General features: G+C 55.6%; 7 protein-coding genes across 7 annotated transcripts; 2 read left to right on the forward strand and 5 right to left on the reverse strand.

Annotated features, from left to right (window-relative positions):
• Window positions 1-11,616: 11,616 nt before the first annotated feature.
• BAK1 (BCL2 antagonist/killer 1) lies at window positions 11,617-18,964 on the reverse strand. Its single transcript, XM_088534478.1, has 5 exons — window positions 18,850-18,964; window positions 14,400-14,535; window positions 14,145-14,288; window positions 12,040-12,220; window positions 11,617-11,856 (listed from the first exon to the last, which is right to left on the reverse strand). Exons 1-5 carry the CDS (start codon window positions 18,935-18,937, stop codon window positions 11,752-11,754), a joined length of 654 nt encoding a protein of 217 aa, XP_088390604.1. The 5' UTR covers window positions 18,938-18,964; the 3' UTR covers window positions 11,617-11,751.
• Window positions 18,965-35,391: 16,427 nt separating this feature from the next.
• Window positions 35,392-72,251, forward strand: ITPR3 (inositol 1,4,5-trisphosphate receptor type 3). The gene is made up of 58 exons (XM_088534462.1): window positions 35,392-35,780; window positions 41,175-41,245; window positions 44,225-44,346; window positions 46,578-46,664; window positions 46,845-47,003; window positions 47,125-47,223; window positions 47,358-47,441; window positions 47,914-48,060; window positions 48,189-48,284; window positions 49,060-49,110; window positions 49,635-49,777; window positions 49,999-50,098; window positions 50,360-50,520; window positions 51,191-51,332; window positions 51,564-51,725; window positions 51,887-52,059; window positions 52,206-52,325; window positions 52,578-52,760; window positions 52,850-53,101; window positions 53,361-53,505; window positions 53,658-53,805; window positions 54,179-54,375; window positions 54,530-54,659; window positions 54,924-54,981; window positions 55,591-55,756; window positions 55,949-56,113; window positions 56,315-56,383; window positions 56,601-56,726; window positions 56,888-57,010; window positions 57,228-57,428; window positions 57,875-58,126; window positions 58,283-58,408; window positions 58,727-58,852; window positions 59,003-59,123; window positions 60,238-60,422; window positions 60,526-60,674; window positions 60,812-60,920; window positions 61,065-61,155; window positions 61,426-61,595; window positions 62,273-62,447; window positions 62,530-62,714; window positions 63,011-63,211; window positions 63,633-63,743; window positions 63,923-64,018; window positions 64,375-64,476; window positions 64,760-64,846; window positions 65,449-65,559; window positions 66,042-66,234; window positions 67,064-67,189; window positions 67,705-67,877; window positions 67,981-68,145; window positions 68,626-68,818; window positions 69,294-69,389; window positions 69,812-69,936; window positions 70,141-70,306; window positions 71,012-71,172; window positions 71,677-71,838; window positions 72,174-72,251. Exons 1-58 carry the CDS (start codon window positions 35,692-35,694, stop codon window positions 72,240-72,242), a joined length of 7,995 nt encoding a protein of 2,664 aa, XP_088390588.1. The 5' UTR covers window positions 35,392-35,691; the 3' UTR covers window positions 72,243-72,251.
• A 1,455-nt stretch (window positions 72,252-73,706) lies between these two features.
• On the reverse strand, window positions 73,707-77,997 carry UQCC2 (ubiquinol-cytochrome c reductase complex assembly factor 2). Its single transcript, XM_088534449.1, has 4 exons — window positions 77,828-77,997; window positions 75,009-75,083; window positions 74,609-74,678; window positions 73,707-73,881 (listed from the first exon to the last, which is right to left on the reverse strand). Exons 1-4 carry the CDS (start codon window positions 77,963-77,965, stop codon window positions 73,787-73,789), a joined length of 378 nt encoding a protein of 125 aa, XP_088390575.1. The 5' UTR covers window positions 77,966-77,997; the 3' UTR covers window positions 73,707-73,786.
• A 1,813-nt stretch (window positions 77,998-79,810) lies between these two features.
• Window positions 79,811-89,548, reverse strand: IP6K3 (inositol hexakisphosphate kinase 3). The gene is made up of 5 exons (XM_010213426.2): window positions 89,350-89,548; window positions 83,907-84,105; window positions 82,712-82,884; window positions 81,893-82,068; window positions 79,811-80,668 (listed from the first exon to the last, which is right to left on the reverse strand). The coding sequence occupies exons 1-5, from the start codon at window positions 89,546-89,548 to the stop codon at window positions 80,192-80,194; spliced, it is 1,224 nt and encodes a 407-aa protein (XP_010211728.2). The 3' UTR covers window positions 79,811-80,191.
• A 9,342-nt stretch (window positions 89,549-98,890) lies between these two features.
• Window positions 98,891-109,359, reverse strand: LEMD2 (LEM domain nuclear envelope protein 2). The gene is made up of 9 exons (XM_088534430.1): window positions 108,012-109,359; window positions 106,674-106,714; window positions 105,926-106,001; window positions 104,592-104,668; window positions 103,856-103,935; window positions 101,416-101,561; window positions 100,281-100,382; window positions 100,095-100,197; window positions 98,891-99,166 (listed from the first exon to the last, which is right to left on the reverse strand). The coding sequence occupies exons 1-9, from the start codon at window positions 109,321-109,323 to the stop codon at window positions 99,016-99,018; spliced, it is 2,088 nt and encodes a 695-aa protein (XP_088390556.1). The 5' UTR covers window positions 109,324-109,359; the 3' UTR covers window positions 98,891-99,015.
• Window positions 109,360-114,152: 4,793 nt separating this feature from the next.
• MLN (motilin) lies at window positions 114,153-121,351 on the reverse strand. Its single transcript, XM_010213425.2, has 5 exons — window positions 121,274-121,351; window positions 117,698-117,823; window positions 116,386-116,502; window positions 114,893-115,001; window positions 114,153-114,202 (listed from the first exon to the last, which is right to left on the reverse strand). The coding sequence occupies exons 1-5, from the start codon at window positions 121,328-121,330 to the stop codon at window positions 114,153-114,155; spliced, it is 459 nt and encodes a 152-aa protein (XP_010211727.2). The 5' UTR covers window positions 121,331-121,351.
• An 8,330-nt stretch (window positions 121,352-129,681) lies between these two features.
• Window positions 129,682-133,860, forward strand: LOC104566619 (green-sensitive opsin). Its single transcript, XM_010213423.2, has 5 exons — window positions 129,682-130,042; window positions 131,518-131,686; window positions 132,793-132,958; window positions 133,077-133,316; window positions 133,729-133,860. Exons 1-5 carry the CDS (start codon window positions 129,682-129,684, stop codon window positions 133,858-133,860), a joined length of 1,068 nt encoding a protein of 355 aa, XP_010211725.2.
• Window positions 133,861-136,141: the final 2,281 nt, after the last annotated feature.

Below are 136,141 nucleotides of genomic sequence, written 5' to 3' on the forward strand. Positions count from 1 at the left end.
TGGCTCACGGCCATGCCCGGGCAGAGCCTCTTTCCTAAACAGGAACACGCACACGTCCCTTGTCTGCATTTCTGAATCGCATCTCATGTGATGTTTATTAGATAACGACTAAGCTGAAGAAGATGGAGGGCTGTTGGGTAGCTCAGCGGGAGAGGCAGCAAGAACGAGTCTTAAAAGACAAGGATCAGCATTGGGAAAAGGCCTTGGTAGTCCTGCCCAGGGCTGGTTTTAAACACAGTGTGAGCACGTGCCCAGCGTGTGCCCCACGGCCCCCTTTGGACGTATTTGCTCCTGCTTTGCAAGACCCTGTTGCAATGAACCAGGAGGACTTTCTCTGCCACCGTGTTGTTTCTCTTCTGTTACCACAGCTTTATGTCTCAATATTCCTGGTTTGAATCATTTTCCTGTAACACAGGATGAGGTAATACTACCTCTTAGTAAAATCATTTCTGTACTACATCAGGCTATATTTCTGCACACTTCAGTAATACTAGTGCTGGGTTGTAGATCACTACCATATCACTGCAATATGTTTTCATGAAGAAAGAAAAGAGGGAAAACTGAGTTATACAACTGCTTGTTTTCCTCTTCTTAGCAACCTTTCCGTGTTATCCCAAGAGATTTTCAGTCAATGCAAGATTAATTTCTCAAATATAAAAGCCCCGTTAACCTGAGTACATTATTGAAAAACAGCATATTTCAATCTGCCCTAGTTTTGAAAATAGAGATGCTGGGTCAACTCTTGGCATAAATCTGCAAGGCTCCACAGAAGTGAGCAGAACTTCTTTGATTTACATCCGTAATAACCCCGGCCCTTGTCTGGCTGCGATCGGGCAGCGCGGATGCTCGCAGAGCTGCACAAAGGACACTGAGGTGGCCGGGACAACCTTGGTGACACTCCCCATGTCTGTGGAGAATTCAAACCTGCCAGTGTTCACGTTGCAAAATAATACCTTTGGGTTTCAATTTGAAAGGTCTTTTTTCTATTTTTATGAACACAAGCTTACACTGAAAAGTTTTCCATTATGCTGAAATAATAATTTGGGATAGCAGGAAGCTTTCCAGCTGGTCCCTTGTTCCTTTGCCCCGTGCAGGGCAGCCCAGAGAGGACGCCCGTGGCCCCGGCCGCTTCCACCCTGGAACCTGCCGGCACCCGGAGCTTGGATGGGGCTTCCTTGGCTACCAGGACCTTGCAGCTTGAATTTCCACCCTCTCCCCACTAGAGGGAATTTTAAACCAGACCTTTCTTAAGATTAAAGCACAATTTCTAGTGTGTTTGAAAGTGTTAGCTGCGGGACACGGGCCGGGCACGGCCTGGGCTCTGTCTGGGTGTGCAGGGACCCTGGCCATTTTGTACAACAAGATTTTGCTCCTGGTCACGGGAGCAAACTGTGTTGTGAGATGAATAATGGAAAATTCCCCATTTTCAGGGCTCAGCTTTGGATTTCTGCCTGCCCAGGGGGTCCTCCCTGCTCCCACCTTGCGGTGCTCCAAGGCTCCCGGCCTTGGGGAGCCTCGTCCCCCTGCTCAAAGGGGCCGTGCTCGTGGCCAGCTCCGACCTGGAAGGCCAGCCTGAGTTTGGAGGCAAGGTTTGAATATTGGGGCCCCCCAGAGCGTTGCCTGTTTGTTGTAACGTCCCTAGCGAGGGCCGGAGGGGCTGCCCACGCGTGATAACCGCGAGCACGACGGGTCGGCCTTATCTGTATGCAGAACTTGTACCTCAGCAGCCAAGCAAATGAGTGTTAACGGAGACAGCTCAACCCCCTCTCTCATTTTAAGAATAGCTTAGCATGAGGATGGACAGACGATAGCAACAGTCGAGTTACTGCAGCTTAGCCCATTGCTGCTCTCTAGCCGAGCGTCTTTAATTAACCATGTGTCCAGACCAAGCCAGCACTAATGTGACAAAATATTTTGCCTTCAACTACCATGAGCGGCAATACCTGCTTTACCAGCGCACTTGGTAGCGCTCCGGTGGAGTCAGGAGTGCCCGTGACAGGGTGACCCTGGTGTCCCTGGACGCGTTATGGCCGGTCCTCAAGCAGTTTTGCCCCAGGACATGGCAGGACGCTGGACTTTGGGCGCTGCCAAGGTGCCGTGTTGTGGCCTGGGCTGCCTTTTTGTCTCTGAGCACTTGGCCTTTGCCTAAAAAAGCTGCAGAGTGGCACAAAGTGGCGGGCAGGGCGCTGAGCGGCGGCGCGGCTCAGCTGCGTGGCCCTGTCTCACTAAGTCACGGGCTTGCCCGCTGGATTTACCTCGGATCAGGGATATCAAGTTCAAAGTGAACAGCAGTAACCGTCTTCACAAAGGATTTTATATTGTCTTAATTTAGCAGTATAACGTGCGTCTCAAGGTCTCTCCTACATGCAGTTATTTGAGAAAAGCTACTGCACTTTCAAGTGATGCTCTGACTTAAGCGGAGCTTCTTGCACACACTGACGTGCCCCGAATTACACTGGGGCCAGTGTCTAGCCGGGCAAGGCTCGTAGCGAGGGCCTGGTGTTCACCAGTTAAAATACAACTCGGGGTGAGCGTTTTCTGCTGCCCTTTTCAGAGGCCAGTGAGGAGCCATGGAGTAGCCCTAACCTCCCCGCAGTGGCCACATGGACCTGCGGTGACGGCCACGCGGAGCCAACAGAGCACATGGGCCAGGGTCCTGCTCGGCGTCGAGCGCTCGCGGCCTCGGCACGCAGGGAGATTCATCTGCGCCTTAAGGAGCCCCCAGAGCTTTTGTTGCAGGGGATAACACGTGAGGAGGAAAGGGGCCGGCTGCCTCGATTTTTTCTGCAGAAACAGGTCGCTACCAGAATTCATTAAAACAAGGCTTCCACACGAGCTGAGAAGTTAACACTAGCACTAAATCTGCATTTCTTGACTCTTTGCAGTTTGGGCAAAGATTAGTTTGACTGTGAAATTTGTATCAAAGTCTTTCTGGTGTTCTTTTAATGAAAGTGCCCTTTCTACTAATTTGTTCTTCATTTATTCCTTGTGAAGCACGCATCCTTTTCTTTAGTTGAACAACTCTAACTCTGGTTTTACTATTATTTTGGACCTCCTCTTCTTTTTTATTAGTGTATCATTGCAATTCTGTCTGTCTTGTTTATAGTTTTTGCAGCTGTAGAGAGGGGCGAACAAAGTGAATATTGCCTCATGTGGGACCCTGGAAAAACCGCTTCCCCAGAAGGCAGCTGTGAAGGAAAGCGGATTGTTCCCATGTGGGGAACTTCCAGGTAGGAATGGGAAGGGGAGCACGGGAGAAAGCACCATCCTGTGCTGCCCTTCTCGAGGCACTCATGGGGTTGGTTTCCCCGCGGTCGGGGCAGCGTTCCCGGGGCTGTCCTGCTCCTGGCGCCGCGTCCCGGGAACGGCCCTCGTGGGGCTGCGGGACTTGAGCGGCGCAGGAGGTGCCAGCTGTGGAGCCGATGGAGCCCGGTGCTCTGCCGGGAGCGACGCTCCGTCGCGTTCTCCCTCCAACAACACCCGCGTCGGTGAGTAACAGAGACGGGGACGCAGCAGGAGCGGCACAACAGAATGAGCAACTAGGAACGACTCTAAGGACAAGGCTCAAAGTCTGTCTGAACAAGCTGCAGAGCGGCACCGGCTGCAAGAAATGACTCATCTCAGAGAGCTGTCAGGCTGCTTGGCAGAGTCTTGCTGCTTGCTGCCTTCATGGCTCGCTTCGCGTTTGAGGCAAGGCAGCCGAACCGTGACCGTTGTATTTGTTGTTCAGCTACAAAGAGACTTCTGCAAGAAGCTCGCAAGGAAAAAGGGCTGTGAAACATCTTGTGCTGTTGTGTGCTCCTGTGGGGTTTGAACCATCTGAGCGCTCTGGTCCTCATCTGGTTTCAGCTTTCTGGCCTTCGGTGCTGGCGCTGCAGAGCAAGCGTTGAACGACCCCACCTAAATCCCCCCAGCTGTGAATCCCCCCACACAAGCACCGTCAAGCTGTGGAAATGCCGGGGTCTTCCCTCCACTGTTCTGGAGAAGGGCAGGGACGTGGCACACGCGAATGTGAGGGCCTTTTTGCAGAGAGGGAGTTCTGAATTAGAAAAATGACTTGTGCGAACACAGTGTTATAGTTTGGTCTCTGCTAATGACGGAGATAAGGAGAAATGTGAATCTGCTGCTTGCTGTGTGCTCCCTCAAGCCTTCCAACTTTAATAGAATAGGTTCCTCAGTCCAAGGGCACTGAATTACCGCAGTGTTCCCCATGGCCATCTGATAACACAGGCTTGTCTAAATAGTGTTTTGCCCGCAGACTCTTGCTCAGCCAGAGCTCCTGATATCTGGGCACACAGCAGCTCTGGTGCCAGAAGCTGCAGGACTGCCACGAACACAGAGCAAAACCCAAGTTCAGCTGTGTCAGCCCATGGTCTGCCCCCGAGACCATCCCTCAGGGTTGTCTTCTCTTGAGTTTGCCCAAATCACAATTCCTCGGGGAGATTATGCAGCGCGAGGCAGTTAGATCTGTGAAAAAGGAGTAAACTGGAGAAGAGGCTGGATCTGCTGGCTGCCAGTTCACAGCATGGAGGAAGCGTTGGCTCGGTGAACAGTTTGCTGCACTTTATTCTCACAGCGCTGTCACCAAGGCGCTAGCGCTGTCAGGGAGGCTAGTGACAGTTCGCGTCAATCGTGGCGCTTTCCTGCTGCTCGTGTTCTCATTTCAGACGGGAGATCAGGGTTTGCTTCCTTCAATTCGTCTGTGTCAAGGCAGGCAGCTCCCGAGCGAAATCCTCGGCATCAGCGGTAGGAATGATGCACGAGATGAATGAGCGCGAGCAGGCCCTGGGGAGGACGCGTGTTCCTGACGTTGCAATGACAGCGTGCCGACTGTCTTTAAAACATATACCAAAAGAAGGAAACCTGTCTGGGAGTCAAGTGTTTATGTTTAAAAAATATATATGATAGGAGCAAGTGTGATTTCCCAGGTCTTGCCTACCCTTTTTTCTCACACTGAAAATCAACTAGAAAAAAAAACTTTCTTTCCTTAAAACTGAGGGTGGTTCAGGCTTTGACCCAGTTTTAGAGACAAGACACTTGTCTCAAATCCCAGATCTAGATTTAATTTGCCCCCAGATCTTGGATTCTCATTTACGGTCAGTTCTGCTGGAATGGCCAAAGGCAAATACTTCAATAAAACTGTGGCCTTAATTTTTTCCCTGTTTAATTTAATTAGGATCTTGCTCTGGTTTGGGGGCAGGACACAAGGCGGATTCCAGGAGCAGCTGCCTTTTTAACGAGGGCCGTTTCTCTGGCGCTAAAGTTTAACGGGCGCGCGCAGGGCGCGGGGCGCTGTGCCGGGAGGGCTCCGCTCCCGCTCGGCCATCCCGAGGTGCCAGCCGGCAGCTGCGCCAGCCGCTTATTTATGGAGACAGGAACCAGGGGTAGGGTGTTTATTTAGACTCTGGTGCTGGCCGGTTCTGTGGAAAGCCTGAGCCTCCACCCTTTCGACAGCAATTTATAGCTAGAACCTTAATCTCCTCTGCCTCTCCCTGCTCCCATCCACGTTCCCCGGGATTAACTCCGCAGAGCAGGGGCACGGCGTGGGCTCAGCCTCTCCAGCACCCTCCGCTCCCGGCTCATCCCCGCAGGCGCCATCCCTTAGCACGCTCTGCCCTTGGCCTCTCCTCCTTTATTTTAATGGATCGGCATTCAATCCTCGGCTCCTAGGGGGTGGGAAGGGTAAGGGCAGGAAAATGCCATTGCTCTGATGGACTTGTTTGCAATGACGTGGGATGGGACAAAGCAGTGGGCAGGGGTTGTTTTTCCTTGGATTCCTTGCTCAATGGGTTGGAAGGTGACAGCTGTGCTGCTTCCTGAGGGCACCTCCGTCACATTGCAGCCCCTGAATCCAGGTGTCTCCCACCCCCTGCCTTTTTTAACCAGTACAACAGGTCTTTACCGAGGGAAATTGGAAGGATGCCGCGTGCTCTATTTCTTTCATTGCAACCAAGAAACTTGTGCTCCAGGAACAGGTTTATCCCAAACGTGGCGGGGGTAGAAGGGGTGGTATTAGCAGAAGTGGCTGCAGCTGCTGAGGACAGTGCAGGTGGGATGTGTCAGCACTCATTAGTGGAGCACGGGCTCATTAACAGGGCACGTGGCCTTGCCTGGTGTGCCCTGAGGAGCTCTCAGGGCATCCCATCCTCCTCCATATCCGCAAACTGCCCCCTGTTAGGGAGCCTGCTGGTGTCCTGCAGTCCAGGTAGGAAGGTGGCATCCAGGCTGGCTGCGGGAGGTGACAATAGTCCTCACAAGTGGCAAAGTTTGTCTCTGAGCAATGGAGAGTGGTGTGGGAGAGCCAGGCCCGTTACAGGGCAGCTTGGCATGCGGATGTATAATGTGCTGGCATATGGGTGTCGAAAGCCCCGCGGCCTCGGGATCAGGGCTGGTGTTTGGGAAAGGCCCCGCAGGACATGGAGCGGCTGCCTCAGGGGTCCCAAAGCTCCCGGCCTCTCTGGGCCAGCTGGAGCTCTCCTTGGGCAGGCAGCAAGCGCCAGCCACCTCCTGCTGCCCCCCTCGTCCTGGTCCAGCAAGGTGGCAGCGCCTGCCCGTCCTGTGTGTGTTGGACTTGTCTCTGATAAGAACACGTAGGCCCTTTTCTGGAGTATTTTATAGCAGTTGAACTCTGTCTGCCTCTGTAATGGATTTTTCTTTTGCAATTTCCTATTCTTGTTTCTTCCCGCAAGGGAAATGTGGATGCATTGGAGATAAGATCCTTAACTTTCGGGCAGGTTCAGCAGTGCCGGGACAGCAGGTTTCTGCTATCTCTCTGTTTTTCATCCCTGTGGTATCTGCTCTCGGGGCACTATCGTTTCCAGATGTCACTTCAAGGTCTATCCATACATTAATGAGGAAACTGAGGCTGAGACTAAGTAGCTTGGGCAAACTCGTGCATGGGAACTTAGGATGCAGCTGGAAGCTAACTATAGGACACCCTGCCAAGGAGTATTTCTTCTGGAAAAAACCTTCAGCACAGGCAGAAGAGCTTGCACGTATGTCTTTATTTTCAAACACACACACACATATATATATATATATATTACATTATTTTAAAACAGAATATTTGTGAAGGATATTTTTTCTGGTAAAAGCAACCTACTATGTTCCACACAGCCCCCTTGCCTGCTGTTCAGAGATGGTTTGTGCAGGGGAGCTCCTCTTCCCACCGCCCCTGAGAGCACCGGTGGTCTCCAGTCTGCCTCCTTCCTCTGCCCTCCCTTCGGGAAGGGGGTTATCGGGCCTTCCCCCACGGGAGTCAGTTCAAAGCATGGCTTATTGCTCCCTCCTGTACCCTGTCCTTGTCCTGCAGGGCTGGCAGAGACCAGGATTTGCTGGGGAATGAGCTGTGTGGAACATGGTGCGCTTTGATACGGTGACACAAAGCAAGGCAGAACCAGAGTTAACGGTGACAGTGCGACTTCAAGTATACGGTGAAACCCTCCCATGGGCAGCGCTGGCCCTGCCACGAGGGCCCCGATGTCCCCATGGGGCAGGGAGGGCCCAGCTCTCACAGCAGCAAAAGGGGCTAAAGAGGGAAGGGGGCTTCACACCAGCAAACCCCTGGCTCAGAGGGCTTCCTTCATCCAGGAGCAGAGCGGGGAGAGAGCACCAAACACCCCCAGGTGTTGAGCAGGCTCAATACACTTCAGTACCCTTCACACTCATCCCTCTGCCATGCAGTGGTTGTAACTTCGGGCCCTGCTGCCTCCTCCAAATGGCACCCGCTCCTGCTTGAAGCAGGAGCTCTCTGGGTGCCCCCTGCGCAGGGCAGGGGCCTGGAGACTGGCGCCACCCGCGCCCCTCTCTGCTGCTTCTGGGATAAATCCCAGTGTTCACAGGACACAGAATCCACCCCAGGTAATGGATCCTGGCAGGGAGAGGTGCAGGGGAAATAGCACAAGCCCCTGGTTCCTCTGGCTCCCCAGAGAGCAACCTGGGTGATGCTGCTACGGGTGGGTGCCGCTAAGCTCCAAGCATCCCAGAGAGCTGCTCCTTCCTCAGATACAACCCCACTTTGGTCACTAATCCCTGTGAAATGACATGTCTGCTCAGCGACTGTCCACCGAGCCCTCCCATGATGGTTTAGGGAGCCTTGCTCTAGTGGGAATGCGCTTGGATGCTGTGAACAACCTGCGCTTCCCTTCCCCTTGGGAAGAACTGCCATGGAGGAGCCTCCTCCTGCCTCTGTGTCCTGGGTGAAGGACCTGCTGCTGCCTCCTCTGCTTCCCAGGGGAACAAACCAAAGGCCTGGGGCAGCCGAGCCCCAGCAGCACCAAGGTGGCCGGAGGTGACAGCAGAAGAGCCCTGCGTTCAGTGCATCAATGGGCCAGGTTTTGTGCAGGGTGCAGTATGTGGCGGGTTGGCAATTAAACTGGTCAAAAATGCTCTAAGTGATCAGCCCTTTATCCCATCATCAGATTCAGCCCTGTGAAGAAAGTCCAGAATTATTCTAAGAATTTAGGGTTTTTTTTTTTTTTCCTTAGAGCTCTTGTTTCTGTAGAAGAAACACTTCTTTTTGGTAAAGCAGCTGCTGGCTCCCTTCAGAAGCACCTTCTGCATGAAGTCGAGGTGGCCCCAGGTGCCCCTTGGTGCCCGAGGTGACAAGTCTGCCCCAGCTCTGCTGTGGGGCCTCCAGGGTCCCCACCCCGCTGGGCCCTCTGGAAGGGGCCCAACTCCTCCCGCCAGCCTCGACTTCTGGGAGAGCCAGACCTTCTCCTGGTCTGCTTCCCCCAATCCAGAGGGGAAGCCCCCACCTTAGCCTATTCCTGAAGCCCTCGGCACCTTCTTGAGCAGCAGCCAGGTTCAGACCCAGTGATATCCCCTTTGCTGGGCACCGCAGAGCCAGGCAATGGGGAGCAGCAAAGCCCATGGAGAGGAGCACCGAGGCCGACGCAAGGGCTGCTCCTGCGCTGGGAATTCGGCCCCTCGGAGCCAGCACCGGGGTGGCTGCATCTGCAGAGCTGTTGCCATCCAGTGACAGGACACAGAACTACAGAGCGGCCACCCCTTCACATTCCCAGGTCAAGCTTTTCTCCACTTGGAAGCAAATGCCAGGGAGGATTGGCCAGAGAGGTGAGAAGAGTGCAAGGCAACGTGCCGATACCCTGGGACAACCCTCCCTGCAAATCCCCTGAGAAAATGGTTAAAATGGAACCACTTATTTGTTACAGCACCTGTCTGTAAAGTTTCCCCAAGCCTTGATCATCTACCGTAAGGCTGAAAAATGCCTGTTTTCTTGTATTTGATTAGCAAGGTGAAACACCTGGTCTGGAGATGACAGTGAGTTACAAGCAGCATGGCTTTCTGCGGGATCTGGAGTGGCCTCCAAACTGTTAGAGTTTTGGGAACAAGTCAGTAAAGTAGTGAACGAAAGGACACGCTCATGTACTTCTCTCTTCTTTCTTTCCAAAGACCTCTGACAAAGTCCTGCTGGTGACAGGACCAAGGGAACAGGCTGACTAGAGGACAGCAGCATGTGTGTAACGTGATTGAGAGAAAAGGAAAATAACTAGCGGTTCTCTTTGGTTGTGGCAAAAAGGCTCCATCTGGTGGTGTTTTCACCCGAAGAAAAGGGAACCTGGGGCCATGGGAACTTCTACAGCTGACACTAAGTAACTTAGACAAGTTCAAACCAGAGAAGAGTCGGGAAATCTCAAGATTTTCTGATAAAGACAGTTGAACATGTACCGTGATGGCAAATGAAGCTGTGTGTGCATAAATGCAAAGTAACGCACGTGTAAGGGGAGAAGTGAAATACGTGGGCATGCAACTGCTGGGAGCGTCAGCACAGCCGCAAAACCTGGGCTGGAGATGCGTGCCGCTCAGTGCAAGCGTATAACACAAAAAGCAACCAAAATAAAGCAATATATAGAAGAGAAGTATTATAGCAAATATTTTAATGCCTTTCTAGAGGCCACGGTCTGGGGCACCCCACCAGGAAAACAGATACTGCAGAAACAAGGTCAAAAAGATAAGCATAGGAAGCCCCTGATAGGTAAAGAGGCTGGAAAGTTTGTTTCTCTTAGGTTAAAAATGGACAGGAACGTAAGGGACATGATAATTGGTTTTAAAAAAATATGGCTGGTCCTGCTAAGCCTCTGTAGCTGCAGAGGAAATAGGCTGCCCTGTCGCTGGGCTTGGACAGGGCATGGAGTAACAAGCTTAAACTGAGGGGACAGACACTGAGGAAACAATCTGTCCAAGGTAAAGATGAAGGCAGGAAACGCTGATGCGCAGAGGCAGCGCTGGAGGTTTTTAAAAGCAGGCTGGGCAAACGCCTCTGAGGAAGGTCTTGTTGGAGCGGGGCAGGCGGGCTGCTCTAAAGGCCCCTCGAGCTCCCCTTGGGCTCTCACGACAGTCGTGGAGCAGGTGTCACCCGGCAGGATGCAGGTGGCAGCGGCTCTGCCCTGGTTTGGGGATCCCTGCGCCAGGGATCGGTCAGTTGTGACCGCCCTGTCCTCGCTGCAGCCCCAAGGGCTCGTGCCCTGTCCCCCTGGCCACCCAGGAGCACAAGGGTGCCAGAATAGGGTGAGTTTGACTTAGGGCCAGTCACGGTTTCAAGTCTTACAGAGGCATCTGGAGTAATAAAGTCAGAGATGAGCCACAGGGTACACAGTGGGACTCTCCCCCTGTTTTAGAAAAGTCATAAAGATTTGGGATGGGAGAGGGGCGCCTGCTTCCCTCCCGCTCCAAAGGTCACGTTTCATCTTGTCGTGACCAGCACAAGGCCAAGTCACCTGGCAAAGAACCCCTCCATGGAGCAGCAGCGTGGACAGCACAACCCTGACCCTACAGAACGCCCGGCCCGGCCGCATTCCGGAGGCCAGGAGCCGCTGCAGGGATGGTGTGGAACTGCAGGGCCTCCCGCTGGCTCGGGCTGGAGGGAAGCACCCCCAGGAGCGGAGGGAAGGGGCCTTGTCTGTGCTGGCTCCGTGTCCCCACAGCGTGTTAGTGTCGGGACCTGCTGGTGCTTCTTGGCCTGCGGCAGCCGCTGGCCTCGCAGGAGGCCGAGGAGCAGCCAGGGCAGCCCCGGCGCCCGCGCCGGCCCCGGCAGCGCTGCGGGGCTCCAGCCCGGGGGGTGGAAACCTCCCTGCCACATCACCACGGCCTCGCGCCACAGGTAGCCAGCGCATTCCTCCCAAAGGGAGATGGATTTTTGGTCGACAGGGAAAGAGAAGGCTCAAATATTCGGGCTCAGGAGCAGAGGGAAGGTAACGGCAAACCACCCAGAGGTTTTTAATGATGGCTTGCCCTTTGCTGACTTACAAACCAGTGCAGCGATGAAGGCTGCAGACCCCCCTCAGATGCAGGCAGTCGGGGACAGAGTCATGAGCAAAGGCGCCCGCTCTGCTCCTGCCCCCCGGAACGCTGTGGGGAGCAGCACAGAGCGGAGCAGACACGCGCACAGAGACACTCGCAGAGGCGTCACCACAACCCCCTCGTTCCTCCAGTCCCTACGTCCGAGGACGCTGCTCTCCTGTCCCAGCGCTACGTGCTATGAGTGATGCTCTTCCTCGGTAGCTAAGCGAGGCACGAAACAGATGACAAAGTCAAACCTCTCCGTAGCTCCTGGTGGTGCCTCCATGAATGACAGAGACCCTGGGCCCTGCGGTGGAAGGGTCATAGGTCCAAGCTGCTCCCTCTCTCTGAGGTTCTTGGAATCCTCCTCTCTTGGGAGACGTCGTTATTGCAGAGCAGAGATTTGAGAGAGCGCTTAGCCGGACCCCCCAGCCTGTGTCCCCGCGTCAGTCAGGACCTGAAGAAGCGTCGTACCACTAAATGCCCCACCAAGACCAGGGCCAGCACCACCATCATATACTTCACGTAAACATTATCCAGATCGAGTGCAGCCACCTGGCAGGAAACAGAGAGTTACCAGAAGATCCATCAAACGCCCCTGAGCTCTGCCTGGGCCAGCTTTCCGCTCGGCTCCCTCAGTGCAATCCCACCGCCCCCAGGGTTTCCGTAGCCCCCAGCCTGCCCTTGTCGCCCCGCGGCCCCGGTGGCCCCCGGGACAGCCCGTGTCCCCGCGCTCACCCATCCTCCCTGCTGGGCGATCCACTGGGCGATGTGGTTGCGCAGCATGAACTCGGCCACGTAGCGGGCGATCCAGCGCAGGAAGCCGGGTATGCCGTGCTGGTACACGTGGATGGCCATGCGGTACCCGAAGCCCAGCAGCGCGATCACCCGGCCCCAGTTAATGCCGCTCTCGAACAGGCTGCAACGAAGGCGACGGCGCTGAGCGGCGCGGCCGGAGGAGACCCTTGCGCAGCCGCCCCGCGTCCCCTCGGCCGTCCGGGGTGGCCCCGGGGCTGCCTGCGGCACGGGGGGTGCCGTGCTGGGCCCGCGTGCACCTCGGTGCACCGAGGAAGCAGCATTTTTGTGGCCTTTTTGAGGCTTGACCGAAGGGCAGGCGATGAAGCTTGAACTGAGTGTCAGGGTCTGGGTGCTGGGGCAGAGCTTGGAGGGTGGCTGCTTTGGACCAGGTTTTACACAGCCTCGCTGGGCGTTTTGCTGCACCCTGCCCACAACTAATGGCCATAAATAACCAACCAGGCTGTGCTTGCAGAGCAGGACAAGCAGAGACTCCATCGCAACCCGTCTGCCTCGCTGAGGAGGGCTAGGGCTGTCCCAGGGAAAAGGAAACCTCCAAATCCTGTCTGTGCAGCTACCAACTCCAAATAACTATAGAGTGGAAGCCTTGGGGTGGCTTTTGTGGTCCTGCCACATCCCATCCATCCTGCTTTTCCATATACAGGGCCCACATGTGTAGGAACAGGATTTTCCCTTTTCCAACAGAGATCAAGTCCTCCAGAGCCAAAACCTGATCTTGCTTTGGACTGCCACGTCCGTGGACCAGGGCGGGTCCCAGATGTGCCTGGTTGCTTCCTATTGCTCTGGATCCACGTTCCGGGTGCCGTGGGCACAAACTGCATCACTTGGTGCAGGCCCTGCACAGATTTAGCTAGACAAATTTCGGAAGTCTTTTTCCCCCCGCTGTTTTCCAGTAAGGCAAGTAAGAATAGGAAAAAGAAAAAAAGAGCAAAAGACTCAGCCCCTAGGTTTTAATGTGCTGCCCTATCCCGGCTGTTCCTGTAGCAAGGCACGTCCTCTCCTCGGAGTCCCTGCGCGTTGCCGTCTCCGCAGTGTGTGTCGCGCGGGGAGAGGGAAGTTAGAAACCAGGGAAGGAGAAACAACGAAACAGGTGGCACGAAGAGAGGGACAGAGGTTAATTTACCTGTTTGCGGTGCGTTAACCGCCTCAGGGTGGCAAAGCGGTGAAAACAGCGCAGCAGGGCTTCCCAAGGACAGGGGAGCAGCAGAAGGACAGGAGAGAGCGGTTAGACAACGCACGCGAGCGCGTGGGGACGGCTCCGCGGAGCGGCGGGGCTCGAGGCCAGGGACCGCGCTGCGAACCCGGGGACCCTCCTTTCTCTCCTAGCGCTGCCAGAGGTTTCCTGCATGGCCCCGGGCAAACCAGGCCGTGCTCAGTTAGTGCCTCACACAAACTGCAAAGAGGTCTATGGACAAAAGGCAGAGAGAGAGGTGAGAATTAAACCCCATGGAGCACAGCTGGACATGCCATAGCCACTTCCATGAAGCCAGCGTGGACCTGCTCAGGACACGGATCCAAGCCTATGCTCTCCTTGCCTCCACCCTGCAGCTGTGCTTCGAGTGGAAAGCTGGAATTCCTAGCTAGGAAGTAAGTAGGCAGCAGGGCTATCTTCATCTGAGACTGGTTTTATCTCTAATTGACAACTGGGACACTCGCTTGGCTCCTGGTTTGCAAAATCACATTTTCCCCCAAACGTTCTGACCCCAATGAGCTCGTACAAGAACTGCTGCTGGGCAGCCAAGGTATTTCCACGTGAAGACTGTCCAAACAGTGTGCAGCAGCAGGAGCAAGAGCAGACAGGCAGGAAAGTGGTGAACTTATTTGAGGCTTGACCGAAGGGCGGGTGATGAAGCTTGAATTGAGTATCAGAGTGTGGGTGCTGGGGCAGAGCTTGGAGGGTGGCTGCTTTGGGCCAGGTTCTACACAGCCTAGCTGGGCGTTTTGCTGCACCCTGCCCACGGTCCCACCTCTCCTCCTGGCTCCCTGCAGGAGAAGGTGTCCATGCAGCAGGGAGCGGGCAGCCTTACCTGGAGGCTATCCTGGTGAAGTAATTGTAGATGTTCTCCTTGTTGGGCTGCAAGGATTCCAGCATGCAGCGAAACTCCGCGTCGTAACGCTTGTAGATGTCGTCGCCGATGATGGCCAGGCGCCGTCCCACCTGCGTGCCCATGCTGCCGGGGCGGGAGAGCGGGGCTGCTCAGCGGGACGCGGCGCCGGCTCCGTAACGAGCCGGCTCGGGACGGGGTTAGGGATGCGCAGCACAGTCGCCGCGAGGCTTTTACCTGTCCGGCTCCTGCTGAATCTCGGCGATCTCGGGGTCCGTGGGCGCCTCCTCCCCTCGCTCCTCTCGCTCCTGCTGGTAGCGGTAGAAGGCGTAGCTCCGGAACACCTCCTCGGTCTGCTCCACCACCTGGTCCTCTGCGACGCACAGAGCGGTGAGCAGCCCGGATCCGCAGCGCTCCCCGCTCCGACGGAGCCGGCCCTGCGCTCCCGGCCCCGGTGCTAACACCGGCCCTCTGCTCCCGGGCCTCCCGTCCCGCCGTCCCCAGGGAGAGCAGCATCCCTCCCTCCGGAGCCAGGGGCCTGCACGGCCTGGTGGCGTTTCGGAAGTCACCAGGACATGCGGGAAGTGCAGCTGGGACAACCAGTATTTCCCATGTTGCAGTGGCAGAGCGATGCTTGAGGATCAGAGCACTGAGCTTTTGAACAGAGAAGGTAAAACAAACAGAACCCACTACACATTGGCTTAAAACGGAGCTTTGTGAGAGCTATTATTGGTTTTCAGGGGTGAAGGCCACATTTTGGATCCCTTTTAGGCAAGACACAGTCCTAGGACTGCCATAAAACAAAGCAGATGTTCAAATGCTCTCGGTAAGGGAACACCCCGGCACAAACGTTTTCAGAAACCACAGATCTAAACAGACTAGAGGTAAAGTTAAGCTCTGCACAGCCCTTCATTCCCCAGCAAACTAAGTGCAGTTGTTTCCTATTTCCTAAATATCTGGTGTTCTTTTCAACTATCTCCCATGGTCTTGCCCCTGCGAGCCCCACAGGGAATTTTTGCAAGGCATCAGCAGTGATGTGGCAAGGAGAAGATACCCGGGTCACTAGAGGTATCTTGGTGGTGTCACATACAGCCACCAGCCTGGCAGCAGCAGTGACAGCGCTGGGTCTGTGACTTCTGCGTGGCCTGTGGCTGGCACAGAAAGTTATTTGGAAATAACTCGTAACCTGTGAGCTCCAGAGAGGCAATTCTCCACCCGGTTCCTTGCAAGCACAAAACCAGGCGATGCGGTAACAAATCCCTGGGGAAGCAACAGGGTGCAGCAACGGAGGCAGGGGCTGAGCCGGGCTGCGGAGTGACGTGAGGGCGCACAAAGAACGACCCGGCTCCGCGCACGGGCCGGGAGTGAGTCATAAGGAAGCGGCGCCCGGCGCGGGCAGCGCTGTGCCCGTCTGGGAAGGAGGCGCGCGCGGCGGCGCCGGCGGCAGGGCCACCTTCCCGCGTGGTTCCTGGGGAAAGCACCCGGGCTGCCACGCGACGCCTTTGGCTACAGGTCACGATGCCGCGGGCCCCGGAGCAGCCCGGCTACGTCACCGCGCAGCGGGCGGGAAGCAGCTCGGCGGCCGGGAAAGCAACGCGCCTCTTCCCGCTTCCCCGTCCGTGATGCACAAGTCCAGGAGCACAGAAATAGCAGGGACGTGTGGGAGCCCTGCCCTGCCGACAGGGCTCCCCGCGTGCCGGGTGGAGACCTCACGCTTCGCAGACGCTCAGACCTCGCGCAGAAACCGTTTCGGTACGGAAACAGCGACCGCTGCAGAAACACTCTGTGCAGAAATCGCTCCCCAGCATGAAGGCATCTGCACACCCGTACCTGCACTGCTGTCCAACAGCAGGGCAGCTTATTTCAGCAGGCCCAGCTGAAGCCCCTTTCCCAGTGTCCCGGGATATCCGCCCGTAGGCCCCAGTCCTGCTGCTGCAGTCGGCATCTCCAGCTCAAGATGCTCCTGCCCAAGCTGCATCCCAGGGAACGGACCCAGCTGTCCTGGCCACACCGCCCACGAAACCCTGCAGGTACCAAACTATGCAGAGATGGGCACAGCGGAGGGTTCCTGGGATGGCCACGTCCACGCAGGACCTCAGGGACAAGGGCCCGGCCCGCGCGGCTGCAGGAGGGAGAGGCAGGTTACCCGGAGTTGGGGCTGGGTAAATAAAGGTGACGGGAAGCGACAAGGCCGCCGCTGTGTTTTCAGGGGATCGGGTTTTGTTTTGCAGGAGCAGGTTTATTTGGCGGCAAACAAATCCCACCTTTTGGAGGAGCCTGCGCGGCGCCCGCGAGCCAGAAAACGAAACCGACTGACTCACAGTTTCAGTGAGAGGCAGCGGGTAAACAAATTGCAGGAGCAAAAGAGGAAGCGAGAACTAAAAACTCCCTGTTTTTGATAACCCCAGGTGTTATTTTTAGTAACCCAAGGACAGACATGCATCTCTCTCCCCCCAGTGCTAACCTACAGCACCTACGGGGAGCACCGCAGTGTCCCTCCCACCCAGGGAAGAGGCTCTGGATCAAGACTGGCCTTGTGGATCCCAGTGCCCCCGTGGAGAGGGGGAAAGTGGTTTGGAGCCTGCCAGGATTTCCATGCTCCATGGGGGATTATCCGCTGGGCTGCGCTGAGGTGTTCACAGGCCGCCCGGCACTGCGGCACGGGGCGCGTGTCACCATCGGCAACGTTGTGCGTTTGAGACCGGTCAAGGTCTGGGCAATACCTGCATTTCCGTGCAAGGTCCTTTAGTCCTCCCTGCTCCTGTCTCCCAGGGAGCCGCTGCACGGTAGTAGGAACTGGCAGATCTCAGAGACACCCATCAGAGCTCACTGCAACTACATTGAACAGCCGTAATGCATCCCTGGAGCTCGGGAGCGAGGCAAGAACCGCTCTAAGCGGAGCCTCTGCTTGCACGGAGGCAAGAATGGAAAACACAGGATAAAGGAGCCATAAGGCAGCTCCAGAGCAGTTATTCCCAGTAGGAAGGGTGGCTGTACACGGACTGCCGTGGGAGCTGCCGTTCCGCAGCTGCGTGTAAACCCTGGCAGCGTGTCTGAAGGGGACACACAGCCATCCCCACGCGACACACGAGCACTGCAGAAGGGGAAGGTTAACGAGTTCCTTCTCCGAAGCACGGACGCTGCTTCCCGAGCTCGGCTGAGCAGCGGTGGTGCTGGGCCGCCCACCCCTCCTTCAGCAGCGTTTCCTCCCCTGTGCATGACCATCCATGGGCTAAGCTGCTCCTCCTCGTCACCACATACTGCCAGGAACATCGACCTCCTGCCTCTGGCTCTCATTCCTAAAAAGAGGAGAAATGCACCTGCCTCGGGGGCCAGGCAGGAACAGCAGCGTCTCGCTCGTGCCTGCCGTAACAGCTGGCAGAACCAGGGCTCCAAACAGCACTTGAATGAACCCTTGAGTGGCAGATTAATCTCTTCGCTCTCTACTGCATCCAAAGATAAACAAAGAAACAGAGCCCTAAATGAAAACCTGATTCAGTACCTGTTGCTCAAAGTGCTCATTGGCCCAGCACTCCTATAGCACGTGCTGGTGGAAGCTGCCCATTCCTGCTTCCAAGTGGCTTCTGTCCCAAAAGGTGCACAGAGATCCCACCTCCAAATTCCAGGCAGAATTTTGGGAAGCAGAGGGATGCCAGTGCTGCCTGCAAGTGTTTGCAAACGTGCAGGAAGTGTGATTGTGCAATGGGGTGGTTAGTGTCTCGGGCCTGATCCTCTCACTGTTTTTCACATCAGCATCTCACTGGCCTCAACAGGAAGTCACATACGTGAGCAGCCGCTCTGGCTTATTTATTTTCATGCCTTATAGACTTTGGTACGGGAGCGCCGTGTTTTTGCCCTCTGATGTATTCACGCAGGATCCAGCACTAATAGTACTGCTAGGTGGAGGGCAGTGCAGGTGATACTGTGGCACAAGCAACATAATCAGGCCAATAAAACAGCCCTGAGCTGGATCTGAACTCAAATGCATAAACAGGTACATATAGCTTCTAATCTCCAGTATTGACAGAGCTGCCGTGACTCAGCCTTATTTACCATCCACCTGCAAAACAGGTTAAGAAGTCACCCATGCTTAAAAGCTCTCTGTGCAGCGGCATTTTATCATTTTGGGATAAATGGGAATTGAGTTTTTTCCCAGGTTTCTTTCGGCCCTGTTCCCAGTTTCGCCCACTGCTGGGAAATGCAATTACACAGTCTGCTGGGCTCTGCACGCGCGGGAGACGGAAGGCGACGCCGGCTGCTCTCGAGCCGTAGCTTTTCATCCCTGCTCTGCCAAGACACTCCGGAGACCTGAGCTTATCCTGCAGCTGAGGCCGCAAGACTGGAATCACCCGACCGGGACCGGGCATCGCTCAGCACGGCATGTCCTCCTGCACGTCTGAAGCATCACGTACCTTTGGCCACCTTAGAGACCGTTTAGCCAAGACAAGTATCAGCTACAGACAAATGCCTGCTAGCAAGTGAGCTGAGACCAGCCAGCTCACGGCATGAGTGATCTCAGGGTTCAATTCAGCCTAGCTTTACTGAGCTGACTTGTTATCTCAGTCTTGCAAAAGGCCCTGGAGGGATGGAAAAGTGTTCCTTTCAAAGAAACAACAGGCAGAAAAAGAAGAGAATCAGATGAAAATGCTTCCTACCCCGGCGCCAAGTATGGCAGAAAACTTTTTACCTGAGTTGACCTCCTGTGGCTGCCCGTGCCCATCGCTGCGGTGGCGCGCGTGGGCGCCCGGGGGGTCCCCGCCGTTCCCTGAGGCCATCGCGGAGAGACGCTCGGGAGCGACAGCTTCACCTGGAGCGGGAGAGACCGGATAAGCGGACCAGGTTGTGGCTGCTGGGCACCGACACGGGAGGGAGCAGCCGGAGCCCCGAAGCCTCCTGCTCCTCCGGGCAAGCGCCAGGAAGCCCCTTGGGCCCGCGGGAGAAGCGCTGCCGGTTTTATCTCCACAGGCACCTGGCTCCTCCCTTCCCGGCACGCGCGCCCCTTCCCGGCCAAGCCCAACTCCTCGGCTGCCTTTTGCCTCTTCCGGACCCTTCCCACCTCATTGCACCCTCTCCCTGCACGCTGGAAACCCGCCGGGCGTCCTACGGCCCCGGCACATCCCGCGGGACCGCGCCGGCTCCGGCCCAGCAGCATCTGCAGCGGCTTCGTGTTGGGGGGAAAGCAACACGATACACGAAGGGCTCCGGCCCCCAGCAGCACCCGCACAGCTCTAATTCCCCCCTTCTTCACGTCTCCTGCGCTGCAGTCAGGATAAGAAAATTAAACGGGAAGCAAATGCAGAGCCCGGCTGTCCCGGACGGCAGCGGCAGCCCGAGCGCAGACGCCGGCTTCAGGCCGCTGCGAACTCCACATTCCTCAGCTTCCTCACCCCTGCGCTCGTCCCACTGACATCATCCCCTGCGGCTCGCGGGGACGGAAGCGCGGCCGGGAACGCCGGGCGGAGGCTGCTGCCATTCCCGGGATTCTGCTGGATGTGCCGGTGCAGCCCCGGGGCTGGCTCTGCAAGGGGCTACGCGGGCAGCTCTAGGCCCGTTTCCACCACCTTTAGACCCATGAAAACACACTGACACCCAAAGGTTTACAGCCTACCCTAGGCGAAAAGGCAGCAATGACCTGGAATAACCACCTACATCACGATCAGGAGCATAACACATGGTCCGAGCCCACACTGGTGATAATTCAGAAAGAAGAAAACAAGAAGAAACGGGGACTGAGACCATAAGAGCGAAGTCTGGCCTCCAGGCAAAGCGGGGATGGGGTGAGAAATGCAAAGTTTGTCCTCACAGCTTCAAAGCCACCGGATATTTGCATGTGTGCCCAGCAGGGGCCGGAGCAGCCGGAGGTGCCGCTCTCTCCCGCAGCCTCCCGGGGAGGACGTTGCTTTTCCCAACGTCGCCTTCCCCGTGGGCACCGTGGAGAGCTGCCGGTGGGATGAGGCTGGGGAGCAGGGCCGCGCGCGAGGCCGGAGAAGGGGCAGCGCCGGCGCGCGGAGCGGAGCGGCTCCTCTCCTCGCCGGTGGCCGCGGCTCCGTGCGCGTTTGGGCCGGATGCACATGCGCCGCCCCCTCCTCCACAGAGGAAATCCTCGCTCCTTCCTCCGCCGCCGGCGTCTCCCGCCCTCCCGGAGGGCCCAGCAAGGCTAAACCTGCCCTCCGGCGCGAGGCGGGTTCAATATAACCCATATAACCAAAGCGGTACAAATTCCTGCCCTGTGTCGTCCTGCAAGCTGCCCTTAGCCTGGGGCAGGATGCAGACCCTTCCAAAGGGCCCAAGTGCCCCTGGAGCTCTTACGGATTCAGCAGGATGCGCCGCCGGCTCCGGAGCAGCCCTCGGCCCTGGGGACGGCTCTGGCTCCGGCCCCGCGGTGCCCGGTGATCCCGGCTCGGTGCCCCGCGATGCTTCGCACTTGCCCGGCGCGGGCGCCCGTCCCGCCGCTGCCCTCACGCAAACCTTTCAGTTTCGGTTTCTCGGGTGTTTGCGGCGGCTCTCGCAACACCGGACGCTGCGGCCTCCTCGCGCACAGCCAAAACGAGCCCATCCGCCACGGCCCGGGCCCGTTCCCAGCCCCAAGCACCTCCCCGTGCCCCGGCTCTCCCGCTCCCGCAGGGCCGGGCGCTCGGGCTCACTCCCAGTTTCTGTCGGGGGCCAAGGTGCATCCGCCCCAGGATCTGCCGCCCTGGGTCCTCCCGCTCCGCAGGCCAGCATCCCTTCCCGTCGCCCCATTCCCCATGTGCCACCAGGATATCAAGGCAGGAGAGATCGGGAAGGCCTTGGGGAGCAGCGGGAAGGGCACCCATGTACTTAAAAATAGGGATGCGGAAAGTGAAGTCATTGCGGGGCCGGAGGGGGCAGAGGGAAGTGCAGGGCCCCAGGACGGTCCTGCCTTAGGAGAAGTCCCTGCTTTCGCTTTCAGCAGCTGCTGAAAGAGCCGCCTCCTCCCTAACTTTCCATCCTCACAAGAGGACATAAAGGGTTAAAGCACATAAAGCTGGAGCCCTTCCGATGGGAATTCAGCAACATCTCCAGGATGGCGCCGGAGATTTTTCTTTATCAATGAGCCAGGCAGAGGATCAGCCTGCCTGGAGCCTTCCCGCTGCCCCTCGTCCCTCATAAAAAGGACCTTTGCCTCCACTCTTTTTTATTTCACCCTCAGCCCCTTTGCTTAAGTGTTCCTGGCCTGTTTCCGGTGTGTCCCCATGACAGACCCTGTGCTCTTCCTCCCCCAGCTTTTTCCCAAAGGAAGGTCTGGGGGAGATGGCAGGAATGGCCACAGGACGAGGCCGCTCGCAAGCCGCAGGCAGGAAGAGGCTCTGCAGATACAAGCAGGAGCAGCCCCTGTCCCGGAGGACAAGCCCGGCTCTTCTGATGGGGCTCTGAGATCACCCCCATGCACTACGAAGATCCTGTGCCAGGAAATGCATGGAGCATCCCCTGGGAAAGGCGGCTCGGGCCTGGCTGCGGGCCTGCGTGCCGGAGCGATTCCAGCACGGGATGCAGAGCAAGCGGAGGGCGGCCTGCCCGGCATCCGCGGAGGCCGGGATCCCGCGGGCACCGTCGCCGTCCCGCGGCCGGACGGGACTGGGGGCTGCCCTGTTCTGCATTTACCCCCTCCAGGGCTGCGTTGGCCACCCGGGCCAGGCAGCCGCAAGCCCAGCGGGACCTGCAGCCGGCCCCAGCGCAGCCGGCCCCAGCGCAGCCCGCGATCCCGCGGGTTCCAGCGCTGCCAGGCAGGAAGCTGCACGGACAAGTCCCTGCCAAGCGGCACGTGCCATGCCCGTGTCCCGCAGCCCTGCGGGGCGAGCTGGACCTCACCCTTTCCCGTTAGCGACTCAACCTTCCTGCTCCCTGAACCTGGAACCCCCGCGCGTTCGCCTGGGGCGCGACCTCAAAAGAGGGGGGAAAAAAAAACACAAAACACCCGCGAAATATGTTTGCAAAGGCGCAAAATTCCCTCCCTGGGGCAAGGGCGAGCCCGGGCGAGCCCCGCCGGCCCCGGCCCTGCCGCGAGCGGCGGGACGAGCTGCCCGCGGCTCCCCGGACCCCGCGCCGGGCGGGACGCGGCCCCGGGCGCTGCCCGCAGCCCCCGCAGGTCCCCGCGGGTCCCCGCTACTCACCGGGGCCGGGGCGGCGCGGGCACCTAGTGCAGCCCGCCGGGGAGCTGCTCCATCCCCGCCGCCGCCTTCCTGCCTCCTGCCCGCAGCGGCGGCGCGGGGGAAGGAAGCGAGCGGGGCCGGGGAGGAGGAGGAGGAAAAAGAAGGGAAAAAAAAAAAAAGAAAAGAAAACCGCCCAGAAACCCAACCCCGGACCATAGAGGGGAGCGCGGAGCCGCCGGGCTCAGCTCCCTCTAGAGGCACCTTCCCCAGCGGAGCCTCCGCTCCGCTCCGCGCGGCGCCGAGCGCCCAGCGCGGGGACGCGGGGGGAAAGAGACTGCGGGGGGTGCGCGGGGGCCGGGGACAGGCCGGGGGCGCAGGGGACATTGCCCGGCTGCGGGAGGCCGTGCCACGCTGGTGGCCTCGCTGGGCTCGGGGATGCCCTGCGGCGCTGAACGATGCCACAGCCCGGCATGCCGTGGTGCCCTGGGACACTTGGGCTTCTCCAGCGATTTTCTGGCCTTTCTGTCACCACAGACCTCTGGGGTTGTCCCCTACGCTCCTACCTGCAGCTTCTTAACACGCTGGGTTTGCGCTCTGCTGTGTTTCCCTGGCCAGTGAGGCCAGGAGGGCTGTGAGTCCTTAGTCACTACTAGGAAATTTCTGCATCACTCTGCCAGGAGGAGAGGATTTTTGGCAGCCAAGACTATTCACACCGAGTGACTTGGGAAATTCAAACTCTGCGTAGGAAATTGCACAGTGGCGAGAGGAAAGGAAGTGATTCACCTTGGAGAGACGGCGAGATAGCACTGCAGGAGGAGGTCGCTCCGAGCAAGCCGGTCCCAGCTGCCTTCTCTTCTCCTTGCACCTTGGGAAGCTGCCAGGGATCTTGGCTGTTGGGCCTGAAAAACGCAGGGGGCTTTGGGGGCAGTATAAATGCCTGGTTGCTAATTGTCTAATTACTTGTCCGCCTGCCGGTAGGAGCACTGGTTGTCTGCTGGGACAACATGCCCTGTGAGCAGATGGTCCCTGCCCCAGAAAGCTGAATAGAAGCGTTTTGGCGTCCCTGACTTAGTTAGCTGAGTGTCAGCACAGAAAACGGGCCCGTGGCTGCAGTGGGTTCAGCTCTGGCTCCCTCTCACATTGCACCTTCTCCGTGTGCTCCTTAAGGTTGGGGATTTGACTGAAGCGGTTCACAGGTAGTGCCTGGGTCTGCTTCTTTCCCAGGAATCCTAAATCCTGCCTTCCAGCAGCAGGGGAAGCTCAAAGCTGGTCCCAGAGCAGTGAGCCCTGGGAGGATGCGCTGGGGGGAGATCCTGGGGGAAACCAGCCCCGAGGGCTCCCTTGGGAGCCACGTGAGATGCTGGACACCGGACACCAGCAACCTGCTCCAGGAAAACCCCTTGTCCTGGGAGGCCTCAGCTCCTAGCAAACAGCCTTAAACCTGCACTGAGCCTCGGGGGGCCTTTTCCCTGTGAACTTGGCAATGGTGGCTGCTCATCTATGCCCGCATGGCATTTTGTGTCCGCTGCCACCGCCTTATCCCTGCGCTCCCGTTGCTTCGTGCTGGTGTCTGTGCAGGGCTGCTGGCAGGACAGCAGCGAGGTGCCCGTCCGGGCTCCTCGCGGCGCCGTGCCCGGGTCGCCGAGCCCCGCTGGTACCACCTCGCGCTTATGCAACGTTAGCGACAACTTCTGCAAAAGGAGGGTCTCATCGGAAAACCTTCCTCTTCTTTGCAGCCCTGCAAACCACTTCCCTTCTACCTCCAGCGCGTTGCATAACACCTCCGCTTGCCTGCACAAGTGAGCTGGGGCGGGCGGCAGAGATGCAGTGCTCATAGTCGCTTCTAATCACATTTACCAGCAAAAAAAGCGTGGAAAATAACCACGCCGAAGGCTTGGGCAATGCCACAGCGTCCACAGCGAGTAAACCAAAGAGCTTGTGCACCTTCGCTGAGCTCTGCAGCTGCGCAGCTGGGATTCCAACCACAAGAGACTTTACACTGGCGCTGCCATGCGTTTGCAAAGGGAGAGCTGAAGAGAGGGGAGACATCGGTGATAACAGGAGGGTTGAAAGCTCTCACTCTGCTATGGGAATGGCCAACGTAGAAGCCACAAATGATGGTAGCAACTAAGTATGTAGATGACTTGATGGTTTGGAGAAGGTCTGATTTGCCACCGCAGTGTTTCTAAGTGTCAAGGCAATAGGGGAGAAATTCCTGGCTCTGCTGCTCCGGCTTTTTGACCGCGGATACTAGTGGGGAGTGTTCCTGGCTCGCACTGGCAGCAGCTTTTTGTTGTTGTAAATAACACCGTGGGCGCCTGCAGAGAAAGCTCCTGATTTCAGAATTCAGAGGGCACTTTGGGATGTGGTTTTCACCAGTTGCTCAATGCAGCCTCAATCTGTGCGGCCACTGGGTGCACGTTGGAGCCCCTGCTCCCGGCAGTGCCGGGGGAGCTGCTCCCTGCGGAGAGCAGGGCCGAGGTCTCTGCGTGCGGGAGAAGCTCCTGCTCCTGCTCCTGGCTGCCCCGGTGGCTTCCAGAGCACAGAGGAGGAGGCTGCAGCTGTTGGGGCGGGTGAATCTCGGTTTCAACCCGTCACGATGACCAGACAGTTTTAGGTGCGTTTGAGGAGGAAGAAGCAGCCTTCCTCCAGGCCGCAGCCTGCGGTAGCTGAGCCGAGCATGAACGGGCACATGGGAAACCAGAGCTAGCTAGAAGGGCCTGGGAGCCTGGAGGGCAGATTGTGCTGGATTTTGTCACTCACGGTGTCCCTGCCCTGCCTCAGTTTCCCCTCTGTGCAGGAGAACGGGCACCTGCCCAAGTGTGTGAACATCCAAGGACTCAGGGAAGGAGTAGCAGTTTTTTTCCAAGACCAGCGGCTAGAAACAGTGTTAACCAAAGCGTCGTTTGCAGAGTCATCCGTTCAGACCGTGCCTGGCTCTCCGCCGCAGCCTCTCGTCCTTGGAAGCTCCATGCAGCTGGAACGGGGAGCAGATGCTGCCCCAGCTCCTGCCTCTCCCCCGTGCAGCCGCTGCCATCGGGCCAGCGCCTCGGCGAGCTCCCCGTGAGCTCCGGAGGGGACGGGAGCCACCGCGGAGGCGTCTCCGGCCTCCTCGCGGCGCCAGATGGCAGTCTCCGACCTCCCGAGCCGCGCCGTGCCGTGCCGTGCCGTGCCGGGCCGGGCCGAACGGTGCGGGGATCCCCGCGAGCCGCCGCCGTGGCCCCGGGTGCGCGCACGGGGACAGCGCCGGACGGGGCACCCCGTCCCCCGCATCCGCAGCATCCAGATGCTCTCGAGCTGCGTATCCAGCCCGAGTATCCCCCCGGGACAAGGCAGCGCGGACGGAGCGCTGCGCGGAATCGCCTCCCGCGGCTCCCGGGAGGGAGGCTCCAACCCTGCCGGGATGTCCCCGCTCGGATGCGGCTGCGGAGCGGCTGGCGGGGCTCTCATGATCCCCACGGAGCCTGGCGGAGCTGGGGGGCTCCACACCGTTTATCGCAGCCCGGCTGTCCCTGGGCTCTGGATGAAGAGAGAATAGGAGGCTCCAGGCAGAGCACTTCTCGCATTGATGAGATTTATCAAATTGATTAAAAAAGCCAACAGATCTAGGCCTTGTTCCTATAATGGGTATTGGAGCGTGTTGGGTATTAATCAAATGGGCTGGTGCCGTGTCCAGAGATCAGCCCCAGCCAGCTTGTGTTTTTCAGCCAGTGGAGGAGCTGTCAAGCTGTAATCTGTTTAGAACAAAATAACTTATAAATATCCCTTTTCATAGTTTATTGTATAAATACAGGAGGTGAGTGGCTTCCTCAGCTGCAAATATCTGTGTGCGGTCCCCGTGTCATCATATGGACTCCCAGCGAGTGGGGACGGGAGAGACCCACCTGATTTTCTCCATATTGTCCCCAATTTTTCCTGTTGGATTCGAAGTGGGTGGACTTGTCCATTAACAACAGAGATACTTCAACTAATGGAGCCCCTATCCCTTCCTTGTTGGAGATGAACTTGGAGATCAAACTCCTTGGTTATTTCTGGTTGCTGGTTGTCACCTGCAGCCCCAGCCCCAGCTCACACCTGGCTGCGCTCTGGGCTCAGCAGGGTCAGTCCCTGGGACCATATTTCTGTATCCCCCATCCCAGCATTTTGGACAAGACACCATGCATGCCTAAAATCGCATAGTGTCGGCTTATAAATCCATTGCGGTAGAATAGGAGATTTCTGCAAAAAATCAGCACCCTTCAGAACAGTTATTTATTAAGAAGCTTGCTTTGATGAACTGGCTTTTGAGATCTCTGGCTCTGCGTGCCCTGCCTCAGTTTCTCCTTCTTCACAGAGCTTTGGGCGCTACCTGCTCCCTTCCAGGGCACACACGCGGATCCGTGCCCCGTTCCCAAGCACCGCTGCCCTCCAGGCTGGCCAGAGCTCGGAGCAGCTCGGAGCGAGCGCCTGAGGGAACCCGCGCGGTGGAACACGGTGAGTGCTCGAGCACGGCAGCTCCGTGCGCCGCTCGTCGCTCCCGTCGCCTGCGCTGGGCACGGGACAAGGGCAGCGAGCTGCAGCGCGTGCCTCCCGGGCCGGGGGCGGCCGGAGCCAGAGGAAAAAGCCGCTTCCTCCGCTCCGTGCACAGGAAGAGCCCGTCTGGGAGCAGGGAGGGGGCTGTGGGGGTCGCGTTGCAACCTCCTGCTTTCCTCTGTGCTCGAGGACAGGTTGTATTGCCTTTTCTTTGGGAACTGCGACAGGAGGATGGGAAACTCCCAAATAGCCAAGCAAAACTGTGTGCAGAGGCGGTTTCTTTGTCTCACGCCGGGCAGGCCGGGAGTTTCAGTGAATTGTTTGCTCCGTGGGGCTTTTTCCCTCCTTGCTGCGCTCTTTGCACGGCCACCTCTCTCTGCAGAGCGTGGGCACAGATTGGAGCTTTTAGGAAGGCAGCCTGAGTTTGCCGGGGGCTCTGGATGTCGGCGGGGAGCTGCTGGAGTGCAGCTTCCCCAGGGCACCAAATGGGGCTCCCTGAGGTGCATCCTTCCTTCCCTGCATCCTGCTCCTCCACGCGGCCAGAGCAGCCCCACGGCGCCAGCTCGTCCTCCTGCTTTCCCCCGTGTTTCCCGTTTCTTCCTATCCTGTCCCATGCAAGAGGACCCACGAGTGTTCCCAGGCAGACCTGCAGGGCCATGTTTTGCTTTGAAGTTTTTTAAATGTAGCATTTAACGTGAATAGCATTTACTGGCCTTGCTTCTCCCTCCAGTTCTTCACTTGCTCCTATTAAACAGCTCTGTGCTGAATTACTTTTCCTCCTGCTTTCCCCAGCTCTCCCTCTTTTCCTGCCCCCACATGAGCTATGCTCCCGGGTTTTCAAGCTTTGCATAACTATTATGTTGAGGGGTCTCTGCTCCCCTGCGCAGAAGGCGACACGAGGTGGCCACGGCCTTGGTGTCCAGCTCGCTGTAGCTCACAGGCCTGGCAGCTCCCGGGCTTCCAGCAGTGTCCTCGGGAGGCGGCAGCTCATTCCCGGCTCCTGCTAATCTGGGAATTGTATGCCAGGAAGCACACACCCAGCGCGCAGCCCCGGACAAAGCCGGCAGCGCGCGCGGGCCCCGAGGCGGACGGGAGCGGGGGCTGCTGCCCAACGGCGACGCGTCCCGGCTCCGGAGCGCGGAGCTGGGACAGGGCTCGGCACCAGTCGCGCTCGGCTGCTTTCCAGGCTCCGGGGCTCATTGCAAAATGGGACTTCCATAACTGAAACGAAACTATTGCTGTGAAAGAGGTGAACCCCCCTCTCCATTGACCTCCAGGATGTTCACTCTGGACCCTAACAAGGGCAAAAGAACTGGAGCCATCGGTACCTCCTTTGCTAGGCTGGTTTAGCAGAGCTATCACAGCAGCCTAGAGCAATAGCCCCTTTCCACATCACCTTGCTGGGTGCCAAAAGTCTGTGTCCATGAGATGTCCCTGGGGCCCTTGAGCTCCAAATAGATTAGCTTTCTGTGTAAATTGCTCTGAGATCGCCCAAAGAAAGTGCTATATAAAACATAGATATTATTAGCAATCTCCCTCTGCCGGGTCCTATGTCAAACACCAGCGCAAGGCTCGAAAGCGTCAGGAGGAAGGGTTGGCCTCGCCTGAGGTTCGGGGCTGCGCATTCCCCTTTGGGAAGCAGCGGGACTTGGCTGCTGACCTTGGTCTGGAAAAGGGGATGAAGTCGTGTCCTGTCCCCGGTCGTGCTCTCCGTGCCGGTGACGTGGGGCCGCGGAGGAGCAGGAGGCTGCAGGGGCCACGCTCAGCTCTCCCGCTGGCTCCGGGGTGGCAGTAACGGAGCCGGGACGTTATTTTGCTCTGCTGTTTGTGGGCACAGCCGGGCCGGTCCCCTAAAGAAGGAGCCGCTGCCCCACGTGATGCTCCCACATCCTGTGCTGTGCATTTTAAGAAAGCAGCTCACAAGCCCTGGTGCGCTGCTCGAGCAAACCACGGTGCTCACAAATCATGTGAGATAGAGGCCCTTGCACTCTCCTTATTTTGCTCTGTGCTGGTAGGAGAAGATGATCCAGCCCTGGAGCGCTGCAGCCTCCGCAGCTCTTCCAATTGGGAAGATGGATGGGACTGCGCGGGTGCCGGGAGGCTCAATCCAATTTCCTGCACCCTCCTGCGCTTGCAGGGCCACCTTGCCCTGGGACATGTGGGACATGTGGGACATGGGACTCAGCTTATTACATGCCTGGATGCGCCACCGAGAAGCCCCAGACCTGCACGAAGGCTCCTTTGTGCTACAGGAGCATGGAGTAACACTGAGATAACTTTCCATCTGAGATTTCCAGGTCTCACCAAGCCACTTGCATTACGAATGCGAGGCACTCAGATATTACAATGACATGAGCCAAAGTAATAGAATGTTTTAAATGAAATATTCATCTGGATCTTCAGCCTGTAAAACGGATAGAGCTCTGCTGGCTTCTGTGGACTCACACTAATTTATTTTTTATTGCGACCCATTTGCGTTATGACGGTGGCTGGGAGTTTTTAGGAGATTGCCTCCAGCTGCAGATCCCGGCATTTCAGGTGCTCCGAAATCACAGGGCAACCAGACAATCTGTGCCCCGAATTCAGAGCCGCTAGGGACGGAGCCTGGTGTTTTTCAAGCCTGGGGCTGTTCTCTAACATGCAGCTTTTCCTCCTTGCAGGGCATCTTTATAGAAAGACTCGTCCTCAGCGATTCAGACAGGCCGCAGGAGTCATCTCTCTTGGCTGATGGTATCGCACTGGCTGCGACAGAGATTGTAATTTAATCAACAAAGAGCGCTTAGAGCCCCAGACCAGAAGGGAGAAGTGTTTGTGAAACAAAGACTCTATTTTTCAAGAAAATCCTTCATCTTGAGCATTGCATGAGAGGAATAATTCAGACTCTGGAGGCCAGTGGCTGAAGCAGCCGGCGGGTAGGAAATTCCCATGTCATGCTCTGACTGCTTCTTCTGGCCTCTCCGTAACAGGAGCAACGGCTACTTTTTCCAGCAGATCTAATTCCTGCTTTGCACTCAGGAATTTTCGAATCCCTTGGTGGATGCAGCCTGTTCTTGCACCCAGCCATGGCCCTCCTAGGCAGATGCCTTGAGCTCCTGTGACTAGTGTCTGCGCAGCCACAGAAAGAGCTTTTGGGGTCTAACGGCAGTATATAAAATGCAATATAATGCAACCTATAATTTTTTAAAACCAGCTCCGGCCCTGCAAATAAAACACCCCATATAGTTTCTTTCTCTTTAGCAGCTATAAACCACAGACATCTCTTCTTCCTCCCTCTTAGCTTGTGACTGCCGTGGTTTACAGCGTCATGAGAACCTCCCGGTGGATCCCCATGTCCCTCCCGCCCGTGTCCCGGCCCGGGGCTGCTGGTGACTCAGCAGCGTGGAGGGAGGACTCAGCGTGACTAACGTGACTAACGCTTCCCTCCGCAGCGAGCGGGAGCCTGGGCCTGGCAGCGCATTCCTGGTCCGTGCTGGAATCGGCCCAAGGAAGGGCGCCCGCATCGCCCGGCACCAGGAATTCGGCTCCACACGGGTCCTGCTGCGGGGCTCTGGCCCGCGCCAGGGCTGGCTGCATGCAGGGCTTCCGCCTGTCCCGTCCAGCTTTGGCTCTCCCTGGAAAATCCGGGACAGCAGCTGCATCCCCTCCACAGCTGGGGCCTCCTGGCATCCAGTTGTTTGCAGAATCGGGTGGTTTTTCGGTGACTTGTTCCTCAAAGCTGGAGCACGGGCGGCAGCTCTGCAGGAGCGAGCCCTGAGCTCGGTGCTCGGGGCAGCAGTGCCGGGGGGGGGGAGAAGACCCACCCGGAGCTCTGGCCACTCAGTTGCAGGTGAGGAGGAGTTGGAAGAGCCTTTAAGAGCAGGGATTTCCCAGGGGCTGGATGGTTTCCTCCCGCAGGGTTTGGAATGCTGCTGCTTTGGGGCACGTGGAGCTGGGCAGTGCCTGGGCCGAGGAGGACGAGGCTGCGGCAGCGGTGCCGGAGCTGGAAGCGTTCAAGGACTCGCTCTGCGGGACCCTGTCCCTGCTCTTCCCGAAGCTGCTGGTGCGTTTGAGTCTCGCTCTGCTGGGTCTCATCCAAGTGGGATGGGAGCTTGGAAAGCTGCTCCCGCAGGCCGGAGCAGGGCTGGGTGCTGGGGTCCTGCTGCAGGGAGAGCCCCGGCTGTGGCCGGAGCCTGTGATGGGGACCTGTGTGTGACAGCTGGTCCCGGCATGTTCCCGTCCTGGTCCCCAGCTGTGTCCCTTGCTTCCCTCTGGGGTTTCTGCTGTCCAAACGGGCCAGGTCGCTGTTCTCAGCCCCCGGTGCCCCCCGAGTGACTGATGTGACAAGGGGACCGAGGGGACGGTGGCCCCGTGCCCGTGGGGCGGCAGCCGGCCCTGGCGCAGCCTCTCGCGGGGCGGCGGCGTGTGCGGTTATCTCAGCAAAGGCTGCAATTAGACTGCTTGGCACTAACTCATCCCCCAAAGCTGCCGAGGAGGCAAGAAACTGGGATCAGCCATTTCGTGTGCAGCTTTACAGGGCGAAATGGAGGCCCTGGAGGAGACGTCCCTGGTTGGCAGCGGGTGCCTCCTTGCTCCGTCCTGTCCGCACCGACCCTCGGAGCATCCCTGTGCCTGGCACGGGGCGCTGCTCCTGCGATGCTCCCGCACGGGCGCCGCGGGCAGCAGCCCCGCAGGAGGTTGTGCAGCCGCGGAGGAGCCGGCGCCCCGGGCGACGAGCGAGATGCGGGTCAGCAGCAGCGAGCGGCGGCGTTGGGCAGCGGAGAGGCCGCTTGGGCAACGCGCCCCACGGGACGGGCAGCGGGGCCCTCCGCTCGCTCCGGAGGGAACGGCCGGCAGCTCCACCCGGGCACTGACTACTAGGGAAGTCATGGGCCTGGGCAAACATTTCCATTTGCTTTTGATAAAGGCGAGTGTATAAAACCCGTGTCCCTTAGGTGCGGCTGGCGTGGACGGGCTGCTGCCGTGGGCCGGGCTGTGCTGCTCCGGGCTCCGGCCTCTGCTCTCTGGGAAAGCGGCTCCAGCTGCTTCCCCCGGCCTCGCCGCTCCCTGGCCGGCTGCGGCGCTTGTCCCGAACCCGGCCCGGCGTCGCTAACAGCAACTGCTAATTGCTCTCTCGTTCTGTGCTATATTTAATCCCCCACTATTATTTTTTCCCCTTTTAATCAGAAAAAAAAGCCCTAAATTTCCCTTGGGGGAAGGTTATTGGCTCAACTATGGAAATGTACCTGCAAGCTGCCTGCAACCGTGCTGCCAGGGGAGCCGCTGTATTTTTAAACCCAAGTACAAAGTGTCTTCGATGATTAACCCTTCCCAGGGAGGCTGACAGGGGACATGGGGGCTCCCTGCCCGTGCCAGGGCTCCAGCTGCTCCTGGTGCCCATCCCCAGGGCATCCGGCCTGCCCAGGACCTGGCTCCGCATTGTCCTGTTTTTCCCCACTTGCGGAGCCGGGAGGTGCCATGAGGGTCCCTGCACGGGGGAGCAGGTTCCGCGCACGGGGCTCGTGATCCCCAGTGCCCCGGTGCCAGGGAAGGACCGGGATGGAGGGCCGGGTCCTCCGAGGTAACCGGGACCGCGGCACCTTGGAGGATGTGGGTCAAAGTCGCGGCGAGCGGCAGCTGCTCCGCCGTCCCCGCGGGGACGCAGATGGGCCGGCCGCGAGGGAGCCGGCCCCGCGCTCGGCCCGTTAATGAAGGGACCCCAGGGGATTCGTCCCTGCGCCGCAGACCTCGGCCACCTTTCCGAGGCCGCCTGCGCTTTGGCTTTGCCACTTGAGCAAAGTGGATCCGGGAGCTGGAGGAGCCACCGCCGCGTTCCGCGCCGGAGCAGCGCTTGGCTGCTCTGGGCTCCGATAACCTAACGGAGGAGGAAGGAGGTTAAAACAACCTCCTTTTCCTCCCGAGCAGCTCCAGTCCTGACGTTGTCCCGCTCCGCGTGGTGCTGGCGTGGGAGGACAGCGCGCTGGCACCCAAAGCGCCCTGTGCGGAGCCTGTCCTGTCCCCGTATTGTGTCCGTGGGCAGCAGCGGGGTCAGGGGTGACGAGGGCAGCGGGTGAGGGCAAAGAATCCCCCTTTATGTGCTGGGGCCCGCGGGGCTGCCCCGCGTCCCTGTCCCGCCTCCCCGCTCCGCTCCACGCACAAGGGCCTGAGTGTTTCCCTCCCGACGCCTCCGGCAATGGAGCCTGCAGTTATTTTTCCCTTTCCCATTCCAGGCAGCTTCACCCTTGCGTTCCCGGCCCCGGGGCTGGCTCCAGCGGGCCGTGCCGGATGGCGGCAGCTTGCACAGGGTTCCCTGGAGCGAGTTTGGGGACGTTATTCCCCTCGCGGTGCCCATGTGTGCTTGGGGGAAGCGAGACGACAGGCTGAGAGCAGAGCACACGAGAGAGCAGGGACTGTGGGATGCTCCGGAGGTGCCACCAGGCCAACCTGTTTTCCACAGTGGGATGAGCCCTAGTGGGGATACGCTCTGCCGAGCGCTGCTCCGGAGTCTTTGGCGTGCGTTTGCTCCCGGGGTTTGCTCAGGACAAGCTCAAGCTCCAGCCGGGCTCCCGGCTGGCCCGTGGGGACCCGAACCCTGCGGCTGGGGCCAAGGCGGGCGGGAGGGTCGGGTGTCCCCCTTGCCAAGGGGAGCGTCCTGGGAGCGGGGCAGGGAGGCGGCCCCGCAGCCGGAGCGGCTGCCACAAAGGAGCGATTTCAGCATGTGAAAGGAATGTGACTCCGGCCCCGCCAGCGCCGACGGAGCGGGCGCGGGGACGGCGGCCGCTCCACTGACTCACCGGCCTCCCCTCTGCCGCCGCTTCCTCTCCGGGAGGCAGAAACTCCCAGTTTTTATTTATCACGTTGGCTTAAAGTAGGGGGTAAGGAAGGAAGCGCTCTTATTTTTAACTTCTCTATCTCCCCTGAGCCACTGGCAGAGCCGGGGGAGCCCGGCCGCATTCCCGTCCCTGCGGCCAGGAGCTGCTCCGGGCACGGCCTCTGCAGCGCGTCCGTGCGTGGATCCACGTGCAGTTTCCTTCTAGGAGCACCTGCTGGGGGGTGCTAGCAAAGTGCTGCTTTGTAGGTGCTTGGGGTCCTTTGCTGTGACCATAGTGGGGACAAAGCTGTCCTGATGTCCCCGTCACCCAAATTTGTCGCCTTGCAGGGCCAGCGTGCAGGGATGCTCTGCAGGATGGGAGGGTTGGAGCCCCTGGGGCAGAGCAGTTTTTAGCGCAATGAGTTTTTACGCTTCCAGGTGATCTTTACTGCTGGGATCCTGGTGAGCTCCACAGTGGCACCGGGGGGGGGGACAGGTGGCACCAGGAGCACCGTGGTGGCCCCACCGCGGACGCAATGGTGTCCCCCCGGCCGAGCTGCTGCATTTGCTCTGAGTGGCCGGTTTGCACAAGGAGTTTTGGTCCCGCATTCCCCAGGGTTTGCTTTTAGCTCCTGTTGAAACCTTCATTTGCTTCTAGCAGGAGCCCTTTTTTTCCTTGTGATCTTTTCTTTTCCCCCTCTGCTGCCCTGAGATAAAGGCTTCTAAATTTGTCCTGTGCTGAAAATGCAGCTAATCCTGATGGACCTGAATTCGCATCTCCCCCGGAGGAATTGCGCTAATTTTTTTTTTCCCTTTGTTCTGCCAGGGGACCTGTCCGTTTCCTTGTGGAAAAAAAAAATCCCTATTTAGGGCAAGGTTTAGATTCCAAAACCTGTGTGTTTGTTTGCAAGAAAGGAGGACAGGAGGGAAATCAACCCAAAAAAAGCATCATGTTTTTTTTTTTCCCCCCCCACTTCCAATATGGTTTTTACAGCAGGGAAGTTTAATTAAAGTGTGGAACTAGGACGCTTGTGGTGTCCAGAAGATGCTCTGAGGATGCAGCCCTTTCCCGCCAGTGTTAAATCGGGAGCGTGGGCGCTGCCGGGCAGTCCAGCATCCTGCCCCCCCTCCTGGCTCGACCTGCTGCATTGGGGTCCCCAGGGACGGGTCCCTCTGCACCGGGGGGACCAGGCGGTCAGTTTGGGGGTGCGGGGAGAGCCCTCGGGCCCCTGTTGCTTTGGGCAGGTTGGAAGCTGGTGTCTGGTCGAGCCGGGATCTGCTCCCCCTTGCACGGGGAAAAGCTGTGCAGCAAAACTGGGCTGGGGGGCGGCGGCGCGGGGCAAACGGGAGCGCCGGGCCGGCTCGTGCTGCAGGCGCTCGCCTGGGGCAGAAACATCCAGCGGGAGCCGCTCGGGGCTGCCCCGCCGAGCCGGCAGCACCGGTTCCCGGTTCCCGCGGCCGGGCTGGCGGGAATCGCTGGCAAGGAGCAGCTGGGAGCGCTTGGGAGAGCCGGGACGCGGAGCCGGGCAGCCGAGGGCAGGGCAGGAGCGCGGGCAGCGCCGATGCCCACCCGGCTCTGCAGCCACGGGGAAAACGAGCGCCCCGGGCCAGGAGCTCCGGGCGAGGAGCCCCGGGAAGCGGCGGGGATGGAGGGAGCAGCTCGGGCGCGGAGCGAGCTCGGGCAGCCCGTCGGGACGCGCTCCGGCTCCCGGGCGAGCTCCGGCTCTCTTGGGCACGCGGCGGTGCTGGGAGGCGGCAGCCGAGGGTGGGGCCTCCTTTTGGGCACCCCCCAGCGGCTCCGGGTCCCCTCCCAGGCCAAAAATATTTGCATGCTTTTTTCTTTCTTTCTTTCTTTTTTTTTTCCTCCTCTCTTTGCGAGCGGGACTTCCTGATCGCTCTCCATTGGCTGCAGGTAGGGCCGCCGCACGCATCTCGAGCAGCCTCCAGTCGAGCCTCTTCCCCGGCGCGCAGGGCTCGCTTGGCTCGTGTCCTGCGCGCCACATGTAGAAGTTGCGCCCGTGCCCTCGGCGCCTGGGAAAAACCTCCGGAGCGGCATTCCCTGCCTCGGCCCATGCTGGATTTCTGCGCCGGGAGGTGACTCGGGGAAGCGGAGGCGACCATGAATGAGATGTCGAGTTTCCTGCACGTCGGGGACATCGTCTCCCTCTACGCCGAGGGCTCTGTCAATGGCTTCATCAGCACCTTGGGGTGAGCGAGCCCCAAAGCCCTCTTTGGATAGAGTGGGGGGGTTATTTACCCCCTTGGGGGGTTATTTACCCCCTTGGGAAGGGAAGGGAAGGGGTGGAGGCTGCTTCACAGGACCATGCCCAGAGCGGTGTGGGAGGCTGCGCGGCCCCAGTGTCCCGTCCTGTCCCGTCCCCGGGGCTGCTGCTGGGGACAAGATGGTGCCTGGAAGGGACCTGGCACTCCAGCTACCCGGGCAGTCCTGGCAGCTTCTCCTTGCGTCCGGGCTGGGGGGGACAGAATGGGTTTAAACGGCTGCCAGGGAAAGTTTGCAGTTTTCCAGGGAACTGGGCAGCGTGAGGGGTCGGTGGGATGAGGAAGAGGCGGTGCACAAGTCTGACACAGGGACTTAGGCAGCCGCAACCCTCCCCGTGGGCACGGGGTGATTAAAGGGCTTTTCCAAGCGCTTTCCGCCCTGTTTGCACGACCGAGGCTGCTCTCTGCTGGGACGTGCCTGGCTGCCACGGGGCTCTGGTTTGTCTGGCCGCGTTTCCTCCAGGCAGGAGGCATCAGCCCAGGGTGGCCCTGGCCGGTGCTGCGGGAGCTGAGTGGCCCTGGGGGTCCAGGCTGAGCCACCTCCTTGCAGCCCCCTGGATACCTCGGCCACCAGCGCGTGGGTCTGGGGGCATGGGCAGAGACTTGGGGACCTGTCCCTTGTCCCTAGTGTTTCTGTGCAAGCCGGGGGTGCTGCCAAAGCAGCAGGTGGGCAAAGCCAGGATGAGACCTTTAAATGTGCCCTTCTCTGGATGAGGGCTTCTCTCTCTGTGAGCATCTGAGCTCTGGTGCCAGGAGTGTCCGTGTCCCGATGTGGCGAGCTCTGCTGGGTGCAAGTGGGCTTTTCTATGGGGTAAGCCCTAGGGAATTACTGCTTATGTGCTTGGGAATGCCGCTGCTCCCAGGGCTGTCCGGCTCCCTGACCCGACTCTTGGCCCGCAGCCGTGTGCGGTGCCGGGGCTGCTCCGAGGAGGTGGGTCGGTGCCCGCGGCTGCCCCACGCTGCGCGCAGGGGTGAGCCCAGCCAGGAATGTGCGCTTGGATGGGGTTCCTGGGCCAGGAGCTGCCTGGCTGTATAAGCAGTGAATGCACTTGCTCCCACACGCCTGTGTGCAGCCGGGGCCCTGCATACCTTCGCCTACGCACGCAGCCTCCGCGCGGCACACGCCACGCAGCCTTTAACTTCTGTGCACCCAAGTCTGCGTCCGGGCGGGCTGCCCCAGACCGCCCTGTCGTGGGTGCAAATGTCTCTGCGTGCCACCGTGGAGCACAGGGCTCCCCTGCTGCCCGTGCAGAGCACGAGCCTGTCTGCACGGGACCTCTGGGCACGTGCGTGTGCTCGGCCCGTGGCCCTGAACGTTTCCCCAGGGCTGTTTTTGGAGAAGTCTCCCTGGTGCTGGCCTGCTTTCCCAGGACAGGATGTCACGAAGGAGGGTCTATAGCCGTGGTGGCTCCACGCGGAGCACCCTCCGAGTCTGCCCAAAATCGGGTGCAGAGGGTGATGCAGTCAGAGCTGGTGCTGGATTTTTAGCAGCAGGTCCCACTAGCTCTCCAGGAGCCAAATCCAGAGGCGTTTTGGTATTTGGAGCACCAGCCTCCTTGTAGCTCTGACACCCACGTCCACCTTTTGCAGGGTGCTCCTCATCTCACTTATGAGCAAAAGCTGGGCTTCCTTTGAGACTTGAGTGTTGCCGCTGGGTTTTGGGGCCAGCCCCACTTCTCCGCAGCTCCATTTCATCCAGGTGTTTTCCCACCTTTGCCACGGCTTTCCCTTGTGGCCAGGGCCTGGGGAGACCCAACCACACCTGAAACCGCTGGGTGATAAGGCTGGGGTGACTCACTGAGCGCTCCTGCTCGCCGGGGGACCTCGCGGGCTCATTTGCAAGGCAAACGGCTCGGCAGCCCCGGCCCCGGCGCTGCACACCCGGCTGCGCGCCCTGCGGAAGCGCCCGCCGTCCAGCCTGCAGAGAGAGGGGAGGAGGGTCCGGAGGTGCCACCGGGGCTTTTAGGGCTCCGTCTGTCCCAGGTGTCCACGCTGGGGACAAGCAGCAGCTTTTGGAAGAACATTTGTTGGGGACGTGCGGCCCCGCGCTGCTCTCCGTCCTGCTTGCAGCTGCAGCAGCTGCTTGCTTGGGACGGGACTTGGCTCTGCAGGCAGGTTTGCTGAGACCAAGGAGGTCCCTTGGCGGAGCAGGGGGCCAGCACGAGCAGCGTAGCAGCATCAGCCTCCTCGCTAATGCTGATCTCAAAAAAGTCTGTCATCTTAAGTGGTCATTTTCTTCCTTTTCTGAAGGGAACGTGTGGGGTGTGATGGAGGGGGCTGGCGCAGAGGCCAAGCGGTGCCGCAAAGGCTCCGGGCAGAAACCCTCCCGCAGGGCTGGCTGCAGCGGGCAGGCGCTTGGATGGAGGAAAAATGTCCTCCTGGAGGGTGGAGAGTCCTTGTGTTGGGCTGGAGAGGCCCATCTGGACACCCAGGTGTGCTGAAAAGCTGAAGATGGAGCAAGCGGCCTGGCCTCGCTCTGCGGCTTCGCTGCTGCCAAAACCAGGTGTCCCCAGTGCCCCAGCACCCATCGGTAACCCCTGCCAGGTTTGCTCCGGGAAATCTGGTTCTTCTGGAGCTGGATAAGGAAACACCTCTTTGAAACGGGCCCGGATCCTGCTCTGGGCTGGAGGCGTCGCCGCTGACCTGGGCGCGCTGCGGGGTCTGTGCCAAGGAAACCTGCAGCCGAGAGGGAAGGGGAGCTCGGAGTCCTCAGCCTGATCCCTGATCCTCCCAGTGTGCTATTCCCACACCTCGCGTCCCCCGGAGCAGGAAGGCGCTCGCTCCAGGGCTGTCCCTGTCCCTCGGGGACCGCCAGGGCTGGTGGCAGAGCCACCGAACAGCAGCTTTGGTGGCTGCAGCGGTGGCTGCAGGTGGCCTTGCAGGGTGGAGCAGTTCAGGGAAATGCAGCTGGTTAAAGGGTAACTGCAGCGCTGCTGGGCCGGGAGGAGCTGGCGCCGGCGCACGGGAGAAGCGCGCAGGGCCGCGCGCCCCGTCCTCGTCCCCACGGCGAGCCATTTTGTGGCCACCTGCATCCCCTGTCTGGTCCTGCTCCGCTTCCCGGGCGGGAGCGGGACGGTGGCACCGGTCCATTCCCATGGCAGGGACCGGCATCGCTCTCAGGGAGCCCTTTCCACATCTCCCTTCTCCTGCATCCGGCTCAGCTGGCTGCCATCCCCGGGGAGGGCCGGGGCCGTCGGATCCATGCGGATTCCAGCGGCGGGAAAGCCGCTTCCCGTGCGCGGCGGCGGCGGCTCTGCCTCGCGCGAGGCCAAGCGCCCTGGCCCCCCTCCAGCAGATCACTTTGTGCTCGGTTTCAGGCATGCCGAAAGCCCCACTGGAACCACTCGCGCTGACTTGCGCGGTTTAAAGCTAACCAGATGCTCGTCTGCGTGCAGGATTGGGACCCGACCTGCCCGGGGCAGCTGCAAAAGGGGCAGCGTAGCGGGTTATCGATGCACCAGCCTGCGGCTTCTCCGCAGGTTTTCTCCAGGTGTCCGTGCTCCAAGAGCCAGTGTTTGCATGAACACCTGGGAAAGGCCGGAGACGGCACCTCCGTGCCCGGTGTCCTGCTTGGAGCGCAGAGCTCCTGCAGCTCCAGCAGCGGAGGCAGCTCTGCTCTAATGTGGGTTATTTAGGCAAATCGTGTCCTGGCCCCAGCAGCAACACAGGTGACTCATGTCCAGCACGTCAGGATCCTCTTGTTTTCAGCAGTTTTTTTCCCTGAAGGATGTTAAGCTGCAGTATCAGTTTAAAAAAAAACAACGCTTTGCACTCCTGCAAAGTGTGTAATCCCAGGATTAAAGACACTGAAACTGCTTTGAGATCATTAACTAATGAAGCCTTCCAGCCTGGCAGGTCGCTATCTCCCATGCCGCGTTGTGGATCGGGCGCGCTGGGCATGGAGACGTTGCAGGCAAACTCTCCAGCCGGAGCTGGTGTGGGTGGAAGATTCCTGAGTTTTGCAAAGAGTCGCTGTTTACTTCGGCACTGGAAATGGGCCGCGCGGGTCAGCTGCTTCCTCAGAGACCCTTAGCCACGACGGAAGACCTTTTTTAAGTGCATAAAGGAGCTTTCTGCTACTTCGGGTGCTGGAGGGAATGGGGCACTCGCTGCTTTCCTGCTCGAACTCGGCACTGGGAATCGCTGCAGCCCCCGGCCCTGCGGATCCTGGTCTTGGAGACGCGGGCGACTGCGGCCGCCTCCGTCGATACCCCAGGGCTCTCCTTTGACTCCAGCAGCGTTTGTGCAACCCCGGTTTGTAAAAGCTCTGTTAGTGCAAACCAAAACAGGCGGCGCCGGGCAGGGCTTTCACGTGGGTACGGCCCGCGGCGCCAGCTGCCTCCTCTCTGCGCCGGTTTCCCTCCTCTTTCTTCATCTCTCTCTCTGCCTTTCCAAGCCTCAGCCCCACAGGAATTTGGGAAATGCGCCCAATTCCATCCCTGCTGTCTCATCCCATGGAAAAGGCTTGTTGGGTCTCGAGTTCGGTGCCCCTTACGCTGCCAACCACAAGTGCCAAGGCAGGTCCTGTGCAGTAAAATGCTCCAAGTGCTGTTATTGGAAAGCGGTGGATTTCTGGGTTTTATAGTCCTGGGGCGATGCCGTGTTGCTGTTGGTAGCCACCATTTTACATACGTGACTATACGCTGGGCACAGGACCTGGCAGCCCCGGCACCACGCTGGATCCGAGCTCACTTCCTTTTCCCGCGCCTCATCCTGCCTCCCATCCCAGGGACCTGGCTTCCCCCCGGTGCTCCCGCCAGGATCACATCCCGCCTGGGTTCCTCGCTCCGCTCACGGGCTGAGCGGCGGCCGGGATCCCGCCTGGCACGGGTGGGGATGGATCCGCACTTCCTGGCCCCAGGCAGGGAGGAGGCTCCGCAGCGGAGCCGGCAGAGCCTGTCCTGCCGGAGCGCCTCATTCCCTTGGAAGCTCCGCAGTGATGCCCGGCCATCCCACGCGCCGGGACAGGCTGGTGCGACCCGGCCCGTCCGGTTCCTCACCTTGGCAGCATCCCGCTCATCCCAAAGTGGCAGGGAAGGTGCACAGCATGTGGGGCAGCGCCTGTGGGATTTTGCTCTACGTTGGGAAAACAAGGAAAGGGGGATAGGGAGGAGATGCAATGTGTCCAACAGGCAGAGCTGGCACCACCGAGGAGGTAACGGTTATTGGGGGGGTTCCCTGGAGCCTCTGGCCGTGCTGTGCCCCAGTCCTGGGTGGAAGCGGAGCCCATTTCTCCTGGTGAAATGGTGAGATGGGGACGGGGACGGCCAGGGCAGGGACCCCCTGTGCTCGCTGCCTTCTCACCCTCTCGCCCCCGCGCAGGCTGGTGGACGACCGGTGCGTGGTGGAGCCGGCGGCCGGAGACCTGGACAACCCGCCCAAGAAGTTCCGAGGTGAGACTGGACAACCCCCCGCGCGCAGCCCCGTCCCGGGCCGTGTCCCTAGGGATGCCCACGTCGGCGCATCCCAGAGATCCCGTGCATCCCATCCGGAGCGCGGGCGGAGGACAGGGCGGCTGCGCCCGCGGGCCGTTTCGCTGCAAGCCCGTTAGCGCCAAGCGCTAATTACGGCCGCACCTGGGAGGGAGCGGGGGATTAAGCTGCGGTTTGTAAGGCAGGGAGAGGCGTTAAAGCCCTGCCCGGCTGCCCGGAGCGCTGGGCCCTCCGGAAAGGGGGATGAGTCAGCGGAGGGCCAGGAATGCATCACTCTTTGCGCTTCCCTGCGTGGTTTTGCAAGCCCCAGGGCAGGTCTGCGAGGTGCTGGCAGCTCCTGGAGCGGGACAAGGGCCGAATACTCAAGATGGGGCTCCCCACGGGAGCAGGAGTCATTACAAGGAAGCGGCTGCTCTGAGCCCGGAGCGTCTCATTCCTGCCCCGCGTTCCTGCCCCGAGCTGTCCTTTGCACTGTGCCCCATGTGCCGGCGTGCTGCAAACTGCAGGGCAGGAGGCTGTTCCCAAGGAGCACCCCGGGCTGGTTGGTTCCTGGTGCCTGTCGCACCCCGGACATCGGCGGATATTCCCGTGGACAGGAGCAGCTGGAAGCAGCTGTGGGGAGGCCTGTGCTCCCGCGGCCGTGCCGGCAGGTCCCCGTCCCAGCGCGCCGCTATCTCCCTGCCCGGACATGGGCAGGCGTCAAATCTCTTTTCCAGACCCAGATCTGGTCTAGACTCTGCTCTGCTCCATGCAGCCCCTATCAGGATATCCAGCCGCTGGTTTTAATGGCCGGAAAAGTAGCGGTCTCCCTGCTCGATAGCTATCGCTGCGAGCAAGGTAAAAATAACAGACCCGTTCTGTTTCCCTGCAGCAGCAGCAAGAGGCTTAAGAGGATTTTAATGTGTGGCTGCCGTCCCCACATCCTGTGGCCGGTCCCTGCCCTATCCTGCACTGCCGGAACGTGGCCACAGGTCCCGGCTCCACCGGGGATGTGGGGACATGGGGCCTTGTCTGCCGCTGCAGAAGGGGCGATTGCTCCTTCTGTGCCTCAGTGCTGCATTCAAAGGGTGATTTGAGCATAAGCAGGTTTTGGAAATGCTGGGCAATGCGGGAGCCTGTCCCTGCCTGGCCCAGCGGCCTGTGCGGTGCCTGGGCTGGGCCCCGAGAGGCGCCTGGCGCCTCTTGTATTTGCTTTTCTCCTGGTTTCTTCCCTCCCCGCAAGGCTCTTCCAGCCCTGCGTCCAGGCACGTTCAGGAAAGGCAGAGAAGGGGGTTCGATCCTGGGCTGGACGGCAGCGGGGGGCCCCGGGCTGCCCGGGCGCGCGGGCAGCGGGTGCCGCAGCCGGAGCCGCGGAGCCCGGAGCCGCAGGATGCTCTCGCTCCGCCGGAAATGCAGAGGTTCCTCCGTGGCTCCGCAGGCGCCGTTGCCTCTGTGCCGGTTCGGAGCACACGCTCACACCCGGCTCCGTGCGCTCAGCTCTGCGCTCGGCTCCGCGCTCGGCTCCGTGCGCTCGGCTCCGCGCTCGGCTCCGCGCTCGGCTCCGCGCTCGCCCGCTTTCCTGCCTGCCTCGCAAGCACACGGGCAGTGCCGCGGTGCCGGGGGCTCCGTCAGGGCCTGCCTTCGTGCCAGCCCCAGGAACTGCTCTGTGCCTCGGTGTCCCGGTTTGCAGGACAACTTTGCACCAAGAGACAGGACGCAGCAACACTCAGCGCGGGGTGTCAGAGCACCCCGGGGGTTAGGCAGGGCCAGTTTTGGGCTGGTGTCTTAATAGCTCTTATGTTATTTTTTTCCCCTCTTCCCCATGTCCCAGTTTCTCCTTTCCACCAGCAGCTATTGCAGCCTAATTAACGATTAAGTGAAAACGATTTAAGGTGCTGCAGGTAGCCAAGGGGCTTCTCGAGCCGTGGTGCGAGCGAGCGCAGCAAAGCGCCCCGGCAGCGGCTCCAGCCCTTTCCAACGCCAGCGTCCCCGCGCTCCCTGGCGTGGGACCTGCCATTAGCAAACAGACCTGCAAAGCGAAAGGTGAAACTTGGCCTCTCCCCAGCAGCGGGGCCGGCAAGATCCCTGCTCCGCACTGGTGTGTTCGTCACTCCCAGGTAAATAAACACGCGCCAGCGCCTCGGCCCTGCGCCAGAGATGGAATGATTTTCTTTTTGTGTCTGAAGTTTCTGGGCCATTTCAGAAGTAATTAGGCTGACCCAGCTAAGGAGCCCCTCCTGCCCTCAGCCTCTGCCCTGCGGAGCTGCTGATCTGGATCCCAGTTGGGAAACTGGCTCAAGATTCCCAGAGATTTGGTCTCATACGTCAACTCGCTGGTCCGGGACCTGGACCCTTCATCTCCAAACAGGGTTTTTGGGGGCCCTGAAGAGCAGCATTTTGCATGTGGATTTATAGGAGCAGTTGCTTATAGCTTCCAGCACTGATGATTTATCCTCTTCATGAGGAGTTGTAGGAGGGCGTTTGCAATGCTGGCACATCCCGATGGCACGGCCACCGCGGGGCTGGCAACCCAGCCCCTTCCTTCCCAAGCTGCTTGGTCATTCCAATAGAAACGCTTCTATCTGTAGACCAAGAAGTGAACAGAATAGAATCATTACGGGTGGAAAAGATCTTCAAGATCATCAAGTCCAAGTGTGAACCCACCACCACCACGTCTGCTAAACCATGTCCCTAAGTGGAGTTACTCTTGGACGTGCTTACCTAGATCTGCAACTGATCCTGCAGCTATGGAGTGATGGGACCTTCCACCAGCCCTGGTCAGGTCTGGCTTGGACCCTTGGAAGGAACCCATTCATTCTGCATGATGAGGGGCTGCTCCTGGCATGGAGCTGTGTCCTGCAGGCAGATGTGCTCCTGTCCCATAGCTTGTCCCTGCTGGAGGCAGGCGGCGTGCGGAGCGCCGTGCCGAGCAGCCTCATGCTCGGCCTCCTCTCGTTCCAGATTGCCTCTTCAAAGTGTGTCCCATGAACCGCTACTCTGCCCAGAAGCAGTACTGGAAGGCCAAGCAAACCAAGCAGGACAAGGAGAAGATCGCCGACGTGGTGCTGCTGCAGAAACTCCAGGTGAGCAGAGCTTGCGCGGGACACGGCACCATCTTCCCTCGAGGTGAAGAGTCTCTGGGGTTGGTTGGCTGACACCCAAACCTCCCGCTGGGAAGGTGCCAACATGTTTTCCTTCCTGGAAAGATCCTGCACGGGGGAGCGGGACCTCTCTTGGGTTTTGCACTACCCAGGGCGTCCCTCGTCTGTCCCAGCACCCTAGGGCATCTCTCATTTGTCCCACCACCCTCTTCCCACCATGGACCATTAGCCACAGCCACCTCGTACTAGAGGAAGGATCCCAGTAGCCATCAGCTTGCAGGTCACCGTGGCATCTTCTAAATGGGTGAAGGTCTCTGCAAGGTGCTTGGTGTTGCTGCAGTGTCTGCAAGGCTCGAAGGGTTGAAGCCCATGGGTGGCCTGGCCCCAAGGGAGATGTGCTGCACCGCAGGCTGTGCTTGCTGTGGGATGCTCTTAGCTGGCCATGGATGGGCTCCCCTTTCCCTGAGAAGGGGCAGATTTGCCCTGGCCCCCATCTCAGGCTCCCGATCGCTCCTTCACTTTCATGTGGTGCCGACGTGTCCATCCTTGGCCCAGGGGGAAGCCCTTGGCCACACGGCCAGGCTGTCCCAGCGCTCTAGCCCCTCTCTAGCCATAAATAACCGAGGCTTCCCTGGCTCTGGAGTCCGCGCTGGGCTGGGACGCGCTGCGGGCAGGACCTGCTCCAACGGGCCCAGGGAAGTCGGAGGCTCCTGTTGACTTCCACAAGGTTTGGAAAAGGCCCATGCTAAACATTGCGTAATTGCGTCAGACAGCTGGCAAGGCCGCAGGGATGATTCATGGAGCTGGAGTTCAGGAGGGATTTGTTAAATCATCTAATGAGACTTCAAGCAGAGCACAGGCTGCACAGATCCCTGTTTTGCCTGTGCTGAGCCTGGTGAGTAAGGACTAATAAAGTGTCTGGAAAGAGCATCCCGGCTCCCGCTGGAGATGCCAAGACGTGGTTGGTGCATCCTGCTGTGTCTAACCACATAGCACGCGGAAACACTCGGTTTTCCCGCTTTTGGTTAGCATATCCCTTGCAATGTCAACACCTGTGTTCACTGGCAAGGAGAGACGGGCTTGTTTCTGAGGCTGCCTGGCTGAACCTTGGCCTTATTTGTCTTAAAGAAACTGTGGAATTTCCTTGTTCCTCCAACGCTGCCCCTGGTGCTGCCCTTCTGGGAAGTGCCCAAGTGCATTTGAAATGCGGAGCAGCAAGTGAGCCTGGGAGCTCATGCAATTTGCTTCCCGTGCTGGCTGTGCCGCAAAGCCCCTTGATGTCCTGGCAGGGAGCTGAAATCCAACCTTGATTTATCAGCATCTCCTGCGGGCTGAGAACATCTTTCAACCCAAGGAGATAATTTCCTGAAATAGCAGCAGTCCAGGTGTCGTGAGGAGAAGCTGGCAGTCTGAGATTCCTGCTGGTGCCTTTCCAAGCTCGGGCTTTTGTGCCTTTGTTATTAAGCGGGTTTGAGGCTTGGTATTTTCTCAGCTGGATAATTGTAGGTGCAGCCGGATGCCGGGGAGCTGCGGTGCTGATGGATGCCTTGCCGAGCCGCGCCGCTCCGTGGGGCTGTGCCTTCCCGCGCTCGCATTCACCTCTCCGCTTCCGCAGGGTTTTTCCTTGCTTGGGCTTGATTTCCTGGTGGCAGCTGCCACTACGTGATGGTCTGAGCAGACCTGGACCTCTGAGGCTTGGCAGGGTCCCCAGTTTCAGTGTCTCTGGGGCAGAAGGTGACAAGACCGACCTGTCCCTGGAGTGAATTCCTGCCTTGTGGCCCAGGTGCCAACACCAGCTGCTGGAGCAGCCGCATGGAAAATGCCTGTGGTTTTGGAGAGAGGGGACCTGTGCTCCCAGGGAGGAGCTGAGCACTCACCCCATGGGAGGGCATCGGCTCCTGCAGTGGTGGCCTGGAACCTGCCACGTCTCCGGCACCACCAATTCCCTGATTCCCACGGCCCTGTGCCATGGTTGGGAATGAGGTTGGGAGGTCAGAGGTTGGGAATGGTTGGAGATTCCCCATCCCTTTGCTTGAATGTGGTGCTTCCCAGTGGGACCTACCAGCCGGGGCTTGGCCTTGCTCTGCATTCGTGGACGGGTAGAGATGTGCCTGGTGGTGTCCCAGCCTGTCCCCTGCCCTCGTGCTGGGGCGAGGTGGCCTCGTGGGGCCTGGCACCCACCGAGCTCTCCTCTCCTCTCCCGCCACGGGCAGCATGCGGCCCAGATGGAGCAGAAGCAGAACGAGACAGAGAACAAGAAGGTGCACGGGGACGTGGTGAAGTACGGCAGCGTCATACAGGTAGGGATCCTGCCATCCCCTCCGCGCTCCGCTTCCCGGCCCCGGCTGATCCATGCTCTATCCCCCATGGGATCTGGGGGAAAAGGCATAGATTGGAGCAAACATGAGCGGGAGGGTCTCGCAGCCCTCGGGTCCCCAGGTTTTGTGGTGTCAGTTCAGTGTTGGCGCCCGGCTTTGCAGCTCCTGCACATGAAGAGCAACAAGTACCTGACGGTGAACAAGCGGCTGCCGGCGCTGCTGGAGAAGAACGCCATGCGGGTGACGCTGGACGCCACCGGCAACGAGGGCTCCTGGCTCTTCATCCAGCCCTTCTGGAAGCTGAGGAGCAACGGAGACAACGTGAGTGCGGGCAAGGCCGTGGCGAAGGTGTCGGGGCTGGAGTGCAGCGAGCCCCATCCTGCTTCATCCCAGGGTGAAGGGCCTTGTCCTCACCCTCCTCATCCTCCTGCGTCCCCTCCAGGTGGTGGTGGGGGACAAGGTGATCCTCAACCCCGTGAACGCCGGGCAGCCGCTGCACGCCAGCAACTACGAGCTCGCGGACAACGCCGGCTGCAAAGAGGTACCGGGCAGGCGCCCAGGGTGGCTTTGGGGCTTGCTCCCTGGTTTGGGTTTTTGGTTTGGGGTTTTTTTTTTTTTTGCTTTTTTTTTCCAGCCCCATCTCCAGTGTTGTGAGCTCCCTCCCTTGCTCTGCAGGTGAACTCAGTCAACTGTAACACCAGCTGGAAGATCAACCTCTTCATGCAGTTCTGCGACCACCTGGAGGAAGTGCTGAAGGGGGTAAGGAAGGGGGTGTCCTCCCGCCACCAGCTGCTCAACTGCCACCAGCAGCTTCCCTCTCTGAGGACCATTTTGGGAGCAGAAGGCGTTTGGTGGAGCCGAGCGGTGCCTGGGAAAGGAACTTTCCCCGCGGAGCTATTGTTCGGAGCCGAGGGGCTCCAGGATGCAGCTGGCTCCCTATCGATCGCGCTGATCTTCCAGATCCTTGTCCCCAGACGCACACTTCTTCCCGCCAGCCCACGTGCGTCCTCCTCCTGGTGGCCTTAAGGACTTAAACACATGGGCGAGCCGAGGCCCAGCTTTATTCTGGGGTGGAAAGTGCTATTTTTGCTACCATTTTACAGCGGCAAGAGTGGGAGTGCCGAGCAGTGATTTGCACGAGCAGGGCAGCGATGCTGTCGCAGTGGATGCGGGGGGTCCCCGTGGTCCCTGCTGTTGTCCCGCGGGCCTCAGCGCTGTGTCCCTGTTCCAGGGGGACGTGGTGAGGCTGTTCCACGCCGAGCAGGAGAAGTTCCTCACCTGCGACGAGTACAAGGGCAAGCTGCACGTCTTCCTCCGCACCACGCTGCGGCAGTCGGCCACCTCGGCCACCAGCTCCAACGCCCTGTGGGAGGTGGAGGTGAGCGGGGACGGCACGGGGAGCCTGTCCCTGTCCCGGCATCCAGCCTGGACGTCTGCAGGGCCAGCGGGGAGGCCGCGTGCGCCCTGCGGGTGTCTGCAGGAGGGGCAATCCTGGTGCTCTTGCAGGTGGTCCATCACGACCCGTGCCGCGGGGGAGCCGGCCACTGGAACGGCCTGTACCGCTTCAAGCACCTGGCCACCGGCAACTACCTGGCGGCAGAGGTGAGGGGCGAGCGGGGAGCGCCGGGACGTGCCCCGCTGCTGCCGCCCGTGTCCCATCCTCGGGCCCAGGCAGCATCCCGAGCTGGCCCGGGCTGCGGGAGGTGTGGGCAAAATCCAGGCCTGGAAGCGGCGTCTGCTGCTTTTTATTTCTGCTCCCCGCTGAGGCTGGTCAAGGCCTCCTCATAGGGGGCACGGAGAGGTTTCAGCACTTGCAAAACGCAGTCGATGTGACGCTGCCCAAGGCCAACCAGCCGCTCCGTGTCCCGTGCCATGTTCAGGGCCGTACGGATGCACCGGGGGGATCTGGTGCCAGAGGTTCTCCCTGACTCATGACGACAACTAAATGCAGCCACCGAAGGCTCTGCCTCCAGTGCTAGCCTGGAAAGAAGCAAATCCTGGGGCTGCCACTAGCTTTCCGCAATGGCTCTCGGATTTGGGTGTCTTAAAACCAAAGCCACTCAGATAACACATGCAGAGGAAAGAAGCTCCCCAACCAGGGCTGCTGTTTCCTAGCTTATCCTGCCCGGTGAGATCCCACCCGGCGCCTTGCGGGATGCGCAGCAAGAGCTCATCGTGCTGCAAGGACAAGCCCTGGGTCTGTGAGCTACACGGGCCACTTGTCCTGATCCCATGTCCCACCGCCCCCTCTGCAGGTGTCCTCTGTGATTCAGGCTGCTGGTGACACGATGGAGGAAGGCAGGAGTAGAGATAACCCCGTGCTCAGGGTTTTGCAGCCATTGGTAGCCGTCTCTCATCTCCCTCTTTAACTTTTCAGGAAAACCCAAGTTATAAAGGAGACGTGGCCGAGCCCAAGGCAGCGCCCACGGTGAGCTGTGCGCAGCCCCGCTAGCAGACACTGCTGCCGCTGCCCCGGGTCACGCCGCCTCTTAGCCCCTGCCCCGCGCGCACGGGGAGCCGCTTGTGCCACAGCCGCTGGCGGGGACAGCGCGGGGCTGCCGAGCAGAGCGTCCCCGCGCCCGGCACCGCGGCGTAGCGCCCCAGGGGGGCCCGGTGCATGGTGCATCCCAGGCCAGAGGCCGGTAGGAGAGAGGCTTGGCCCTGCAGGGAACACTGTCAGCTCTGCCGGGTTTAGGTTTGGGGTGGCCTCCCAGCTCAGGTGCGTCATGCCGTGCTCGTGCTCTCCCAGCCCCTCTCCGTGCTGCTAAGCCCGCGGCCGAGCACCAGCTTCTGCTCTGAACGTAGCTGCTGCGCGTCCCCTTGGACCCCGCGCGCACAGGGCAGCGAGGCCGGCCCCGCTCCGGGCCCCGCTCCGGACTCGCTCCGGGCTCGCTCCAGACCCCGCTCCGGGCTCGCTCCGGGCCCCGCTCAGAGGCCCTTTCCCTGGCGCAGGGGAGCGGCGGCCGCTCCAGCCGCAGGAACACAGGGGAGAAGATCAAATACCGCTTGGTGGCTGTGCCCCACGGCAACGACATCGCCTCCCTCTTCGAGCTGGACCCCACCACGCTGCAGAAGACAGACTCCTTCGTCCCGCGGTACGTGAGCAGCGCACGCGCTGGGGCAGAGCTCGGTGCTGTGCTGTGCCCGTGGTCTGGACTTCTGTCCCTGGGCCATGTCAAAATGTGAGAAATTTGAGGGACTGCAAAACACAAAAGCAAGGAGAGCCCCACGGATGGATCGCGTGGCATCAGCAGTTGGTGCTGGGGCCGGGGCTTGCCGGCGTGGGCTGCTCACGGCCGCACGGTGCCTCTTGCAGGAACTCCTACGTGAGGCTGCGCCACCTCTGCACCAACACGTGGATCCAGAGCACCAACGTGCCCATCGACATCGACGAGGAGCGGCCCATCCGCCTCATGGTAGGGCCGGCTCTCCCCGCTGCAGCGTGCCCCGTGCCCCCCGGGCCCTGCCAGCTTGCTCCTTCCTCCTCCTCACCCTGGAGATCCCTTTTCCTGGGGGCTGGAATATGCAGATGATCCAAAGGGGCAGGAGGACACCAGCCTGGAGCCCAGTGCTGGGGACAAACGGGCTCCCCCGGGCTGGGGGCAGATGTGACGGGGGAGCCCCGAGCGTGCCAGGCTGTGCCAACCTCTCCATCCAGGCTCCCCTTCGTTTTCCAGCTTGGCACCTGTCCCACCAAGGAGGACAAGGAAGCTTTTGCAATCGTCTCCGTGCCCGTGTCCGAAATCCGGGACCTGGACTTCGCGAACGATGCCAGCTCCATGCTGGCCAACGTGGTGGAGAAGATGAATGAAGGTTTTCTCAGCCAGAATGACCGGAGGTAAAAAAAAAAAGAGTCATTTTCCCTCAAAGATGGGGCTGTGCCCGGCTCCTCCGGAGCCCTAAGGCATCGCTGTGACACCGGGTCCCCTACCCGGCTCTTGGTGCCAGCACTGCCTCGCATTCCAATCCCCCTCTCCCCTGCTATTCCCTGGGGTCTGAGAGGAATCGGGCTCACACCAGACCCGCTCCTGCCTCTCCTTGGCCGCTGGAAAAACAGCGCAGGGGGAGATGGCCCCACGACAGGGGCGGCCGGGTTAGTCACGGTATTATTTTTAGGTGGGTGGGTTCCCGGCGCTTCCTGAGCAAACACAGCCACCCCGTGGGACGGAGCGAGCCGCTTCCGCCGCCGGTGCCGCTGCGGTGACTAAGGGGCCGCCAGGTTCAGCGCAAAACCCCGGCGTGAATCATGAGCCAACGTCCGTGCCGGTCACCCGGGGCACCTGGCTCGGGAACGTAGTTTCCTTAGGAACAGGAGGGCTGTAAAAATCTCACGTTTCAGGGCAGCAAATGGGAGATAGGAGCCAGCAGCATCTCTGGCAGGGTTTGAAGCTAAAGATGGGCTTGTTGGACCTCAAAACGTACCTGAGGCCTCGCTGGCAGCACCCCCTAGTTCAGAGGGACTGTGTGCGGGGACCTGCTCCCCCATTGGTGCTGTGCCCCTTCGGCAGGTTTGTGATCCAGCTGCTGGAGGACTTGGTGTTTTTCGTCAGCGACGTCCCCAACAACGGTCAGAACGTGCTGGACATCGTGGTGACCAAGCCCAACCGGGAGCGGCAGAAACTCATGCGGGAGCAGAACATCCTCAAGCAGGTGAGCGGTCCCCGGAACGCGCTGAGTGGGGCTGAGCTCCAGCAGAGACATCCCACCCTGTGTGAGGCCACATCAGGGGCCAGGGCTCCCAAAAATCCCCCTGGAAGAGGCTTAGCTGGCCTTGAGCTCAAGCTATGGTGGTGGGATAAGCCCTCCTGCCAAGCACGGCCAGGGTCCATCGGAGGGGGAAGGAGAGGGATGAAGCACTTCATGGTCTCCGCTTTTGGGCAGATCTTTGGGATCCTGAAAGCGCCGTTCAAGGACAAGGGTGGGGAAGGACCCCTGGTGCGGCTGGAAGAGCTCTCGGACCAGAAAAATGCTCCCTACCAGTACATGTTCCGCTTGTGCTACCGCGTGCTCCGACACTCCCAGGAGGACTATCGCAAGAACCAGGTGCGTTGGGTCATCCTGGTCTCCGTCGCGGGACTCCCATCCCAACAGACATTGCACGGCCCTACGGAGGTTGCAGAGGTCTCGGGGGGCATTGCCAGACCCCGGCACCCCAGCAGGATGCAGCCCCATCCATTGCTTCCCCTCCTGTCTGCCCGCTGCAGGAGCACATCGCCAAGCAGTTCGGCATGATGCAGTCCCAGATCGGCTACGACATCCTGGCCGAAGACACCATCACGGCCCTGCTGCACAACAACCGCAAGCTGCTGGAGAAGCACATCACGAAGACGGAGGTGGAGACCTTCGTCAGCCTGGTGCGCAAGAACCGCGAGCCACGGTGCGTGTCCGTAAGGGCCGTGTCCCAGCATGGGGCTGGAACGGAGCTTCGTGCAGCGTAACGGGTGGGAAACCACCTCGGCTGGGGGTGGTTAACCCTAACCCCCTCTCACCGTGAGTCGCCTCTGCTCTGCCCTTGGCTCCCAGGTTTTTGGACTACCTCTCGGACTTGTGCGTGTCCAACCACATTGCCATCCCCGTCACGCAGGAGCTGATCTGCAAATGTGTGCTGGACCCAAAGAACAGCGACATCCTCATCAAAACCGAGTGAGTGACCAAGGGGAAGGCTCTTCTGGCCTTGGGGTTTCACCCGGGCTGGGTGCCCGGCGCTGCCTCCCGCCGCCTCCCTTGCTGCCCTGTTCCCTGGCTGAAAGCCCACGTCACCCCTGCTCCTACAGGCAGAGTGTCCCCATGGTTACAGTGTGGGGTGAGCGGTGGGATCCTCCCTCTGTGACAAGGTACAGCCAGACGGTGCCAATCACGGGGTACTCCCCAACTTCACCCCTTTCCCACCCCAAGGCTGAGGCCGGTGAAGGAGATGTCCCAGACGCACGAGTACCTGAGCATTGAGTACTCGGAGGAGGAGGTCTGGCTCACCTGGACCGACAAGAACAACGACCACCATGAGAAAAGCATCCGGCAGCTGGCACAGGAGGCCCGGGCAGGCAATGCCCACGACGAGAACGTCCTGAGTTACTACAGGTGATGATCCTGATGATCCTGCCCCCTCTTGTCCCCAGGCTTTGCAGGACGGGGTGGCCTCACTCTCTCCTCCCCTCGCTGCCAAACAGGTATCAACTGAAGCTGTTTGCCCGCATGTGCCTGGACCGCCAGTATTTGGCCATCAAGGAGATCTCCCAGCAGCTGGGCGTAGACCTGATCTTCCTCTGCATGGCAGATGAAATGCTGCCCTTCGATCTGCGGGCGTCCTTCTGCCACCTCATGCTGCACGTGCATGTGGACAGGGACCCCCAGGAGCTGGTGATGCCCGTGAAGTTTGCGCGGCTCTGGACCGAGATCCCCACGGCCATCACCATCAAAGAGTGAGACGTGTCGGGGCTCGCAGGGGCTTCGAGGGGCAGGACGCCAGATACTGTGTCCTTGTAGGGGTCTGGGACTGGAGGAGTGGGCATTTGTGGAGTGAGTTTGGCAGGTCTCAGCTGGGAAGGAAAAGGTCTCCAGCATGATAATGAGCATCAGTTCTGGCTGTGGCAGCTCTCGGTGACCGCCGGGACGGTGCTCCTTGGAGGCTGAGCCTTGCTGCCCTCCTTCCCTCCCGCTCACCCCCGTCTCCCCTGGCAGCTACGACTCCAACCTCAACACCTCCCGCGACGACAAGAAGAACAAGTTTGCCAGCACCATGGAGTTCGTGGAGGACTACCTCAACAACGTGGTGAGCGAGGCGGTGCCCTTCGCCAACGAGGAGAAGAACAAGCTCACCTTCGAGGTGCGGAGCCGCGTGGGGGGGACGGTGCCCTTGGGGCTGCAGTCACAGCGGCGCTGGCACCTCGCATCACGCAGCCTGGCTTGGCCAGAGACCCTCCCCGGCCCTGGAGACTGAGTGCGGAGAGCTCTGGAGTTTCCTTGTCCTTCCCCCAGGTCGTCAGCCTTGCCCACAACCTCATCTACTTCGGCTTCTACAGCTTCAGCGAGCTGCTGCGCCTGACGCGGACGCTGCTGGGCATCATCGACTGCGTCCAGAACCCGCAGCTGATGCTGCAGGCAGTGTACAGCGACGAGGTGACGGGTGAGTCTGCTTCAGCGCCAGGGGAACTTGGCACGGCCGTGGGGGAAAGGGTTTTCTGTGGTCCACACAGCACTTACCAGTTCTGCCTCCAGGAAAAAGAAATATACATAAGAGTTTGATCTTGTGACAGTGGGAGATGAGAGCTGTCAGGCCCTTGGCCTTTCCCAGCGTAGGATGCAAAATGAGCAAGAAATGCAGCAAATGTCCCAGCCATAACACAGGCATGGCTGTGGCAGAGCAATAGCAAGTCCCTCCTCTGTGTTCTCTGGTTAATGTCTAAAGCATTTTCCAGTTTAAGTGGGTCCTAACGTCAGTCCTTTCCCACCTCTCTTTCCCCATGAGCTAACCCTGTCCGCCGTGGCTGCCTCCCTAGGGAAGAACGTGCGGAGATCGATCCAGGGTGTGGGGCAGATAATGTCCACCATGGTGCTGAGCAGGAAGCAGTCCATCTTCAGCCCGCCGAGCCTCAGCACCGGCTCTGCCCCGGAGCAAGTAGACAGAGGGAGAAGCATCGAGAATGAGAACATCGTGGTGATGGAGACCAAGCTGAAGATCCTGGAGATCTTGCAGGTGGGGAGGGAGAAACCAGGTTGCTGATGCTTGGAAGGAGGGAGGGAAGCGTTGGGAGCTGCAGGGTGGACCCTGGGCTGGTGGGAGCAGTTGTCTGAGGCAGCTGGCATGATGAGGACTCACTTTTGCTTTCTTCTCTCTCTACCGCTACCAGTTCATCCTGAACGTGCGCTTGGACTACAGGATTTCCTACCTACTTTCCGTCTTCAAGAAGGAGTTTGTGGAAGTCTACCCCATGCAGGACAGTGCGGCCGATGGGACGGCTCCAGCCTTCGATTCCACAAGTAACTCTTCCCTTCTGCTCCTAGAATAAGATAAACTCGGCAAACTCCCCAGGCCGGGACTGCGGGTGGTGGAGGCAAGCGCGGCGGCAGCTTCTCCCTGCTGCTGTGGGGGATGCAGGGGCTGGAGCGGTGCAGGAGGGAGCAGGCGTCCCGTGCTGGCTGCGGGCTCCCACGTGCCAGCACCTGGAGCGAGGGCTGGTGCTGGGTCCTGCGGGCTCTCGGTCTCTCCTGCCCCGCTCACCTCCCACGTTCCCTCTCCTTCAGCTGCAGCCATGAACCTGGACCGCATCGGGGAGCACGCAGAGGCCATGTTCGGCGTGGGGTGAGTCCCCCCTGCTGCCCACCTACCCCGGGCTCTTCCCTCTCCTATATGCACTTGGTGCAGAGCCTGGAAGCTGCAGGTGATGAAGAAGATCATAGAATCATAGAATGCTTAAGGTTGGAAGGGACCTCTAGAGATCATCTAGTCCAACCCCCCTGCACACGCAGGGTCACCTAGAGCACGTGGCACAGGACTGCGTCCAAGTGGGTTTTGAGGATCTCCAGAGAAGGAGACTCCACAACCTCTCTGGGCAGCCTGTTCCAGGGCTCTGGCACCCTCACTGTTAAAAATTTTTTCCTTAAGTTCATGTGGAACTTCTGGTGCTTCAGTTTGTGGCCATTACCTCTAGTTCTGTTGGTGGCCACCACTGAAAAGAGACCAGCACCATCCTCCTCACTGCCTCCCTTGAGGTACTTCTAGACACTGCTCAGGTCCCCTCTCAGCCTTCTCTTCTCCAGCTGAACAGGCCCAGCTCCCTCAGCCTTTCCTCGTAGGGCAGATGGGGCTAAGATGGGGCTATAAAGACTCACGCAGCTCTCGCTCTTGGCCCTGAGCGCTGTCATGCTCCCGTGCAGCCGCTAACGCCAAGCGCTTTGCTCTCGGCTTCAGGAAGACGAGCAGCATGCTGGAGGTGGACGACGAGGGAGGGAGGATGTTTCTGCGGGTGCTGATCCACTTGACGATGCACGACTACCCGCCGCTCATCTCCGGCTCCCTGCAGCTCCTCTTCAAGCACTTCAGCCAGAGGCAGGAGGTCTTGCACACCTTCAAGCAGGTAAACCCTCGGGATGCTCTCCTGGAGCACCTGTAAGTCTGTGCTGGGCTGCCTGTGCAGCACGTGGGACACATCCCGGGGTGGGTGACTCTCTGGTGGGCCCTTTTCTCCTGAGGGACGTCTGGGACAGAGGGGAGCTGGGTTCGTGCCTCAGGCTGGTTTCACAGGGACCCCATGGGAATTTCGTTGCAGGTTCAGCTCCTGATCTCAGCTCAGGACGTTGAGAACTACAAGGTGATTAAGTCGGAGCTGGACAAGCTCCGTACCATGGTAGAGAAATCGGAGCTCTGGGTGGACAAGAAAGGCAGCACCAAAGGAGACAACACAGTGGAGGGGAACAAGAAGGAGAAGAAAGAGGTGAGAAGCCCGAAGAAGACTCCAGGAAATGGGGTGAGAGAAGAGAAGGGGGCACAAACCCAGTCTGCATTTCCCCTTGCTGGGTCACCCGTGCCTCTCCCCGGAGGAGGAGAGCCAGAGTGGGTCCTGCACTAATTCCCCGGCATCAAGAGGCTCGTAGGGATGGCAGTGGGATCTTGACCCATTTCTCCTGCCTTGCAGCTCACTGCTGATGAAGAGGTCATTGCTCCGGGAGAGAAGAGCAGCGAGAACTATCAGATAGTCAAGGGGGTAAGTGACATCCCCAAACCCTCTCTGGCAGCATCCCCAAGGCCTGGTAAGGAGAGGGACGGGATTCATGAGTGGGATGCCAGGATTTGTGAGCAATGCACAAAACGAGGGCTGGAGGTGCTGCCTCTGGATCTCAAGCAGGCTCCCAGCACTGCTGAATGTCCTGATGGACACCCAGTCTCAAGTCCCTTCTGGGCCATGGTTGTTCTCTTGCCAGATCCTGGAACGGCTGAATAAGATGTGTGGAGTCGGAGAGCAAGTGCGGAAGAAACAGCAGCGCCTGCTGAAGAACATGGATGCCCACAAAGTGATGCTGGATCTGCTGCAGATCCCGTACGAAAAGGTGGATGAGCAAAAGCAGGCTGGGCTCTATGGTGCTCCAAGTGCCTGGGAAAAGGGGTGGAGGGTGCAGGGACTCCTGGTGACAGGGCAGGAGCTGGGGCCTGTTCCCTCTTCTGCATCCCTCGCTGACTCACGCTGCTTCTGTTCTCTGCCTTTCCTCAGGGTGACACCAAGATGATGGAGATCCTGAAATTCACCCACCAGTTCCTGCAGAAGTTTTGTGCTGGCAATCAGGAAAACCAGGCGCTTTTGCATAAACATCTCAACCTCTTCTTGACGCCAGGGGTAAAGGGATAGGATTGAAGGATGGCTGCAGGCAGTGGCATGGGGAGAGACGTTGGCTCCCTTCTGGGGCTGGAAGGGTGCAGACCTGCAGCAGGCAAGGGCAAGAGATGGAAAACCTGGGAGGAGACCCCTGAGAGAGGAAGAGGGTTGGGACACGGCTATTCCTCGTGGCCTTGCACAGCCCCCGGCCTCACTTTGTCCCCACCGTGTCCCACAGCTCCTGGAGGCTGAGACGATGCAGCACATCTTCCTCAACAACTACCAGCTCTGCTCGGAGATCAACGAGACGGTGCCGCAGCACTTCATCCACTGCGTGGCCACCCACGGCCGCCACGTGCAGTACCTCGACTTCCTGCACACCATCATCAAGGCCGAGGGCAAGTACGTCAAGAAGTGCCAGGACATGATCATGACCGAGGTGAGAGCCCCTCTCCCTGCGTGAGCGTGTGGTGGCAGCAGGACATGGTCCCCAGGAGGGGCAGCGTTGGCTTCTCCTGAGGGGAAGAGCCCTTCTTTGCCGTGCTGGTTTGTTGCAAACAGCTCTAAGGTTTTGAAGTGAGGTCCAAGAGTTGGTCACTGGTTTGGAGAACATGGTCCCCTAGATTGGGGTTGGTTTTTCCCTTGCTGCTTCCCGGTGATGTGCTGCAGCAGGGCCTCCCACGGGTTGTAAGTCTAGCTGCATTGCAAATGCCATGTTTTGCCTGCAAATGCCATGTTTTGCCTGCAAATACATGGCACTTTCATCCCTGACTGTACCTCAGAGCAGCCCCTCTGCTTGCTCTGGGCAGAGGAAGTTTTTTTTGTCCCCCTGAGGTTTCTTCATCCTCCATCTCCAGAGTGGTGACCCCTAAGCTTCCTCCACAGCTCACCAACGCCGGGGACGATGTGGTGGTTTTCTACAATGACAAGGCCTCGCTGGCCACCCTCCTGGAGATGATGACCGCAGCCAGGGACGGGGTGGAGGAGAACAGCCCCCTCATGTACCACATCTCGCTGGTGGACTTGTTGGCTGCCTGCGCCGAGGGCAAGAACGTCTACACGGAGATCAAGTGCACATCCTTGCTGCCTCTGGAGGACGTGGTGCGGGTGGTGACGCACGAGGACTGCATAACCGAGGTACGGCATGGAGCTCAGCGCTAGGAAGGGAGGGGACCGGCTGGGATGTGATGTCCCCAGCTCCTGCTGCCATGAGCGAGGGTCTCCGCGACGCAGGTGGTGAGCAATGCTCGCCTTCCCGTCCCCATGCCCGTGTCCTCCATCCTCCCTCGGCAGGTGAAGATGGCCTATGTGAACTTTGTCAACCACTGCTACGTGGACACGGAGGTGGAGATGAAGGAGATCTACACCAGCAACCATATCTGGACGCTCTTTGAGAACTTCACCCTCGACATGGCACGGGTGCGTGAGGAGGGCTGGGGCATGGCAGGAATGGCCACTGCCCTGGCTTGGGGACAGGTTGACCTCACCAAGCCTCCTTCAAAGCTTGGGACCTCCCCAGGGCCAGATATGCAGCTCGGACACCATGAGGACTGATGTAGCCTGGAGGGCTGCCCCGTTACGGGCTGGGGAGCCATCGGGCTGTCTGGGGTAGATAGATCCAGGATCCAAGCGTTCCCTGCGCAGCAAGGCTGCTGCGTGCCAATGGGCATCCAGCCAGGATGCTCGTGAACGTCACCACGGCGCCTCGGTGCCGTCAGCGGGCTCTTTTCCCTGCAGATGTGCAAGAAGCGAGAGAAGCGCCTCCCGGACCCCACGCTGGAGAAGTATGTGCTCACGGTGGTGCTGGACACCGTCAATGCGTTCTTCAGCTCCCCTTTCTCAGAAAACAGCACCTCGCTGCAGGTAACGGAGCCCTGCTTGGCCAAGTCCTGGCTGGGCTTCCCTCAGGGAGCATCACTGGGGCTGAGGAGACCTGGGGAGAAGGGGGGCTCACCCGGCTCTGGACCTGGAAGGGTCTCGCCGCGGTACTGAGCCGCCTACTCTCTCCTTCAGACCCATCAGACCATCGTGGTGCAGCTTCTCCAGTCCACCATGAGGCTGCTGGAGTGTCCCTGGCTGCAGCAGCAGCACAAGAGCTCGGTGGAGGCCTGCATCCGCACGCTGGCCATGGTCGGTAAGGAGCCGGGCGCGGGGACGCTCCGCCGCGCCGCTGCGCGCGAGGACGTGGCCTCGCTCGGCCGCCTCCGCTCGTGGCAGCATCAAGAGCGATCATCCCTGCTGCGGGTCTTGGCAGGGCGCCCTGGTGAGGGGCTACTGGCCCAGAACAGGGAGGTTTGGCTCCAAGATGTGCATTTCAAGCTAGGGTCTCTGGGGACCACCACGGTGGTCTGGAAATAGCCAAAGCCTGCATTTCTTCGGGAGATTCCTGGTGTGTCCCTGCTGGCGAAGGGCCCAGAAATAAAGTCAGCGTTTATGGCAGTTCTCCCTCTCCAGGACTTTGCCCTCAGCCGCCTGTGGCTGTTTGACTCGGAGCAGGGTTGTTAGCACTGAGTCACCGCACGGAAAGGATTGCTCCGTGGGTAGGTGCTGGGTGGGGACGTGAGCTGCGCTCCGAGGATTCCCCTTGGAAGTTTTAGGCAGGGCTCTTCCAGACTCCGAGCTGTGCTTTCCCAAGGGAAAGCTGATGGCCGTGCTGCTGCCCGCGGTGCCGCGGCGCCAGGCCCGGCTCTAGGCAACGCTTTCATAGAATCATAGAAGGACCATAGAAGGTTGGAAGGGACCTCTAGAGATCATCTAGTCCAACCCCCTGCACACGCAGGGTCACCTAGAGCACGTGGCACAGGACTGCATCCAAGCAGGTTTGAAGATCTCCAGAGAAGGAGACTCCACAACCTCTCTGGGCAGCCTGTTCCAGTGCTCTGGCACCCTCACTGTTAAAAAAATTTTCCTTAAGTTCATGTGGAACTTTTGGTGCTTCAGTTTGTGGCCGTTACCTCTGGTTCTGTCGGTGGCCACCACTGAAAAGAGACCAGCACCATCCTCCTCACTGCCTCCCTTGAGGTACTTATAGACACTAGACACTAGACGCTTTGCTGCAGAGGGGAGCAATGCGGGGAAATACTCGACCCTTCACTCCCTTGAGGGAGTTTTATTTTGTATTTAACCTAAATCTTGATTTTGAAGAGCTGGTGAAGGGGTGCCCGGGCCAAGGCACTGCAGTAGCATCCAGCTCGTGGCTTGGGCAGCCTCGCCAGCGCTGGCCCTGACCCGGCTCCCTCTGCCCGCAGCCAAGAGCCGCTCCATCGCCCTGCCCATGGACCTGGATGCCCACGTCAGCTCGCTGCTCAACAGCAGCTCCACCAGCACCGTGCAGAGGAACACGGCCAGCTACAAGACGGCCACGCGGACCTTCCCCCGCGTCTCCGCCACCCCCAACCAGTGGGACTACAAGAACATCATAGAGAAGCTGCAGGTACAGGGCAGGCAGAGGGTGAAAGCCAGCAGCAATCGGCACTGCATGGTCCCTCTCCCGTGCTGTTTGAGTTGGCCCTAAACGTTGGTGCTGGGATTTGTAGGACATCATCAACGCCCTGGAGGACCGCTTGAAACCCCTGGTGGAGGCTGAGCTCTCGGTGCTCGTGGATGTCCTGCACCGGCCGGAGCTGCTCTTCATGGAAGGGACGGAGGCCTACCAGCGATGCGAGAGCGGAGGCTTCCTCTCCAAGTAAGGGTGCTCTGCAGTTGCCCACAGTGCTCGGAGTGCTGGGAAGAGCTGGAGTTGTGGTTTGGGGTGGCCTGCAGACCTGGGGAGGTAGGAGCCTCTCCAGGCTGCGTAATGGTGGCTCTCCTCTGCGTGACCAGGCTGGTGCAGCACACCAAGGACCTCATGGAGACGGAGGAGAAGCTCTGCATCAAGGTGCTGAGGACACTGCAGCAGATGCTGGTGAAGAGGAACAAGTACGGCGAGAGGGTGAGCATCGCAGCGCCCCGCCAGCCCGTCTCCTCCACCTGGTAGCCTGGAAAGACCCGCCGCAACCCGCGGGCCCTCGGCCTCGTTCCACTCTAGCGCTGGCCCCAGAGTTGGGAACCTCGTGACGTTTATTTGTCTTGGCAGGGCAACCTGCTGCGGAAAATGCTCCTGAACAATTACCTGCAGAACAAGAAGTCCAGCTCTAAAGGGGAGATCGTGGATGCTGCTGGGGGAGGTGAGTGCCCCTCTCCTGCGCTGTCCCCAGCTCTCTGCGCTGCTGACGTGCAGCTCCCGAGGACGTTCCTGGCCAGGAGGTGGCCGGGTTTGTAGCGGGTCTCAGTGTCCGCAGCTCCATTCGGAGCAGGGATATGGGCAGATGAAGGGACAAGGTCCCACTGGGAATCACTTTGCCCAGCTGCCCTGGCACAGAGCCACCCTGTTGCCTGTGCTCCTTGCCCCTCACGCCCGCAGCGTCGTGGCCCCACATCTGGATCCTTCTGCGCAGGGCAAGACCAGGACTGGTCGGCTATCGCTGCTGTCCAGTGCCGGCTGGACCGAGAAGGGGCCACCAAGCTGGTGGCGGACCTCATCATGAACACCAAGAACGAGAAGATTTTCCAAGAGAGCATCCTGCTCGCCATCCGGCTGCTGGACGGAGGCAACACGGAGATCCAGGTGCTGAGCTCCAGCTGCGGGTTGGCACTGCCCCAAGGAGCGGGGCAGCTGCGGTTTGATGTGTGCAGCACTAGGGCCCCAGCAGTGGTAGGTGGGACGTGCAGGACAGTCCTTGGTCCCTGGCCCCTTGGGCAGATGCTGGTTAGCGAGGTGGCTGCGTGTGTTTGCTGCTCGTCCACAAGAAGAGGAGGAGAAATCTCTGCTTGAGTTTCCACTTTAGCATCTGGGTCAAACCTGAGGGCTGGATGTTGCGGAAGGCAGGATGATGCTGGCAGGTTTCTGGAACACTGCTGATGCCCTCTGCCGGGTACTGCTAAAATGAGCTGCAGCCTGGGTGATACCTCCCTCTTAAGCTATTTTAAATGCGTACCAGGGGAAGCCAACAAATGACACATGCAAAAGATTGATTTTCCAGATCCAGATCTGCTGCAGTCCCTGTTTATCAGGCTCTGGTATCCATCTCCCTATTTATCAAGCTCCTATCTTGCTTATGATATAGGACACCCCAGGGTGCTCCACCTCTGTAAATCTAAGAGGACTGTGGCAGTAAATCTGCTCACCAGGGTATCCCAGGCAAGGTCTCAAGTGCTGGTGCCTAGCAAGGCAGAGGGACAGGCTGGGATGGACAGTTCGGATCCCACGGGGGAGACTCAAACTGCCATCCTTGTTGCTCTCAGAAATCCTTTTACAACCTCATGACCAGCGACAAGAAGTCCGAGAAGTTCTTCAAGGTGTTGCATGACCGGATGAAGAAGGCCCAGCAGGAGACCAAGTCTACAGTGTCCGTGAACATGAGTGACATCGGGAACAAGCCCCGTGAAGAAAAGGACGAGCCTGACCCCAGCTCCAAAGGTATGGGATCACGGTCTCCCTGCTAGGGCCAAGGGTTGTCTTGCAGCATAGCCAGATGTAACGAATCTGGGTCTCCCGTTAGGACGAGGAGAGACTTTTGTGATGCCTGGCACCCCCTCCCGGTACCCAATGGCGATAGGATTCCGGAAAGGCCACGACGCTGGGGAGCAGGGCCAGAACAACGAAATGGGGGTGACAGTCCTGATTATGGAGCCTATTCTGCGATTCCTGCAGCTGCTGTGTGAGAACCACAACCGGGACCTTCAGGTGGGTTATGAGGCGATGAGCGGGGTTGGGGCAGAGGCCCCAGGATGGGGACACAGGAAAGTCGGGCTCTGGTCCTCACTGGGCTCCAAGTGGGCAATGCGCCAGCCTCAGCTTCCCCATCTGCACCCTCTGCCGTGTCCATGGGTGCTGCTCTGCACCTCACAGGGATGGCCCTGGCCAAATTCCCTGAGCTGGAGGTGGGAAGGTGGTGGCAGGAGGGGGCTCAGGACCTGAACGCGGTGTCAGAGGCCCCGGTGATGCCGCTCAGCTCTCTAAGTGCAGGGTTTGCTCGGCAGAACTTCCTCCGGTGCCAGAACAACAAGACCAACTACAACCTGGTGTGCGAGACGCTGCAGTTCCTCGACATCATGTGCGGCAGCACCACGGGAGGCCTGGGGCTACTGGGCCTCTACATCAATGAGTACAACGTGGCCCTCATCACCCAGACCCTGGAGACCCTGACCGAGTACTGCCAGGGGCCCTGCCATGAGAACCAGGTGGGCGCTGGCGGTGACCCCTCCGAGGGGCCCGTGGACATCGTGGTAGCTCCATGTTGCTCCTACCATCGCTGGGGCATTCCATGGGGATCCCTGGGAAAGCTGCAGGCAAACAGGGCCAGCTCTTGTTTTTGGGGTGTAAAAGGGAGCAGGACAACAGAAGAGTCGAGGGAAGCAAAGATGCTATGAGAGTTATGAGTAACCACATGGCTCAGTTATGTGGGGCCGCAGATGGTTCCATTGCTGGGGAGAGAAGGGATCTGGGGCTCTTGGAACGATGGGACCCAGACGGTGTTGATGCCAGGGCACCATTTACACCCCTGGGCATGTGCTGGGTACTTAGGCTGCATTAAGAGGGGAGCACAGGTGAATCTGGAGGGATGGCGTCATCCATGGGATGACAAATGCATCTCTCCCCTAGAGCTGCATCGTGACGCACGAATCCAATGGGATCGACATAATCACAGCGCTCATCCTCAATGACATCAGCCCCCTCTGCAAGTACCGGATGGACCTGGTCCTGCAGCTGAAGGTAGGCAGAGCTTCCAGCTGGGGTGCAGGGCCCATCGCTGGGACATGCCTGGAGCAGCTGGGGGTTCCTGCATGTTCCCCGGGCTGAAACCGTCACTGTGGAGGGAGCTGAGCGGGAGGTGGGTCCTCCCAGCCCTGGCAGAGCACAGTTCCCCTCACGAGGGTGTCTCTCCTTCCCAGGACAACGCTTCCAAGCTCCTCCTGGCCCTGATGGAGAGCCGGCACGACAGCGAGAACGCGGAGCGCATCCTCATCAGCCTTCGCCCGCAGGAGCTGGTAAGGGCTGAGCAGAGGTGACACGACCAGTCCCAGGGGAACCTCGAGGCTGCAGGGATGGCTTCGGGGATGGGGGAGAGCCTCGTCCCTGGGCTGTGCTCCGGGTGCCAGGAGGGGCTGCAGCTCCGGCTCTTTCCTCCTGTTTTACACCACTGTCTGGACCCTTCAGGCCTGTGGGCCCTAACGGAGTCCCTGATCTGCAGCCCCAAAAGCGCCTCAACCATTGCTAGGACTCGCCACACGCAGCCTCATGCACGAATGGCCTTTCCCTGCCGTCGGGTCTGAAACGCCCGTGGCCAGGGGAGGAAAACGGGCCAGGCTGGGCAGAGAGCTCACGTGTCGCTGGTGCCTTCCAGGTGGACGTCATCAAGAAGGCCTATCTGCAGGAGGAGGAGTGCGAGAACGCCGAGGTGTCCCCGCGGGAGGTCGGCCACAACATTTACATCCTGGCGCTGCAGGTACTGGCAGTGCCACCGCGCACGGCTGCTCTCGCAGCAGCGTCCCCCTGTCAGGCCCGGGCCCCGCAGGGCTGCGCTCTAGCTTCTGCTTGCTGATTTGCACGTTTTTCTCATTACTTCTTGGTGTGTTTTCTCCAGCCGGGCTGGCATCCTGGGGCTGCTCAGCTGGGGAGTTTGCTTTAGGCTCCCATGCCCGTGCAGGGCTTCGCTCGCTGTCCCTCGTGGCACTGCAGGGGCTGCTCGTGAGCCTCTGCTAACCCGGCTATCGCTGTCCCTCTCCCAGCTCTCCCGACACAACAAGTCTCTGCAGCAGCTCCTGAAGCCAGTGAAGCGAATCCAGGAGGAAGAGGAGGAAGGCATCTCATCCATGGTATGGGAAGGCCTTGAGAAGGAAGGCAGAGCTCCCCCACCCGCTCTGACCCTGACTGGAGATTACAAAAAGCTGCTTCTCCCAGCCTAGCTCATGTGCCCTGCTTTCTGTCATTTAGGAGTTGACACGTTTTGCTATTACTGGGGGGATTAAAGAAAACCGTGTCCCTTGGAACCCAAGCTGCAAACACAGTGGCTGTGTCACTAGCTGTCTGTGGAGGGTGGCTTCCCTGCTAGTAGCTGCTTTCTCTCCTTCCCTGCAGAAAAGGCAGGACTGAGTCCTTTGCTGTCCTTTGCTGCCTGCGTACCTTAGATCCCGGACAAGATTCAGCAGTAATAAGATTTCCCTGGGGTTTTATGGGCATTGATTTGCAATTTGTGGATTAGCAGTTTGGGGATGTAATTATTGTAGGGAATTGAACGCCTGTCACCTCAAGGAGCTCTTGCATCCCTTTCGGAAGCTTCAGTTCATTTGCTTTTCCCTGAAACCTCATCAGATTTGGTACATTTTGAGGACCGGTGTTGCCAGTGCAGAGTTAGATGCGAATCCCCCCAGCCGATTCTGGCTGAAGCTTCTCTCCCTCTCCCTCTCCCTCGTCCCAGCTCAGTCTGAACAACAAGCAGCTCACGCAGATGCTGAAGTCGTCGGCCCCCGTGCAGGAGGAGGAGGAGGACCCGCTGGCCTATTACGAGAAACACACGTCCCAGATCGAGGCAAGACCTCTGGGTTTGCAGCACGCTGGGTTGATGAATCCCACCTGCGTTCAGGCCTGTTTTGTGCCCTGTTATTTTTCGCTAAGCATCTTCCTATCCCTGTGCCCTGCACTGAGGTGCAAATATGAGCTGGAAATATGACTTGCTGGAAAACAGGCAGATTCTCTGGAAAGTCTGCGATTTTCCTTCTCTTTCAGCAGCACCTGGGAGGCAGCCATTTCGGCAGCCTCATCCGTGCTTGCTGGGTGCTTTTTCTTGCAGTTGGGCCAGCAAGGATTCGCGTGCTGTGAGCTTCCTCCAGCACAGCCAGGAGGGCTATGTTTGCTGGACCGTTCCGGAGAGTTACATGAGCTGCGGGTGCTTCAGCTCCTATGGGATCTGGGGGAAAGGAAGGGAATGTGAGATTGAAGCTGAGCAAAAGGAAATGGAAGCACGGTGCTGGCAGGATCTCACTGCACCCCCTCTCGCCCTGCTTCCTGCAGATTGTGCGCCTGGACCGGAGCATGGAGCAGATCATCTTCCCAGTGCCTGGCATCTGCGAGTTCCTCACCAAGGAGACCAAGTACCGGCTCTTCACCACCACCGAGCAAGACGAGCAGGGCAGCAAAGTCAGTGATTTCTTTGACCAGTCGTCCTTCCTCCACAACGAGATGGAATGGCAGAAGAAACTGCGCAGTAAGAGCAAGCCAGATCTTCCCTTAGACACCCCCTGCCCCAGTCAGGGCACAACGGGCACCAGAAATTGCCCATCTTTGGAAATCTGCAGGCCAGGGGTGCTTGGAAATGGCTGTGAATGCTGGAAGCAGCCTGGAGACCAGGTCACCAGGGTCCTTGTGGCCCTTGCTCCACAGAGCACAGTGCACTTGGCCGCTCATGAGGAGCAGAGCACGTGGGAATCAGGAGCTTGGTTCTCTGCACCATCCAATCCTGGTGTTTCAGGGACACACTAGGACTAACTTCCCAGCTTAAAAGAACAGGACATCAGTAAACAGTTAGGAATCATAAAAATACTACAAATACTGCTATGCAGCTGAAAGGTGGTGTAGCAGCACTTGAAAGTAATTGCAGATCCAGCCAAAACTATCTTAGGAATTCAACAGGAAACAAGTTTCCAGTATGGATGGGAAATTGCTGGTTGGGTCTCCTCTGGGACAGAGAATCCGTGTTGCAAACACAAAGACACTGCTGTTTAGAAGGATGCAAGCAGTGAGGATGTAAGTGATGGGAGACTGGGAGGAACACAGCCACTCTTATTCCATAGTGCCAGAGCAGGTCAAAGGGCTGAGAAGCCAAGAAATGTGATCCATAATATTTTGAACTTGTACATCCATTTCAGGAGATGAGGAGGGAGCTTTTATTAAGGGTTAGAAGGAAGTGGGAGGCAAGGATCCCTTCGGGCCCATTAGCTGTACGGAGCGGAGCTGTTGGGATATCGGAGAGAACAAAGCCTTACCCAGCTGGCACGAAGTTAGCTGAGATTTGTGTTTGCCTCCTCTTCCTCCAGGCATGCCGCTGATGTACTGGTTCTCCCGCAGAATGACTCTCTGGGGAAGCATTTCCTTCAACCTCGCGGTTTTCATCAACATAATCATTGCTTTCTTCTACCCCTATGTGGAAGCCACTTCCATGGGTAAGTGCCTGAGCAGCCACTGCTCCTCTAAACAAAGGAAAAAGTGAATCCTCGAATAAAGAGAAAATTGGTTCCCATACCAATGCTCTCCCAACCCTTAGTCTTCTCAATTCTGAAAGTCCCAGGTCTTTTTTTACTGGCCAAAACAAGGGACTCAACCAAGATTTCTGTTTCCAACTCTTCCACCACTTTTTAATAGGGAAGGCTCTTCTCCCTGAGCTGCACTTTCCCTGGTTGTAAAATGGGGAAAGACACAATATATAGCAACTGTTCTGCAAAGTCTGAATAATTTACAATGTTTTGAGATCTCAGTAAGAGATGCTAGAAAAATATAAGAACCACCTTAGTCAAGACAAGTCTTTGCAGTCAAGTGTAATTTCTTTCTTTCCTCCCTGTGAAATTCAGCTCATCCTGGTGTGTCTTTTTTAGCCAGTTCTTCACTTTCTAAGGGCAGCACAGAGTGTCCAGTGGGCAGTATGCATTTAATTTCATTGTCATGGGTTTTCTCTTTCCAGGAGTGCTGGATTCCCCACTCATCTCCTTGCTGTTCTGGATTCTTATCTGCTTCTCTATCATGGCCCTGTTTACTAAGCGCTACGGTGTCCGACCACTCCTCGTGGCGCTGATCCTGCGATCAATCTATTACTTAGGAATTGGACTCACTCTGAATATACTGGGAGCTCTCAATGTAAGTTCTCTTTGCACTGGAAAAGCAGTGCAACACAGCAGAAAAACGGTCCATAAATTGTGGCAATCCCCACTCCCTTCTGTTTCTGCCCGTTGTCTCCTAGCTAACCAACAAGATTGTTTTTGTGGTGAGCTTCGTGGGGAACCGTGGGACCTTCATTCGAGGCTACAAGGCCATGATCATGGATGTGGAGTTTCTCTATCACGTTGGCTACATCCTGACCAGCGTCCTGGGCCTCTTCGTGCACGAACTCTTCTACAGCATCCTGGTATGGCAAACTCGGATATTGGGGATCTCATGTAGCTAGTGGTGCGCTAGAAGGCTCCTGTGAAACGTTGCAGGGATTGACTGGTAACAGCAGCGAGAACAACTTGCTGTGCTCTAATCTTGGCATAGGCTGATCTTTCTGTCTTGTGACAATACCTATTACTGTCTCTGTCCAGGTCTTGCTATCTCTTTGTTTCTAATCTCTACTGTTACCTTTATCTGGGTCAGCTGGGAGGCAACGTGAGCTGGTGAGGGCAAAGGCTGGTGCCTGTGTCCTATTCTTGGCTCTCCCCTGTGAAAAAGTCACTTCATTCTTCTGTGCTTCCGTACAGTAAGACGGGAAACTTAAATGCTTTATGTGAAATTTAGTCAATGTCTCCTGACTGCTACAAGATCTCAGGATAAAAGGAGATGTAGGTAGGCCAAGCATTATCACAGAATAGCACCCTGCTGCATTTCTTTGCTTCTGGGTCCTTTTCAGCTCTTTGACTTGATCTACCGTGAGGAGACCTTGTTTAATGTCATCAAAAGTGTGACGCGGAACGGGCGCTCCATCCTGTTGACAGCCCTCCTGGCTCTTATCCTCGTCTACCTCTTCTCCATCGTGGGCTTCTTGTTCCTGAAAGATGACTTCATCCTGGAGGTGGACAGACTGCCGGACAGCAAAGCCAAAGGTTCAGCTCCTTCAGCTCCCCTCTGCCAGGCTGCGGCGCTGGGGCTAGGGAGGGCCCAAGGAGTCCCCTTTCGGTAGCTGCATCGCTGCATGGGCTTGGGCACATGAGATCCATGCTCTTTTCCGCATCCAGAAGTGGGTCAGAGCGTGTGTGTTTGCTCCAGGAACTTTAGCACCAGTTTGGGGGTTGCTGGAGCAGGCAGCTGCCTGTGCTGAATTAGGAACCTAGTGCTGTAGAGAACAGCATGTCACAGGGGCTACAAGGGGTCACAGAGCGGGTAACGTTCAGCTGCAAGCAAAGCTTTAGCACCGTAAAAGTCTTTCTGAAACTTGAGCAAAAGCTTCAAAGCCAGGAGAATATGAAGAAACCTTTTGCAAAGAGCGCTGAAGCTGGAAGAATGCAGCGTTTGTGATGGGATCAGAGAGCTTCCCTGAGACTGCCGCTCTGACGAGGCTGTGGTCTCCTGTGCTTGCAGGTGACCCCTTGGGAATGCAAAGGAACATGGAGACTTTCATGGAGTCATGCAGTGGTGACAAAATTAGCTGCTCTGCTGTGCCCACTGCCCTGGAAGGTAAGAGAGCTCGTTAAAAAGGCTGACCCTGTTAGCAGCAGAGTAGGATGGCTGCCTTATTTGTCAGTGAACTGGGAAAAAAATGCTACAATATCTTTTTCAAAGACAGACACATACAGCCCACTCTCTTGCAGATAGCTAAGTGAGAGCCTGCAAAATTTGCACAGACATAAAAATGTTGATGCAGATTCAGTTTAGTCATAAAGGAAGGGAGGAATTTCAGGAGCGCTCAGACAGCTGCCTCCACAGCAAGAAGTGAGCTGGAGTCATCACTGCAAAGTTGCTGGTCAGGATGTACCCAGCAAGCACCTGCCTCCAGGGAATTAGGGCACTGCATCCCTGGGTCATTGCAATAGTCTGTTAATTTTGCCCTGTCTGTTCTGTGGGTTTTCTTGCTTTTATTTCCCCCAATGTTGTTGTAGAAAGGGACGCTGACCAGTGGGAACGTGCGTGTGACACGCTGCTCATGTGCATCGTCACCGTGCTGAACCATGGGCTGAGGAACGGCGGGGGCGTAGGGGACATTCTGCGGAAGCCATCGAAGGATGTGAGTGCACCCAGCCCTGCTCCCTTCTTCCCTGGAAATGTCGACACTTCCAGCTCTATTCCCCCTCAGCTGTCGTTGCCTTCCACCTCTCTTCCCCTGTTGTGTGCCTGTTATTCCTCTTGCACCCTCAGTCTCTGGTCCCTTTTGGAGAGACTGCAGCAAGGGTGTGGAAAAAGACACGTTTCTCCCTCATGTCCATTGCAGGAGTCCTTGTTTCCTGCACGGGTTGTCTACGACCTCCTCTTCTTCTTCATCGTGATTATCATTGTCCTGAACCTCATCTTTGGGGTCATCATCGATACCTTTGCTGATCTGAGGAGCGAGAAGCAGAAGAAGGAAGAAATACTGAAGACCACTTGCTTCATATGTGGTGAGCGCTAGCGCCTCGGCCCGCTGTGTGCACAGGACTTTCCTCCCCTGGTTCCTCCTGCAGACAAACTTTCTTTTAAGGTTACCTAAGCATAAGGAAGGAATGCACTTTCAGGTGCTTTTGGTTTTTCTCTGATTTTGCAGCAGAGACTTAAATCTGGCCACTAGTGGGTCACTACAGTATAAGCAGGCTTAAGCAAGGACATGACTGAGAGGGGAGAAATTACCTGTATTTTAATTTGCCTCCCATTAATGAGGTATTAAAGCAAATGCTGTGCATCTATTGCTCTTGAGGCCATCACTTATCAAGTAGCAAAAAAAGCACCGTATTACTAAGGAGATAAAATTCAGGACATTTCAGAATGCTCATGGTTGTAGGCCGGCAGCAAAAACAAAAAGAAAAGCTAGTCTTATGGGGTGTTTTTTATGAGATCTACTCGGTGCCTTTTATGCTTTTAGATGTGTATGCAGGAAACATAGCTTGTAGCACTTTAAATAGAAGCATCCTGAATATGCAGCTGGGTTATTTTCCCCGTTTTGGATGCTTGTTCTGTGCTAAATGCCAACTAATTATTAAAAGCACTTTTTGAAAGTCACACCTGGGACAGGATGCAATTATCTGTACTTCCTTCCACATTTGTTTGCTTGTTCCTTGCTCACCTTCTCCCGCTCTCCCCATCTTCTCTTCCTTGATTGCCTCTCCCAGGTCTTGAAAGGGACAAGTTTGACAACAAGACGGTGTCCTTTGAGGAGCATATTAAATATGAGCACAACATGTGGAACTACCTGTACTTCATAGTGCTGGTGCGAGTGAAGAACAAGACGGACTACACGGGGCCGGAGAGTTACGTGGCGCAGATGATAAAGGTACCGGAGCCTCGAGGGAACGCAGGGCAGCGCTCACCACTGCCATCCACAGGGAAACGTTTGAGACCAGCAGGCTTGACAAAAAAAAATAAACAGCTTAAGATAGAACTTTTGGAAAATATGTAATTATGTAGTTGTCCCTTAATTATTTTCTTACCTGATGGTTTCTACTTTGCAATCTCAGTCGACAACACGTTATGTATTATATGTTTTGTACAAGGTATTTAAGGATTGTACCAAGGGCAAGAACAGTGGTAGGGACTAGAGACAAGGCAGGAGGGGAGAGAAGGGAGGTCTGCAAAAAACTTTGAACTCAAACCCAGAGGGCAATAAGAAAAAGCTAGAAAATAAATAAGACCACTAGTGAAAAATTTGACAAGACCCAGACGAGGCAACCTCTTGAGAACTTTGCCTAGTCCCTTAGTACAGCAGGCTTACAAAAGTCTGTTAAATCCTGCTTTGTGTCTTCCCTTCTCCATCCTCTCTCCAACTTCACTGTTTCAGAACAAGAACCTTGACTGGTTCCCCCGGATGCGAGCCATGTCACTGGTTAGCAATGAAGGGGAAGGGGAACAGAATGAAATCCGAAATCTCCAAGACAAACTCAACTCCACGATGAAGCTGGTGTCCCATCTCACCTCCCAGCTGAACGAGCTGAAGGAACAGGTACGAAGCACCTATTAAAACAAACAGGGACCTTTGGGGAACATCTGGCTGTAGAACGTCAATGTCCTTACTGAAATAGATACAGATTCCAAGGAACAGGAGATGGTAGCAGCCCAATCCTGTGCAGCCTCAGATACAAAGCAAAGGGCTCTTGAGCTTTTTGAGGTCAGGAACAGTTGGGACGTGCTTTTTGATAGCTTAATTCCTCATCAGCTAGAGTCCAACTCGTAGGGCTTTCTGGCAGATGCTTAAAGTCACATGTCTGACAAGCGCGTTGGGAAGAGAAAGGAGGCAGCCTGGTTTCCTACCTCACTGTGTCCTTGTTTGAACTCCAGATGACGGAGCAAAGGAAGCGCAGGCAAAGGATGGGGTTTGTGGATGTCCAGAACACCATGAACCACTAGAACACAGCAGAGTCAGCGCCGTCACCCACCAAGGGACTACACGGATCTATCAGCTAGCGAGGGCTGCTTGTTCCGTTGCCGTCGGAGGAGGCCACGCTGAGGAGCTTCCGAGCCCCCGTTCTCCTTAGGTCGCTTAGGTAAGCAATCCCGCCCAGCAGCAAACAAACCAGGCGCTGGTGAGGACTCCTTCCACCACCCGGACCCCGACCTACTCTCCTGCCCTTGTAGGAAGATGATTATACAGGACTTCTATCCCTCCTTGCAATACCTGGATTTTGCAAGTGTGGGTTGTATCTTTATCTCCATGCACTACGTTCCGGTGGCCTGCACCTTGGCTATCACTTGTAGTGTAACTAGTGTAGGGTGCAATATTTAACTTATTGCAAAAGCGTCAGTAGTAACGTGGATCTCTGCAAACCAGCCCTCGTATCTGCCCTACCCGCTCCATGCTGATTCTTCTCCATTTAAAGAGTTGTGTCCCTCACGGGGGTGCAGTAAAGAGGAGCTACACTCACGGAGATGCATTGATAACTTCACTCACCACATGGGGGTGAGCAGCAAAGCTCTCGTTGTATGAACTGGTCTTTGGCCTTCTGTGGACAAAGGAGTTTACAGGAGTTCACTGTGAAGGGGTGTCCTGTGTTTTAATTTCATCTCTGGTGTAATGTTACACTTTGTTGTTGTGACTTAAGAACTAAATTGTAAATTGCCTTAACTAAATTAAATACAAAAGCAAGTTATAATAAAAACCGAAACATGATAAAGAAGGCTCCCTTCTTGTGTGCTCCGGTATGCAATGCGGCAATTATTAAAAATAAATAAATAAAGGCACAAATGCAGAATAATCCAAAGACCTGAAGCCAGGCCAACACTGTATTACTCAAGGTACACTATAACGCAATGTTCCAGATGGTAAATGCTAAAATGTCATGTGAAGTTCAAGTCAGAAAGTGAAAAAAATAATGTTACCATGAAGAAATACCTCGAACACCAGCCTTGTTTTCTGAAGCTTTGGCTTAGAGCCTGCTGCAAAGTTTCAGATTCTTTTACTACTTGCCAGGAAAACACTGTTCAAATACAGAAAAAGGAGCAGCTGTTGGTGCTTCCTGTAGCCAAGCGGAGTCCTGGCATAGCTGTGCTCTAGACTCTCATCCTCCTCAAGCCAAGCAGCTCTGCAACAATTCAGTGCTCTGTCAACACTCTCCAGCCCTCTGCCTCCCCCGAACAGACACTGATGCAAGCCTTAAAGCTTCGCAAAGAAATTAAAAATAGGCCGCAGCATGGATTGAGCACACTTGAACTTGATGGCAGCCCTACCGGCAACACACGATTAAAATCCTGTCCTTACCTGTCAGCAAATACGCAGCAACTGCATTTACCTAAGGCCTAGTGTCCCCTACAAGCAAGCGGAGAGGTCGCAAGATGAAGTGTATAAGGTGTATGTCTGAATAAAATGTTGTTGCTAGGAATGAATGGCTTTATTCATAATGGCAGCATACATCGCTTTAGGAATATATACAGTGGAGAAGCTGGGAGACAGCCTATCACTTTGAGTCCTCTTCAGATTTCTTGGCATAAAACCTTTCTCGCAATTTTCTCCATGTCCCTTTTTTCATTCCCTCCATCTGTTCCAGAATGTCTGCAAAAGGAGAAGGGGGAGAGATGGGGAATGAGGAAGAAAACCAGAAAAGCAAAAGAATGAAAGGTCTTCTTACCAGAGCTTATATGCCTTACATATATTTTCCTTTTTGACTTTTTATCTTAATGAATTTCTATTTCAGTGCTTGAGGCAAATTTGGTTTTGCATCCAATCAATTTTGTGGTGAGTCTCTTATCACTAACAACTAATATTCGGTTTCCACACACTGCAATCAAAGTTAGGAACTGGAGCAGAACAAAACTGCACTAGATTCCTACACTGCACTTAATAAATGACTTGGCTGAGTGTATTTGTGCATAATGGTACCCTGCTCTCTCAAAGTCTAATACAAGAGGAGAAATACTGAAGGGAATTTGAAGAAAATATAATAGAAACTGAACATTTTTAGAATGATATGATAAATATGCCATGATTTTCTTTCCCATAGATCCTGATATCCAGTCTCAAGCAATCCTTGTAAAATCCTTTACTATCTCCAGCCAGTGCAAAATACAATCAACTCCTTGTCCTGATAAATTAATAATTAAGAACTCCTCAATGATACCTGACCTTATTCTTCTTTAAGCAACCTAATAGAGCTGCATGGCAGTCCCATTCTGCCCTGAACAGGTGTTTAGCAGAAGTCATGCAGCAAACACCACAAAGAGTGGAATGTACTTTTGTCTCCTACAAAGTGTTATTCCCTAATTAAACAACGTATTAGTACCTGTTGCTAAGATCATCTTGCAGTCTTCTACAGTCACTCCAGTGAAGGTTGTGTCTTTCAGCCGTGGATACTTCATAAATGAGCAAGGAGCCAAGAGAAGGAGAGAGGGAAAGAGAGAGAGAGAGAGAGAGAAAAGTAACTTGACTTGCACTGCATTAAAGCAAATTATTCTGTGGTGACATTGAGTTCAAGCTCATTTTCAGGCAAGCTCTGCAAATTCAGTTCATCCACAGCAAGAACTATCTGTATTGTTCATACATGTTACACAGGCCAAGTTCTCCACCTAGGAGAAACCAAGAGCACCAGGCAGTGCTATGTGCAGCTCACTGTTCACTTGTCTACTATAAATTCCCAGAAAATCACGATGGGATGGGGATCCTAAGCCAATGCCAAAGCTCACCTTGTTTTTGTAGTAGTTGGTGTGGATTCTGACTAAGCTCTCGTACATCTGGTCACAGGCTGCAGGGTCAGCAATCTGAAAAGAGATGGGAATATCACACAACTCTTAAAACTTCATGGAGAAAACTTCTCATTTCAACTGAAGAGTTGTGTGAAGGACAGTGAAAACAACAGCTTAGGTGACTTCTCATACGATGTGGGATGCTGGTGGCCCCTATTATGCTGCTCAAGAATGCAAAGCATGTTCTTTCCCCTCCACTTCTGCCCAGCTTGGCCTACAAGGGTAACGAAGCATGTAATCTGGAGAAGAGTCCTTAAATTCTGCTTGAGAAGATTTGACAGATCAGCTGCGAATACACACTTAATGAGAACAGAGCTGGACAGCTTTGCTCGTGTGCTCGTTGGCCAGGGCTGTGCAAGCTGCAAGACTTCTTTGCTCCACGGCCAGTTTTGCCTCCTCTTTTATTCTGCAGGATCAAATAGGATAAAGTGCTATGGGATAAGGATGGAAGGTAGAAAATCCTGATGACGGCTAAAAATAGTTTATAATTGATTAGGGAAAAGCAGCATGAAAGACACTGAACAGCTCGTGAAGGGTAAATAGGTTTCTATTTTGGTCTAGTAAGTAAGTTGGAAAGAGTTTGCTAATACACGACCCTCTCCGAGGTGCCCCAGCAGGTGCATTGCCTTGCAGAGCCCTCTATTTAGCAGCATGTAGGATGCAGCACCTCTCTTTTCTCTCTCTATTTTAAAATGGGAGCCAACTTGATCAGAACTCCGCATTGCTGCTCAATGACATCAAACATAAATGATTAAAATAGCTGGATACACGAGTAAGAACAGAATCAAGAGTTCACCAGGCAGGATCAAATGACACAGCCAACCCACCCTCGGGACACGGGCCCAGGCTCAGCACAGGGCAGGTAACGTCTCCCCCACGTAAGCGGGAAGAGGCTTCGCTTCCTCGGGAGGTACCGGCTGCTGCAGCACAGGGGATATCAGGCCAGACAGGCTGTCAAAAGGGAGCACCCTCACGCTGCAGGTGATCTTCAGCTTAACACCCTCTGCAGTCACATTTCAAATAACCCTGCTGGTGTTTTAGAAACGATAGCAGCAATAGCTATTAAATGGGTAGCAGAAATAGTATTGCCAGAGAAAAAAAAATCAGCAAATCTTATTGTGTGTGAATAAAAGACATTAGACTGATAAAGTGTCCTTTATAGTTCTAGCTCTTCTCTTATACATTCCTCCTGCTGTCTGCCAGTACATTTCCCTTTACTGTATTAAGCCTTTATACATACAAATTGACATCGGTGCTGCAGGCATCAATTTAGATTTTCAAGATGAGTGGCAGCTTTGGGATCTTGTAGCCAACTGGTGCAGCATATTTAGCTGTCCTAAGCATATGAAAAAGCAATAAGCACTTTCTGAAATGTCTGCTGCAGATTATTCTGGTGACCAGTATAGAATTAGGTGCCTATAACGGCGTGTTCAAGTAGAAAACCCACATCTGGAACAGTCTCCATCACTGTTTTTACAGTAGGAAAGGGCCCATTTATATTCCAGACCACCACCCCCAAATCTTTAGAGGACTGCAGCCCAAGTCAGGCATTAACTTTTCCAATTTATTTTAGCACCAAAGTCTAAACTCCAATAAAATTACAATAGCAGCCAGAGTCCAACTTTAAAAACCATTGCTTCCTAATGGTGTGGGACAATTTGGGGCTTCCCTGTGTAACCCAACACTACCAAGTCATTGTCATCACGGGATCATGGCAAGCAACACATGCTAATAAACACGACTACACTATGGTGCTGACAAATCCGCAGGGTGCCCCACTTCTATCATCACTCTAACACAGTTCTCCAACTCATGTGTTGCAGATTGTGCAAAAATTCAGCAAAAACTGAAGCTTGTCCCCCCGGTAAGCTGGGAATAAGCTACGTGGTTGGCTAGAGCAATCCTAGAAGGCCTAGATTTCAAAGGAGAGCATGACATTCACGTCAACCCTTCCCGTGCTCTGAGAAGACCTAAAGAAAACTTTGCAATAAAAAACAGCCCAATTCATAGGATTATAAAATCACAGAATCATTATGGCTGGAAAAGCCCTTCAAGATCAAGTCCTACTGCAAACTCTTCACGACCCGGCCGCTATCCCATGTCCCTGCCTGCCTCATCTACATGTTTCCCAAACACTGCCAGGGACGGGGACTCCACCACTTTCCTGGGCAGCCGCTTCCAACGCTGGACTATTCTTCCTGTGCAGATTTTTTTCCTAATATCTTAACTTAATACAGCAGCTAATCACCCCGCTTTAACTGCCCTGGCTCCAAGGCATGTGAAGCAAAGGCAGTGAATACTGCAGAAAGGATTTCTCCAAAGGATGACAGGGATTTCACTAGGAAAAGGCCACCCATTCCCTGCTAGGCAAGGCGCATCCCAAACCCTCAGCACGAGGCTCCTGACGGTTGTGCCCAGAAATCGAGGGGACTGTTGGAGCCCCCTCACAGAAACCTTCAGAAATCACAAACTGCCACCTCTGCAAAGGTGACACAGGGGGATAGGGGGCAACCGCTGCCACCCAGGCACAACCAGGTCCCCAGGAGGGCAGCTCGGGGGGGCTGGGGGCGCTTTTCAGCGCTTCATTCCGGCCGGATCCGCCGCCGTCGCCTCAGCAGCCGCCGCCGCAGGGAGGGGCGCGAGGCGCCCGCGCAAAAAGGCGGGAAGGGCGGCGCGCATGCGCAGCGCCGCTCCCTCCTCCGGCCCCCGCCACCGGCCGTCACGCGGCCTCCCGCCGCGGCGCTGCCCGCCGCCCGCACCTGCGTGCTCTCGCCCTCGCGGAAGGCGTGCGCCACGCGCTGCCGCAGGAAGGCGCCCAGGTCGCGCTGCCGCTTCGTCTCCTCCACGGGCCACTCCTCGCACAGCTTCAGGAACCGCCGGTACCGGGTAGCCGCCATGGCGGCCCGCGCCACGTGACGGCGCGCGGCTGACGAGCCGCTACGGGAGGCGAGAGGGGCCGCGCGCGGCCCGGCGGCGGCTGCGCATGCGCGCGGGGTGCTCCGTGCGGCTGCTTCTCGGGAGCGTTTTGGGGCCCAAAGCAGAAAAACGGGAGCGGGGGCGGCTGCCCGGGGACCGCTCCGCGCCCGTCCCGTCCACTGCTGCTTCCACCCTTCCCGCCTCGCGGCTCGTAGCCCGCCTTTTTACAGCGATTTACACCCAAATTGATGGTGTCTTCCTCGAGGCAGCTGCCGAGCCCCGGGCTCTGCCTGCTCATTCTCTAGTCCCGCGCCAGGCGCGGTGCTGCCTGCGAGGAGCCTCGGCCCGGCAGCCCCCGCACGGCTCCATTCCCGGCCGTTTTAAATCCTGGGAAGACCTGGCGAGTTTTCTCCCCTCCGCCCTTCTCCGCTTGCGGTGCATAAGGTTGTGCTCTGGCTCGGCGCTCCTCCCCTCTGCAGGCGAAAGATTAGATAAATATTTTATATGTATAAGGGCCATAAAGGGAGGGAGCAGCCTGTTTCCCGCTGCTGCTTTGCAAGCAGCCAGGATGGCTTTTTTTTCCTCATTCTTTCAGGGAAAAGTGCCAGGTGAAGCAGCCCTGAGAGGAGTTGGTGGCCTGGCTGCTCCATCGTTGTCCCTTCACCTGCAAAGGGACCCAGCAGAGCTGTGTCCGCCCGGGCCAGCCTTGATGCAGGACTGCAGTGCACGGAGCATTGCAAGGCTTGACCTATTCACAACTGAGGCATAATGTGGCTTTTTGGAGTTAGTGTGTAGGCAAGAAATATGCAAAGTTGTGAATAAGGTCCAGCAAATAGTGAACTCTTCCCACGTGCAGTTTAGGCCAAGTAAAATATGCAACTGGGCCACATGACTTAAGCCATAAACTGTAGCAATTCACCAGCTGTATGCAGTAAAATACAAGTGAAAGGATCTCTCTTGAGATCTGGTATTTAAACCTGTGGAAATAGTGGCACTTTTCAAAACACACAGCTATAAACACGAGGTAACATAACCTAAGGATGCTCTGGAGGTGAGGGGGGAAAAAGATGGAAAACGAGTGCCGGTTACTTAGACAATTTTATTTGTACTCCCCATAGCTGGGTGCTGTAGCTCTATTACTTGTGTAAGGATTTCTCCTTCAGGTTTCCCACACCATGCAGGAAGGAATTACATTGTTGCTCCATCATTAAAATCTGTCCACAAAAGCTGTAAACATTGTTGTATCAAGTTTTTTTGTTGTTGTTATTGTCTCCTCCAAACACACACACAATACTTTTACAAAGGAATTTCTAGGTGACCTTTAATATCTAGTTCCTGACTCAATCTCACATGCTTTTTGAAGCAAAAATACCTTGATGTGAATGTTTTCATGACTAGTATCTGGCAGAATCATTGCATTCCCTTAGTTTCAGCTCCTGTGGAGCCCTTGCTTTAAAAAAAAAACCGCTGCAACATGCCCTGTTATGTCCTGCAGGGATGTTGAACCTCGGCAACGCGCGGTTCTTGGTCGGAGGTCCACCTGCTTTCACACCAAACTTCTCTAGAGCTGGGACCTCTGCAGCATCTAATGTAGTTTAGATTTATATTTATTTAGGTATCTTTATATGTTAAGGTTCAGCGGAGTCCGTTGCCTGTGCGGTGTGGAGAACAACCCCCCCGTCCTGCCACACTGGGCGTCTCTCCCAGGAACGTCGGGCGTTTGATTTTGTTCTGCTTGTGCCTGTGAGTGTGCTCAGCCCGCAGCACCCGAGCGCGGTGAAAGGAGTCCTGCAATCCGCTAAGAGCTGCCAGCTCCTTCAAACAGTCTCACTCGAACGCACAATATCCCCTTAGCCCGCCTGGTTTTGAGCGTGGTGGAGGTGAGCAGGTCCTGCTTTATCATTAAGACTCCTTCAAGTAATGCTTTCTTCAGGCTCACAAATAAATCAAGGACAGCAGTAAAACAAGAAAGGAAAATAAATCTTCTGATTCACTGCAGACAGAACAGATTCTTTCAGCTCTTTGCTTTTTACGCTTGAGTTCAGTAATGGCACGTAGCATTTTTGCACTTTCCTAGCAAGCTGTCCATGCTCTCATTCCAAACCGTGCACGTGACATTTAGCAGCTGTGAGGGTCCCATACAACTGACCCAATGCAGTACTTTCCAGGAATACGACTAGTAAATCCAGGCTATTTCACATAATTTGTCATTTTCCTTCGGAGATATTCTGAAGGATTTTGATGAGATTCTCTAGACCAAAAATGTAGCCGTGGTCGGGCCCGTCGTAAGTGGTGTGGTTGCATTTGGAGCCTTTAAAGGTGGTGTGAGCAAAGTCTATCATGCGGACGTCCACCTTGGCGTGGCCAGCGCCGTGCGCCATGGGGCAGTTTGCAGTTTGGAAGTGCCCCTGCAGCTGATGATCCAGGGAAGCTGCGCTCTCCTTGCTCTCCAGCCCGTCATAGATGATGAGGAGGGAGCTGGAGTAGAACCTGTAGGAGCTCTGCTTCCTGATGACCGAGAGCAGAGCCTTGAGCTGCAGGATGATGGGCTCCAAGAGATCAGTTCTGAGGCAGTTGCCGTTGCAAAGGAACTGGCGCAGGGTTTGCCTGAATCCCTCGGGGGAGAGTTTTCTTCCATAATATTTATCTTTGCAGAGAAAGTGCCCAGTTTCAGCTTGATACACCTTGAAGAAAAAGAACAACAATCTGAATTCCGTGCGTGGCTTATTGTTCAGTTTTCCAGCATTCTAGACTCAATCTCGATGGAAAAACTTCAAAGCCAGGCTGAGAAATGGGAGACACAGGGCCTCTGCGGCAAGGTACTGCCAGCTTCCCACTGAATCCCACCCCTGTCTTTTCCGGGGATTTAGACTATTCAATTTAAAGTACTGGTGCAGATTCTTGCTGTACTGCTATAAATTGCTGCTTCGTGAAACCCGTGCAGCTATAAGTCACAGGCACGTCACGAGTGATTTAGAGCATTCTCCCTCTGTCTCTGTTAGGAGGCTGCAGCAGTACAGGAATGATCGTGCTCTTGCACCTTCTCTCAGTATGCAGCACACGGACAGCAATAATTTTGCTTTTTTTTTAAACATAGAAATACAGAAATACACAGGCAGGTATTTGTGAAGATCTGTTAACGCTGGAAGAATGGGGGAGTGGATTCAGCTCATGCGCCAGTTGTAATTTAAGGGAAAATCTATGCAAGAGAAGCGTATCAAAGACCAGGAAGGAGCACAGTTTTTGACACCACTGTTTATACCACCATATATGTGCTTTATAATCATCATTGTCATAATTATCCTTCAGGCACAGGAGAAAAACATTTTGAAAGCTGCTTGGGAAGTGCAAGTGGAGCAAATACAGGGTTTCGGTTTCTAGCGATTTTGCTCAAGAGGCACCATAACAGCACAAAACAAACCCCTCACATGTGAACTGATCAAATGAGACAGCTCCGTGAAGGAATGAGCATGACAAGTTATTCTTTTTTTTTTTTTTTTTTTTGCATTTGCATTTGCATTTGCTTTTTGCTTTTCTTTTTGTGCATCACTCCAGAGCTGAGCATGGGGTGAGAGTTTGGCTGCCTGTACAGGCAGATCCTCAGCAGCTCTAAATGGCTCTCGGCTGTTCATATCAGTGGCTATTGAACGTGGCCAACCCTGTGCAGGGCCCATTTAGGAAGGTAGCCAGATCTCTGTAAGACGAAGAGGGGATATGAGGGATGGATTGATGGATTACCCTCTATATGCCATATTGTTATACCCCTAGGTATCCCTCCTGGTTGAGGACAGCATATGCGGTGAAGTGGCCAGAAACTCAGTGGAAAGCAGGAATGAAACGACCTCCGTTCAGGCAGTGGAGGGAAGGGGCCCCGCAGATTTCCAGCCGTGTTGGACCCTGCTCCGTACCTGCATTCCGCAGATGCGGACGCCCAGCGAGGCCGAGGTGCTCTGCTCGCACTTCTTGATGTGCCGGGCTTTCTTCTCCTCCGACGCGTCGTCTCCGTGCTGCCGGGTCCCCATCTTCAGGTCCAGGATGCAGGGATAGTTGTACTTGGATACCACGTTTTCCAGCAAGAGAAACTCTGGACATGAGTTAAGGGAAACCCAATAGTTTTACATTCTAATTGAAAGAGATCTTAAATCACAGCAACTGCTGACGTTCTCCATAATAGCTCACAACTGTAATGAGACTTTCTGAGCCAATTTTACCAACATGTCATTGCTATAGGCCCCTTGCTGCCAATTTCTGTTAATTTACTGTAGTACAGTCCTACCAATTAAAGTACCAATAGCTCCATTCTCCAGTGACACTATAGCCTTGGGCTGTCAATCCAACACCTTTCCTTATACTAAATTCACTCCAGTGCGTGTGGGGGAAGTTGTTAAGCTGTATTACGCACATGACTGCTGGGTAATGAAGTGTAATAGAAAAATAAAAGGCAAGGCAGCTGCTAATTCCTATATAGTTGTGTTTTTAAATGCATGCCAAGGGGATCCTTGGCTTACTTACACTGAATACCTTTTCTTAAGAAGTTTTTTTTTTTCTTTTTTTCTTTTTAAAACAGTGGGATATGATACAGGGGAATTATATTCTGTATTTGCCCCTGGACAAATATAGTCCCAGAGAGTGGGCATATGCACCCCTCCAATAAAACATATATTGATTATTCCTTTTTACTTGTGGTCAAGACTATGCTAAGAGAAGCAGAGAGAGAGAAAGGATACGATGAAGTTTGTTCTCGTTATATTTGGAGGACATGCGGGTCAGGTGCTGCCTGTGACAGTGCAGGCCCCAGGGGTTGTAGCTGTTTCTTTCAGGCTGATTTCCGTTTGTGTCTTCCAAGAGTGAATCTGTGCAGTATTGAAGGTCTGTCCTCAATAGCATTTTCCCTGGGCAGCTAGACAAAACACACAAAAGAACGTGTTTGGTTTATAAGCTCCAGAAAAGAATATTCCCTCCTCTCCTCTTTTGTAGACCCTCCACCTTGATAAGGTAGATTTTCAGGCACTCTCAAAGGAAACATATTCATCATGTCCAGCCTGCAGAGATCCTTTGTTACTCCTGAAAGTGATTTTCAGAAAGCAAGCTATTGCTGGGTGCCAATACTTTCTTTCATTATAATTTCAAAGTGTGCTTGGCTTCTCTGAAAAGCACCAATGACCAGGAATCTCTGTTTACCTAACAGACACAACACTGGCAAATTGTCCAACAATGGGAATGATTCCCATTTTAGAGGGACTGGCCTCAACGAGGGGAGGGAGGGAGCAAAAAGGAGATTTTTTTTTTTTTCTCCTTGTAGGGTCATTTATTGGTCTTGCTCGTCCAAAAAGTCATAATTCTCTTCTCACTGAGGGCAGCAGTTTCGCGGTAGCAATATTGTACCCTTCAGTCACAGCTGACCCCGGTCTTTTCCAAACCAATTTGAGATGAAAGCCGTCTTGTTGAAAGCCTCCGCAGGCGCAAAGGTCAGAGTGTGCTTGCGAGGCCCAGAACGCTTCTCAGACACAGCTCTCCCCCGGGACGAGGGCAGGATCGACCACTTGAGCTTGTAGTTACGGCATCTCTGCTGCTTCTGGCCGCTTTCGAACAGAAGGGCATCGCATGCTGAGCGTGTTCGGGGGCTATTCTCACTGGAGCTCATGCCCTTTCCTTTGTTTCACTGCTCTGGACCCAAAGGGACAGGTGGAAAGCAGTGTTGGGGACACGCATTTGGGTGGCATCATCTCCGTGACAGCCGAACCTGCCCCGCTCCATCCGCAGCCACATGGAGAGCTGAGCCATGGAGCCAACTAGCTGGATCTGCTTCTCTTCCCGTTGCCTTAAGGCAGGAGTCATGGAAACCTGCCCGATAGACCCTGCCCAGCCCAGGAGGGGGTCCCGCTGCCAAAGGGGACCCAGGGGACACGTGGCACCTCCTACCTGTCCTTGAGGGTCTTGGCGAGCTGCGTGTGGCTCCACGTGACGAGCGCGCGCTCGCCGCTGCCGGCGGCCCACTTGTGCCAGAGCGTGACCCCCGGCTCGTGGATGGTGTCCAGCAAGGGCTCCGGCTGCACGCTGGGGCTGGCAATCAAGTTCAGGTTGCCCAGGCTGTCCTTTTTGACGTGCACGGAAATGATACCTGCAGAAGAGAGGGGAAAACGAACCGGAATCAGCCCCTGGGCAGCAGATTAACCTGTGCATTCTCATACAGACACGGATCACTGTTACGGAGCAGCTCCAGGTGCTCCTGAGAGGGCTGGCACTTCGCAGGACAGCTGCCTCCTTGTATTTCAGTGACCTCTCACTCTCCTCCAGGTCTGATCCTAGGCCCAGCAGACACCCTTAGTCCGAGAGCCTGGAAAACAGCCATGGGCTTTCCTGAAACTCCTTCCTCCCCACTGGCTTCGGCTGCCTCGTGGCCCTGCGTGGTCTCCACTTGAAACCTGCCTCGGCTGAACATGATGTTCCTTCGCTGTCCGTTCCCGTCTGGACATCCAGGCTCTACGACGCAACAGTTGACCCTTCACAGACCCTTGTGTAGGATGAGAAGCTCCTGGCTCATTTATGACAAGGGATTCAGGTCTCACTTCTTGTTGGCAGAAAGCAAAGAGGGGGTTGGGGACAAGGAGGGAATTTTCCAAAGCCAACCGATATGCCAACTGCTTAACTGGAGATGTATGGTGGCACCAAAATCAGAGCACGCTCCCGAGAGGAGGTGGCAAGAGCAGAGGAAGGACGTTTCTGCAGTTTGACAGTTTTTAATAGCCACCCAGGACTTTCTGCACGGTGTCACCGCGTCCCAGGGTGGAGGCACCGGGTCTCACTTTTCACCCTGGCAGCAGGGTGGTGGCTCGGCGGGTGGCCTCGCAGACAGGGCTCCAGGCCCAGCTCCTGGACTCGGTATGTGACCCTGAACGAGACACTGTGACCCAAGGACGCGAGGCTCCCGAGTGCCTTTGAGGAGCTGCACCTTGCATGAGCCCTGGCCTCTATTTTCGGCTCCCTCCGTCTCCAGGAGACCGTGCTGAGCTCCTTGGCGGAGCAGTTAAGCTCAGGGAAGTCTCCTGCTGAAGGCAGCAGGAGCTGCAAGGGCGTCGCAGCCCCGAGCGGGCTCTGATTGCAGGGGTTTAACCTGGCAAGCTCGCCGTCCCCATCTGTGAGATGGAGAGAGCACGATGGCATGTCCCAAGTGATGCCACCAAGCTGCTTCCGTACTCACAGCACTTTGCAAAGGGAGGCGTTATCAGTATCTTCATTTCTGAAACAGTATCTTCAGTTTAGAAACAGGGAGACGGAGGCTCGGAAGGACCTGACGTGCTTTGAACATCCTGCAGACCAGCAGCAGAGATGGGCACAAGACCCAGCTCCCCAGAGCCTCAGTCAATGCCTTGCCCACTTGCAGCTAGTCCTGAAGATGAAAAGCCCCCTGCAAGTGCCAATGACAGCTCTCTAGGATTGCTATAGATGGCAAACAAGGACTTGGGTTTTTACTGTTGGGACAAGGGGAAAATTACACTGAAAATACTGAGAGCCTTTTTTTTTTTTTTTTTGAATATTAGATGATATTTAAAAGGAGGGCGATTTGGCAACCTATGTTAGCTGGACAGAAAGAGAGGACAGCTGGTGCCTGATGGCTTTCCGGGATCCAAAGTGTCCTCTTGCCTTCTTCTTTCTCTCGCTCTCTGGTTTCTTTCGTTGACACAATGACACCCGGAGGAATCGCTGCCCACTGGCACAGCAGCAAAACCAGAGCAGTGCTGATCTCCAAACCATGTGTATGGGCATGGGCTGGCAGTGCTGCCTCCGCCCGCGGTGCCTGCGCGTCGTTGTGTCCTTCCCCAGGTGCCAGGGACCACCCCAGGAATGGCATCGCCCTGGGCCAAGAGGAGGGAATGGGCTTTTATGTGCCTGGTGTTCGTGCATGAGGAGGGACACGATACCCGTTCCTGAAAGCTGAGAGGCCGTTAGCATTTTCCACTATATATTTAACATATTAGCGTTGTGATTTTTCCTGGCTTTATGGGAATCACAGGGCTCAAATGCCAGCCGGTCTGCCAGGCATTTACCCCAGTCTCATCCCAGCTCTGACAGCGGGACTGCTGCCTCGACGTGTCAAATGGCAGGGCAGGAGCGGCCGCGGCTCCGTGGGAGACGGCTCTGACCTTTCTGGGAATAGTTGATAACAGCAGCCCTTTGCTCGGGGCATCGCCGTTCTGGTGAGCCCTGTCCAGGGCTTCTGAGCCTCTCGGTGCTGTACGGGCGTTTTTAGGGCATCACCCTTTCAGGCCCAGGTAGGATATTGCTCACACGAGTTGTCTGCCTTAGTTCCCTGCTGCTTTCGGGTCTAGCTGCAGCGAGGCACATCCAGAAGACCATGGTTGAGTGTGTTGAACCAAGAAAACTCATCACTGGGAAGAGCCCCAGAGGGTCCCAGTGCCCAAAGTCTCACTCCCTAATAGCATCCTCCCTCGGCCACTGCTGCATTTACCAAAAGGGAGCTCTTCTCCCAAATAAACATGCAACCCTCTTTTCTTCATTTACAGTGAGATTGCAGCAGGTGAACAGATGCATCAAGGGTTTGCCCTCCCTGTGCATGCGCAGAGCCCTGGCTGCTGCCCAAGGGGCATTTGCAGAGCCCGGATCTCAGCAGATCCGTGGGGATCCCTGCACATCCCGCTGCGTCCGGGCACCACGCGCTGCCTCCCTGCGCTCGCACGGCCCCTTTGCGGGTGAGAGCGCAGGACGAGCCGCACGGCTCTTCCTGTTCCCTTTCCCTGGAAAATCACCATTAGCCCAAGCACTTTGCATAGGCAGACTCACCACATCAGCTAATCTTGCACCAAAATGAGTGGGGAACACAGGCTGCTCTGTTGCAGAAGAAATCTTACATAGAGGGTAAGTATTTTTAGCTGTTTCTGCCCTTTGCCCATGGTCATCATGAGCAAAGGAAGATCCGTTTTCCTGTGGCTCCCACATCACGTGCATGATCTTCAGCTGTGTCTCATTTGCCTGTACTACAGGTTAACTTAGAGCAAGCAGAAAAGCCCTACCAACTCTAATGCCTTGAATTGCCAGGAGAGGTAACCGTGAAAGCACCCAGCAGATTTGCCTGAATCAAAGCCTTTTTATGTTTTAAAAGTCACTGAGAGGCGAACAAGAGTCCTCGATTCCAAATCTAGCACTACGCCTCAATTACGGCACTACAGCAGCCTGTAACCTTAAAAACTGTCCCAATTACATATCTGCAAGTCAATGGAGCTGTGCTGATTTACATAGTGCTGACAATCTGGCCCTAAAAACGTTATATATAGCATGAAACTAAGAGGTCTTAAGTATCTTACATTAATATGAAAATTAATGGGGAGATTTTCAAAGGCAAAAAAGGAGCAGCTCAATTACAAGGGGATGTGATCATCACACCTCCTTCCAGTTGAAAACTCTGCCTTCCTGAGCTTACCTTTCAGCTTTAAAAAGTGCTTTTGCTTCCTGGTGTACTTCATTAAGGGATGGGGAGGTTTTGCATCTGTTCTGAGTGACCTTTGTGTGCCATACAAATACATATACCCTGTAGCTTTAGCGTGGTGATGGCTCCTAACCTCCTTTTTTATTACAACAAGAAAACATCTGTCTGGGAGCAGAGATGTGTTTGGGGACCTGTCTTTGCTGGCCTTTCACTTGGCCAAAACTGCAGTCCTGCCCTGCATAAGGCAGGCAAGGTAGACAGCGGGTATTTACGGATGCTGTCACCATGCTAGTGGCATCCCGGTGATTCTCAGGAACATTTTGCCACGGATCTCTTCCCTCATGGATTTATTTTTAAATTTACAAGTGCATTTATTTACTGCCGTGTGCGATAGAGCCGGCGCGGAACCGGGCCTGGAAATAAGTCCCTAATCCCATTGCAAGCTCAGAATTCAGCAGGAGGAGGTTGGGAGGCGGTTGGTGGGGGAAAAGCTGGTCTCAAGGTCACCAACGCTCCTGCTCTGGTTAAGCGAGCTGCGGCCTGCCGGGATTTTTAAGCAGCCAACTCGGTGTTAGGTTTGAATGATGATATTTGATCAACGTTGCACTTAATGTCATCATTTCATAATGGTGCCCGAGCCCCAGCACGGGCTAAGAATAGAGACGAGGAACATGAGCACGTGCGAAGGGCTGATAGAGACCACGGGAATTTTCCCCTCGTGGGAAAACATCCCGCCTCTTTTCAAGGAATGCAGTCCTCGGCCCGGGTCGGTTACATGTAGAAAAAAATATGTGTGTCTGATGACAAACTGGAGAACTCTTATTTAATTACCCCTCATTGCAAAACTCGCTGGGACTTGCAATAGAGAAGAAAAAGGAGACCAAAAGATATTAATAACCCGGCCACCCTTGAACTGATAGTTTGTGACTGCTTAACATTTTTATGAGAGAGACAAAACTGGGCCCAGCTCCCCAGCACTGAACCCTGGGCCTTGCTTGTTGATGAGCTAAGAAAATTGCTTTTTTTTTTTTTTTGTTCTTAAGCATCTTTTTAACGTCGTCCCATAAATCTGAACAGGCCCCTGGCTTTCTGGAAAAGGGAGAGATTGAATTGGAAGTGCATCAAAACCTCAGCTGACATTCTGTGCTCTCCTCTGTAATGCTGAAGGACCAAAAGATATTTTAGTTTTTAAGTGACAGCTGAGCTTCCTGCCTCCCACAAAAATCCAGGGTCGGAAGCTTTATGAACAGCACAAGTCTGGCAGTAAAAGCAAAAAAAAAATACTGGGAGAATAAAGGAAGCGGAAGAAACTTCTTTAAAAGAGTGCTAAGACTCCCGTCGACACCAAGTGCTGCTTTTTAATAGCAAAATCTAGAGATTCGTCTGACAAAGCGGCTCGGGCAGGGAAAGCCACAGACAGCCAGTGCTCTGCATCACCCCGTTCATTTTCCCAGCCTCCATCGTTCTGCGTCTGCCTCTTTTTGGCCCTTTTCGACCTAATGAGCGGCCTCCCTGTCACTGTGTCCCACGAATCCCACGGCAGCAGGTGGACGGACACGGGAGGAGCTCCCGGTACCACCGGCCAGTGCTCAGCCCGTATTAGACACCAGAGAGTCCGCGCACGGGAAACTCTCCCCTTCTGCAAGACCTGCCTGGGAGAAGTCCCTGCTCAGCAGAACATGATCGGCACAAGTGAAAGAGCAGCTGGGGACTTCATGGCTCGGACTGAGCCCCGCAGCGGTGCCCGGCGTCTCCCCTGCGGCCTCTCCATCGCTCCAGCTTATCCCAAGCTCGGCAGCAGCCTGCCCAATCCCAAGGAAAACCTGCCTACTCGTCAGGGCCCTCTGGAGATGCCATTTCAAGGAACCCCGGAGCTGGGAGCGCCCCCCAAACCCATCCTGGCCGTTCCCCAGGTCTCACCTTTGTACTGGGGCGTGAACTGCCGCATGGCCAGGGGCAGCGACTCGTAGAAGCTCTGCTCCTGCGAGACCAGGGGCTTGCACACCGTGTGCTCGTCGTACTTCATCATGCTCATGTGGCCCCCCACTTGGTGCACGAAGGGCTCCAGCAGCACCACGTTCCGGGGGTCGCTGGCGTCCAGAGGGCTCTTCCCCACCATGGTGCTCGGGCTGCTTCGTGCTCGGGCAGATACGGATGTTTCTGGCTCCTTGAGCAGCGGCGACGGGGGTCGGAAGAGGGTTTCAGTGCGTTCTGGACCGGGGTGGTGAGCGTCAATGGATCTTGAGTCCGTCCCAGGTGCCTTCTGGCTTCTCAGCCGGACACTGACGCCCTTTCTGCAAAGCAAAGGACATTCAGGAGGCTGAGAGGGGGCACCAGGGGCTGCAGAACCACTTTCCTGTGCTGGGATGCAGCAAGGGCAGGAACCCAGCCCTGCAGTGGCCTCCTGTGCCCTCTGCACCGTGTCCCCCTCGACTGACACCCGCAGTGAGTGCTGGACATCGAAGCTGGTGACACGTGCACCTGTGTAGGGTGAGATCCCTCCATGCATGGAGCTGCTTTTGTGCTGAAAAAGACCCTGCAAGAGCAGCAGGGCAGGAAGATGGAGACGAGCTCCCAAGTTCATGGGGCTGCCTCTGTATCAGGGTAGTCCTTGGGCTGGGTTGCTAATGCAATGCACCTTTCTGCTCCGGAGAGGGACAACCCTGCTGTCACCCGATGCCAGCTTGCCCCTGGAGCAACAGCTAATGAGGTTCCTAGTCTTTCCTCAAGCCACGGTGAGGGAGGCTCATTAATTAGCGCTCCGCAAGTTCATTTCCTTGGGCAGCTCTCTGCCTCTCAGTGCTGCCGATGGCGAGAGCCACACGGATGGCACCTCCTGAAGACCTGTCACATGGAGACAGGGCCCGTCAGCTCACAACGCGGTCGGGAGGAGCGACCCTTCCATCCTGACAACCCCCGGGCACGGGGACATGTCCCAATGCAGCCACGTGGCTCCGTCCCGGCCGACCTCGCCGAGCGCCGTGCGGCTGCTCACGCACAGGGCGCAGCCTCGCGTCCCGCTTCCAGCCCCAGGGAAAAACCACCCCTGGTTTGGACAGGAACAAGGTCTGGCTCTAAAACACTCAGCAAAAAGCACTCGGGTCCCCGTCCTGCTGCGTGGCCTCAGCAGGGGCATCCGGGTTCTCTCGCATCCGCGCTGCAAAAACCCCTTTTGCTTCGCTCTGCCCAAGGCTCGCGGGTGGCTCCTGTGCTGGGGAGGTTCTGCAGCCAGGCAGGAGGATGGAAAATCAACGGATCAAACATCACATTGCACAAGCAGCCTTGCTTCAATGCCATCAAGGCAGTAAAAACAGAGGAAAATGGTCACAAAGTGTAGATGATGGGAGAAAATCGTCCTTTTGAGGTCTGCTCCGTGGTTCTACAGCCCTCAAAAGGGAGTGTGCGGAGCCCCGCTCTTGCCTGGCTCTGTACACGGTGATGTGTTATTGCCTTGGCTTTTTATTAGCACAGCTTAGGGCAAATTTGCATCAGTCGTGTTTGCTAGAAGCAAACGAGTGCAGCAGATAATGAGGGCTTTAGATGATCTGTCATGTCCAAACCTCCATGACCCGTGAGCAGGGCTGCTATTCCCACCATGAGCCCCACGGGAGCCAAACCCCGTTGAAGAGGGACACGGAGCAGCAAAGGGAACACGGCCCCTTCAGAGGGACCCTGTGGCCAGGAGGAGGTGGAAGAAACGGATTGAAGGAACAGAGGAGCCTCCCCAGGGAACAGAGAAACCTCCCGCCTCCCGGACACACGTGGCAGCTCCTTCTGCACCCCCAAAGGGGCTTTTTCACCCCTTGTATTTTATTCCTTTCGTCACTGTGCTCTTCAGAAAGGAATTTCTACTCTACAATTACCAGCCAGCAGCAGCAGCAAGGAACAAAGCCAGGCTGCTTAGATGAGTGGTTTTCGGTCTAGGTAGAACGTCGCTTTTTAGAGCCTTTCCACAAGTTAATAAAAGCATTTAGTGTTTTGTTAAGTTGCAGCAACTTTTAAAGAGGATTTCGCCCTCTAGAGCTGTAGGGTTTGTTTTATTTCTCTTCCCTCCTTAAAAAAAAAAAAAGAAAAAAACAGAGAAAAAGAAAAAAAAGCAGCAGTTATGTTTGTCATAACACCTCTTCGGAGCAGAGAGCACAACATGACTTCAATCCGGTATTTATTGCTTTAGAGACATTCCAAGGCTGAAACGCAGCTGACATAACACACTTACAATTCTGGCAACCTTGGCATTGCAAAGAGAGTCAGGGAAAAAAATACAATTTGATAAGGCTCTTATTGTTTACTCTTAAGCAAAACTCCAGGCAAGATTTGCACTAAGGAGAAAGGGGCTTTTTTTCCCATTTACTTTTTGTTCTGAAGCAGCTTGTTCATTCCGAGCAGATAAATGTAGCTGCAGACACTTACTGAGCTGGTCTGAGCGGCTCTGAAACAAGACACTCTTGAAATAAATCACCTCCCCGGCTCAAGTTATCGTGAATGCCAAAAGATATTTGCGTCACTAAAAATACACAGAATTACAGATAAATCTGTATCCTCGAAACCACTTTATCTCAAAAAAAAAAGAATATTTTTCTTCCAGAAAAAAAAAGTAATAATGAAAAGCACAACCCGAGCACTGCAGATGAAAATGACTCAGAAATTAGGGGGAAGGAAAATACTTTCTGCTTTCTCTTTATAAAAAAACTCCCCACTCCAAGGGAAAAACCACCCAAGAGCCTTTAAACATCTGCAAACAACCATTTCCCTGACTCTTCCCCCGCTGCTTGTTGGAACTCATCAGCTCTCCTGCTAACGAAGGGCGTCCGCTTTGGGAAGCGTTTGCGTTTCGGATGATCCCCCTTTCACACCGCGACGGCCGGGACCGCGTGGACCCCGTTTGGGCCAACCCGATGCCAAGAGGGACCGGCTTGAGCGGAACCGCTGCTTCGCCCCCCGCTCTGACCACGGCCAAGTCCAACCACGTCTCCAGTGTTTCGATTACGTCCCCCCATCCTGCCCAGGGCTCTTCCAGCTCCGAGTCCAGCATGCAGGGAGACAGAGCGGCCCTAGGAGCAAACTGCAGCTCATGAGCCGCTATGTTCATTGACTCCTGTTAGCGGGAATACTTGGGAATATTAAGCGATGCTGCTTTCGGAACACGTGCCCTCCCAGCACGGGAGCGTGTTTTCGCTTTATCAGTCATGCTCGGTGCCTTCATCTCCAGGGGACCCTGCTCTCGGGGGCAACTCCAAGCACCCTGCTGCAGCGCCTGCCTTGGGCACCGCGGGCTGCTGGCATCTGGCTTTAATTAAAAGGCAAGACAATAATGAATCTGCTAATTTGGAGAGATCTGCTTGGCCGCAGCTCCCGGTACCAGCCCTGGCCGGGATCCCCGGCCGGGGAGTCGCTGTCCCCACCGCCGTCCTCACGCCGGGGGTTTGACAAACCCGCCTGCTCCCTCCGGGCCACGGGGCTCGCGCGGAGCGGCCCGAGCGCCGGCACAGACCCCTCGGTCACCGCGACGCGACGGGACGGACCCCGGCCGAGGCCCCTCCACCGGGCCCTGTTCCCCCACGCGGCCGCTTCTCCGCTCTCACCCCTCTGGGTTTCCCGTTACAGCTCCCGGGTTATTTATAGGCACTCTCCTCTGCTCCGATGGGGCCAAACGCTCCCGCGAGCCTTTCCCGCTACCCAAAATTCGCTCGAGATCAGCCCCTCCGTGCATTTCCACGTGCCCATTTCCCCATGTCATCGAGTGGCTGCAATATTAATTTCTCATCACTTTTCAGAGCTTCCTCTTCCACTCTTCCCTTGCCCACGGCCCAAGGAGGCACAAACAGTTGCAGGGCAGCACTGAGCCGGGAGGGAAAACAGGGCTCTCTGCACGAAACCTCGCTCGAGTCAATCCCCTATAAATCCTAATGTGCAAAAACCCTGAGCTCTTTTATCTTGCATTTCCTTTCCTGGAAGAAAATGATGTTCATAAAGTTTACGACTGGTCCCCACATCCCTCACGAATAAGATGCAAAGATGCAGCTCGCTGTGCGCAAGGATTTATTCGGCTGCTTTGCAAAGCAGCAGGATCTAGAGGGGAGGGATGGGAATCGCATTAATGTGGATCGATGGACTGCTAAAAACCCCATTTCCTCGGCCTGGGCACGTGGGAGAGGGCGCAAAGCAACAGCAGGGCTGGGAAGGAGCCTCTGTGTGCGGAGCACCCTGCGGATGGGGTTTTGGGGGCTCTGATAGTACCTGGGACCGCAGGGATGTGGGAATTGCGGCCCCATCCAGCATGGCTGGATGCTGCTGGCGCCTGGGCAAGGGCAGCAATGAACAACCTCCTGCTCTGGCCCTGGTCTTCCTCGGCCCCACGGATGGGAAAATGAGGTCAGGACGGCCACCCCTTCACACAGACCGGGGCTACCAGGACCTGGATGGCTCTTGAGCGGCTCCTGAGCCCAAGGGCAGCAAATAGCTTTCCTGTAAATACCTGTTCCTACAACAGGCGGGTGATGGCCGGTAACCTGGGGTACAAACCCACAACCACAGACTGGCACCTACTTATCAGGGCTCGAGGCCGTGACCTGGAAGCAGGGAATTTTTCCTACCTTTCTGCCGGGTGTTTGTAGGGACTAAGCAAAACCGGAGTCGGGGCTCCCCACGGAGCGTCGCTTTGCCCATCTCCTTCCACGCGGGAAAGTCTCCATGTCCCGCGGCGGCTCCGGCAGCGCCCGGGGAACCCGGAGCTCCGGGGCCATCCTGCCCGGGGCCACTCGCTGTCCTCGTGGCTGAGCCTGCGGGTCCCAGCTGGCCCCTCGCTCCCGCCCCATCCCACCCCACGTTTACGGAGTCGCTAATAATATCCCGCCTGCTCTCCAAGAAAAGCAAGTGCATGAAGCCTCCTGCCCTGCAAGGGGCCGGCGCGGATACTAGAGGTGCCCTGGATCCTCACCTCCAGGTTGGGCACACGGGATCCCGCGGGATTCAGCTCCGAGTGCGGCTCTGGGGATTCGGGATGTTGCCGCGCTGCTTTTCTCGCCGCTTTACAGCCTGGGCACGGCCGTCTTGCGCCAGTATGAGGCCCGAGGGCATGGGGGGAGCGTGGGGACATGCGGGGACATCAGGTGACCGGCGCCGGCGCTCCTGGTATGCCCAGCTGACGGCTGCGCTAGGAAGGAGGGAGGGAAAACAGCCCGCGGGAAAGAGGGAGAAGGGGCCAGGGGGAGCAGGGGCTAGTGGTGGCCACGTCACCCGGGCTGAGTGCCCGGGGTTTCCGGTGAGCCCGGCTGCCTCCTGGCTCCCTCGCGCCTCTCCAGGGAAACAAGAGCTGCTCCCTCCCTGCGGAGCTTCCCGGCGCGGGAGCCCCCGGCCGCGGCTCCTCATCTCCCTAGGGACCTGCAAGGGTGGCCGGGATGCAGCTGGGGTGGACGAGGGGACCCCCCAGAGCTGCATCCTGATGGGGTTAGGGGGTCGGGATGGATGGAGGCACCCGCAGCACTTCTGTGCACAGGGGAAGCTGGTGACAGGGGGACAGGCAGGTCGGTGCCCCATGAAGCCTCAGGGGACATGGGCACAGGTGAGGATGAAGCTGGTGTCACGTCTCTCGAGGGCCAGGTCCGAATCCATGGGCCACATCCAGCAAAACCCAACCAGAGGGAGAACGGGTGCTTGGGAGAGAGCACGGGTGAGCAGAGCCCGGGGTGAACTCGGCATTCCCAAGTCTCAACACCCCTTTCCCCAGGAAGCCTTGGCCGCTCGCATGGCACTGCCGTCCCCTCCTCATCCTGCACAGCCCGAAGCACCCACAGCCCCAGATGCTGTCACTGCCCTGGTCCCCTTGTCCCCTCTTCAGACCACAGAGGCGCCAGGCGCCCGCAGCGCCCTCGGGCCCACAGCAAAGATGGGCAGAAGGGGCGAGCAGGGAACGGGGGTGCCAAGGGGCACCCCCAGCCCGGCCTCGCGGCTCCCGCTCGCTCAGTGTCGTTTCTCCGCCGCGGGCAGCACTGAAACCCCCAGGTTCAACCACACGTAACCCCGTCCACCCCAGGCACAGCCGGGTCTCCCGGACCGAGGCCCTGCTTGTCCCAGCATCCCCCTTTGGGCCAGCTGAGCTCTGGAGCAGGGAATAGGGCCGCGGGGCCGCCCCACGTAACCCATCACCGCCGGTACCCGACCCCCTGCCCAAACCACCCGCCCCGGTCCCGGTTCAGCGCCCGGTGCTGCCAGCCAAGGCAGGAGGAGGCCGTGAGCAGCCCAGGGCACCACGGGGACCTCCCGTGGCCACGGCCCCTGCGCAGGAGCTGCCGGCGGCCACACGGGCCAGGCTGGGGCTGATCCGATCCCAGCCCAGCACGGGGAGGCTCCCGTGGGCCCTGCTCCTCCCGCGTTCCCGCTGATCCGTGCGGCGGCGCTGGCACGGCGCCCTGCCTCTGCCTCCCATAAATAAGCACGGCATCAGCTGTCATGTCAGCAGGAGACAAAACATTTAATATGAAAGCCTTTAAATGGAAGCAGGAAATAAAAAGATAAAGGGCAAATTTTATTTTAGATGCCTTGTTGGTACATATTTTTCCTCCTGACAGCAAGGGGATGCGAGGGCTTTACCAGCCCACCCTTTGAGAATTTATTTATGGCCTCCTAAGGCTTTACAAGAAAGCGGGAGGGGGGGCGTTAGCAAACCCCGGGGAGTTGATCCAAGTTGTGAGCAGAGCAGGAAGGGACATCAAGAACCCACCTCATCCCCTCTGGGAACAGGCCTGGGGCTCCAGGAATCCGCTTGTCTATGGAGAACATCAGGACAACTTCCACGGAGCGATGAGGAGTGAGGTGGCCTGGAGCCGTGTGCTCTGCTCCCCGGGCAGCAGCAGAAGGCGGCACACGGGGAGGACCCGCAGAGAAGCCTCCTCGGCGACCTGGTTCACGTGTAGCTACACCAAACCTGAGACCAGCTCCTAACCTTGAGTATTTTCAGCTGTAACTTAGCAACCTCGACAGGTAGAAGGCTCTACCCAGGAAGGCAGGTTCAGAGGAGAGACATAGGCCTTGCCCTTGCTTTTGTCCCCAAATTCCACAAGGACTCACCGGAGGGGAGGTGGCCACGTCCCCACCACCTTCCGTCAGGCTGTGACGCTGATGGCCCTCGTGGACACCCCGCTCCTTGGTAACCCAGACCTACCTTAGGAGGCGAATGCAACATTTCTCCACCAAACACGAGTGAGTCAACTGTGTCCACAAAGTTACACAACGATGATTCAGCCTCCCGTCGCTGCTCCATGAGAAGACTAAAAATCGCAGCAGCGCCTGCCGTGAGTCACTGTCACTCAGGGAAGGGACAGGAAGCAGGAGCAGCCCAAGGCCGGGCCTGGCTGCTGCCCACCCTGAGAACTCCGGGTCCTGGAACAGTCCAGGACTTGACTCTCTGCTCTCGACAAACCCCCTCTTTGCAGCGCTTGTTCAGGGCTGTGTCTGAGCCCTCTTAACCCTTGAGGCACCAGGAGGGGAACGATGCGTCCCATGACCCGAGACAGCCGGGGAACACGGAGAGGATCTGTTCCACCCTTGCTTTTACACCCTTGCCTAGCACCGTGCCCAAGGACACATGGGGGCCTGAGAAGAGCAGGTCCAGCCCACACAGAGCTGGGGGCACCCGCCGCCCCTGCCCACGTGTGGGTCCCTCCCCTTTATAAAACCACAAGCCTCGAGGCTGTCGGTGTCACCAAAACACGGCCAGACGAGAGCTGCCTGTCACACACCCTCCAGCTCGACACACGCTAGTCCCAAAACAAAATCCAATCTGCAGCCGAACACACGGGACAGCTCCGAGTACCGCACGGAGCCACGTGCTTGGGTAATCCCTGTGTTCCCTCTCCTCTTATTCCTAGAAGCTGAGCTCCCTGGAGCTGGACCCATTGGAACTGCACGAGCAAAACACTGAGCACAACCTGTGCCTTCTCACTGCAAATAAAGGTGACAATCATTTATAATAAATTTATTTTATATATCGATGTACAGAGCTAAATTGAGCGTATAATAAATAGCACCAAGCCAGTGAGATTTATTCTACAAAAACAAGTTTAATACAAAATGATTGCAACGCCTCACTTTGCACCCCACACCTGGACGGTTAAAAAAGAGAGTCAACCCAAACCCCGTAAGCATTTTAAAAAGGCCTAGGACTGCAGGCACTGGTGTTTGCAAGACTTCCTACCACAGCACCGAAGATCCTGTCACAACATTCCAGAAGAAATCAAAGCTGCCTTCATTTTATCCCCTATTTTAAAAATAGTGGAAGAAGCTGGTTATTGTCTCACAGGCAGGGGCTGAGTTTCCTTTTTTGTCCAAACACCCTACTTTTGCAACCAAAAAGAACATACGGGGCTAGAGATGAGCGCCCTGCAGGCCCCCCGCAGCGGGGCTGGCTCGCGGGGACGCCGGTGGCCACGAGCCCCGGGGCAGCGGCGGGGACAGGGACAAGTGCGGAGCGGGGGCAGCACCGAAGCTGCTGCACCACAGTGCTGTTCTCTTTGAAATAAACACTCCTTTGCTAGACATAAACTTAAGTAACCAAATGATTATAGACACGAAATACAGCGCCTGCAGCAGGAACGGAAGATTGATCACCGCTCCCTGAGCCCGTTGTGAGGCTGCAGGAAAATCAACCTGGCAAACGGACCCCGGGCGGACGCTCCACGCACGGTGTCAGCGCACACATTGCAGCTGCCGGGGGTAAACACGTACATTCAACCCTGACGGCCTTCCCAGTGCGGCCTGGGAGCGACTCCTGAAGCAGCCCCTTGGGCTGCAGCCAAGGAAAAAGCTCTCCCTGCCTTGCTGGACCTGCCACTGCTCCCCACAGCTGCCCTCCTCCCACAGCTGGGCGCAGGGATCACAGACTTAGTGTCCTCAGGGTCACAGAGCTTCCTCCCCACCAGCCAGCCCAGCCACCCAAGGCACATCACACTGCCCCTCCTCTGCAAACACCTTCCCCAATTTTTTCCTCCCTCCATTTTTAGGGGAGGAAGCAAACATTTTCCTCGTTCGGATTAGGGGAGGAAGCAGACAAACATTTTCCTCGTTCGGAATCCATTAAGCGCTTTTGGCACGGTCTTTGCGCTGCTAAAATGCATCTTAGCTGCCACCCAAAAGCTTCCATGCGAAATGTCAGTCTTTTACAAAAACATTCTCTGATGGACTTTGCCACCGGTTGGCCTTTGCAGAACTGAGGTCAAATTTTAAGAGACAACCTTTGTCAGAAGGCCCCGAGCCCCTCGCTATTGGGTATTTTAGGCATCTTTTTGCTTTACAGAAAGTTGCTCTCTGTTTGCTTGCCTGGGGAAGCCAGATAGATACCTGCTGGAACGCTGACTTTGGTACAATTTGAGCTTCCCATCAGCTCAAGGCCATTCTTCCTTACCAGACAAGATTATTGCTCTGATATTTTTGTGTGTGTGTGTTTGTGTGTATGTAGATTTTCTGAGAGAAGAGCAAATATGTGACCAATCCCCAGCCCAAGGAGATGAGGATCTTGACCTGTTCTTTCCCACCGCCAGAAAGGTGTCCCTCTGCAAAGCTCCACATCAACAGCTCGGCCTCTGCTCCTCTTTAGTGTTCTGAGTCCGAGAGGTAAGAAGGTTGAGTCCATCTCCACACCAGCATATCCTCTCCTGCTACCCTGTGGGACTCGGTCTGGATCCTCGACTCATTCGAAGCCAGAAAGTCCACAGCTCTGTCCCAGACCCGCTTCATTTTTTTCCTAGAAGAAACAACAACAAAAAATACAATCACATCCCCATTGTGCCTTCCATCTTACGCAATTGTGGATGGCGACCAAGCTACTGCTCTCCTCTTCCTGCTCCCTGTGCAGACAAGAGAGATTAAAGCAAAATTCTGGCTTGGAGCTGGTTTCAGACCAGGACATGAAAACACAAGTTCTGCTAGTGGCAAAGGTGAGAGACCCTCTGGCAGAGATTGGCGTCTGACCTCAATTTCAATCTGATTCATGTTGGGAAGAGATCCAGTTCACAAACTGCAAATTGCTCCAAATGCAAGAAATGAGTCCGCAAAGATGAGGCAGATGGTACAGAAGCATCAAGAACCAGGCTCCTACCCCCTGCTCCATCAGCTGTGGAGCAACTATTTGGAACGCACTTCCTTCCAGAAAAAGCACAGGAACAGCCATCTCGCTGCATCTCCTTTTCAAAGCTGCCCAATTCAAACTGGTAATTTTCCAGGCAGACAACACACAGCCACTTCAGAAGAGCCTTGCGATCCCCTATTCCACTCATGGAAAGGTTCATTGTGAAAAGCACAGCAGCTGCCTGGAGAACACGGTAGGACAGCTGAGAAAGAGGACAGCATCCAGCTCGGATCAGATGGAGGGAAAGCAAGGTAACTCCATGCCCAGGCAAAGCAAAATGCAATTACTGTGTGACACAGCAATGACAATACACCTGCGCGCCTGCACGAGGGACCAGCGCCAGCGCTGTCACATTCATCTGCAGCAGGTTAAGACACAGCCTGAGTTATGTCAGAATCCTTTATAAACTGAAAGGCCAGACAGATTCTTCTTGCTCTCCAGCTTCCCATCCGTGGCCCGCACATGCTCTGTCACCCACCGACTGCGGCTCTGGGCCGAGTCACATCATGGCAAGAGCCCTCCTGCAAAACGGCGCTCGGCTCACCTGCTCTGCGGAGGGATGAGGCCGTCCCGCACGTGCAGGATGCCCACGTAGGGGTAACGCTCCATATTCCGCTCCCATTCCTTATAGTGGTCCTGGACAACGGCTGTGGGGGCAGAAGCACAGTGAGACACCTCAGCAGGGCAGACAGGAGAACGTGCTGCTCGGCTTAGAGTGACCGCGGGCTACCTATGATCTTCTTCACCATCTCGTACATGGCTTGTTCCTCTTCTGCCATCTTCCGCCAGCGATACTTAAAGAAGATGAGGATCCCCCAAAGAGTCAGCAGACCTAAGGGAAGAATGAAAACAAACATCAAGTACTGCCACATATTCTCCTGCTGGATGCTAACCTGTTTTGTATCTGACACTGCCTCCTTTCTGAGGCAGCTTCCACTCCCTGACACCCAGGGCCTGCTTGGGACTGAATCCAAAACAGGAGTGAATCTGAAACAATTCACTTGAGACTCCTCGTGGTGGCTGCTCCCCACAAAAGCCTCAGCACTGATAGTGTCTGCAGCAGAAGAGCACGTGTGTGTGTGGAAAGGGCCTCATCATGGGCTTTTTCCCCTCCTCGCCAGAAACCTCAGGACAACCACAAGGCTCTAATTCTCTAAATCCCAGAGCCACCTCTTTGCTAGAGGCCTCCCCCACAATAACCACTTAGGAAAACTGTCAAGCTCTGCTGCTCTGAAAATAGGTACTTCATAAGGAAATAAAGTCCAGGGCTCCAGCCCAGAATTCGGCCTTGACAAAGGTCCCAATTACGACATCAGTTAACACTAATAACTCGGCCTCTGCAATAAAAACAACTGTCTCCTTCCCCTCCCACCTCGCCTGGCTGGATTATAAACTCTTCCAGGCAACACTCATCTCTCATTACCACCTATCTCAGCAAGGCCTCTGTCTCAACTGGGGCATGACAGACTTTTGCAGTACAGTCCATAACACTGAAAAGCTCCAGGTCATTACCAAAGAGACCAGAAGACTTAGTAGCTTAGTGCAAGAAAAAAAGAAAAAAAGAGAAACCAAATCTCCTAGGCAGGCTAAAATACTCATTTTGCAGACCACACTAGTGGGTGCTTGAGGAATACTCAGAAGGCTAATCAACTTGCTGATTTAAAATAAGTGTTAAGCACTCATAGCACAAGAGTGGGTCTACAGGTCTTTCTCTGCTACCAGAGCAAAGGTTAATTAGAAATTAACTCACCAGCAGATTTATTTCACCTCTACTAATAATTTCATATGGTTGGGAGAATGTGCATGTATGCGTGTTCATCTGCACTGGAGAGGGCAGAGGCTGGTTGCTAACACTAAGGACTTACCCCAGAAGAACAAGAAAAGGTTCATGATGGCAGTGACCACGGCGCGGCGGAACCGGCAGCCCAGCCCCATCTGCGGGTGGGCTGACTCCAGACACACCACGTCCTGCACCGCCTCCACCGCCTCCGAAGGGTCCCTGCCTCTCAGCCTGGTGGGAAAAGGCAGAAATTCTTCAGTAAAAGACACAGGCACTTCAACTGCAGACTTTAATCAAGAGAGGGAAAGCAAAGAGGCTGCAGAGGCAGTAACTTGTTCAGTACGCTGCATAGGAAATACACTACATCCTTGCAGCTCCTCTTTCCAGAATATTTTGGAACCAACTGCTTAGCAAGGAATGGATATGGCTTTAGAAAAGGCATCAGGGCTGGAACACCCACTGGTAAACTGAAGTCTCCCTCTGCAGACTCTCTGGCAGCACCGCTCAGTGTGCAGAAGATTAAACTTTAAATTGGATTCCCACCTCCCAGCATACAGAAATGGAAATGTTTACTGAGTCACTCAACAATTGCAGAGAGCAGTTGAGGGAGACTGCACACGTCCGTGGAGGTTGCACTGTTTTCCTCAGTGTGGATGAGCACAAACAGTTTAGCCAGAGAAGGGAAAACACATCAGCTGTATCTGCAGCAGCAAACAGACACAGACACACCCTGGGCAAGCATTTGTGGCAAAATTGATGCAGCTCCTCCTGCAGAATCGCTTGCACACACCTGCTGCGCCAGCCGACACGCTTCGAGCTCGCTGCTTTATGCACATCCACACGGATGTGGTTTCCTTATTAAATACCCTAAGCCAACAGGCATCAGTAATCCAAGCCAAGCCCCATTGGATTCGGAGGAATTGGGCTAAAAGGGATTTTTTTAAAAAACTGCTAATTCCTTCTGGGTTGCAATGAATAGACTGTTAGACAAAGACACTGTTTCAGTTTGCTAGTATGGGATCTAACTGCTGGCAGCCTGCATTTGGTTACTGCATTCTACAGTAACCAGAGAGACACCCGATTGTTTCCCACCTCCTTGTCTTATTTACAATCCAGATTCCAGGAAGATGTTTAAAACGTGCAACAGAATCACCCAGTGCAGAGCTCATTTCTGTTCTGCCTCTCCGACTAGCACCTAGGAAAATAATCTCATGTGCTGTTTGCTCAAATGCCACCTGCATGCTCAACACGCGTTCTGCACGACACACAAGCACCTTGGAAGCGGAACCATTTGGCAAAAAGCTGGCAGAATTGCTAATTATGAAAATAAAGAAGGCATTATGTTTTGTCACACGCCTCTCGACTTCAACAGTGCTCTTGCAGAAAAAATATGCATTTGAAAACTCTGAATCTCAACCCACCCACAAATCCAAGCTTGCCACCAAGGAAACAGCGCCCTGTCCTGGGAATTTACCACACACCAAGAGCCAAAGCAGTAGACACTCTCTGACCATTGAATCACAGTAACTGCTACAGACATTAAGGGAAAATAAAGCACTAGGAATTATTGAAAGCTATACCACAAAGCCTAGCATTACTGTTGTTACAAGTCATTTAATCAGAGACAATTAGCAATGTTAGAATGCAAACAAATGCTTGATTTTGTTAACACAGAGTGGAGGCAGCACGCGCTTCCCAAAAGGAGATATCCAGAGTCTGCAGACTCTGGATAAGCCTTTCATTAAGCAGTGACCTCAATGTTATACTATACACTTGATGAAGCTATTATTGCTGTCATTTCTTGTGGGCCGAAGTGACTAGTAGCCAAGAAAAGCCCTTCCTGTGACTGCCCAACACCCTATAGTCAGTGGGAGTCTTTCCATTCATTTTAATATGTATTCTATTTTCTGTCAGAAAAACAACTGATAGTACAGAAAAGATATAATGCAACGACTATTTCCCTCTATTCCTCACAGAGATTGGTCCCAAAGGATCCCAGAATACTATCCATCAAATCCAACTCCTTAGACTATGGTTCAGTGCAGTGTAGAGTTGGGTTCTTTGGTCAACAGCAGTACTGAGTAGAAAAGATATCTAGAGAGAAGCGTTTGGGTAGGTGTGAAGGTTTAAAATACAGATCCTGATCATGGGCAGGACACCAGGACTAGCAGTGCTAAACCTTGCCGTAAACACGACACAACAGTTGTCAGTCACAAGCAGCCAGGACTTCAGATTGATGCTTCATCTGAAAGACAGTCCTTCTGTGAACACAATGTCCCCTAGGGCAAATGTTGGGACACATGCCCTCAGGAATGCCCTCAGTTGCCAATTTTTGCTGCAGTACCTTATTTTCTATTTGCAAGTTTGCCCAGCCAGTACTGACAAAGCTACCCCAGATTATCTTAGGAAATCTATTAAGGGAGGTATCATAGTTTTTCGAGCACACACAGGATGACAAATTACATCACCCCAACAAACACAGATGAGCACAACTGGCACAACAGGCACAGCGGGCTTTCACTTACCTTATTCCTAAATCCTTGCTACTCTTCAGTATCCATTCCAGGGCAGCCTCAAACTTCTTATGTGAACTAGCAGTTACATTCTGCATGGAAAAATCCACAGGATTAGTTCTTCATTCATTTAAAATACAGCAATAACATTATTTCATTACATTAGTGGGAGAATTCATTTTATGTAGTCAGTCCCTAGGTTAACTCTTATCATAATCCTGCAAAGTGGAAGAAGGAGAAACTAAATCTGGAGGTCGGTCTGGACCAAAATCTTATGACTATGGTAGATGATGCATGAAGCATGCTGTAAAATAACACTGTCCCTGGATTGCTAAGACTAACCACTAAATACAACATAATCTTACTGACAGTTTACCATGAAAGAAATGGAATGTTAGATCAAAGCAGTCTGTCTTCTGACACTTTGAAGTATGGAAAAATCTTTCTTCTGCCCAGCCCTCAAACCAGGGAAATTTCTGGTTTCAGAAGACTGATGACTACAGTGAAACAACAAACCATTAAGTTAGATTTATAGGGGCTGAATCAGAGATGTAGGAGAAGATTATTTTCAAAAGAACTGCTGAGAACAGAACTGCCCAAAGGGGAAGCAAGAGATATGGGGGAGAAAAAAAATCAAAACAGGATGAGGAAGTAAAACAGATGGTGAATTGCTTCAGTATCTATTATTTATTGCCTTATAAGAGGCTGAGCACTATGCTATAACAATAGGTGTTCAAAGCCTACTCACCATCACGTGATCCCTTGCCTCACTAATCCAAATGCATTTGCTTTTTAGATTCTCAGGATTTCCACACTCAAAATTACCTGGTAAGAAAGTCAAACAGATAAAAATTGTTTTAGAAAAAAGCCCTCTAACAGTTCAGAAATACACTTAACCGTCTGGAAATGCTATCCTTTAAAATGAGCTCCAGCTCTGGGCAAAACAACTACAAGGTGAGATTTATATTGTAGGCAGATAATCTTTTGACTATTAATAAAATGCTCAAGCACTGTATATAGGTTGGATAAAGGCAATCAAGCCTCACGCCTCAGTGCGCCAGCCACTCGACGTGCGATCCGGGGGAGCGGGAGAGGAAATATTTCTTCCCCGACCAAGGACATAACTACCTCTCTGACTTAACGGCCTGCAGATGTAACTTCCATCAGGCATCAAAGACAGTAATGCTGGAGTTAAGGTTCAGCATTCAAAAATGCTACAGAGCAGCCTATTTCCCAGCTCTATCTTCTACCCAGGCACCAGTCAGAAACTCAGGCTTCTAAATCTTGTTTCGCAAAGATGACTAAACAAATGTGTTAAGAGACTATGTAAAACTGATGGAAATTTCACAGGTGCTGAAGTCTTGATTTGAAAAGGTTTAGAAATTCAGTAAAATTCCAGTGCCTAGAAGACCCAGCCTTCTTAATATCTGAAATCTTCTAGAATATGGAACGTAAGCATTTTTAATGATTAACGTTACCATGTAGGTTACCAAAAAATAAAAATATACCCACTGAACTTCTAACAGCCCATTCCATCACGAAATACTAGTTATAGATTGGATTTCCAGATATGTAGTAGAAAATGGCAAGAGTTCAGCTAGCTCCTGAGCTAAGCCAGCCTGCTACGCCTAGCAATGACAAGGAGAGAGGCACTCGTGTAAGCAGCGACCACGTTTTAGCAGAGACAGCAATTGCTGAAGTCATTCCAACTCCATTTGTAAGAGTACATCAGTTAACGCTCACGGACTCCAAGTTGTCTTGAAGACGGTTTCAAGATGCAGGTAGGACCATAAAGCTGAATATTTGTACCTCCAATTCCCAATATATGAAGAGCAAATAAGGACCACTCCAGGAGAACACAGTGGTATCAGTGCATTAGCCAAGCACTATTCAGATTAAAAATAAACTCATCTTTTTTTTTTTTTTTATTTTCCTATTACTTGACTTTCCTAGAGCTCTTCAAGAGAAACTCACTGTTCCATGAACTCCTCTCTTCAAAGTAAGGTTATAAATGTCCAGACAGCTGGGACAGGCAGTTTGCTGAATGCTTTTAAGTGCTTTATAATGACAATTGGAACTTACCGGCTTGTATTGACAAGTAGTTATACAACTCATGCAGCATGTTCATTATAATCTCCTTCTGTTGAGCTTGACAGAACTGAAAGACAGAAACAGGTAAAAACATCAATAGACCAGCAGCAACACTGCTCAGACTGGCCAAAAATAGGAAAATAGAGTAGCAGTAGGGTTTTAGTCAGTTATGCATCACTTCAATTCAAAGGAAACGCTTTTGTTGCAAAGATCTGCAGTTTCTGAGTCAAAAGCTGGCTAGCACAGCCTGCCAAAGTGCCACCAGCTCCCACATGCCACCCAACCCAGGGCTGCACCTCCAGCAGCTGCAGGAGCGGGTGCCCGCGCACAGGCTGCACTGACTCCAGAAAAAAACAAAAATCTAACCAGAACTGCACCCAAAGTTTTCCTAATAATGCACTGGAAAATCAAATCGGGACTGTACAACATTATAATGGAGTTCAAGGAATTAGTTGTACTAAAGATTGCGGTTAAGGCTGAATGCAGGTATAGCCTCTTTTGCAAACCAGCATCAGTTATGCTACACCTATTACAGAAATGGATTTTCCAAAGCCTGAAACACAGTCTTACTTAATCTGGTTTATTAATTCCAACTCAGCAAATCAGAACTTTTTCCAAAAAATGATAGAACTAATAATTTTACAGTGATGCTGATACCGGTGGAAGCCACCTAGCATAATTACTCTTCTGAGAGATTTCCCTATCTACAGTATTGTAAGATAAATAAATGTACGCTTACATCATCTGTTTTTTTGTCACAATCCACAGGCAAGAGATTAACTATGAAAAAGAAGGAGAAAGAAGAGTTAGTTGACTGCAAAACAAGGGCTTTGATCAAGAAAGTAATTATGCGCTTAAGAAGGTTCTACTTTGGAGCCCAGTTCTGCTGTTGTTAATCTCACTGCACAGCACCTTGCTATGCAAATCGTGCAGTCAAAGCACTGCTTTGACAGCAGTGCTGAAAACCAAACAAATAGAGTGTGCTCTGTACCAGGGTGCACACGAGGAAACCGAGGGACCACTGTGGTCCACACGTTTCTGCAGCTCTGCTCTCGCGCGTGGGTCCTGCATGGATCTCTCACAGTCCAGCAGGGTCATTTTTGCAGGCCACGGCCACTTGATTTATCACCGTGATAAAGGAGATTTAAATCTACTCAAGGCAAAAGCAGAGGATCTATTTCAGCCAAAAGAGCTGTTGGTTTGGCACTTTATTGCCTCGCATTTAATAGCGATTCCTCCTGCCAAGTGTTAGATATCTGCCACCCACAGATCTATGATACAGCACTTTCTACTAATCTTAATTACCAGAGAATTTAAAAATTTACAACTGGACTGCAAGATTTCTTGCTTCAAAGTAACTTTGGCTTCGAAATACCTAGTAAGTTTTAACAGGTGCACCAGAAATGCACAGCAGTGATACTGGCTGGGTTTGTTTTGGCTGTGAGAAAATAAGAAATATCCTACTTAGACTGTGCAAATGCCCAAGCACGACACTGTGTAGTGAGTTTATCGAGACTCACACCTTCCAAACCTTCCCCAAACCTCTTCTTTCAGCTCCAAGACATAAAGTGACAGTATTTCTGTTTGCTCCAGCTGGGAAGGTCTGTCCTAAACACAGGGCGATGGGAAAGTCCCATTTCGTTTCCTTTTGAACCGCACGTGGCAATACAAGGGTACCAGTCCCAACACGGTGCTCGCAGATGGGGCCAGGAGAAGGGACAGCAAACGGCTCTGCCTTCCAGAGGCTGACACAAAAACATAAAGGGCAATTACGTGGGTGCTAGCTTACACAACGGGCAATCCTTAGCCTAGTGGGCATTTCACTCTCCATAAAACCCGTGGTTTTGAAGAACTGGAGGCCAAATTCATTAGAAAATGAACACACCTGACTTTCCTTCCACAAGCAACAAGGTTTCCCATGGGCAAGGGGAGAGGGAAATGGGGATAGGAGCAGAGATGTCAAGTTACAGCAACGATAAAGAATGATAAATCTGACGGAGATGGAAGGGAGAGAGGCAAAAGCAGACAAGGAAGGTGAGAACACAGCTTAAAAGTGGAATTAAAGCGGCACACGTACAGCTCTCCTCTGTCCTGTCAAGCCAGCCCGATCCAATCATCTTCACCACGAGGATGCCCAGGAAGATCGTGAGCAGCACGAAGCTGGCCAGGGAGAGGAACCGCGAGAGGTAGAACTCGAGGCCTCTGCCCTTTCCCTCCAGCCGCGGCTTGGGCGCCGACCGCCACAGCGGAGGCCGGGGCGTTATTCCCTGTCCTGCCGACCCCCAGCGGGACCCCGATGCCGCATCCGCATCGCCCGCCGTCCTCCACGGGAACCTCCGCGTCAAGCCCCCTCCCAGGGCGCCGGGTTTCAGCTCCCTTTCCGCCTCCCTGCGGTCGCTGTAGGGCAGCTCTCCTTCCCCTCTCCCAAAACGGGGCTGGTGACCAAAGCCCCCGAGCGCGGCCGAGCTGGCCCAGTGGGAGCCAGGGGCCAAGTCGCCTTCACGCCTCCACGAGCCGGCGGAGGAGAATCCCCTCCTTTCCCCCGGGGCCTCCCACGGGTCGCGGGAGCCCAGGCTGCCGGCGCTGCCTCCCCAGGGGCTTCTGGAGAGCAGCCGGGCGCTGCCCTCGGTGGCGGCGGCGCTGCCGCCCAGCTCCCTGCTCCTGCTTGGGGACGAGCCCCAGAGTGAGCTCAGCCCACCGAGCCCATCCGAGGGGCCCCCCAGACCGGCCCTGAGCCCGCCGCCCCACTCTGCGGCCCCGTCCCAGCGCGCCGGGGAGCCGCCGAGGCCGTCGAGCGGCGGCCGCGAGCTCAGCCCCTCGCTCCTCTCCGCGGACAGGCCCCAGCGCGGCGGGGAGCCCCCCAACGTGTCCCGCGACGGCCAGGATCCCGCGCTGAGGCCGCCGCTCCTCTCCGCGGACGTGTCCCAGCGCGACCCGGCGCTCGGCACCCTGACCCCGTCCGGGGAGGCCCCGCCGAGGCTGCCAGCCCGCTCCGAGCCCCAGTGCGGCGAGGAGCCCCCGAAGGCGTCGAGCGTCGCGGCCCGGCCCCGGCGGGATGGCGAGCCCAACGCGCCGCCGGCCGCCCCCCAGCGAGACGTGGGCGGCCGCCCCGCTGCGGGGCCGCCTTCCTCCTCCTCCTCCTCCTCGTCGTCATCGTCGTCGCTGTCGCCGCCGAAGCCGGGGCGCGGCGAGGCCTGCTGCGGCCTGCCGGGGGAGCGGCCCGGGCTCGTCGGGGCGCCGCGGCCGCCGCGCTGCGCTGCTGCCGCCTCGGAGCGCAGGGAGTGGAGCTTCTTAGCGTAGACCCCGCGCGTGGTGTCCGTGATGGGCCCCGCGCGGTAGCCGAGCGCCAGCAGCTCCCGCCGCAGCTCCGCGTCCGTCAGCTCCGCCATGGCCGCGGCCCGCACCACAGGCCCGACCGGAAGCGCCCTGCGACCGGGGGAGCGCGGCCGCCATCTTGGGAGGGGCTAGCGGCCCCCCTAGGGCAGCCATGTTGGGAAGGGCGAACGCGGGGCTTATATGGTCAGGTGCGTGGGGCGGGGCGGGTGCGGCCGCCATGTTGGGAAGGTCGAGAAAAGGCTTCTTCCCGACATCTTGTGAGGGCGGCTCCGCTGGTTCCGCCATGTTGGGGAGGTCATTGCTCACGCTGCTCCCATCCGCCCAAAGGGAATGTGCCTGGAAGCAGCTGCAGGGGAGAAAAGATGAAGGATAAGGGAGAAATGGAGGTGGCAAAAGCAGCCTCAGCCTCTGGGAGTAGCCAGTGCCGCGCCCTGCCTTGCCTTGGAGCACGGGGCTGGAGCAAGTGAGGAGGGCGCCCGCCTCTCACCCTCGCGTGCACCAGGCCGTGCCCGTTCTTGACACATATGGGGACATTTGTGAGGAGAAAAGAGTGGCTTTCCCAGGCCACCTGGTGACACACACTCTCCTTCTCCCTCCTGTCTCCGCCAAGCTATATTTGTAGCTGGCACCAGGCGAAGGAGCTGGAGCGTTGCCGTTGCTTCTGGCAGGATCAGGGTCTGGGTCCTGGGGATATTTGCTGGGGAAGGAGGCTCCTTACATATCTGCAGCTTAAGAAAGCAAAAAATCAAGTGTCGTCTTGAAAATGCATTCTGGCAAGGCTATGATATACAGTAATTGCTTTCTTTTCCCCGCTTCTGCCCATAAAGTAAGTAATGAAAGTGGCTGCAATACTGTGGTGTAGTATTGGAATTTAATTAAGGATAATGAAAAGGTAGTGACGAATGCACACAGACCATCTCAGCAGCTTGGTTTTTGTGAGACGCATGGTGCCAGAGTCATGGAAACTGCACAGCACACAGAGCAGGACGTGCTGCGCGTGGGGAATGGGAGCAGCTCCGGGAAGGGCGCTCATGGATACGCAGGACTCGTCCCCAAGCTTTGCCACCCGGGCGCCCTTTAAGACGAGAGCGGAGCTCCGAAGGGTGAGAAATCCGTCTGGCTTCCACCGGGTGCAGCTGTCGGGGCAGAGCCGGCAGCCTCCGCAGAGCCGTGTCATCCGATTAGACGCCGCGTCTTGTACGGGCTCATCAAGCGTGGGCCTCTGATTTTAATGGATGCATTAAATACAAAGCGAGTCAGGCCCTCCTTTCACGCTCGCTTTGCTGTCATGCCCTTCTTCTAATTCAGGGCATCAGACAAAGCTGTCCTTGCTCTTCCTGATTTATGCAAGAAAGCAGCAACAAAATACACTGAGATTTGTTAATCTGGTTAGCAACAACAAATATACACTTAGTAGAGGCCAGGGAGCCTATTAAAAGAGCATACTCAGTTCTGATGGGAAGCGCGGACGTGCTAAGTTGAGCCTCCCCTGCTCACTAACTGGAAACTGCGACTGACAGCTAATAATTTGGAGTGGTGTCTAATGTAAATACGGAATTAGAATAGGCTCTGAGTACACAGTGTCTGTAAGCTCACAGCTTTGAGGCAGTTTGGAGAAGCTCTGCCTAGACATGCAGATGCATGCTGGCATCCAAACCCGAGCTGATATAAGCTCATGAATTAAGTGAATCCCCCTTGGTTTGGAGGAAAAACAAAACAAAACAACAATGCAAACAGAGAACCCTTCAGCTTCTGGAGAATGGGGAAGTTATACCAGGGTAGAGCTTGATCCAGCACTGCTGTCGGGTGACCTTCTGAAATGGAAAGGAGAGCCTGGTGGTGTTGGAGAGCTGGAGGGCTGGGGAAAAGCTTTGATTGCAGCAGATTTGCAGAAGGGAGGTCGGTGGTGCTGACACTCCACAGGAACAGATGACCCTTCTTTGTGGAGAGAAATCAGCTCCCCCTCTCCCTTTCTTCCTCAAAGACAACCCTCTGGGAACATCCCTACCATCCAGGGAACTACCTAGACATCGCAGTGATGAGCACAGGAGACAGCCCTCTGCTCCAGAGGGGACAGAGCCTATAGCCCTATGGACAAGCACTTGATTTTCCCGTTACGCTGCCCGCAGTGCCAGCGCTGAGCCTGGCGTTCCTGGGTGGGAAGGGCTCCGGATCCCGCTCCGTGCAGCCCCTCGGTTATCCCTGCGGCTCTGGGCAGCGGGACAGGCTGCCAAGGGGCAGCACGGGCCGACTGGAAGCGCTCTGACATCCGGAGACGGCTCCTTGTGGAAAACCGCTTCCCAGTCCACAGGGCAGCTCTGGAGAATCTTGGCTGTGAAGATCCTGAGCTGGAAGCGGGAAGATGGGACAGCAAGGAGGGGACGGCCTCTGCTTCTCCTGCCATCCTAGCAGCTGCCTTGGCCCTGCTGGCCGTGACTCAGTGGCAGCATGGGAAGAGGAGGAGTGCGGTGTCTCTGTGTCACCTCCCGAGCTCAGGACAGCTTGAGTAAGCAGAGGGGTAGGACTAGGTCTTCACTGTCTTCACAAGGCCCCAGAAGAGGAAAGCACCCCCAAAAAACAGGGCCGAGAATGAACCTTCACCACCATGACCCAGTGGGTGCCGTAAAAATTGCAAGTGCATCCCCCCGCCTCTTATCCCATGGCATGTGGATGACAGTCCTGCAGATGTCACCAGGGAAAGCGTCAAATCTTACTTGGGCGCTGATTGTGCCAATTTAGCAGCCTGTCACTCACAGCGGCAGCACAGGTGTGACCCAAGAACACTGCTTCATGTCCCGATCGTGTGTCACCTCCTCAGCCTGCCTCGCTCCTCATTAGGTTAGACGCTGAACAAAGTTCGTGTCTCCTTCGCTCTTTTCTTGCTTCCTCCTCGCTTCCCTGCCTGTTTGCCCCCGCAGTTCACTCGTTCATCTGGCCACAAAGCCCTGCAGAGGGAGGGGACCCAGCTCAGTGTCTGTCTTCCTTCGCATCGCTCCAGCCCGCTGAGTTTGGAGGGAATTTGCTTCCCAAAGCTAAAGGTTTCGTGGCCCGTTTGGACAGCACAGCTCTGCTACAGGCTCGTATGACCTTGTTTATAGCTGGGTCAAGTGAAAAGAGCTACTGACACATCTGAGGGCCAGAACAAAACCAGAGCTTGGTGCTCTTATCCAGCAATGGCAGTTTGCCCTGGTCAGAAAGCACTAGCAGAGGGAAGAGCGGCACTAGCAGAGCAAAGCCACGCTTATGGATCCCCTCTGTGGAAGTCTCCTCAGCAGTAGCCCGACCATCAGCCCAGTGGGAAATGATCCAGGAAGCAAATCCCAGATGCTCATATTCACTTTCTGATTTCCTGTCACTGGGCAATGCTCCTTCCCAGCCGCCACAGGGGACCTGTCAGCTAGGGACAACCCTGCAGTGACAGAGCTGGGCAAAAGAGGAGGACGCAGGGAAAGCTCCGACATGGGTAGAGGGGTTTTAGGAGTTTGCCCTTCAAGGAGGGACTGTCCCTGTTTCCCTGTGGCAGGAAGTCCTGGATGAGGGTTTGGATCTGTCAGAATTAACGAGTCAAGAGCTCCTGTTTTGCTGCAACCAGCCTGTCCCTGATCTTGCAGGACAGTGTCGTAAACAGGACACAGCTCCCGTGATCTCCGAGCCTCAGCTCCAACGGGTGTCGCTCATGGTGCCCTGCTGGAGCCTGCTTTGCACCAGCTGAGCTTCTAGCCCTGCAAACCTTCCTTTTCAGCCTCCTGGGATGTGCTATTTTCTGTCTTCCTCCTGTTCACACTCATTCGCTAGGGAGTTCATAACTCAGCCTGCCTTGGCACTAATCCCTGCAAACTTCCAGTTCCATTGAACAGATCAAGCCGTGCAGCAGGGACAGGCCTTTGAATCATATGTTGTAGCTGGAACCCCCTCCGTGCTGGATGTTGCATTATACGTTGGCAGGTTTCTTTCCTCCTGAGGGATGGCTTTCAGCAGAGGAGCTAGAAGCCCATATGTGCTGCTCTAGCACAACACTGCTGTTTAAGTGAGCCACAGCGAGAACAGAATCCATGTTGAGGTGGGGGGATAAAATTGGATTGGAATCGGCTATGCTCACGTACATACCCTTGGTCTCAGGGCCCTTACTTTACATATGTTGGATTTCCTGCTGCCAATAGAGCAGATCAGTTCTAAAATAAGCCCCAGGTTGGTAAATGGAGAGCAGTAGGTTCAAGTGGGCTTACGATGTCACATCTAGGGGCAGTGATAAGGCTGGACCTCTGTGTTGTTTCACACTCTGTTTACATCATAGCTATCCCCTGGGGCATTATTTAGATTTATATAGTATGTGTGAGCAAGAAGGGGTTAAAAATACAGGTGGGCAGATGAGGACACCAGGGTTCTCCCAGCAGTGTGGGAAAGAGCAGGGAGCCAAGGGGGGAGAGCCTGGTCCAACACCCCCACTCTCTTGATGGCTTCATGTCACCAGTTTGGCTGTGTGATCCTAGAAAATCTTTGTCTCTGTTTCTGTCTTTGCCAAAAGCAGGGACTGAAACTCCTTAGTCCATGGAGATCAGTTACTCAAGCAGTGCAATGTGCATTCACTTCTCCGAAAAGTGATATTCTCCAGAACTGGAAACCCTGCCTCTCCTTTCCCACACTTGGCGCTTGCCATCTGGCTGAGAAGCATGCTGGAAAAAAGACACAAATCCTTCCTTTAATTATACTGCGCATTTTATTATCTCACCTCAGATTTTGCTGTTAATCTCTTTTACAGATTTCATTTACATAAGTGGAGGCCTTTAACTTCAGCAAGCTGCAGAGCTTTCTCTTCTGATTCTGCAGATATCAGTAAGCTAAAAAGAAAAGAAGAAAGAACAAGTGTCCTTAGATTTGTCATTCAGTCTTTGCTAGGTTTTTTATACTGTTTCCTCCTCCTCAACTCTTCACCTAAAAATCCATAAGACAAATTAACACAGCCAAAGCAGAATAACAACTCCCGCAGGAATAACAGAGACCCTCCTATTAGAGACATTTAAGCCCAGATAAGACAAAGCTCCAGGGATAAATGATAACCATTCCACAACCCCAAGTCTGCAGGCAGGAGTAACTATAGCATCCTGCCCCTGCGTTTCTCCTTTGCAATTCCCACGGAGTAACATGAAAGCCTGGAGCAGATTTGTTAGCACTTGACACTTCAAAACGCAGCCAGTTCTCTCCGTTTCGAGCCCTTGTCTAAGGGGGAAGGTGCTCAGAACTGCTCTGCACCCAATATCTTCATGAGCTCCAGCCCGAGGGCAGGTGCCGCTCGCATTATGAGCCCTTTGGGAAATCGCACCCTAAAGCTGAGGACTTCTGAGGGAGGAGGAGCAGGGAAGTGGGAAGCAGCTAAGGAATGCTCCCGGGAAGTGCTGCCGTGCTACTAGCAGTCAATGCCAGCTCGCGGGGCCCCTGGACACAGGATAACCTTCCCCGGAACGTGCACGCGTGAGAAGGGACAGGGGTATCCCAGGCCTCTGCAAAGTGAGCAAACATGACACAGGAGCCCTTCTGAGGAGTATAAATATCTCCATGATGATGAGCTGGTGAGAGGAGGGAGAGGCAGAATTCCCCAGGCAGAATTCAAGCTTCTGACAGTACCGTCTGGGGTGTCCTGTAACATCCCCGCTAGCAGTTTCTCCAGGACATGTTGGTATTTTTCCAGCTGCCTTGAGGTGAGCCACATCCCAGCTTTGGCAGGAAGAGCTAACTGTGGAAGAAAGCGGAAAAAATCATCAGGAAAAGCTGGGGGAAGAGAAGCAGGTGGGTTGGGGGCAGCCACGCTTTGATTCCACTTTGCTGAAGCTATTAGAGAGTCCAGCACCGATGTGAAGGGAAGGTGACAACCCTGAGTGTGGGGAACAGCAACATTTTCGAGGCAGCCCCTTGTAGTGTCAATCCAATCTTGTGCTCTTCACAGTGCCGCTTTTCATGCGTATGGGCTGACTCAGAAACACAGATAAAGGCACCTGCTGGTGACAGACCTCAAACGAGAGAGTCATTTCCGAGCTGTATAATCCCCCGCTCTCCCCCACCTTCGCCCTCCGAGCTATCCCCTTTCCCGATGCTGATGGAATATCCTGCACTGGTAAGGACTGGGGATGAGGCACTGTCCTGCCACCAGCTTGATCAGTGCCAGGCCAGGTGCTGCTCACAGGTACCCACAGGAAAGCTGTTCTGGCATGGCTGGAGGCACAGGATACCTTGTGGTCGCAGGGAGGGGTTAGACCCTGGGATGTGTCTCTTATTTAATGCATTGAGCTGCTTAAATCCTGTTATTAATTTTGGTGTACCGCGTTGTTGAGCAGCTGCCTGTTAACCTGCATTTTGGCCTAATTGCAGTCTAGCTGGTCACGGTGTCTGGCCCACCGAGCCCCTCCTGCAGACGGGACTGGACCCACACGCTCCTTCTGCTGGGACACAGAGGCTGTGCTCCCCACAGAAGCGGCTGCACTGACGGCGCGAGACCAGAAAAACACTATTTTCAGACTTGGCTGGTCAGGTAAGTGTGCCTTTGAGGGCTTAGACTGGCACTTAAATGCTTAAAATTGAGATTTTTCTGCTCTATATACAGGCTTTGGGGGTGGGGGTGTTTGCGCTCAGGTTTTTGAATGAGGTCTTCCCGGTGCAGAGCATTGTGAAAGGAGGTGAGCGGTGCTGAAAACTGAGGCCAGAGCTGGGCAGAAAGGTGGCAAGTCAAAACCTGACCTGAAGCAGAGCTGTAAATTACTGACTTACATTTGGCTGGTGTTTACCGAGTGGCAAATGAAAACCCACGGGTTGCTTTCATCTTTCCTGCACTGAGAGAGAGGCCAAGTGGGTCTGAAGGTTGACCAGGCTTAATTGTCTTATAAATATATGAGGTAATTTAAAGGCTGAAATTACCTCTTTCTCTGGTGCAACCTCGCTCAGTTCCCTGGCAGAGCTGCTTGGAAATGGGTGTTATTCCTTCGTTTTGCCTAGGAGCTCCATAGCTCTCTTCTTGCCTGGCAGCAGCAGCCGTGTGTGGGTAGCCAGGTCCCACGAGATGGCTCTGGAGCCACCTGGCCCCGTGTGTCCCTGCAGATTCCCTAGAATGCCAAGATTTCCCTTACCTGGAGGGTCCTGGCCTTGCTGACGTCTTCTGTTCTGGGTTGCTCAGGGGAGCTTTGCTCTTCCAGATGCTGCAGCGAGGTCAGGGATTTCTTCTGCCCCTTGTTCCTCTCCTTCTCCTGGAACCCCCAGGAAAGAGCAGAGAGGGCAGTGCTGCTGCGAAACCCGCTCTGCGGCAGTGCAGGTCTGTGTCCTGCGGGCAGGGACCTGCAGAGCTGGGTACAGCGTGACGGGAGGCCTGACTGCTGCGCGGAGCCGACGCAGCAGCGTTCCCTGCGGCCCCAAGCTGCAGCTCGCTGGGAAGAGACCCCTGCACCACGGTCGGCCTGGCCTCGGGGCTGCAGTCCGGGTGTGCAGCAAGTGCTGCAGTGGTGGCTGCAAGGTCAGGCTGCAGGGAACGATCTTTAGTGAACCCCTCGATGACTCCAGAGCCGTGCGAGACAGCACTGTGAGCGGGATGTGGTCAGTGACTTTGCAGGGGTATTCCAGCCCCAGGAGAAAAGTGGGATATGGGAACAACAGACAAGGGGTGCTGGGTGCCCTGCTGCTTGCTGGGCTCTTGCTGCAGCGGGAACAAGTGCTCCAGGCGGGGGAGGCGCCTTTGGGAGGGAGCCCCGGCACCCACACGCACCCAGCGGGCTCTCACTGTCGTAGCTGCCAGGGCTGTGACGTGCAGGTGACACAGGGACAGTGTTTGGCCTCCTCTCGAGGAGGTCAGGGATGGCCCTGCTCCCCGCGAGCTGCAGCTGCTCCGCAGTGAGCGGACGGGCTTTGGAAACAGGATTTCTCCCCAGTGTCCATGGATCGCACCGTGCGGGGAAGCTCCCTCGGACTGTGGCTAAGGGGACGATGCCAGTCTCCGAGGGTGCCTGCCTGGCACCTTTCGACAGTGTTAGCTTTGCATCACAGGAACAAACCTCCACTCTGCACATCCCAGAGGTGACAACCATCTGGAGGATGGTTAATTATTTCTTGCAACAAAAAGACCCAGCTGAATGGTGAAGGGAGGCTGCAAATTCACTTTAAAAATACAGCCACTAGCATGGAGGAAAGACAAAACAAGAGGCAGCATCTGCAGATAACCCATGCAGGGCTTTCAATTCTTATTTAGAGGGTTGGAGTTCTTTTTCCACTCTCTCTCTCTCCCTTAGCTTTGGGATGAGCAGGGGACTGCCACTATTACAGTATCTCCTGTTTGGACAGAAGGGAGAGATGACGGGAATAAGAGTGCAAAACCCGGGGGGAGGATGGGAGCAGCCCCTTTGCTGCGTTCCTTGGGACTCCAGGCAGCGCTGTGCATCTCTTATGGGATACCTGCATTTTCTGGAAGTCGCTCTGGGTGAAGAAGGGCAGGAAACCTTCGGCGTGTCCAGCCAGCACAGCCACCACGTGCAGCACGAGCAAAGCAGCCACCACCTTCCTGGAGACCATGGTGAAAGCCTGAACAGCACAGGAGAGGAGACAGGGCCATCGTGAAGGCTGGGAGAGAAATCACGTGGGCTTTCAATCAGCTGCCATCTGATTTAGCCAGCAGCTGACTGTACGTGTATTTACTCTTCCAGTTGCTCCTGAGCTGAGAATAGAAGTGCCTTGACTGTCAATTCTCCCAAACCACTTCTTGTAAACAGATTTGTTCTCGAGCAGCTACCCCGGAGACTCGAAGCCCGGCCCATAGAGTGACTGTGAAGATCGACTTCGCTGAGAGCTTTTCTGCCCGGCAGTGCTGCCCACCAGCCCCATGTAGCCAGGAGCAGGGAGAGCACAACCCACCCTGGGGCTGCCCTGTTAGGTTTTGCTTTCATATTCTAGCCCCTAGAAACCTGCATCAGTGCATTGAATCATCTAATAACCCTCCTTGGGTCCGAGGGAGCCAAGAACGGCGTTCGCCAGCCCTGCTCCATAGGAGTCCGGTAGAAACGGCTTTAAAAACTAGCTTGTGAAGTGACTTAAGAGTGACTTTGCATCAGAAGGGGACTTATGTCAACATTAAATGCTCTCTTTAAATATTAAAATATTCTCTCTGGACAAATTTAATGAAGTCAAGTCCCACAGTTTAACTATTCTACCTGATTGGAGCCTGATCCTTAATTAGTTTCAAAAAAGCTCGTGCTTTGGATTTTATTAGAGAGACCTTTTTAGGTCAAATTTGACCCCTAAATTAGATTTCCCATAAATATCAGCTAGTCTGGAGCTGAAAGCCAGTGGAAGTTCCTAAGTGCTCCCCTTGCCCGTGAGATCCCTCAGCAAAACGTCAGCTCGGGGGCAGCCCCACGGCGAGCGGAGCCTCCCTGTGGGGCTGGGCCCCACGGCTGCCCCCTCACATGGGCTCAGGGCTGCTTGTTGCCCCGTGCCGTGGCCACGTGCCCAGGCGCTCCATCCTCGGAGCGTTTCGGGATGCGCACGCGCTCCTCGTGGCGCGTTATCACAGGAGCATCAATCTTCGGTGCTGTTTCATTTATTCCAGCGCTGCAATAAAATACTGCTGTCTACAGCAAAATAAACCCAGTCGCCTCCTCCGGCTCTCACCGAGTAGCCCTTGGTGAATTAGTTCTCTCCCTCTTCCTCCAGAGAAACACCCCCCACATTTCCAGGCGGAGGACGTCTCTCCCGAATGTCCCCTCTGTATTTTGGAAGCAGGACGTGTCTTTCAGACATGAGAACACCGTCTCATTGCCTCTCCAGGCAGATATGCACCTTGTCGCTAGCGAATTTGCTTCCCAGCTACAAAAGGAAGGCGCAAAGCAGGAGCATCCTGCGCTCAGCATCAGCACAACCAGGTGCTGCGGTCGCAGGAGGCAGCGGTGCCAGTCTGCGGATGGCAGCAGAACACGGGGCAGAGCTTGGAGGGGTGGGCATCGAGCTGGTGCGAGGACAGCAGGAAAACGGCCCTTCTCTGCTGAGCTCTGCCTTCCGAAAGCCGCGTTGCCCCTCTCAACAGGAGCTGTGACCCATTTTCTCTGTGTTCAAAGCAGCTCCCCAAGTGCAGAGGACGCACAGGGCTGCCCGTGTCTGCCGGGGCTCGGAGCGGGCCGGGAGCGGGTGGAATCAGCGCTCCCATTCCGGGGAAGAGCAGAACGCACCATTCCCCTTGCTTCAGCATTGATTTTCTGTCCTTATCAGACAAGCTCCTGCCAAATGGAAAGGCGTGTGCACTGGTAAGAGCAACTCTGCCCATGCCTGGTCAATGCGGGATGAGCAAGCATGGGAGAGATGGGGATTAGGGAAACGGGACCCTTCCAGGGCCATTTTTGAGCTCTTCTCAAGGAAAAGCTTGCTTCTTTGCCCAAGAGAAACTTTTGGTTGAGTCATGTTTCTTCTTTTTTCCATGCAGAGAATTTTGAAAGCCATAAGGAGAAACCCTGAGCTGTCCCAGTGCCTGTTCGAGCACCCACGGGCTGCCCCGAGTGGAAAAAGGAACCCGGCACCTACCTGGTGAGTGTGTCCCCGGGGTGCCGATGGTCACAGCTCCGGGTCCTCTTCACACCCTGACGCTCCTGCTGGTTTTCCCAGCCCTTTATATACCTGCTTCCCTGCACTGCTACCCCCACTTCCAAGGGGGCTGCTGAACAGCCGCCTGGAGCGCATGGAAACGGGTTTGCCAGCCGAGCAGCGCTGTTATCCGCACTGAATTTTTAGGAGTTTCTGGGATGATCAGCTCCCTGCCCTCCCACAGGGTCTGTCCTCAGGCCAGCAGCAGGTCACAGGGGTGCCCACGGCCAGACCTAAAGCAAATCCCTCCGTGTCTCAGTTTCCCTTTCTTTGTAGGGGAGAAAATTCCTCTCTCCCAACTCATCTATTGAGATTGTGAGCCCTGCGCGTAAGGCCTTTATGCTGGGAATGTATCAGCAGTGAAATGATGCCTGGGTGTTGATTCTATTTCTAGTGTAATAGGAACAAATCATGATAATAACAATGATGCCACTGAAATAAGCATAATGCAGAATGAAGTTTGACCCACTGGCATTGCAAAAGCATTGATTTGAGGTAATAAATCCCTGGCTAGATCGAGAGCAAGATATTAAAATAATAAATAAAACTGTACATGCCAAATCTACCCCAAAGAGCTTTATAAACTGAACAGACAAGCGAGGAGATGACTGGTCAGTCTGGGGGATTTGTCTGTTTATTCAGGGTCCTCAGATGGCCCCAATTCCACAGTAGCCGAGCGGGTCACACTCCTGGACGCACGGATCCCCCTCGGGGACACAGAAGGTCTGGGACAAGGCCAGAGATGTCCTATTGCTTCTCATCAGCTGGGCAGCTGCGTGCGAGCAAACCTGAGAGCAGCCAGCCCAAAGGAGGCAGGAAGCATGAGGGAAAACGGACCAGGGGGTTGGAAAACCGTCCCAAAGCAGGCGGGAAGCACGAGGCAAAATGAGCCGGGGGGTTGGAAACCCGGCCCAAAGCAGGCGGGAATTGCGAAGGAAAACAGGCCGGGGGGTTGGAAACCCGGCCACACCGACCGGCTCCGCAGGCCGTAACACTCAGCTTGGGCCAAACCCTCCCGAAAAACCGTGGCATCCACGAGGATGCTTCCAAGATCCCCGCGTATTTATTGCCGCTTATCGCCAGGCAGTGAAGTGCTCCCAGCTATCAAGCTGCCGGAGAGGTCAGCATAGTTTTCCTCCCTGGGACCACGTGCATGTGTGTTGATGAAAAGGTCGTTACACCATCGGTTATTATTCCCTTCACTAAAGAATTTGCCCAAATACCATTTGACCCTGGTTCTCATTTTAATTGACTTTTTCAGTTATTTATTTATTTTTTTTTATGGCTGTGATGGATTCAGCTGTTGACTCGGCAGATGGTGTTGAGAAGTGACAAATTAATTACCAAGAAAGGTCACTTTTTTCAAAGCACTAAACTTTCCCGTGTCTTGTCCCCTTTTACCTCAAAAATGTGGCTGCCTGGCAAGTTTCCCGTCCATCTGTGACGAAGCTGCTTCATTGGAAGGGACAACCTTTAGAATAAAAAGACAAGGCTAAAATTAATCATATCTGTATTAGCTAGACACTGTCTACCAAGTCCACCTCATAATTATGCAAGTGCACGCAAAACAGAAAGGAAAAGAGAACTGAGACCCAATTCCAAGATATTTTTAATGGAAGCACTGGCATGGATGGAAGCAACGGGTATCTTTTTGCTCTAGGTTTGCTGAGTTCAACAAGGCAGCTTTGAACATGACTCCCTCCCAGCATTGCCAATAAAAAAGAAAATAAATATCCCGGGTGGGAGTCCTGGCTCTGTCATAAGGCAAAAAGAACCCTGTTCTGCTGCGCTCCCTGCAACAACTTGCAACCTGCAGGTCCCCTTAAAATCTCCTTGTTTTATGAAGCAGAATTACAGCAGAGGTTAGAAGCATAACAACAAAAAAACAAAAGTTGTGCAATGTGGACTAGTTTGCAGCTCTGCTTGGACCTGCAGTTAAATGCTTGCCGTATCTGGGAGGAATTTTAACAGGAAACGGCCAGTGGTAGCAAAGCCCATTAAACCGTGAACCCATCGCAATGCCAAGGATCAAAGGAAAACGAGCACCACAGCCCTGCGCGCTGCTCGCCGCGTGCGGCCGGTCTCCCTCCAAGGAGGCCGTGTTTTGGCAAGGGGGGAGCCGCTGCTCCCGCGCCGACGCTCCGTTTTTCCGCTCGGGATCCAGTGGGTCGGTCCCGCTCTGCGCAGCGGGACACGGATGCGGGAAGGGGCTCCCGGGAAGCTCCGTGTCGGCAGCCGGAGCAGAGCTCGTCCTCGCGCCCGGCGCGTTGCGGATCCAGCCTTTGGCAGCGGCTGCCGAACCCTCCTAATGAATAAAGCACCAGTGGCAAGTTTTAATGCAGTTTTACAAATATTAATGCTAGATAAATATTTGAAGAATCGCAGACTTAAAACACATGTTAATTGGCAGCATAAATATTTTAAGTGCACAGACTCCCCGCTCCCAGCCCAAGTCTTGCCTCGCACCCACTTGAGCTTCTCCCTGCTGCTGGGTGCAGGAATTTGCAGGAATCCAGAGGGGCTGGGAGGGATTCAGCGGTGAGGATTGAGCTCCTGCTGACTCCCCAGAACTGGTCGCCCTCCTGGTTGTTGCAGCAAATAGCGATCCCTTAGATTAATGCAGAGCTTGTCTGGCACTGCTTCTCTCTCCTCCTTGTACCGCAGTAGTCGTTTTTACCTGAAAGCTCCTTCGGTCTCCAACATCTCCAAGAGGCCCCGGATGGAAAGTAGCTCCTTTGCAGCAGGATGGTGCTGGCTGACGCGTTGGTACTGGGGGACGCGTTGAAATTCTGGCCTCCTGCCTCGATGTCTCTGTGCCTGGGAGGGATTTCTCACCATCCTTTGGCCTTGCAAGGAGAGCCATGCATGCATTTACAAAACACGTTTTGGTGTTTCTGTAAAACATTCTAATTGCTCAGACAAGAAACAAATGAAGGAGAAGGAGAGTGTTTCCTCACTCTTTTTCCCGTGGTTTTTGCGCCATCTTTTGCCATTCTCTACCTGATCTAGAACAAGCCAAGAGCGAAAGGAGGCAAGAAAGCAAAGTGGGATGCATCTTATTCGTTCCCCTTTGGGTTTTCAAAGTCAAACTACCGTCTTTTCACTTAAAGGCTCAGGAATGTTTTTAAGAAAAATGTTTTTAGGAAAAATGCGTTTAGGAAATGCACGTTGCCCTGCTGAGAGGGGCTTTGGCTGCCCCTTGGCCCTGGTGCTGCACCCAGGGGCCCAGAGCCTGGGCACTGGCCCAAGGCGCTTTCCCTGGAGAGGCAGAAATCCGGAGCTGGGGAAATCGCTCGCGTTTCGGAAAGGCGGCTCTCTGCCCCACTCACAGGGAATATTTATTAGATTTTATGAAAGAGCAATTTAGCCTTTACACACACCAGGCACCCACTGACCTTTTATTTTCTTATTACCACTTTTTTACCCCCCCTACCGTTCCTGTATCGAACAACAATATATCAGGTTAAGCATAGCAAGATGAAATGCTAAGGCACCGAGAAGTACATTAAATAGCTGCTTTGCTGGGCTGCTTGCGCTGTCAAATCAGCGGGAAGATGATGTATGATATTCCTACTCACCCATGGGATGCAAAATGAAGTCCTGTGGTCAGCTTTGCAGGCCAAATTTGCACTAAGCCCTGTCTTCCTGCAGAAACTAGCAGCTTTTTTTTGCCTGAGAGAACTAGAGTAAATGTGGAGGATCTGGGATACAACCTCCAGCATTTCTGGGTTTTGTCCGTGGATATTACCCATCCGTGTGAGGCTGTAGCATGAAAAAGCATTGCTGATCTCAATGCTGCCAGCTCCCGAGAGATTTCCTGATACATGGACTGGATTATGCTGGTACCCAGGATTTATCAGCACTTGCAGTAGAGTCTCTGTTTTCCTTCCAGAACCCCTCAGCAGTTAATAGCAGTTTATCTTCAATAAAGGAAAAGAATTTCCTGTTTCTTTATCTCTTCTCAGGCCTCTGAGACACCAATTCGTTCTGCAAGGTAACACAGAAAGAGGCCGGGATGGCTCCAGGGTGAAAGAGAGGCAGCACGACCCAGCAAGCGCCTCGCTACGGGCCTTACGGGTTGGTTAACGTGCCCAGGGCGAGCGCCAGCAGCGCTCAGGAGCCCCGGCAGCGCGTCCCGCGGGACACGGCGCCGGCAGAACCGGTGCAGAACTCGGAGCGTCCGGCCGGCCAACTCCCATCCCGCAATGGGACTCAGGTTTGATAAAACGCCCGCTTAATCGATGGATGTTTTGCCTAGGTGATGAATAGCAACCTCAGGGAAAGCCTCTCCTAGTCAACCGCAAGAGCTTCGGAGAGCTAAACAGCAGAGATCAGGAAATTAAGGAGAATAAATATTAATGAAAGGAGTGGAGAATTAATCACTGCTTTTCCAAGCGATCCCTGCATCGCTTTGCTTGTCGGAGCAGGGCTGCTGCATTTACCTTGTATCGGGCCCTGGCAGCCCCCGGGCAGGAGGACGTGCTCAGAGCTCCGCCGCAGCCGCCGCGCGAAACGAAAATCGCATGTGAAAAGGGCCGGAGAGGCAGCGAGCAGGAAGGGAAAACAACAGCAAAAGGGTCGCGGCGCCCACATGGGATTCAATGCAGGAAAAAAGGAAAATCAGTGAAAGCCTCTCCGCTAATTTGCCCCAAGTGGTGGGGTTTAGCTCTGTTAGGTGAAGCCAAGAGCTGGGGTCGTTATGTAAAGGGACGCAGAGGGAGCTGGGCTGGGCCGAGTGGAAGAAATGAATCCAATTACAGGATGAAGGGCAAAGGGATGCGTTTGGTCTGGAGCAAATCCCTAGGAGGCTTTAAAGCAGGGACAGCAGCAGATGAGGACAGTGCAAGATGCTTGGCCACCACTGCGGGGAATTGGGCACCTGCAATGAGCCTGAGGCAAAGAGAAGGGTCTTGGAGACCCCAAGTGCCACCGGGAAGCAGCTTTGCCAGGATTTGGAGCACCAAAGTGTCCATGCACAGTCCAAAAAGGGACATTGGAGCAAAGAGCCCCAGAGCCAGCCCATCTGGGCACCAGCCGTGCTGGAAAACAGTAAACAAACAAGTAAACCCCGAATTTCCCAACACTTTTTTCCCCAGAACATAAAAACGCAGCCGGACCTGTCACAGCAGTCACCAGGTTTCCACGGAGAAAACATGGGCTACGCGCTAGAAACAAGGGGGGGAAAATAAAAATAATGACCCAGTTATGACAAAATGAAACAGCATGTGTAAAGCATTGCTGCAGCGGGCTGCAAGCAGCCAAAATAAAGCCCTCAGGAACAAGAGGGTTCGACTTCAAATGAGATTTACGAATTAAAAATAAAAGAGCTGGATTACTGCTATTTGCCTAAATCCCCTTTTCTGACTGCTCAGCCGTCCTCGGCGCCGGCCCGCAGCAGGCGCTGCCGGACGCTCCCGCATCCCTTTGGAGTTAAATGGGGTGGTCACTGTTTTCCTCGGAGAAGGAAGCTGCTCTGACGTGCCGGGCTGATCCCGGCTCACCAACCCACACGCTACATCCCTGCTTATCACTTAGGTAAAAGCAGTGAGAGCGCCGGGCAGCGTGGTGGGGCTGGCGGCTGAACCGGGCATCGCTCCGCTGCTTGGCACAAAGGTGCCAGGTCCCCCTGGCCTTTTGTGTCCGCAAGGAAATGTTGTGGTGCTGGTGGAGGCCTGTGGCACAGCGGGAAGAGGGAAAGCCCGCGTGGCCCTGCTCCCCTCGGAGCTCCCCTCGGCCCGACTGGTGGGGACAGCCTGGAAAAGGAGCCGCAGAGGGGACCGTGCTGGGAAGACGGGAGCTGCTGCTGCCCTGGCCAAAGCTGCCGGTGCTGCGAGTGCTGGGGGCTCTGAGCAAGGAGCTCCCTGCAGGAGCCAGGCCTCTGCATGCTCCCTTTTCCAGAGGAAATGGCACGGAGAGCCTCTCTCTGCACCCCCGGCCCCTCATCCTGGATGGATGCAGCTGCGCGAGCCGGGAGGACCCGCGGGCAGCGGTGCCGGCAGGGAGCCCTTGGCCTGGATAATCCCCGCAGGAGGGGGAACGGCCACCGGCCGAATTGTAAATACATCTGCGTCCTCCTCCCTGCCACACGTTTAAATCTATTTGATCCACTCTAATGGATTGATCTACAAGTTTGTGCACACACATCCTGCTTTGGCCGCGGCGGCCGGCAGCGCCTCACCCATCACGACCTGTCAGTTCCACTCAGCCTCACCTCCGCCGGGAGCTGCTGGGAACGAATCCAATTACGGGATAAAGGGTTTTCTTCCCCTCCATATGGTCTCCGCAACGCTCCGGCTTTAGCTTTAACCCCTTTCCTGGCGAGGGAGCTCGCAAGGCCGGCGTAAGCGGCTCAGCGCAGCAGCCCGGCGTCGCTGCCATCCGATACCGGGAAGCGGGGGCTTCCCGGGGCAGCCGGGGGCACCGGGAGGAGGCGCGGATCTGTGGGATGCTCACGCTCCTGCCTGTGGGGAAGATTCCAACCCCTCCGGAAGGGAGATCCAGGCGAACGCAAAGCCAGTGGAGGCAAAAGGGCAAAGCCAGCCCCGGTGCCCGGCACAGGGCGCAGGCGGGAACGTGCCAGCTCATCCCCGGCTCCTCACCCCCGGATTTCGGTGTCTGCATCGAGATCAGCCCGTGGCACCGCACGGTTTCTTTGGGGGCTGAGGGGACCCGGATGAAGGGGAAGGACTTGCCTGGGGTTGTTCGGGAAGGGCTCGTGCAGGGTGTCCCTCTCGGTTGCACCATGGGTTTTGGTTGCACTCCTGCATGGTCTGCTCTGCACAAGCCCAACGAATGTCCTGTCATCTCAGCGCCAGCTGCCACCACTTGGTTATTTGATTATCATTATCATTTCTTGCTTTACACAGGACATAAAAGCCCAGACAAGCTCAGGGCTCCGTCATGCAACGTGCTGACAAACAATGAATAAGAGACAATCTCATCTCAAAGAGCTTAGCAAGGCAGAAAATCCTGCAAGAGGGAAGAAAAACCTTTCATTTACTTAAGGACAAAAGGGATTGTTCCCTCTCTGTCTTTCCATAGGGCCTAGATTTTGCTATTGCCTTCTTGGTGCTACAGTCAGCACAGAAAGCAACTGAGAACTCTCTGGGAAACAGCCAAAGTTTCCTTGCTTAGAGACACCAAATTAAAGCCATCACTTTCCATTTCGGTGACAGACACAAGGGGAACCGAGGTTGCATTCAGGACACGTCCTGGAGGAACCAGGATACTCTCTGGTATCATTTTCTTCTCCTGGGTTGATGTGAGGCCTTTAGCATTGCTCCGGCTGCTGCTGACCTGCCGGGAACTCTAAATCCACATCAACACCAAGCTCAGGGCATCCACCGAAACACCAACCTTCCCTCGCGAATGGAGAAAGTTGAGGCCATGAGGACAAGGCAGGGACAGCCCCGGGCTCAGACTGCTTGGAAGGACAAGGCAACCTCCACTTACCTGCTTCATACACAGCTCCAACAAGGAGGAACGCCCCGGGTGCTGCTCCAAGACCAAGCGAACGTCCTCCTGGTCCAGATGTCAGCAGCCCTCTGTCCTAAAGGTTTCCAGGTACCAGGCATGAAGCCAAGGTTGCGCCAAGCCTTGGTTGGAACAGGGAGAGGAAAGGGTTTACCTTGGCCGGGGAGAAATCCTCTGTACAGAAAATACTGCTGATCCTTTCCCATTGAAACCAACTTTAACTCCTCCTGCTCCTTCCCCAGTTTTGCTTCGTTTGTGCAACTCTTCAGGGAAAGATGGAACACCGCAAAGACATGGCAGAAAGTTAGGCCCAACAGAAGAAACACAGGAAGGTGAAAATTCACTTTCTCTTGAGTTCGTCACATTCATAGACAAAACTTTGGTGAAACATGAGCTCTCTCGTGCCTCTAGAACTGACAGCAAGGTCCAGATCTCTGAAGCTGGACCTTTATGGTGAAATATTTTAGGAGAGCAGAGCTACTTTCTACCATGGCAGCTGGAATGATATCCTGGACTTGGCTGTTTACAAGCATTAGCTTTTCTGTTTTTTCCTCCGTACCAAACTAATTCTGTAAAAACATGTCTAAGTTTTTTTACTGTCAGAAGCCTAAGTGTGATCAAGAGAGGCAAGAAATACCTCCAGGCAAAGCTTTTTGAGAAGTAAGGCCATGGGATCTCTCCACACAAAGCTTTTCCCAAGGAAGAACTTGCGGAGAGCCTAGCAGAGACCCACACCGGGGATTTTGCGACTGATGATTTCATGAGAGCGGGGATTTCACAAAACGTGCAGGGAGATGTTGCCAAGTGGCATGGCCATCCCACAAGGAGCCCTTATCTGGGGGCACCTGAGGCTGCTGTGACCCACTTACTCTTGCCATGTCCTAGTTCTGCTCCTCTTGGACCCATGCAGATCAGTGGACAAGCGATTAGGTTGTCTTTCATCCCACCCCATGCCCCTTGGCTTCCGCTCCTGCCCTCTAGCTCCCAGGCGCTCCAGTTTTACAGGAGCCCTCGCCCTTCCATCAAGATGATGTTGACTTTTTCCACCCATCTTGCCTTGGCCAAGGGCTGCTGTGGGAAAGAGGCTAACAGCTTACACCGCCTTAACAGATCAGGGCCATTAACGCCACCACATGCCAGAGATTAATGGAAGAGCTTTGCTAAGACGCCTTAGGAAGGTCTCCTGGAGAAGGAGCCCCCATGACCCAGAAGGAAGAAGTGGGGAAAGAACATGGATGGGATGGAGCTTTGGCACTCCAGGCTAGCACTGACCCTGGGGAGAAGGATATTATGGCCCTGTGTGTGTTGGGATGGAGGTTCCCTCACCCCAAATTGAGCACTAAGAGGCAGAGGGAACCTTTTCCTTCCTACTGGCTCTCCCAGTGTGGCCACAGGCTGGTGCTGGTTACTCCTGCACTGTTTCTGGAGGTGATTTGGGACAGGCAGCATCACTTAGGCTTCCCCTTTCCTCATGGAGTGCTCAGGCTCTGCTTATTGAGCAAAGCAATTGCCAAAACAAGCGGCAATTTGTCAAGCTGTTTCTAGAGTTGTAGCCAAGGAATCTCCCCTAAATGGTGCCAATCCTCCCAAAGCTGCAACCCAGGTTGAGGTGTTTCAACCACAGAGCACCTAAGCAGCCCCCCGGGACCCCGTCTACAGCCCTCAGTCCTCTCTCCACCAATGACCAACCCAAGGTTGGCATGGCAGAGCTGGCCGTCACAACCAGCCCCAGAGGCCCCCACTGGGTCCTTCAGCTTCCCGGGATGCACCGATGGCTGCAAACACCCTGGGGCCCCGGGCAGGGTCCCATTTTCCCCATCATTTGGCTGTCCAACTCACCTCTTGCCTTCACCCCTCTTCCAAGGTGCTCCCCATTCCTCCCCCCCACCTTAAACAATATTAAACACTTAATGGCAATTAATACGCTTTAATGCAGGTTTTGGGGCCAACTGGCTGCTTAGAGGGTGCTTAAACCCTCAGCCCCTCTCAATCCCGTTGCCCTTGTCATCCAAAGTTAGCCTAGCCCCTAATCCGGCCTCCCCCCGCGCTCCCTCGGCCAGGCCGGAGGGTATAAAACCTCCCTGGGCAGGTGGGAGCGCCAGCCCTCGACACGGAGCAGGGACCGCGCACCACCCCTTTCCCGCGGGATTTACCGTTCACTCGCTGGGGTCTTGGAACTGGGGTGGGCGGAGGGATTTGGTTTTTTTTAATTGGGTATTTCTGAGCATTGGGAGGCGATTTTTCAGTAAATTGGGGTTGAAACAAAATTAATTAAGAAAAATAAAGCGGAGCACTTGGTAATAAATAAATAAAGCAGCTGCCAAAGTATTGGCAGGATGAATGGGACGGAAGGTATCAATTTTTATGTGCCTATGTCCAATAAGACAGGGGTGGTGCGAAGCCCCTTCGAGTACCCCCAGTACTACCTAGCGGAGCCCTGGAAATACCGCGTGGTCTGTTGCTACATCTTCTTCCTCATCTCCACCGGGCTGCCCATCAACCTCCTCACCCTGCTCGTCACCTTCAAGCACAAGAAGCTGCGGCAGCCGCTCAACTACATCCTGGTCAACCTGGCGGTGGCCGACCTCTTCATGGCCTGCTGCGGCTTCACCGTCACCTTCTACACGGCCTGGAACGGCTACTTCGTCTTCGGCCCCGTCGGCTGCGCCATCGAGGGCTTCTTCGCCACGCTGGGAGGTGAGCGCCGCGGGCAAGGCCTAGTTGGGGATGGGGTTATTCCCACGGGAGCCCTATCCCGTCCTTCTCATGTGGATGGGATGGAGCCGGTGCTGATGGCACCTGTCCCGTAGGGACGCAGAAATGGGCTGCAAGGCGAAGCTGGGGGTCGCTGGCGGGGCCATGGCGCAAGGCTTCCCTTCGGCTTAAAGGTGGGGAGAAAAGAGGGAAAAAAAAGGGAGATTTCTTCAAGCTTGGTCTCGTGGCTGGTAGGATGGCTGCAAAGCAAGCGAACCCGGGTCTGCACATGTAACCTGGCTTCATGCAGCCACCAGCATGGCCAGGGTCTTGTCCCGGGGCTGGCCGGGACACCCGCAGGTCCCAAGCCGGGGTGTCGCGGAGGAGAAGGGATCTGGCCAGGGCATCGCAGGGAACACGGCGGAGCAGGGCCAGGTTTGCAGCCCCGGCTGCATCCCATTCGGCTGCCCGCCGCGAGCTCCCTTATTTCCCTCCTCTGGGCCACGAGCACCAAATTTCCCTTAGCGCCCTGTGCCCACGCCAACACCTCGTGATTCAGCTGACAACCGCTATTCCCTGCAGCAGAGCTGCAGCCAATGCACCAAGGTCTATTTTTTTTGTCTTTAGAGGGGTGTTTTCCTGCAATAGTTCCCATCTGAGAAACAAAACAACAAAAAAATAGCGATTCTGACAGGCAAAAGCAAGGCTAAACTGCTTGACCCAAGCCACGGCTTGGTACCAGGGAGGTGGCAGAGCATCTTATGGGTCTACCCCATTTCTGACAGAGCCTGCAAGCAGAGGTGCTTTCGGGCAAGGTGATTTAGTCTTCCCTCCCCTCCACCCCTTCTTTTTATCTAGTGAAGAACAGGAGGCTCCCGATCACAGTGAAAGCAGGTTTGATGGGAGGCAGGCGGTGCGCTAGCAGCGGGTCTCCCGCGAACCCGAGCGCAGGGTGTAGTTATCAGCAGATTATCGCAGCTGGGGGCATTAGCAGGCTTACAGCACCGACTAAACGCTCCCAATCCCCTGAAGTTTAATTATCCCTTATAAATAAACGCGCCGCCTGCCCACCCGCACAGCCTCCCCCGTGCACCTCCTCCAGCCTCCCGGCAGCAGAGCAAGGCTCCCGAAACACATTTAAAGGCATCAACAGGTTTGGATGCATCTGGCAGCTTTGCTGGAAACGGTGTTTCCCGGCACGCAGGTGCTGTTCCCGCTGCTGATTTTTAAGGGATTAACAAATCCCGATGATCCCTCTGCGGTGGCCAGGCCCCACTGTGGCCAATGCTCCCCTCAGCTCCTAGACCAAGGGATTCTCCATTGTTTATCGGGCAGATTCTTCCCCGTTTCACAGCGATGCTGGTCACACCTTGCCCACCCTCAACACTCTGGTCCCGCCACTGTGACCACGAAGACGGGATGACGCCCCGAGGGGACCTTAGTGCCATCACACGCTCTTTTTCTCTCTGCTGCCGCAGGCCAAGTCGCCCTGTGGTCCCTGGTCGTCCTGGCCATCGAGCGCTACATCGTCGTCTGCAAACCCATGGGCAACTTCCGCTTCTCCTCCACCCACGCCATGATGGGCATCGCTTTTACCTGGGTCATGGCCTTCTCCTGCGCCGCCCCACCGCTCTTCGGCTGGTCCAGGTGACTCGGAGGATGCTCCATGTCAGCTCCGAAGGGTTGGGAGGGACAGGGCCCATCTCCTGCCATAAAACATCCCAGGCTTCCTCGGAGCGAGGCTGGAGACGCTGTCTCTTGGTGTTACAATGGCTCTGGGTCCTCCCGAGTCAAGGTAGCTCCAGGCTCAGCATCTTCAGCTGCGAGAACCCTCCAAGGAGCTGCAGAGAGAGATGTTCCTGCAACGCTGTTCAACCCACCTTTGGGTTGTGAAGGGCCCACGTGTCCCCACAGACCCTAAACAGCACCGGAATGACCCGTGCAGCGCACACAGCTGCTCAGGGGACACCCGTGGCCTTGCTCACACGCTGCTGCAGCGCAGCAGCCCCAGCCTGGCTCTTTGTTCCTCCTGCACCCTGCGGCCACCTTTCCCTGTGCCCCATCCTGCCTGGCCTCCCCCTGTCCTGCTCCCAACACCACGGAGGGGACCGTCCCTGCAGGCCCAAGGGATGCCCTGTCTGGGGGGATTAGATAGGGGCACTCGCAGGAGGTGGATTTCGAGCAGCAAGGTCCCCATGTCACCAGCTGGTGACACAGCACACACCAGCAGAGCAAAACCCATGGCCACACACATGGGTGTCCAACTGGGCCCCGAGCTCCATCCCTCCCGTCCGAGACCCCATGGACATGGGCTGTGCACCCCATCCCCACGCCCGAGCAGGGGTGAAACCCTCTGGAGCTCGGAGCAGCTGCCGTCCCCACGCGGTGCCACCCGTCCCTCCATCCGCAGAGGGAGGGAGCAGGTGGCTCCAGCAGGCAACTGCTCAGCCGCGTGGCGAGGTGGTGACTGTCCTGTTTGCTGTGGGGGGCAGCAAGTGTCACACAGAGCCCTGCTCGCCCGCCCTGGCGCAGCAGCATGGAGCGGGCACCCACCCCAGGGCACCTTGGCACGTCCCCAAAGCAGGGGATGATGGCGATGGGGTGAGCGCTGTGAAGCTCATCCTAGAGTTCATCCCAGGCCTTTTGGCTCCGGGAACATCTCCCGGCTGCAGAGCATCCAGTCACTATCTTGGACCTGCCGCCATGTCCCCGAGGAGGGTCCTCGCGAGGGTCCTAACCTTTCCTCTTGGCAGATACATGCCGGAGGGGATGCAGTGCTCCTGCGGCCCCGACTACTACACCCACAACCCTGACTACCACAACGAGTCCTACGTTGTCTACATGTTCGTCATCCACTTCATCATCCCCGTCATCGTCATCTTCTTCTCCTATGGGCGGCTCATTTGCAAAGTCCGAGAGGTAGCGTCTGTGCTGGCGGGGCGGAGGGGACCAAGGGGACAGGGAGGGTGGGAAAGGGACAGCGATGGCAGGGACAAGAGCAGCGGACCCCACCTCACATCCTGGTCCGTTCCCGCAGGCGGCCGCCCAGCAGCAGGAGTCGGCCACCACGCAGAAGGCAGAGAAGGAGGTGACACGGATGGTGATCCTCATGGTGCTGGGCTTCATGCTGGCCTGGACACCCTACGCCGTGGTGGCATTCTGGATCTTCACCAACAAGGGAGCCGACTTCACCGCCACGCTCATGTCAGTGCCTGCCTTCTTCTCCAAGAGCTCCTCCCTCTACAACCCCATCATCTATGTCCTCATGAACAAGCAGGTGAGACTCAGCAGTGCAGCCTCCCCCTGCGCTCTGCTCAGTGGCGCTTTCGGTGCTGCTGGGGGACTGTCCCACACCATAAATTTATAGAGCCATTATGGTTGGAAAAGACCTCTGAGATGATCAAGTCTGACCGTAAACCCATCACCACCGTGCCTACTAAACCATGTCCCCAGTGCCTCATCTACACAGAATCCCAGAGTGGTTGAGGTTGGCAGGGACCCCTAGGGATCATCTAGTCCAACCCCTGCCCCAGCAGGGACACCCAGAGCACAGGGTGGCATCCAGGCGGGTTTGGAAGATCTCCTGAGAAGGAGCCTTCACAGCCTCTCTGGGCAGCCTGTTCCAAATGAGGAACCCGTGTCCCCCCCGTCCCCGGTGCCACCATTTTCTCTCTCTCTGCCCACCCCAGTTCCGTAACTGCATGATCACCACAATCTGCTGCGGCAAGAACCCCTTTGGGGACGAAGACGTCTCCTCCACCGTGTCCCAGAGCAAGACCGAAGTCTCCTCCGTCTCCTCCAGCCAAGTGTCACCCGCATAGACCATGGACAGTGCGGACTGGGACAGCCCTCCGAGCGCTGGGACCGAGACCTAGACCCCCTAAGCACCCACAAACTCATTTCACGCAGTCTCTCCCCGTCCGTGGTGGGCTGCGCTCCACATCGGAGCGTCTCCCTTCCCGCTCCTCTGAAACGCGCTCCCTGCTCACATCCTCCTTTCCCCGGGGCTCGGGGGAGCGTCTCAAAAACCTTCGTCCCCCCATCTGGACACTAACCATGCAAAAACATCCCAAAAAGGCACCCGAGCACGAACGGGCGGCTGGAGCCGTCTGGCTGCCCCGTGCCAGCGCCGGGGCCGGGCGCTGCCGGAGCTGCGCGCTGGCACGGATCGATTCCATCCTCCTCATAAATCAATATAACAGATGGAGCTGCGAGCAGGCTTTGCTTTTAGCCCAACACTCTCTATCCAAGACAACACTGTAGACATATATATATATATATTTTTTTTTGTCTTGGACCCTGTAAATATTTGCTCACGTACATTGAGGTCTCTATCTTCCTCAGCCCTTCCCTCCTCTTCCTCCTCCCAAGCCCAAGGCAGAGGCACCGTCTCGCTCCCGTCCGGCCTCGGAGGGCGGCCCCGCTCCCGAGCTCTCCTGTACATATTTTATAAATAAATAATGCCGTGTCAGCACAAGGACTTCTGCAGTCGCAAAGTAGGGATTTAAACAATAAAAAAAAATAAACACCAGCAGCACAGAGAAAAAGAAAAACCCGTCCGTTTGTTTCTCTTGGGCCGCGCTGGCAGCATCCGCTGGGTCGGGACGAGCACGTCCCTCCTGTCCCCATGGCCGGGTGGCTCCACGCGCCACCCCAAGTCACACCAGCCTTTAGCTTTTGGCCTTTAACGTTTAAATGTCCCCGCACATGGCCTTGAACACGGCAGCCCGACTTCAGCTTCCCGCCTGGAAACTAACCATGCAAGTTAGTGCCCTCCCCGCAGGCCCGTGGGCTCAGGGGCATTACGGAACCAGCAGAGCCAGGGAAAAGCCATTCCCAGTGTCACGGGTTATCGCGGCGGTCGTCCCCTCTCCGGGCTCTCCTCTTGGACACTCTTTTCCTCCCCTCTTGGTCCAAAGACCCAGCGAGGGGAAATCCCAAGGCTTCAGCCCTGGAGCGAGGGCACAGGAAGAGCAGCCACCCCCTAGGACAGAAACCAAATTCAAAAGGGAATTTTGGCTCCCGCCATCGCACGCTCCCTTGGGCTCCCCTGGCCGCTTTGTGGCATTTCCTAAGGGAGTGAAGAGCTCCTCACCCTCATCCACGGCAGCCTCATGGATGCAGGCATTGGCTGGCAGGGAGCACTGTGCAAAGTTGACTTTTTTTTTTTTTTTTCTCCTTCTTTTCTGGCCTCATTTTAAGCCCTGGGCTGGATGTGCAAAGCTGTGATGTTCCCCGGCCACCCGCCAGGCCATTCCCCTCGTTTTTCAAACCAGCGCGCTCTTAGAGAGGTTCCATATTGATCCAATGCTTATTTATATGCAAACAATGGGAGAAGAGGGCGAGTTCAGTTATTAAATTTAGAGAGCTGACAGCAGCCTCCCGAAGATGCATTGCTCATCAGGGATGAAGGGGGACGTGGAGCAGTGCAGGTTGCCAACGCGGTGCTGCAGGTTGCGTTCCGTGCCCGGGGAGCTGCCCGGCTGAGGGTTTGTGTGTGTTGGCCACATTTCGCGATGCCTCTGCTCGATTTCGCGCAGTCGAGCTTTAATTCATCTTCATTACGGCTCCTTTCCACTGCAGCACCTCATGTTACAAGGACGAGGTTTCCAATGACAATTACTTGGTCTTCAAAGTTTTGGTGAGCTTTGCAATGCAGATTTAGTCCAGAAAAGGTGGACCAGACCGGGGTGTTTATTGAATGACCCTTTTGTTACTCAGCCCACCAGCGCTTGGGGAAAGAAATGCACTTTTGTAGCCTTTGGATAACCCACATTTCCCGTCCACAACATTCCCACACGCACATGCACCGACTGGGGAACTGGAGCATCTCCAACCCCATCTCTGAGATCCCATCCTTGAAGAAAATCATTCAAGAGTTATTGCTTTTCAGTTTTCCATTAATCCATAGGCACTTGCAGGCACTGCTTGTTTGCAAAGAGCAAGGACCACTCCAGTATCACTTGTTTGCGATAAATAACCATGCACAGAGCGGGACACCACGTCTCCACCAGCACCGTGGGCTTGAGGGTGCTCAGCCCCGGCTGCTGCCACCTAAACCACGTGTGATCCAGAGCAGCAAACCAAGCCAGAGACAGAACC

The sequence above is a fragment of the Tinamus guttatus genome, unplaced genomic scaffold (genome assembly GCF_059628265.1).
Source record: "Tinamus guttatus ecotype Peru unplaced genomic scaffold, ASM5962826v1 Tinamus_guttatus_pri_ptg000563l, whole genome shotgun sequence".
In the NCBI taxonomy this organism is placed as follows: domain Eukaryota; kingdom Metazoa; phylum Chordata; class Aves; order Tinamiformes; family Tinamidae; genus Tinamus; species Tinamus guttatus.

Bases quoted from the DNA above. Each gene is read 5' to 3' on its own strand.
- BAK1 (XM_088534478.1), bottom strand. From the start codon at position 18,937: ATGGCCTCAGGGAACGGCGGGGACCCCCCGGGCGCCCACGCGCGCCAC. The intron at 14,536-18,849 runs GTAAAAAGTTTT...TGTGCGTCGCAG, and splicing joins GCCACAGGAGGTCAACTCAG to AGGACCAGGTGGTGGAGCAG. The intron at 11,857-12,039 runs GTGAGCGCGGGG...GTTTCCTGCCAG, and splicing joins TCGCCCAGCAGGGAGGATGG to GTGGCTGCACTCGATCTGGA.
- ITPR3 (XM_088534462.1), top strand. From the start codon at position 35,692: ATGAATGAGATGTCGAGTTTCCTGCACGTCGGGGACATCGTCTCCCTC. The intron at 47,224-47,357 runs GTACCGGGCAGG...CTTGCTCTGCAG, and splicing joins ACAACGCCGGCTGCAAAGAG to GTGAACTCAGTCAACTGTAA. The intron at 64,847-65,448 runs GTATGGGAAGGC...CCCTCGTCCCAG, and splicing joins AGGAAGGCATCTCATCCATG to CTCAGTCTGAACAACAAGCA.
- UQCC2 (XM_088534449.1), bottom strand. From the start codon at position 77,965: ATGGCGGCTACCCGGTACCGGCGGTTCCTGAAGCTGTGCGAGGAGTGG. The intron at 74,679-75,008 runs GTGAGCTTTGGC...TCATTTATGAAG, and splicing joins CCAACTACTACAAAAACAAG to TATCCACGGCTGAAAGACAC. The intron at 73,882-74,608 runs GTACTAATACGT...CTCCTTTTGCAG, and splicing joins CAAGATGATCTTAGCAACAG to ACATTCTGGAACAGATGGAG.
- IP6K3 (XM_010213426.2), bottom strand. From the start codon at position 89,548: ATGGTGGGGAAGAGCCCTCTGGACGCCAGCGACCCCCGGAACGTGGTG. The intron at 84,106-89,349 runs GTGAGACCTGGG...TCTCTTCTGCAG, and splicing joins GTTCACGCCCCAGTACAAAG to GTATCATTTCCGTGCACGTC. The intron at 80,669-81,892 runs GTACGGAGCAGG...TTTTTCTTCAAG, and splicing joins TCCGCATCTGCGGAATGCAG to GTGTATCAAGCTGAAACTGG.
- LEMD2 (XM_088534430.1), bottom strand. From the start codon at position 109,323: ATGGCGGAGCTGACGGACGCGGAGCTGCGGCGGGAGCTGCTGGCGCTC. The intron at 104,669-105,925 runs GTAAGTTCCAAT...CTTTCTTACCAG, and splicing joins CTACTTGTCAATACAAGCCG to GTAATTTTGAGTGTGGAAAT. The intron at 100,383-101,415 runs GTAAGTCCTTAG...TTCTTCCCTTAG, and splicing joins CCTTTTCTTGTTCTTCTGGG to GTCTGCTGACTCTTTGGGGG.
- MLN (XM_010213425.2), bottom strand. From the start codon at position 121,330: ATGAAGCAGCTTCGTCACAGATGGACGGGAAACTTGCCAGGCAGCCAC. The intron at 116,503-117,697 runs GTATCCCATAAG...TGGGGGTTCCAG, and splicing joins GCGACTTCCAGAAAATGCAG to GAGAAGGAGAGGAACAAGGG. The intron at 115,002-116,385 runs GTAAGGGAAATC...TTTCTTCCACAG, and splicing joins GCAAGGCCAGGACCCTCCAG to TTAGCTCTTCCTGCCAAAGC.
- LOC104566619 (XM_010213423.2), top strand. From the start codon at position 129,682: ATGAATGGGACGGAAGGTATCAATTTTTATGTGCCTATGTCCAATAAG. The intron at 131,687-132,792 runs GTGACTCGGAGG...TCCTCTTGGCAG, and splicing joins CCGCTCTTCGGCTGGTCCAG to ATACATGCCGGAGGGGATGC. The intron at 133,317-133,728 runs GTGAGACTCAGC...TGCCCACCCCAG, and splicing joins ATGTCCTCATGAACAAGCAG to TTCCGTAACTGCATGATCAC.